Source organism: Prionailurus viverrinus, chromosome B4 (assembly GCF_022837055.1).
Source record: "Prionailurus viverrinus isolate Anna chromosome B4, UM_Priviv_1.0, whole genome shotgun sequence".
Lineage (NCBI taxonomy): Eukaryota > Metazoa > Chordata > Mammalia > Carnivora > Felidae > Prionailurus > Prionailurus viverrinus.
In genome coordinates, this window is record NC_062567.1 from 1,637,415 (window position 1) to 1,779,849 (window position 142,435).

Consider the following 142,435-nt stretch of genomic DNA (forward strand, 5'->3'; position numbering starts at 1 on the left):
TACAAATACCTGGCAAATCTAATATCACGTATGGCATATGGAGGCATGTGGCATCACAAGTGAATCAAATCTTAGACTCACAAAATCTTGGGACTGGCAAGGACCTTGAGAAGTAACTGTATTCAAGGCGGGGATTTTAAGATGTGGGGAGGTATACATTTCAAAATCACATAGTTGTAACAATGCCACGACTTACGCTGTACCATTTGGTGATAAACTTTATTAAAAAAAAACAAAACAGTCTAGAGACTAGTATTTGCATTTTGATGACTACGTCTTAGGAGACCTAATCCTAAAACTCACCGGTATGTGGACTATCCATTATATTTAGGTCATCAAATATCTTTATTTACTACTTAATAAGTGAGCATATTGGACACATAGGTTGGTTGAAAAATGGAGCCCCGTAAATTTGGATATTGGCAGAGGGATCCTTCAAGTATTGAAGGCTTTCTTTCACCCTTAAATACAGAGCCACACAACCCACTGTTGGTCTATGTTGGATTTAGTGAAAGTGACCACAGAGCGCACCGAATCACTCCTTTCTTTGTAGAAAAAAGTTTTCTTTTTTCTTTTTTACTTTCCTCCAAATATTTGATCACAGCAAGTCAGAGATATAGGAATGAGAATCGTATTCCTTTCCCTGTTACTATGCTGAAGTCTTGGCACATCATAGGATTAACAGGCCTCGGGGTCCAAAGGGAACTCTGGTACGAAGTCGTTTTAGTATCAGTGGAGACTCAGCCCTTGGCAGGGGGCCTCGGAAGTAGAGTCCGAAGCGGATCCAGCCAAATGCTCAGAGACTTGAGGACTGGAGCAAAAACTCACCGATGGCTGGGCTGGGGAAAACCGTATCTTGACAGACAGGCATGTCTTAAGGTGTGGAGACATCGTTTCCACCAAACTGTGCTCGCTGGCCTCCGTGGTGGCAACGTGTGAGCGGAAAGCAGGCAAAACGGTCCATCGTGCGAATGGAGCTCTTGAAGGCCACATCCCAGGGCGGTGAGGTCAGTACCTAAAAGCATCTACCAGGAAACCAGTAAAGGTGGAGGGGCCATTCTGGGTCTTGGCATAGGCAAGGAGATGGTAATGCAGCAGTTTGGCAAACCTCTCAATAGGACACTCGGCTTTACGCCTTCAGCCAAGGCTTTGGCATCTATTACCCTCAGAGTATCTGCCCGAACCAAAAGCCCTGAGCACGCTGAGGCCAAGAGAGGACACAGGAAGACCAGGGCTGTAAGGTAAACACCACAGCTGATGGAGGCACCTGGAAACTATCATCAGCTCAAGAGCAAGACTTTGCAGTATCTAGTTCACCTTCCAACAATTAGGCAGACTAAATATCGTGAATTATAAAAAAAAAAAAAAGTGGCTGATGGTTTTACTGCATTTATAGCTATTTTTTCCATTTTGAGTTATAGCTGGTTTGAAAGTGGGATAATTTAGTACCAAAAATGAATTCCATTACGTGTTTGTTTTTTTTTTTTAACTTCAAACTCTTGGGTCATCATGCCCTCTTCAGTCCCCAGGGCTTCTCATCCAGCAAGTCCACAGCGAAGCTCAAGATTATGCAATTTTTCCCCCAAACCTCTCAACTGGGTCTGATGCAGAGCTCTGTTGGCCACATTTCAAGAACATCTCTTCAAGGATGGGGAGCCAAGGGAGCTCACTTTCACCTTCTGACCCACAGGATCACAGATGCAAATGTTTCAAAGACCCGGGGCGCCTGGGTGGCTCAGTGGGTTAAGCCTTTGACTTCGGCTCGGGTCATGATCTCGTGGTTTACGGGTTCAAGCCCTGTGTCAGGCTCTGTGCTGACAGCTCAGACCTGGAGGCTGCTTTGGATTCTGTGTCTCCCCCCTCTCTCTGCCCCTCCCTCCTCACGCTCTGTCTCTCTCCTTCAAAAATAAATCAACGTTAAAAAAAAAATATTTCAAAGACCCAAGAATATTCTTGCTACTGGTTTGTTTGTATAAACAGCAAACTCAGACATTAAGGCCCACATTTGGAAGAAAGAAAAGAATGATACTGAAAATATTCATTATTTAATCAACGTACAAAATATAGGCACGGGGGAAATAACAGTAATAATTAATATGTGCTGTTTTACACCTCAGGAAAGGGAAAGCAAGAGCACTGACTTTAGGGGTTCATGGTCTTTTGTTGCAAAATGCAAGAATAGAGCTAGGCTTCCATTACGAGAAAAAAAAAAAAGAAGGAAAGAAACATAGAGGTGATCCAGTAGCTCGAAGGACCCCAAACCTGAAAGGTTCAAGAGCCGTGCTGAACTGCACTACAGACAAGGGAATCTGAGCTCATTGTTGGTACCGAGCCATCTCATCTAGTGTGGAACTCAGGGTCTTGCTTGATTCGGTTTCCAGTTTCTTCTAATGGGGACATCTACCCGCGAGGCGTAAATAGTGTCCTGAAAAGAAAGCACGGGCTTTGATGGAGTCTTCATCCTCACCGGCCACATTTGCCTCAGGGACTTTGCCCCACTTCTTCGTAATCCTTCTCCAGGGCTGCCAAGTCTTTCCTGGCCTCTAAGAACTCGCCTTCGTCCATGCCTTCTCCGACGTACCAGTGTAAAAACGCCCTCTTGGCGTACATGAGGTCGAACTTGTGGTCCAGGCGGGCCCAGGCCTCCACGACCGCTGTGGTGTTGCTCAACATGCACACAGCCCGCCGGGCCTTGGCCAGGTCCCCTCCTGGCGTCACCGTGGGTGGCTGGCTGTTGATGCCCACCTTGAAACCGGTTGGACACCAGTCTACGAACTGCACAGAGTTCCTCAGCTTCGTGGCTGCAATGGCTGCATTCACATCTTTAGGGACCACGTCCCCTCTGTAGAGGAGGCAGCAGGCCATGTACTTCCCCAGCCGAGGGTCGCACTTGATCAGCTGATTGGAGAAGTCAAAGCAAGCAGCGGTGATGTCGGACACGGAGAGCTCCTCGTGGTAGGCGCTGTCGGCAGAGACGATGGGGGCAAAGGCTGTCACGGGGAAATGTATTCTCGGATACGGTACGAGGTTGGTCTGGAATTCAGTCAGGTCCACATTCAAGGGCCCTTCAAACCGGAGGGAAGCAGTAATGGAAGAGACCGCCTGACCTATCAGCCTATTAATGTTGGCATAAGAGGGGCGTTCGGCACCGAGTTTGTGGTGGCAGATGTCATAGACAGCCTCGTTGTCCACCATGAAGGTGCAGTCCAAGTGCTCCAGGGTGGAGTGGGTGGTGAGGATGCAGTTGTAAGGTTCTACGACAGCAGTGGAGATCCTGGGGGCCGGATAGACCGAGAACTCCAGCTTTGTCTTCCTGCTATATTCTGCCGCGAGCCTCTCCATTAAGAGAGATGTAAATCCCGATCCAGTCCCTCCTCCAAAGCTCCGGAAAATCAAAAATCCCTGAAGCCCACTGCAGTGCTCCGCCTGGGGAAGTAAAGGAGACGTGAGAATGGGCCCAACGAAGCCAGAAGCAGTGAGAGGGGACACTACAAGCTCCCCCGAACAAACAAAACCTTCACAAAGGACTGGTCAACCGTGACCAGCGCCACGGTAACACATGAGAGCGTGTGGGGTAGGGGAGGCGCTTTAGAATTTTACTGTAGGCAAAACCTGAACATCCACCTGTTGTTAGCTGCCCTCCACGGGTTTATCTGCATGCGATCTAAAGCAAGGTCTCTATCAGTAACAAAGACAAGAAAATGACTGGCAAAATAATGAAGCAACAGATCCCTCCCCCTCCGCCAGTAGATGAAGTACTTATCACCTCTATACCCAGTCCACTCTGTGGGTGTAAAAGGCATCGCATTACTTAAGGATTATGTCGAACACCAAAACAGGTCCTAGACAAAGGATTCTCCAGATCCCCGAAGAAGAACTGACTGTTCGTAAGTAGGGTAACTCATCTCCAGGTAGGATATGCCTCTTGTTAACTTCACAAATAGTGGGATGCTACTGGAAAAGGACGAGTGTCCAGATGCTTTGGAAGTCTGTGATAACAAGATAAGCCACGAGTTGGGCAGAAGCAAGAGTGGAAGGGGGCTAATCCTTAAAAAGAAGGACCTCCTGCCATTTGTACAGCATGGATGGACGTTAAGGGCATTACGCTAAGTGAGGGAAGTCAGACATAGAAAGCCAGATACTGTATCACCCCATTTGTATGCATGGATCAAACTCATAAAAAGGGAAAGTAGAAGAGTGTCTGCCAGGGGCTGTGGGTGGGGGCAACCCAGAGTCAACGGTTGCAGGGCAGAAACTTTCAGTTAGAAAGTGAATGAGTTCTGGGGATCTAGCGGGCAGCATGGTGACTCTAGTCCACAATACTGTATTGTATGCTTGAAAGCTGCTAAGAAATGGGGCGCCTGGGTGGCTCAGTCAGTTGAGCGACCGACTTCAGCTCAGGTCATGATCTCCCGCGGTCACGGGTTCAAGCCCCACGTTGGGCTCTGGAGCCTGCTTCAGATTCTGTGTCTCCCTCTCTCTCTGCCCCTCCCTCCCTCGCACTCTCTGTCTCTCAAAAATAAAGAAGCATTAAAAAAACTAAAATAAAAAAAGGAAGTTGCTAAGAGAGATCTTAAACGCTCTTACCACACGCACACACGTTAACCATATTCCCGCAATCGCTGTACAGGACAGGTGTATAAAATCATCACACGTATACCTTGAATTTACACAATGTTGTGTGTCAGTTAGACCTCAATAAAGCAGTGGGGGAAAAATAAAACATTTCCCCATAAATCTAGAAAAAAAAAAAAAAAAACCAAAATAGAGCAGATGGGGCTATATATAACAAGGGTAAAGGTCTCTTCGGCCCTTCCTACGGAACAAAGCGTAATCAGAGCCAACATACGGTGGCTTCTCGACTTTGCGCATCCGCAAGAGGCTCCAAGGGGAGAGGCTGGATGCCGTGATGCCTGTGCTAGAAAATGCCGGTCCCTTGGGAGGTGGGGCCCAGGCACCGGGGCACCTGTCTAGGGAGAGGGGAGCCACTTGCCAGCTTTCGGATCCTCTCCAGCACGAGGTCGATGATGCCCATGCCGACAGAGTAGCGGCCTCGGGCGTAGTTGTTTGCCGCGTCTTCCTTGCCGCTGACGAGCTGCTCCGGGGGGAAGAGCGAGCGCTGCCGGCCGGCTCGGATCCCATCTGCAGGGGGAGACGAGGTCAGTGCGCTCCCATCTGCAGGGGGAGAGGCGCTCAGCGCGCTCCCATCTGCAGGAGGAGACGAGGTGGGCACGCTCCCATCTGCAGGGGGACATGAGGTCAGCGTGCTCCCATGGTCAGGGGGAGACGAGGTCAGCACGCCCTGCTCCGAATTCTTGCACGGCCCAGGACCCCAATTGCTCCGTCCTCCCGTGTGGTGGACAAATGGCTTGAAACCACGGAATCACCCTTCCTTAGTCTAGGGACAGGTATCATTATTCCCAGATAAGCAGAAAGTATGTTTCCCTATCACACACCCTTCATCAGTTCCTTAGCTTGCCGTGGCTTCGGACAAGAGAAATCTGTTCTCTCACAGCTCAGGAAGTCGCACATCAGGGTGTTAGCAGTGCTGGTCCCTTCCGGAGGTGACAGGGAGAGGCTGTTCCATGCCACTCTCCTGGCTTCTGGTGACCTCTGCCAGTTTGGGGAGTTTCTCTGAGTGTACCTGCATGACCCCAGTGCCTGCCTCTGTCACACGTGCCATTCCCCCTGCCGTGTCCCCTCTTCTTCCCATAAGGACACAGACCGTGGGCTGTAGGGCCGACCCCCATCCAGTGTGACCCCATCTTAACTCAGTACAGGTGCAAAGACCTTATTTCCAAATGAAGTCACATTCTGAGGTTCTAGGTGGACACAGATATTTAAGAGACACTATTCACACCCATCACACACCCTGGGATCACACTGGCATTTCAAGGCCAGGTACCTCTATCCACAAATGGCCAACTGTGTGCCAGCAAAGCAAGGAAAAGCGTACCAATCTAAATCATTAGTAGGATGCAAGGAAAGAGGCTTTAACAAGGAAGGTGTGGCCAACTCAAACACTCACACAACTCAAATGCAGTTAACATAAATGCCTAAAACAGGGAAACGGGTTATGATACTGGCAATCTTCAGTACAACCAAGCGCAACTCCTGCCTACTTTTGTTGCCTTTTAGAAACCTGGGCAGCATGAGGAAAAACCAAGACACATGTGTCCCAGGTCCATGTCCTGCTCCCCAAATTCAGAACCATCCACATAGCGCACTTCCTGAAGAATTATGTTGGAGGGCTAAGCAGGCTCTGGGGACGCTGCCCTGGTTACGGCGGGACACTGCACGGCAGCAAGGGCGTGTGTCCAAGAATCCGGTTCCTGCATTCAGGTTCTCCTTCCCCATTCAGCTACGGGGCAGTCACTTACCATCCCTAAGCCTCCATTGTCGCATCTCACAAACATGGATAATAACAAGACCTGCCCCATTGAACTGTTACAAGGATTAAATGAGATCACAGGGCACAACACACAACCCACAGGAAACCATTACAAATAATAATGATACAGGGGCGCCTGGGCTCAGTCAGTTGAGCTTCCGACCTCAGCTCAGGTCATGATCTCGCGGTTGACGAGTTCGAGCCCGGCATCGGGCTCTGCGCTGACAGCTCGAAGCCTGGAGCCTGCTTCCGATTCTGTGTCTCCCTCTCTCTCTGCCCCTGCCCCGCTCGTGCTCTGTCTTCTCACTCTCTCTCAAAAATAAAAACATTAAAAAAAATTTTTTTTAATGATGATACAATTAGCTCAGGACATGTATTTATGCAAATTCCACACTGGTCCCGTCACCAGATACCTATAGTTCATTTCAGAAGATCACTGCCTAAGAGGAAATGAGCCAATGTCCAAGAACAAGATGGCTCTCTCAACTCACCTTGCTCCCCTGCACATCACCATGAATTTCTAAACCACAATTTTGTACACCCCCAAATACTTAAATTTACCAAAATTTATTTAAATGAGTTTTAACATACGCACACCAAAAAAAATAAACAAACAAAAAACCCAAAGTTAAGGTTTTTGAAAGATACACTTATAAACAAGATAGAAGTGGGCATATAATTCTGGGTGGACTCTGCTTTCCACCTAAAAGTCTAAGGCTGAATTCAGCCTAAGAAGGGAATTTATAGCATTCTGGAAGCCCGGTTCTTCATGATAATGTCCAGTTGAGATTCTGAAGGTAGTTCCATAAATTCTTTCAGTAAAATCGACTTTTCCAGAGATCAGTGATTATAGCACTGCCATTCGTGAGCACACCCAAACTGTCCGCTCCCTTCCTGGCACCTTTTCCACTTTGCTCAGAGACACGAGTGATCTGGCCCAGAGTCTTTACCTAACCAGCACCCTCAGGAAGTGAAGTGGTTTTTAAAAAGGATGATTTGACAATCCTTGCTTCCTTACTTCCAAAGCTGTTCGGCCCCACTCCACCTGAAATCCTTACAACTGTCTCCCCCAAAATCTTAAAGTTGCCAAAGCCTTTCTCCAACCACACCTCCTAGCCCACGACCCAGCCCGGTGGTCTTTCTGTACCATTGCCCCCCCACTCGGCCCCAAGTTCCTGCCACACCACACGGAACTCCTGTGACACGTGCAGGTTCCTCCAGGCCTCTGTGAATCTGTCAGTGCTGCTCCCTCGGGAGAAGACGTTGGATGGCTCTCTAGTTACTCGTCCCTTCCTTGGGGACACCTCTGCACCTCGCAGACATTTCTGTTGTTACTAGGTGGCATCGTACAACACTGACATTTTTTAGATAAAAAATAATCAACCGCTGGCAACTTTATATGGTTCGGCTTAACACAGCTGTTCGTGTTGCTACCACCATTTACATTGTCTTCTCCACTAGCTTATGCTGTTTCGTTGTTGTTGTTGTTAAAAGAGAATGGCTCTTCAAAGCATAAGAGACTCTTAAAAACTGAGAACAAACTGAGGGTTGATGGGGGGTGGGAGGGAGGGGAGGGTGGGTGATGGGCATTGAGGAGGGCACCTGCTGGGATGAGCACTGGGTGTTGTATGGAAACCAATGTGACAATAAACTTCATATATTGAAAAAAATAAAAATTAAAAAAATTTAAAAAAATTAAAAAAAAAAAAGAGAATGGCTCTTATTAGTATGCAAATCTGGGGCCAAACCCAGTTCTACCCTCAAAAGTTCAACGATCTAAGGCAAGTTCCAGAACCTGCCCAAGACTGGGCGGCTTCATCTGTCAACTGAGGATAGCAAGGTTTCCTGACAGAATACTAAAGGGATTATAGGAAAATATCCGTGCAGTTCCTCACTGATACATGGTACTGCTATGGACTGAATGTTCGTGTCTCCCCAAGATCTGTCTTGAATAGGTGTTGAAGCCCTCACCCCCGGCGTGATGGTGTGGGGAGGTCACCGGGCCATGGGGGTGGGGCCCTCGTGAATGGGGTTAGTGCCCTTGTCAGAGGACAGAGAGCGGACCTCTCTCTCTGCTATGTGAGGACATGGCAAGAAGGTGGCCATCTGCAAAGCCAGAAGACAGCGCTCATCAGAGACCGACCACGCTGCCACCCTGGTCTTGAACTTCCAGCCTCCACAACAGCGAGAAATAAATTCCACCGTTTAACCCCTAGTCTACGATATTTTGTCACAACAGCCTGAACTCACTAGGACGGCAGCAGGGAAGGGATCAATATTCATTCATCTGTCTACTCCCATTACCTAGATGGATGAATGTTCATTGAATTTTGCTAAATTCCTTCTCACCACGACCTTGTGCTCCCGGCAGTTTCTTTTCCCACTCCTCCTCCCTTCGTGTTACTTTCACGGGTCTGCTCACACAGCCTGGCCCTGCGACGGGTGATCAGAGCCGGAGGCTTGCCGCCCGCCCCAAATCCCTCCTCGCCTGGTCCCCACCTCACGGGTACCATCCACCCCAGCTTTGCTCTCGGCCCCTTCAGACTCACACTTGGCACACTCCTCACACGTCACTTGACCCTCTGTCCTCCTCTCCAAACATGTCTTAAATCTCTACTCCTATCTCCAAGGTCTCACACACCATCACCCCATTATTCCAATCAGAACTCCTCAATGAGCACCTTCCTCCCCGCCACCAAATCCTTGGTCACTACCCCAGAGAAGAGAGGGAAGGAGGAGAAGAACGATGCACCCTCAGTCATGGGGCCCCACAGCCACTCTGAACCGTCCCTCCCTCCCCTCTCTCCCTTGTTCTGCCTAGGAATATCTTTAGTAGAATTCTACTCCACAAACACAACCTAAACTTACCTTCCCTTTACTCAAAACCACTCAGGCTGGCTTTGGAGAACATCAGCCACTTTCACAGCTTTTTAGTACTAACTCTATCGGGTAACTTTTCACTGAACACCTCTGGTTTCCCATCTTCTAAGGGGAAGGGACCAACCTGCAGACCCTTCAAATTCCTCATGCCCAAAACTAGGTCCCCTTCTGGAATTCCTACCTCATTTCTCAACCCCATTATTGAAACAGCGAAATCTGGGAGACACCCCCGAATTCTCTCAAGAACATCCATTGGCAAATGTTCCATTCCTGTTTCTTTTTATTTTTTTTAAAGTTTACTTACTTATTTTGAGAGAGAGAGAGAGAGAGCGCGCGCACAAGCAGGGGAGAGGCAGAAAGAAAGAATCCCAAGAAGGCTCTGTGCTGTCAGCACAGAGTCCGACACGGGGCTTGAACCCACGAACCATGAGATCATGACCTGAGCTGAAATTGAGAGAGTGAGATGCTTAACTGATTGAGCCACCAGGCGCCTCAATCCTCTACTGTTTAGACCCTTCTCAAATTGGTATTCTCCATTCCAGTCCAACCAACACAAAAATCTTGTAACTTAATCTACTCTCTTTCTAGATCAGTACTTGGCACAGAGCAGGTGCTAAAGAAATATTGAATACAGGAATGAATACATCTCTGTGATTAATATTACTGAAGTATAGTTCTAAATCTGCCATTCCCTTGCTCTAAGTCTTTTGATTTCCCATCAGATTCATACCACACATATTATTCAAGGAAATTCCATAGTCTGCCTCCATGCCAGTTTAAGTCTTCTGTGACTCCACTGTATCAACATCCTCTCCATTTTCAAGCAGAAACAATATTCACAGGTATCTGAGTGTGTCTTTGCTCGTGTTTTCCATTCTCTTTCATCTGTGAACTGTTAAAAGTCCTCTTACCCCGTCTTCAAGATTCAGCTGGACTATCACTTTGTCCATCAAGTCTTTTCTGATCTCTTCCAGAGAGGTAAGGCTCTCGCCCTCTCTTCCTTCAGCTCGCCCTCTCTTCAAGGCCTTCCTTGACATTCTTTTAGAAAAAGCACCTCCCACCACTTGGACAACATTCCCTACCCCTACGGCTCTGCCTTATTTTTCCCCATCCACCGATCACCATCAGGCACGCTATTTGGTTTTTATAGAACTGCCCGCCACTAGAATATGGGCTCCATGAAGAGTACGACTACATACACCTCCAATGTCAAGGACAGTGCCTCACACGTATGAGGCTCTCTTAGTTGCTGAAGAGAACAAGGAAAATCAGCACCTTCTCCTCCAAGCTGGAGCATACGCCTCTTTGGTTGGGCCAGCTCTGGACCCTCTCTTTATGCTGTATTCCAGAGGACTGGGGAATTTCTTCTGGTTTCTTCCTGCCTCCTAGCTCTTCCCTGACTTGCTCAGCTCCTGATCCCAGGTCTTAAACCTCCAACTGGCCCAGCGTCTTCGGATTGGCACAAGTTAAAATACCTGCTACAATATTCATAATTCTGAGATGTGGCCTCTCGCGTTGCTTCTTTAGTTACATTTACCGCAGTCCTCTGGGGACATATTCCACTCCGTCCGGGTTTCGGGGATATCAGACTGCAACTGAAGCTCACGGCTGCAAAGTCCCACTTGTCAGAAACAAAAATTCAGATATTCTCTTCGGGCACTGATAACTCAGAGTCCAAATACAACGTAACTGCCTCTCTTAGCCTCAGACTAGCTTCGCCTGTTCTTGAAGCCACTGCTATTTCCTTATTTTTAATTCTTTCACGTCTAGCAAATACTGAATCTGTCTGCAGGCATCCGGGCTTCAGCGTTTCTCATGTTTCCCTCATAATAACCCTTTCCAGCTTCTGCTTCCCACGGGCACCAATCAACCTTCAGTGTGATACCTGATCTGACATTGTTCTGATCGGGAAATGAACTCTAATCCAGCACGTACAGACTGCATTTTCCAAGGATGGCCACCAGAGTATTTCTCATCTCATGTGTGCTTCTCAGACCTCGCTCTTGGTGCATCAAGAGGTGAGGTCTTATACTCCCTTCCTCGGTGAATCTCTGTTTGTAATGGCCTTGACCCAGCGAATAACAGCAGGTCAACACCCTTCCAAGCCTAGAGTATTAAAATGCCATGGACTTCAGCCTTGTGCTCCTGGGATGCTTGCTCTTGGAACCCCGCTGCCGTGCTGTGAGGAAGTCTCGGCAGCCCGCGGGGAGGCCCGTGGCCCCCACAGCCCTGACCCAGCTCTTAGCCAACAAGCCAGCACCAACTTGCCAGCCATGAGGGTGAAACACTTCCAAAGTGCATCCTCCAGGGGTGCCTGGGTGGCTCGGTCGGTTGAGCGTCCGACTTCAGCTCAGGTCATGATCTCACAGTTCGTGAGTTCAAGCCCTGCGTCGGGCTCTGTGCTGACAGCTCAGAGCCTGGAGCCTGCCTCGGATACTGTGTCTCCCTCTCTCTCTGACCCTCCCCCGCTCTCACTCTGTCTGTCTCTCTCTCTCTAAAATAAATAAACATTAAAAAAATAAATAAAAAAAGAATTCTTCAAAGTGGATCCTCCAGCTCCCACTTGAGCCTCCTTAGGACACCCTGTAGAGCAGAGAGGAGCACTGCCCTCTGAGCCCCGTCCAAACTGTAGAGTCATGGACAAAATAGTGATCATTATTGTTTCAAACCACTAATTTTGGAGGCAGTTTATTACACAGCAGTAAATAATTGGATGCATAATACCAAACCCAAATCCACCCTCCTCTCCAGCCTTTCCAAGTCAGTAAGACCCCTTCCTCCCCCCAGCATTTCTGTAGACCCATTTCAAGTGCTTACTCAAGTCTTCCATTAATAATCATAACGTTGTATTCACTTCCCCCACAATTAGAAGATTTATTTGGCTCCTTGCCTCTTTGGAATCATGTTCGGGTCATGCCAAATTTCAGATTCTTTGTCAGAAGCTTCTAGCAACCGGCTTTCCAATCCAGGAAAAGATCTAGTCTTCTGCTACAACAGACGTGTGTGGAGAAACTCACAAGGTTTGAATGCGTTTTATCACATAGGAAAAGAGAGCTAAGCTAGTATGCCCTCTGGGTACCTGACATGGTCATGAGTGACCTTCTAAATTTAAAAAGGGTCCCTGTGATCCTGTTGAGATAGATCCAGTGTAATCTGATGATCCCAGGCACTCGTACTGGGTTTGTGTGCTGTGGTTGTGGACCTGGTTAAGCACGCTAGAACGCCAGCCCCACATTACCTATAACAGTTGGCTCCAGGTCCGTGAAGAGGGCTCTGGGCACGTGCTTCCCGGCTCTGGTCTCACTGAAGAAGGTATTGCAAGACGCGCCCATATGCTCCATTTTAGCATTCTCCACCTGATCCTTTTTACTGTCGAGAACAGCGCCGTCTGGCTGGATTCCATGTTCCAGGCAGTAGAGTTCCCAGCAAGCATCCCCAATCTGGATGCCAGCTTGGCCAATGTGAATGGAAAGGCACTCCCTCTGAAATAAGCCATAGTAAGTTAGAACGAAGCAGGCCTTCTTAGGTAACACACGCTCTGTCCCTCAGTAATTCTGCTCACAATTGAGAGAAACCAACTAGCTGAAGCCAGCAACAGAAATGTATTATAAAGCTAATGAAAAGAGTCTCACGGAAAGCAAAAACCAGGCTGCAGGTAAGCTTTAGGAACAATTAAACCAAGGACTCCAATTTCACTAAAAGGTTTCTTTCAACAATGTAATTTAAGCGCCTATTGTGCAATGGGGCTAAGAATGAGGTAAGGCTATATACATGTTAAATACCATATATGTATACAATCAAGCTGCCTCACCCAGAAGAATAGCTGCTAGTTACTGGAAAGGAATAAACCCCGCCCCCTCAAAAATCAATTTATAACCTTGACACGTATTAAGACCCAGTGCACTTTAAAGTGCTACCTTTTCATATCTTGAGATTTTATATTTACTATTCAGATGTGCTCTGAATAAGGAAGGATGTTCTAAGCATAAAAGTAGTGGAAAATTTACCAAGGAAACTTACATGTAAGGGATTTAACAACCCAGAAATGTTTAGACTCAATACTGTAATAAACAAACAAAAATGTTGATGTATGTAAAAATTAACTTACATACAGTCCTTCACATTAAGGGCTATAGATAAGGCAATTTTATATATATTAATTAAAAAAAAAACACTTGTGGGGTGCCTGGCTGGCTCAGTCAGTAGAGCACGTGACTCTCAATCTTGGGGTTGTGAGTTTGAGCCTCACGTGGAGGGTAGAGGTTACTTTAAAGTAAAATCTCCTTTTTCCCTAGACTTCAATAGTTTTATTTTATTTTATTTTATTTTATTTTATTTTATTTTATTTTATTTTACTTTATTTTATTTTACATATATTTTACCACAACAAAATTTTAAAAAACACCTCAAAACCCTAGCATAAGGTATACTCCATAAAAGTACTTTTTTTGTTTATACTTCTGGAAATTTCCCACATATACACATACATACTTAAAAACACTCAGAAGTGTAACATACATGTTACTATACATCGGGTTTCTTTTTTACCTATTAATACATGTTGGAGAGCTAACCATTTGTTTGCATAAAATAGTTTATTTTTATTTGTATGTATTTAATTCTTTTTTTTTCTTTAATTTGAGAGAGAGTATGCATGCAAGTGGGGGAGAGGGTCAGAGGAGGAGAGAGAGAAAATCCCAAGCAGGCTCCACAACCAGCACACAGCCCAATGTAGGGCTCGATCTAATGACCCTGGAATCATGACCTGAGCCAAAATCACGAGTCAGATGCTCAACCAACTGAGCCACCCTGGTGCACCCATCCCCAAAATAAAATCTTAAAAAAAAAAAACCCACTTATGATACCTAGTAGGTAAATAGGCAAATGACATACATAGGTGGATTATTAAGAAAGGAGTCTCAAATACAAAGATTTAGACACACTGGCACTCACGGCATTATTTAGAAAGTGAAAATCAAGAACCAGTCTACATTCATGTATCGTTGGGCATTTTCAAAAGGGTTAAGTAACCCTTGAATATTTTTGACATGGGAAATGCTTATGATAAATTATCAAGTAAAAAAGTATGTAAGTTGTATAGTTGTATACAAAGTATGATATCAAATACATTAGAAAGTAAGCATAGAAAGATATTGTTTTAAGTTTTTAATTTATTTATTTTGAGAGACAGAGTGCAGGTGGGGGAGGGGCAGAGAGAGAGGAAGAATCCCAAGAAGGATCTGCACCGACAGCACACAGCCAGACACGGGGCTCGAACCCACAAACGGTGAGATCATGACCTAAGCCAAAATCAAGAGTCGAACGCTTTACCAACTGAGCCACCCAGATGCCCCAAAAAAGATCTTTAAAAATGCAAAAAAAAACATTAAATCTTAACAGCAGTTGTGTCTGGACAGTGATTATTTTTCTTGTGTAAAGTCTACTGTTTCCTACCACCCTCATTGGCCTCTACTCTCCCTCCTACTTTTAAATCACCATTCACATCTTGTTCTTAAAGGCCACCAACTAACTTTCTTGATAATTTACACAGACACGAATATTTGCTCCTCTGAGAGAAGGAAAGAAAAAGTTACATCCTGAAAACCTCAAGGACAGCAGTTGGGGATTTGCACGTTGTTGGGTTCGGTGGCTAGTGGGCATGGGACAGGTTGAGACTCAACGACAAAAAGACCACTCAGTCCAGGGAGGGAGGGAGGCAGCTCTGGCTGATCACAGCCCTGCAGTCAGACTTGGACTCTGTTCTTGTTCCTGCTGCATCAAGCCCGTGTACTTTGTCTCCTTGATTCACAAGGTCTGGCACAGCCCTCTCTGCTTTATGAGGGATTCAAGTTCACCGCTTGAATACCTCCTCCCCCTTGTTCCTTCTCTGTGTAGCTACGGGTCTCCTGTGACAAAGGCTGTGAGCTCAATTTAGAAAGCACCTCACTAGGGGTGCCTGGGTGGCTCAGTCAGTGAAGCGTCTGACTTCGGCTGAGGTCACAATCTCACAGTTCGTGAGTTTGAGCCCTGCGTCCGGCTCTGTGCTGACAGCTCAGAGCCTGGAGCCTGCTTCAGATTCTGTGTCTCCCTCTCTCTCCCTCTCTCTGTGTGTGTGTCTCTCTCTCTCTCTGTCTGTCTCAAAAATAAATAAACATTAAAAAAAATAAATAAAGCACCTGACTCAGTACCAACCAATATTCCCACCTCTGTATGGCATATAAAAATCAAACAACATGTTCCATCATAAACCAGCTTCTAAGACTCTTAAAGCACGGCCTCATCCCTCCCGTACCTGCTGGGCTTCCAACGATCTCTGCACATCAGCTACCGTAATCAGATCAAAGCTCCCTAAATTTAGGTAACAGTGTCTTCACAAGGTCTGTTACCCTATGATTCAGACATAGGCATGATAATGTCCTTTTAGGACTCGCCAGGAATACTTGGCCCAAGAAGGACCAATCAAGACATAACTGTGTCCCAAAGTACAGAAGGCTATCTATACTTTCTGCTTCTCTTAGCCTTTCCCTCCTTTCGGAGTATCTGCTAAATATTAGTCACACTATAAAATAAAACTGTAAACTGCCCACCAAATACCAATACTGGTAAGTCACCGCACATTCATAAATGCTGCTACCGTGGCTATTTGAATTACTAGGAAGGCACTATTTTCTAATTCACTTTTTATTTTGAGATAAAGACAAGATGGGGCGCCTGGGTGGCTCAGTCAGTTAAGCGGCCGACTTCAGCTCAGGTCATGATCTCACAGTCCGTGAGTTCAAGCCCCGCGTCGGGCTCTGGGCTGATGGCTCAGAGCCTGGAGCCTGCTTCAGATTCTGTGTCTTCCTCTCTCTGTCCCTTCCCCACTCATGCTCTGTCTCTCTCTGTCTCTCAAAAATGAATAAATGTTAAAAAAAAAAAATTAAAAAAAAAGACAAGTTGTAGATTCATACATGGTTGTAAGAAACCATAAAGATCTCGTGTACCCCTTACCCATTTCCCCCAGCAGAAATACCTTGCAAGACTACATATATCGTACAATATCACACCCAGAATATTGAAAGTGATTCAGTCGAGACACAGAACGTTTCTGGGACCACAGGGAGCCCCCACGTAGGAAGGCATCATTTCTAAGAACAAAACAACTTAAAACATCCTTAAAATGTTGAAGAGAGAGTCCAAGGGGCTAAGAACATCGAAGATGAATAAGCAGTATGAAAGGCTGCTTCCATTTAAGAATTCAAAATTCTAACATACTAAAAATTACTGAGACTGGCACATAAGATACTAAAAGGCCAGTGGATCTTAAAAGATGATCCCCAGGCAGGAATTATAAGTAACTATGTTCATTGTTGTCCCCCGAGAACTGAAATCAAGAGAGGACAAGGAGATAGATGTCCGTGTACTTTACCCGGCCACGCATTTATGAGCTTAGCAATGGTGACCTGGGTCTGAAGTCCCCAGAAACTCTACAAGCCTACCTAAAAGTGAAGCAATTTGATTTCTACAGAAAACCCAGCATGCCAGGTCTAAAACAAACATGGAACGAAAGGAAGGAGGGCTCCCTGCTTCAGCACTTCAATTAAGAGCAGTGAACAGGGGCACCTGGGTGGCTCAGTCCAACTTCAGCTCAGGTCATGATCTCACAGTTCATGGGTTCAAGCCCCATGTGAGGCTCTGTGCTGACAGCTCCAAGCCTGGAGCCTGCTTCAGATTCTGCCTCTCTCTCTCTCTCTTTCAAAATACAAATAAAATTTAAAAAAAAAAAATTAAGGAAAAAAGGAGTGAACAACTGCAAATCAACCAAGCTTCTCCTAAAAGCTGCAAAACTACAGATGCATGGGATGAGAGCTTATCCAAATCTGCCTCAAACACAGTTATTGAAAGAAACAAATGGCCTCCTTAAAAATCTCTTCCTTTGTATTAAGACTTTATTAAGGATGGTTTGGTAGTGAAGTGGGCCAAATATGATGGGTAAAATTTGCTACCACACCGAAGCAACAGTGATAACAAGGTAGGGGACCATAGCCACTTACCATGCTGCTCTGGAGGTGCCCCACTGGCCCACGGTAATGACAGAGGCGCACACCCAGGCGGACTTTATCACAAGGCAGGAAATGACTCCACCTGGGGGCTGAGACACCTGCTTCTCTTAAAGGAGTCCAGCCTCCCCTCAGTCTTTCCATTCTCTTTTCTCAAAGGGTCTGTGCGGGACCTGAACACCCTGGGAGAGTCTGTGCACAACTACAGATGACTTAATTGGAGCTTACCCAAATTTGCTTCCAACTCAAGCTTACTTTTGTTCAAAATAACAAATGTCTTCTTAAAAAGATCCTCCTCTCCTATTAAGAATGTATCAAGCATGGATGGGGAAAGATGATGAGTAAAATTTGCTTCAATAGCAATTAGTAAATAGCTAGAAAAATAGCTTTTTCTAGTATATAAGTACTATGTGAATGTCTTCTCCTTATATAAGATTCAAACAGGGGCATCTGGGTGGCTCTGTCGGTTAAGCGTCCAACTTCGGCTCAGGTCATGATCTTGCAGTTCATGGGCTCAAGATCCACATCAGGCTTTGCACTGACGGCATGGGTCCTGCTGGGGATTCTCTCTCTCCTCTCTCTCTGCACCTCCCCCACTTGCACTCTGTCTCAAAATAAATAAATAAACATTAAAAAAAAAAGATGTGTTAAATTTTTCCATTATGATTGTTGACTTGTCTGTTTTTCTTTTCTGACAATTTTTTGACAATTTTTGCTTTATATATTTTGAGGCTGTGTTATTGAGAGCATGTAAATTTTAAATTGTTATATTTTCTGTGGAATTGAAATGTTTTATCATTTTAAAATGACTATATCTACTAATGATTTTACCTTAAAGTCTTTATTATTGAATATTTTTTTAAAAAATTTTAATGCTTATTTTTGAGAGACAGTGAGTGAGAGAGCATGAGAGCATGAGAGCATGAGTGCGGGGTGGGCAGAGAGAGGGAGACACAGAATCCAAAGCAGGCTCCAGGCTCCGAGCTGTTAGCACAGAACCCGACACAGGGCTAGAACCCACGAGCCGTGAGATCATGACCTGAGCCAAAGTCAGATACTTAACTAACTGAGCCACCCAGATGCCCCTTTATTATTGAATGTTAACATTACTACTTGAAAATTTTTTTTTCAACGTTTATTTATTTTTGGGACAGAGAGAGACAGAGCATGAACGGGCGAGGGGCAGAGAGAGAGGGAGACACAGAATAGGAAACAGGCTCCAGGCTCTGAGCCATCAGCCCAGAGCCCGACACGGGGCTCGAACTCACGGACCGCGAGATCGTGACCTGGCTGATCGTGACCTGGCTGAAGTCGGACGCTTAACTGACTGCACCACCCAGGTGCCTCAATATTACTACTTTAATATAGATTTCTTGGTTAGTATCTGAATGATGTCTTTCCCATCTTTTTACATTCTTAAAAATGTAAAAATCTTTCAGTATTGTCATATTTTTATGTGTCTTTTGTAAGCATAATGTAACTGATTTTTTTCTATGTATCTTTATTTATTTTTTTAACGTTTATTTATTTTTGAGACAGAGAGAGACAGAGCATGAACGGGGGAGGGGCAGAGAGAGAGGGAGACACAGAATCTGAAGCAGGCTCCAGGCTCTGAGAAATCAGCACAGAGCCCGACGCAGGGCTCAAACTCACGGACCGCGAGATCGTGACCTGAGTTGAAGTCGGACGCTTAACCGACTGAGCCACCCAGGCGCCCCTGTATCTTTGTTTTTTTTTATTTTGAGAGAGAGAGAGAGAAAGAGAGAGAGTGAACAAGGGAGGAGCAGAGAGAGATGGAGAGAGAGAATCCTGATCAGGCTCCACACTGTCTGCACAGAGCCCGGCGTGGGGCTCAAACCCACAAACCATGAGCTCATGACCTGAGCAGAAATCAAGAATTGGATGCTTAACCCACTGAGCCACCCAGGCGTCCCTCTATGTATCTTTTAATCGAAGAATGTAGTGCACGACATTTAATGCAATAACTAACATAGCTGGGTTTAGAGATCTTATTTTGGGCCTTTATCTTGTTTATCCCCATTTTCTAGGTTGTCTTTTGTATCCTTCCTGATCTTCTTTTGAACCATCGAAACGTATTTAAGCATGCAGGGAACTATTGCTGTTGTTTTATAAAATCAACGTTTGCTTTAGACTTCCCCACATATTACCATTTTCTTTGCTTTTCATGCCTTCTCCCATTTCAGAACTTTTTTTTTTAAACTTCTTCTGCCTGAAGTAAGTCCTTTAGAATTTCCTTCAGTGAAGTCTTTTTCTTTTTCTTTTTTTTTTTTTTTTTTTTTTTTTTTGCTTTTGTCTGAAATACCTTTATTTCACCCACCTTCCTGAAAGGTATTTCACTGGGTACGGAATTCTATGTCGGTATCTCTCCCCGGATCCACTGGCTTGTGGCTTCTGGTACAGCCTATGAGAAGCTGTCCGTAAAAATGTTATTCCTTTGAAGGTCTCTCTGGCTGGGTTCGAGTTTTTAGCTCTGTCTTTGGTTGCTTTAGGTTTACCATCATGTGTCTTTATGTTTATTTCTTTATTTGTCCTACTTTTGATCTGTTGGGCTTAATCATCTGTCAATTCACGTCTTTCTTAAGTTTTAGAGAGTTCTCGTTATCTTTTTGAATATGGCTCTCTTTCCATTTTCTCCTTCCTCTTTTCATTACTTTTTTTTTTTTAATTTTTTTTAACGTTTATTTATTTTTGAGACAGAGAGAGACAGAGCATGAACAAGGGAAGGGCAGAGAGAGAGGGAGACACAGAATCGGAAGCAGGCTCCAGGCTCTGAGCGGTCAGCACAGAGCCTGACGCGGGGCTCAAACTCACGGACCGTGAGATCATCACCTGAGCCGAAGTTGGACGCTTAACCGACCGAGCCACCCAGGCGCCCCTCGTTAGACGTTTTTTACGTTGGCTTATACATCTCTTAATATCTCCTATTTTCAGTTACTTTGTATCTTTCTGCCACATCCTGCTTAATTTCTCCAGCTATCCTCCTGTTCATCCACTGTCTTTCTCTGGCTTTCCCTAATCTTTTTTTTAAGGCCACACACTGAGTTTTCAATTTTAATTATTGTTCTAGAATTTTTTTTTTCCAAATCTGCTGCATCCAGCTTTTTTTTTTTTTTTTGGTAATTGACTATTTTGTGATGATATTTTCCATCTTGTCTTCTATTTGTTTAGACACAGTCACTGTAGATGTTTCCTAATCTGCATGATTATTCGACAAAACAAACATCTTTGCAGGTCTCTTTCCTCTGTCAGTTATTCATTTATTTATTTTTAATGTTTATCTATTTCTGAGAGAGACAGAGCTCGAGAGGGGAAAGGCCAAAGAGAGAGGGAGACACAGAATCTGAAGCAGGCTCCAGGCTCCAAGCCATCAGCACAGAGCCCGATGCGGGGCTTGAACTCACACACCATGAGATCATGACCTGAGCCAAAGTCGGATGCTTAACCGACTGAGCCACCCAGGCGCCCATGTCAGTTATTTTTTCTGATTCTTACCACCAGTGACCTTTTTTCCTTGTGTGCTTGCTTTTGACTGTGAGCTTCTGGTTTTCTTTGAAAACTTATTTGAAGTCTTTGAGGTCTGGGATGGACACGTTTCTCCAGAGAGGATTTGCATTTCCTTCTTCAAGTCATGTAGGGGGTATCATCTGTTAAAATTGATTCACTCGAGTTTTAGTTTTCAGACTATCCAAGGGAAGCAACTTGGGGTTACTTTGTAATCTAAGGCCAGCTTGTGGCTATAAAATCCCTCCCAATACCCTGCTCTGCTCAACACCAGGGAAAATCACCTTGTCTCTCTTGGGTGTTGAGAAGCTGGGGTGCGTTTACCCTTATTCTAAACGTATTTGGGGAGTTGACCATTATGGAGAAGGGTCTCCTATGAAACGGTCTTGGATTGGGCCCTGGGCATTGGTCGCTGTCCCTCGTGTGCCCATCGAGTCCATGAAGAATGAAGTGTCCCCGTTTGGCAAACACCCGTAACACAAAGGGGATTTCTGGCTTCCACTCACCTCTCTCATTTCGTAAGAAATGGCCTACTAATTCTTTACTATCTCATTCATCGGTGCTTTCAGTATGTTCCTTTGTGCTTTATTTGGGCAAGTTTTCTTTTACTTAGTGGTCAAAGCGGTCACGATAACTTGTCACATCCTGTTACTGGAGCAGGAACTCCAATCGCTTCTTTTTAAACTTGCTGTGGATGCACCTCTTTTAAAAATGGTGAGTCTCTGTCGTGCGTTGGGAAAATGTAGCATATTCACATTTCTGTGATTACAATATGCATGGGTATACTCTTGTCTTACTTTATGTTTTCCACTATGTTTTTTATTACTTTCCTCCAATTTGAAAGACTGATTAAATTTTCTTTGTACCACAAATTTTTCGCTCATGGTTTGTAAGTTGTAACACATTTTCCAGTACTTCTATTACTTTAAAATTTAATATGCAAATTTAATTACATACATTAATGTATATACTTTATTTTAATCTTACATATTTTAGTCTTTTAGAAATAAATTGCCCCCAAAACATGCACACACACACACACACACACACTTTCAATCTTCCCCCTTTTATTTTTAATATTTTTTAATGTTTATTGAGAGAGAAAGGGAGAGAGAGACAGAGTGTGAACAGGGGAGGGGCAGAGAGAAAAGAGGGAGATACAGAATCCGAAGCAGGCTTCAGGCTCTGAGCTGTCAGCACAGAGCCCAATGTGGGGCTCGAACTCACAAACCGCAAGATCATGACCTAAGCTGAAGTCAGACGCTCAACCGACTGAGCCACCCAGGCACCCCAATCCTCCCTTTTTAATGCCCATCCTCACCCCCACAGTTTCCAAAATTGATAATATCTGGAATTTTAGTGTCATTAAAATAAATATTTTACATTAGCCATCAACAATTATTTAGGCATAAATAGAAATTGTACTGCCTTCTTAACACACTACTGCTTCCTATATCCCATTTATTCTTATTGGATTTGTTAGTCATGTTGCTGGATTATACATGCAAGTAATTCTTTCAATTTTGCAAGTGGTACATTTGATAGCTTCTTGCGTATCCAAAAATGTGTTCATTTTTCCCCACCCTTAAATAACAATTTGTTTGAACATGAGATTTTAGGCTCCAAATTTTATTTCCTCAAAACTCTGAGGATACTGACCATTATTGCTTCTTTCCAATGAAAAATATTGCACTGCTCTGAATCTTTGTTCCTTGGAGATAGCCTATTTTTCTCTGAGCGCTTTTATGATTTTTCTCTTTATTTCTTCTAACATGAACATTTCCATGATGTATCTATATGCAATCTTTAAATCACCTCATTCCATACCTGGAGGACTCTTCTAATCTTCAGGTCATATTCTTTCTTGGGTCTGAGCTTTTTATTTATTTATTTGTTTTCTCCTCTCCTTATTGCCTGTTCTCTCTCCTGGAACTGTTGTTGGATGTAAGTTGAAATTTTTAATTCTGCCCTTTTGACTTTTGACTTCTTTCATGCTTTCCTTTTCTTGGCTCTCTGCATTATATTCTTGGAAAATTCCTCAGCTACAACTTTTGGCCAGTTAATTTGCTTCTCATCTGTGTTAGTCCTGCTATTGATATGTCTTTTGGTTTACTTTATATTTTAAATGACCAGAATTTTAGTGTGTTTTTTTTTTCATGGAATTGGCATCTCACCTTTCCCTTTGAAGTCTTCTTCTGTTTGCTTTATTTACTCTCTTTCCTTGTGTCCTAATTCTTCCCCCTTTAGGATTTTGAGGTCTGTCTCATTGTGAAGGTTTTCCTTAAATCTTTTAGCAATCACTGTTTTGTCTTTTACCCAGTTTTGTCTTAGACTTCTGTTTTCCAGCCTGTGCTATTTTCTACAGCCTGCTTCTAGTTATAAAGGGGGAGGGTTGGAATGTACCGCCAGTCGGAGTGGCTTGTATCTCTCTTCTGGTTTAGTGTTCCCCATCCTCCCTGGAATATTCAGCTTCCTGAGGCACTACTCCGTATGTCCAGCTCCTGGATCCCCACTGCATTAGCCTGTGGGCAAGTGTACTCCACATGCAGAGGAGGGGGAAGAGGCCAACTGACACCCCTGCTCCAAATGTACCTCCCCATTTAATCACCCCAACAAATCACTCAAACTCCTTCCATATCTTGTATCTGTTGATTCTGCCTGGGGAGCTCCCTTAATCATGTGCTCTCCAGCAGTTTTCTCCTGAATTTATGAGGTCTACGTGTTACAGAATTTGATCTTCATGAAACCAATCCTGTCTGTCTCTACCTGCCAATAATCCCCCAAATTTTTAGGGTTCTGATCGTTCCATGTAATAAAGACAAAGAGTAAGTCTGTTCCATTTTATAAAATCAGAATCTTGTTTATTTTGTTGCTGTGTCAGATTTCTCCCCTTGGCCCCTGATATTTTTAGTTTGAGACAAGGTAAGGGAAAATCAGAAGATCTGAGTATCTCATTTCTGGCCATTGACACATTCGGTATGTTTAATTTTTTACTTTTTTTTTCATTTTTTTAACGTTTATTTATTTTGAGAGAGAAGGAGGGGGGCGGAGAGAGAGAGAGAGAGAGAGAGAGAGAGAGAGAGAGAATATGAATGAGTAGGGGAGGGGCAGAGAGAGGGAGACAGAATCCCAAGCAGGCTCCACACTGTCAGTGCAAAGCCCGATGCGGGGCTCGAACCCACAAACTGTGAGATCATAACCTGAACTGAAACCAGGAGTTGGACACCTAAATGACTGAGCCACTCAGGCACCCCTAATTTTTTGTTTTTAATACTCAACCTCACTTAGAGCTGTGATTAACTTAAGATTTGCAATTAGAACAAAATTAGAAAAATCTCGTTTGTAATGTAATTTAAGAAACATATCCTTTTTTTTCCTTTTATTTTAGTAATTCCTTTATTCCTTAGAAGACTAAATCTTAAAAGAATAAAGTTTCTTCAACTAATAATAATTGGAATTTCAAGTCTGGAGAAGTCTTCTGCTGTGATGGTTAGTTTCATGTGTCAACTTGGATAGCCCGTGGTGCTTATTCAATCAATCACCAATCCATGTATTGCTATGAAGTCATTTTGTAGATACCGCTAACACTGACAATCAGTTGACTTTATGTAAATATTACTCTTGATAATGTGGGTGGGTCTCACTTAATCAGTGGAAAGGCCTTAAAAGCAAAACAGCACTATCAGCTTCAGCTCCTACCCAAGAGTTGCCAGCCTGCCAGTCTGCCCCACTAACTTCAGATTTTATAGTGTCCACAATGACATAAACCATTCCATGAAATAATCTCCACAGATATATAACATGCAACTCCATTACCTCGTATACATGTAAACATATACTTTAACCTCTCTCTGTATAAATCTCCGTTTGTCTATAAATATAAACATATACATAAACGTTATTTATTACTAGCTCTGTTTCTCTGGTAGAACCCTCACTGACACAGGCGTGGCTGTCCTTAGGTCCTGAGAGAGAGTGAAAGAAAACTTGCAAGTATAAAAGTGTATGTTTATGGTTAGGATTTCCTTTCTTTACAAAGTTCCTCCCTTCAGTATTTTTTAATATAGGCCAGTCAATTTGCTGGCTAAGAAACTGAGAAGAAACCTTCTAAGTGAGAAATTCTTGTTAAACGAAAATTCTTCAGCTCTGAGAAATAATTCTCATTGATACACTGACCTTTCTGAAGTTATCTTTGCTAATTCTCCGTTGGCGGCCCTGGTGGCCACAGCAAAAGTCACTTTCCATTGTCATTCCCTCCCCCGTGGTACCCACATGCCTACCTTGTTCCCCCTCCATCCTCCTCTCCCATTGCTAACATGATTCAGTATTTTAAAACTTCAGTGGCATGTTCTTAAGATAGTCTAAGCATGAAAGAAATTAGCCCCAATCTACTTCTAATTAGTAATGCTTTTCCTGGTTACACATTTTTCCCTCCAAGTTTCATTCTTCTTTTTTTTTTTTTAAGTTTATTTATTCATTTAGAGAGAGTAAAAGAGAATGTGAGTAGGAGAGAGGCAGAGAGAGAGAGGAAGAGAGAGAATCCCAAGCAGGCTCCACGCTGTCAGCGCAGAACCCAACGTGGGGCTTGAGCCCACGAACTGTGAGATCATGACCTGACCTGAAATCGAGAGTCAGATGCCTAACTGACTGAGCCACTCAGGTGCCTCCCAAGTTTCATTCCTCTTAAACCCTCCAGCTAGCACTCCAGTTTCCAATTTTACAGTTTTTCTCATTGACATATCTAAAAGCAAACCAATATAGCAAATGATGATAGATAGATGCAAAAAATGAACAACTTTCACTTCACGTACACACAAACACACATGATAGATTTTAAGACACAACAAACCTGATTTCAAATAGTCTGCCCCGTTGTGCCAATAAACGCTCTTCTGCTGGTCCGGTAAGATTAGCGAAACTTTTCTTCATAAAGCAAGTTTACTGTAAAGTAACCTCCTCATTGGCAGTTTAAGAAAGCACAGCCTTAATAGCTTTAAGACACGAGTCTGAGGACTCGCTGGAAGAACAGAAGTAAATCCACGGCACAGAGTGGTCAGGCAGACTGTCAGAAGTGACAGGATGAATTCTCGGGATTCTTCCTCTACAACCCCCCTTATACACCAGCTAGTACACACTGTGTGACCCTGCTGGTTGCTGATACAAGCATGATATGTATCACTTGGTAAGCAGGTTTACAAAAAGAGAGTTTGATTTCTTTAGAGAATATAAGAGAATAGGTTTTAGAATTCTTGATTTGGGTCCTAATTTGTATTAGTATACTAGTCGTTGAAATGATCTGAGAACATCCCACAAGAGAGTGTTTGTAAATCGCTGTTTGGGTGGAAACCAGCTACTTCAGCGTGCCTGGATCGCTCAGTTGGAGGAATGAGGCTCTTGATCTCAGGGTCGTGAGTTCGAGCCCATTGTTAAGCCCCGCTTAAATAAATAAGCTTTAAAAAAACAAAGCTCTTTAGACAGCATTTCTGTACTGTTTTACTCTAACTGCTGCAAAGCAATATTTTCTTTTTTAATTTTGGGTAGGGTAGGATAAAGTAAAATATCACAACATGATTCTTATAACACAAGAATTTTTCCTTGTGGTATAAACGTAATTCAAGTTCAGCATCTCGTGATTTAAAAAATTATAAAACACAAGAAAGTAAAAATAATAATAACTTAATACTCATACTCTGACTACCTAGAGATATCTTAATACATTGATTTTTATCTTCCTCCTCCGTTAAATCTCTTATAATTCATGACTCAGGATGTACTGATTATACCTCTATAGTCCATGTTTTTATTTAAAAATTACGGTATACTTATCCTATTATACACTTCATAGTTCATTTTTGTTGACTGAAAATATTTTTTCCACGGGGCAACTGGGTGGCTCAGTCAGTTGAGTGTCTGACTAGCTCAGGTCATGATCTCACAGTTCGTGGGATCAAGCCCACATTGGGCTCTGTGTTGACAGCAGGGAGCTTGCTTGGGATTCTCTCTCTCCTTCTCTCTCTGCCCCTCCCCTGCTCGCTCTCTCTCTCTCCAAATGAATGAGTAAACATTAAAAAAAAAAACCAAAATATTCTTTCCAGTGGGTCAACGATAATTAACCATTTCCCCATCATTATTTATTTAGACTACCTTTACTTTTTCTGATATTATAAACATCAATGCCATTAATATCTTCACATTGCAGGGAAAACAAAATTTCAATTCTACCCTCTCAGTGTGTCGGGCTGGGCATGAGAGTTAAAATGACAGAACACAGATTAACAGGGGAAAAGCAAATAAATTTTCACATGTACATGGGAGCTCCCCAACCCCAACAGGAAAAAGACGATCCAACGAAATGGCAAAACCTTAGTGCTCATATAGTAGGTCAGATGAAGAGAGGCAATCGTGCAAAAGTAGCTAAAATACATGAGGAGACCAAGGGAAGATAAGAGTTATTCTGATAAGTGCTGTTTGTACAGAATTCTCTGTACACCTGTCCTCCCAATCTCTGATGACAAGAAGATTCCTTTCTTCCTGGCACAGGGACAGCAGCTGCTCACATGGAAGTTTTATCTCCAGTTTTTAGGAAGAAAAGTGGAGATCAGAATGTCCTTCTTGTATCTGTTGTTCTTCAAGTGCCCACAGCTCAAAATAATCCTAATGTCATATTCCCAGCTGGCATATTCTACCCTTTCATGTATGTATAATTTTATTCCTTAGGACAGATTCCCAGAAATGGAATCATAGTATCAAAGGAGAAGTTATTTTTAATGTTTATTTATTTTTGAGAGAGAGAGACAGAGACAGAGCACGAGCAGGAGAGGGGCAGAGAGAGTGGGAGACACAGAATCCGAAGCAGGCTACAGGCTCCCAGCTGTCAGCACAGAGCCCCAAGGCGGGGCTTGAACTCACTAACCCTGAGATCATGACCTGAGCCGAAGTCCAACGTTTAATGGACTAATCTATAATAACCCGGAAGAAGTTATTTTTAAAGACTTTGAGACATAAAAAGCAATATTTAAAATCAAAGAATGTGCTATTTAACAACCGTCTTTTTTATTTAAGGAGGCCCTTTATTGGATGCTGAGCTTTTTGCCGCCTTCATACACTTAGAGGATGAAGGCACCTTCACTCTCTTTCGCTAAAGAGAAAATGTCTCTCCCTTTTGGGAGACAGGACGGCTCATAATTCGTTCTTAGTGGTTTCCTAGAGACAGCCCTGAGAACACATTTCCACCACCTTTGGTAACTGGGGATTTATCTCACATGAATAATTGAGCGCGTATGCGGCCAATAACGCAACATCAGTTTGGGTCCTTACTCTCGATCCCTCTTCTCCCCCGATACTAAGAAAGATCTAAAGTGCTTCCAATCTGCCGTGGCCTGTGGCTTAAGTCCTAATGAACACTGAAATAGGTAACGGGCCTTGGGGATTTAGAATTTGGGTCTGAACTAAATCCAAGGCCATCCAGGAATCTGCAGGACTGACCCCTTCACCATCCTGCCTGGCCCCGTTCCATTTAAGCGCCGAAAGGGCGGGACTTCACGTTTCCTAGCAACCGCCCGCTGCCCCCCGATTGGCTGGGCGCCGCACGGCCGCCATTTTCAAACCCCGGAAGATGGCGGCGGCGGTGGCGGCGCACTCCTGACAGGAACTGCTCTCCGGGCAGCAGTGGTCGGGCGCGGTGCCCGACCCAGCGGGTCCCCCGGGCACCCGGCCACCGCCCCACCCCCCTCCGCGCCATGGAGCCCGAGCAGGCTGCCCAGAAGCAGCCCCGGCCGCGGAGGCGAAGCCGCCGGGCCTCCGGGCTCAACGCGGACGGCGCCGCGGGACCTTCGGCCGACACCCCCAGGCCGGGGCCCGACGGCCGGTAAGCGCTGGGGGCCGCAGCAACCGGGGACCCGGGCGTCCGGTCCGAGCGCGGGGCGGGGGGCGGGGGGCGGGGAGGGACGCGGAGAGGGGCAGCTGCTCACCCCCCTCCTCCCCCTCCGCGTCCTCCTGGTCCTCAGGCGGGGCGCGCGCTGCTGACCCTCCTCCTCCTCCCCCTGGCGGGGGCGCGGGCTCTTTACTCACCTCCTCTTCCTCCTCCTGGTCCTCAGGCGGGGCGCGGGCTGCAGTCCTCCTCCTGTTGTTGCTGCTCCTCCCCCTCCCCCATCACCCCCCTCCTGCTCCCTCCTCCTCCCTCCTGCCCTTCCTCTGGCCCGGCGCGCGCTGCCCACTTCCCCCTGCCCCGCCCCTCCCTCCGGGGCGGGGGCGGGGGCGGGGGCGGGGGCGGCGCGGGCCGGCGGAGGAGGTGGGCTCTCCGCGGGCCGGCCGGGGGCTGCAGCGGGGGCGGGTGCTCAACGCAAACCCGGAGACCGACCGCCCGGGAGCCTGCGGGCCTCGGGAAGGGGGAGGGGTCGTCACCGGAGCCGCGCGACCTGGAACGGGCGCGAAACTTGGGCTGAAAGCGAGCGTTCGAGTGAGACGCCTTGCGGACGCCTGTCCGTGAACCGGGCACAGCCCGCGGCGGCTCCAGCCTCCCGGCGGAACAGGTCCCCGCGGATGGTCGCTGGCTTTGTCTGTCGTCACACGCTCCCCGTTCTGTGTCGTGTGTCTGGAAAGGGTGGCGTCTGGGCGAGGGGCGGCGTACTGGAGTACTGAAAACCTTGCCCTCCCGCCACGCTGCTGGAGGTGGCAGGTGCCGGTTTCTGGCTGTTGGACCTTTCGTCTCTAGGCCCACGTCCTCAGCTGTGAAATGGGGATTCAGCTGGGACCCACTTCCCAGAAGTTGTAAAATGTAGCGAGAATGCGCCTCGACACCGAGCGCTCTGGATCCGTGTTTACTGCTTGCTGGGTTTTAAAGTAACAATTCCACCTCTGCGCGTCGTTTCAAAAGGCCCTGTGGTCCGTCTCACATTTTGCTTGGGACAGACCACAGTCCCTTGCGTAATTTACGTTCTACTTACGCCTGAAGGTGCTGCTCCCCGTTTGAGAGGTAGGACACCTTTCATCGACAAGGCATTTATAAACCCATTGGGATGTTTTGTTTTGTTTTTAATTTTTTTTTTGACATTTCCTTAATTTTGAGAGACAGGGTGCGCGGGATAGGGCCAGGAAGGAGGAGACAGAGGACCTCGAGCAGGCTCTGACACAGTGATTGCAGAGCCCAGCGCGGGGCTCATACCCACAAACCACAAGATCATGACCCGAGCCGAAACCAGCGAGGCTCCTCCAACTGAGCCACCCAGACGCCCCTATAAGCCCATCGCTAAGTTACTCTGCAGAGAGACCTAGGGGTTTTCTCACTAGAAACATTTTTATTGTTTTGTGGTTTAGAGTACTTGTGGTCTCACACCTTCGTGAAATCTCGGTAGTGATTACAGCCTCTATTTAAGGAGCGTTGGAAGAGCAAGAGAAGTCATGTCAGCCTGAGAGATGGAAAGACTAGTTAAGGAACATAGAATTTCGGAAATATCCAACAGAGGCAGTGTTAGATTCATTCTGCATTCATTCATTTGTACTGTTGGGCACGTCCAGGTGTTGTAGATACTGGGAATTCTGGCGAATAAAATAGATGAAGGGTCTCCTCTCATGAAGCTTAAATTGGGTGAGAAAGACTATCATCAAATATATACAGTATCAGGTGGTCATACGGTGAAGAGAATTAAGGCATGGTAAAGGGGATAGAGATCAGGAGAGGGTAGTGTTGCTTTTGTTGTTGTTGTTGATTTATTTTTGAGAGAGAGAGTGAGTGGGCAGGGGAGGGGCAGAGAGAGGGAGAGAGATTCCCAAGCAGGCTCCGTGCTGTCAGCACAGAGCCTGATGGGGTCTTGAACTCACGAATCCTGAGGTCACGACCTGAGCTGAAATCAAGAGCCACACCCTTAACTGACTGCACCACCCAGGCGCCCCAGTGTTGCTCTTTTTAAAAGAGCAAAAGGAAAAGCTCCCATGATGATGACATTTGAGATCTGAAGACCTTAAGGAATAAGGCATGTGAGTATTTGGAGGGAGAGACAGCAAGTGCAAAGGCCTTGCGCTAGAATCCCATTTGGTGTGTTTGAGGATCTGCAGAGAAGCCAAGACCCAGTGGAGGAAACAAGGGGAAGAAGCGCAGAGGACGAGGTCAGAGACGTGGCTGGAGCCAGATCGTGCAGCACCTGGGATACCTACCATTGAAGGGACCTCAAATTTGAATTAGTGAGTTGGGAAGCAGGAACAGATGATGTGATCTATATTTTAAAAGGACCACTCTGACTTAGGTGGCGAGAGAAGCCGGGACCTAGAAGCAGAGGGTATTGTAGTTGAGACATCGTATCAAAGTGGGAGACATGTAAAATACTCATATTTGGGATGTGTTTGAAAACAGAGCTGACGGGGGCGCCTGGGTGGCTCAGTCAGTTGAGCATCTGACTTTGGCTCAGGTCATGATCTCACGGTTTGTGAGTTCGAGCCCCGCATCGGGCTCTGTGCTGACAGCTCGGAGCCGAGAGCCTGTTTCAGATTCTGTGTCTCCCTCTCTCTCTCCATCCCTCCCCTGTTCATGCTCTGTCTCTCCCTGTCTCAAAAATAAATAAATGTTGTGCTCGCTTCGGCAGCACATATACTAAAAATAAATAAATGTTAAAAAAAATTTAGAGGGGCGCCTGGGTGGCGCAGTCGGTTAAGCGTCCAACTTCAACCAGGTCACGATCTCGCGGTCCGTGAGTTTGAGCCCCACGTCGGGCTCTGGGCTGATGGCTCGGAGCCTGGAGCCTGTTTCCGATTCTGTGTCTCCCTCTCTCTCTGCCCCTCCCCCGTTCATGCTCTGTCTCTCTCTGTCCCAAAAATAAATAAACGTTGAAAAAAAATATTAAAAAAAAATTTAGAAAATAGAGCTGACAGGATTTGCAGATGGATTAACTGTGGCGTTGACAGGAGAAGGCAAGAGTTCATCACAATTTTTTTTTCTCTTTCTTAAATTGAAGTATGATTAACGTACAGTGTTATATTTGTTTCAGGTATACAACACAGTGATTTGATATTCTACTCATTGCTCTCTTTTTTGCTTTTTCTTAACCTTTTATTGAACTATAACTCTTGAATGTTAAGCATTTAGCTCAGTGACATTTCATAAAGCAAACCCACCTATGGAACCAGATATAAATTTGAGAGTTGTCAACAAATAGACCTGAAATCATGGAACTGGGAAGTCATCTAGATTGTGAATATAAATACATAATTTCAAGACTAACTCTTGAGGGCCTCCCAACATTTAAAGGTCAGGGTAAAGAGGATACTGGGGGCAGCCGGTGAAGCAAGAAAAGAACCAAGAACAGTCCCTCAGAGGCCCAGTGAAGAAAGGATTTCAAGGAGGAGGACATGGGATACTATGTCACATATTAGTGATAAGGAAGGATTGGAAAGTTTAAGTTAGATAAGGAACAAAAAGACCATTAAATCTGGTAATGAGAAGAGCATATTATCTTAGATCATTTCCATAGACTAGTTAAAATATTGACTTTACAATGTTTGCAATGGGTTGAGAAGAGAATGAGGTGTGATTTTTCAAGAAACATGTGAATGCCAGACACTAGAAATATGGGTATGGAAAATACTATGCTTACTCAAAAGTTTATAATTTTATAGAAAATAAAGATAAATTAATAATTGTGATAAAAGTCACTGTAGAGGTCTAGCCGGATGCCACAGATGCAGATAAAAGGAACACTTATGAAAAGAACAAGAAATGATTTCCTGTTGAAATCCCTGAGTCTTGAAGGACCAGGTTAGAGAGGTGTAAATGGGTGATTTCATGTAGAGGAGAAGCATGCTGAAAGGTCCTGAGGCAAATGAACAGGAGTTCTAGATATCACGCCTAGCTGGCTCTGACTAGGTGCTAATTGTGTAACCACCGGGAGGATTTAGGGATAGTGATGAGAGATTATCCTAAAGAACCACATGATGAAGGAGCCTTGTATGCATGAGAGTTTGGGTTTTATCCAAGGTGATGGGGAAATACTGAAAGAGAAGCCAAGGACGTGATACTTGCATTTTAAAATGTCATTGCATCTTCATTGAGAAAAATAAGTAGCATTTGGGAGTCATAACACTCTTTTAAGTCTTATAAAAACTATTTCTGAAAAGTGCTGATACACATAAAATTTCAAATTTGTGGTCCCTTTCACCACAACTGTGGATACCAAATTAAAAATCTCAGGTACAGATGGTGACTGGTGGGAAGTCAGTCTGCAGTAGCCTAAATGAAAGGTGAGGGGTGTTTGAATCTGATAGCTGGCAATGAGTTTGGAAAACAAGAAATCCTGAGTGTGGATTACACTTTGAAGAAATAGGGAGGCAACAGTTTGTGCAGGAGACTCTTAAGGGATAAACTGGTTATCCTTGGGCAGTAGGTAGAGGGAGAAGTGGAAGAGACAGGAGAAAAGAGATGATTAGCCAACGAGGCAGAAGAGGATGGAACTCAAATTAAGGGTAAAGAATTTAGCCTGGCTAAAAGCTACGGGTGGTATACTTTTAGGTAAGTTTGGGGAATGGGGTAGGTTGTGAGCAGGAATTTGAGATCCTTCCCAGCAGGCTTCCATTTTTCCGTGTGAGGGTGGAAATGAGGTCTGAGTAAAGGATGATGGCACAGGCAGCATGAGGATAGGAATGAAGTTAGAAGAGCCTTGGAGAAAAGCTAGGGAGTGAAGTAACTAATCCAAATTCCATTTTCCAGAAAGGGTGTAAGACATTTCCAAGAATACGTAAAATATGCCAGGGTAATGTCCGTTAATAGTGGAGCAAGAAACAACTTATTTAAGCTGACATCAGATCCAGAAATCGTAAGGAAGAAGACTGATGTATAAGCCTACGTAAATATAAAACTTTCTGTAGGTAAGGTCGCTCTACAGTAATTTGAAAAACAACATACAAGAAAAGTGAAAGTATTACTGGGTTTTTTAAAACCAGTGTTCACATACCATACAATTTTACCCATTTAAAGTGTACAGTGTTTTTCTATGTATTCAGATATGTGTAACCATCACCATAGTCCATTTTAGAACATTTTATTTTAATATCGAAAAGAAACCCCATCTCCTTCCGTTATTATTCCCCTCCCCCAAACTCCTCCCCACTCTTTATCCCAAGCTCTGATCTACTTTCTGTCTGTATTGCCCTGTTTTGGACATTTCATATGAACAGAATCATGTGGCCATTTTTGGTGGCCCATCCTTTGCCCATTTTTTAGTTGGGTTATTTGTCCTTTTTTTCATTATTGAGTTTTAAGAGTTCTTTACTCTAGGCTCAAGTCCTTTATCAGATATATGACTTGTACATATTTTCTCTTATTCTGGGGGTTGTCTGTTCAGTTTCCTGATGTCCTTTGAAGAACGAAAGTTTTTAATTTTGATCAAGTCCAATTTATGTATATTTGTCGCTTTTTCTTTTGGCATCACATCTAAGATTCCTTTGCTGCATTTGAGGTTGTGAAGGCTTACCCCTATGTTTTCTAGTTTAAGCTCTGATACTTAGGTCTTTGATCTTGAGAGTTAATTTTTATATATGGTGTAACGTAGGGTACTATTTCTTTTTCCTGTGGCTGTCTGGTTGTCCCAGCCTCATTTGTTGAAAACACTGTTCTTTCTCCACCAGATGGGCTTGGCACCTTATGAAAAACCAGTTGACCGTAGGTGTCTTCGTTTATTTTTCGACTCTCAATTTTATTCCCTTGACGTGTGTGTATATCCTTCTGCCAGCACCACAGCTTATTGATTATCATTCCTTGATGGTGAGTTTTGAAATCAAGACATACGAGTCCTACTTTGTTCTTCCTTTTTCATGATTGTTTCAGCTATTCTGGGTCTCTGGTAACTCCATATGAATTTTAGGACAAGCTTGTCAATTTTTGCAAAGAAGTCAGCTGAGATTCTGATAGGGATTACATTGAATCTGTAGATCCGTTTTGGGGGGCATTGCCATTTTAGCAATGTTCAGTGTTCCAGTCTATGAACAAGGAATGTTTTCCCAACTATTTAGATCTTTAATTTCTTTCTGGAGTGTTTTATAATTTTCAGAGTATAACTTTTGTACTACTTGCTTAATTTATTTGTAAATATATTTTCTTTTGGATGCTATTGTAAATGGAATTTGTTTCTTCATTTCAAGTGTATAAAAGTACACTTGATTTTTGTAAGTAGATTTTGTGTCCTGCACTGTTCCTGAACACATTCTAAAAGTTTCTTGGTGAATTCTTTAGGATTTTCTACATACAAGGTTATGTCATCAGCGAATATAAATAGTTATATTTCCTTTTTTCCAACCTGGATACCTTAATTCTTTCTCTTTCCTAATGGCTCTCACTGTAACTCCAGTACACTGTTGAGCAGAATCACTGAGACTGGAAAAATCCTTATCTCGTTGCTGATCTCAGGGGCAAAGCATGCAGTCTTTCACCTTTAACTACAATGTTAGCTGTGGGGTTTTGTAGATGCCCTTTATCAGACTGAGGAAGTTCCCTTCTACTCCTAGTTTTTTAAGTGATTTCATCTTGAAAGGGTTTTAGATCTTTGTCAAATGTTGTCTCTCTCTCCCCAACCCCCACTTTGGTCTATTTTTTAATGTATTGATGTGATGTGTTACATTAACTTTTAGGTGTTAAAACAACTTTGCCTTCCTGGTATAAATCCTATTTGGTCATGGTGTATAATTTTATACTGTTGAATTCAGTACTGTTTTATTAGTTTGCTAATATTTTATTGAGGATTTTTACGTCTATATTCACAAGAGATATTGGTCTGTAGTTTTCTTCTGGTGTCTTTGTCTGGTTTTGGTGTCAGGTAATACTGGTCTCATGAGTTGGATGGTGTTCCCTGCTCCTTTTGGAAAAAAACCCTGCAGTTTTTTGGAAAAGTTAGTGAAAAATTGGTATTAATTCTTTAAACGTTTGGTAGGATCCAGGGATAAAGCCATCCGGACCTGGACTTTTCTTTGCGGATTTTTTTTTTTTTTTTAATTGCTAATTCAGTCTCTTCCCTTGTTCTAGATGTACTTCTTAAGTCACTTCCAGTAATTTGTCTTTTAAGAATTTTCTCATTTCATTTACACTATTTAATTTGTTGGCATACAGTTATTCATGATATTCTCTTATAGTCCTTTTTATTTTTGTAAGATAAGTGGTAATGCCTCCTCTTTTATTTCCATTTCTAGTAATTTGAGTCTTCTTATTGTCTTGGTCTGTCGACCTAGAGATTTGTCCATTTTGTTGATCTTTCCAAAGGACCAGCTTTTGGCTTCATTGATTTTTTTTCTACTGTTTTTCTCTTCTCTGTGTCATTAATTTCTACTTTAACCTTTATTATTTCTGTCCCTTTGTTTGCTTTAGGTTTATTCTGCCCCTCTTTATCCAGTGTCTTAAGATGGAAAATTATTTATTTGACACTTTTTTCTTAATATAGCTATTTATAACTATAAATTCCCCCCTAAGCACTACTTTAATTGGATCCTATAAGTTTTGATATTTTGTGTCTGCATTATTATTAATATGGAATTATTTTGTGATTTCCCATTGCTTTCTTCTTTGACCCATTGATTATTTATGAGTGCATTGTTTAATTTCCACATATTTGTTAGTTTCCCAATTTTTTTCCTGCTGTTGATTGCCAATTTTGTGGTTGAGGACATATTTTTATTATTTATGTCCTTTTAAATATATTTTTATTTTATGCCCTAGAATATAGTCTCTCAAGGAGAATGCTTTTCATGTGGATTTGAAAATGTATATTCTTTTGGCTGTAGTGTCTAGAGATGGCAGTTAGATCTAGTTGGTTTATAGAGTTGTTCAAGTTTTAGATTTCCTTGTTGATCTTCTAGTTATTCTGCCATTATTGAAGATGAGGTATTGAAGCTGCTATTGTTGAATTGTCTGTTTTTCCCTTCTTTTCGGTCAGTTTTTGCTATCTGTATTTTATTTTGTTATTAGGTGCATATATATTTGTAATGTTATACTTCCCTGATGGATTGATCCTTTTATCATTATAAAATGGCTCCCTTAACTTTGGTAACTGTTTTTTTGTTTTGTTTTAGATTCTATTTTGTCTTATATTAATATAACCAGCCTAGCTTGTGGTTTGCTGTTCGCATAGTTTCTTTTTACTTTCAAGCTATTTGTATCTTTAAAGCTAAAGTATGTCTGCTGTGGATGGTACAGTTGATCCTTGAACAATGTGGTTTTGAGCTGCATGGGTCCCATTATAAGTGGATTTTTTACAGTATTGTAAATCTGTTTTCTTTTCCTTATGATTTTCTTAATATTTTCTTTTCCCAAGCTTATTTTATAGTAAGAATACAGTATATACTCCATATAACATACAAAATATGTGCTGACCTACTATTTATGTTATACTTAAGGCTTCTGGTCAACAAAACGCTATTAGTGAAGTTTTGCAGGAGTCAAAAGTTATACATGGATTTTTGACCACGTTGGGGGGTGGTTCATGATGTGCTCCTAACCCCCACATTGTTCAAGAGTCAATGGTATATAGTTGGATTATATTTATTTCTTTTAAATACAGGCTAACAATCTCTGTCTTACTATTGGGAGATTTACTCCACTCACATTTAATGTTCTCTATTAATATAGTTTGATTTATGCCTGCTATTTTGCATTTTGTTTTATGTCTGACCTTGGTTTCTCTATTTGGCCTTTATTGCTTTCTTTTGCATTAAGTGAATGTTTTCTAATTAATGGCATTTTAATTTATTTACTGATTTTTTTTTTTTTTCATTTAGACTGATTTTATTTGTGCTCTTTGTCTTTTTGGGTAGATTCAAATGACCATCTAGACTCACTTGCTTTTATTTTATTATATTTTTAATTTTTTTTTTCAACGTTTATTTATTTTGGGGACAGAGAGAGACAGAGCATGAACGGGGGAGGGGCAGAGAGAGAGGGAGACACAGAATCGGAAACAGGCTCCAGGCTCCGAGCCATCAGCCCAGAGCCTGACGCGGGGCTCGAACTCAAGGACCACGAGATCGTGACCTGGCTGAAGTCGGACGCTTAACCGACTGCGCCACCCAGGCGCCCCATAGACTCACTTGCTTTTAGCCTGAATACTTCCTTTTAATATGTAAGACAGGTCTACAGACAACAAATTTTCTCAGTTTTTGTTTATCTAGATAATGTCTTAATTTCACCTTCGTATTTGAAAGCTAGTTTTGATGGAATTGGGATTCTTTGTTGATAGTCTTTCTCCTTGAGCACTTTGAATATGACGTCTCACTGCTTTCTGGTTTCTATGGTTTCTGCTGATAGGTCAGCCATTAATCTTGCTGGGATTCCCTTGTAAGTAGCAAGTCATTTTTCTCTTGCTCCTTTCAAGATTTTCTCCTATGTTTGACCATTTTTATTGTGATTTTATCTGTGGGCCTCTTTGAATGTATCTTCCTTGGAGTTCACTGCGTTTTCTGGATGTGTAGGTTATTGTTTTTCAGTAAATTTGAGAAGTTTTCAGTCATTTCTTCAAATATTTTTTCTGCTCCTTTCTCCTCCTGGTACTCCCATTACATGTATGTTGGACAAGAAATTTAGCAGATACAACAAAACTTTAATAGTGCATATATTTAAACCGAGAATTATACATACAGGAATTTATCTTAAAGTTATTGTACCGTATATGTGGGTGTATGTGTAAAAAAGTACGTCACAACACATCTTTATGGTAAAAAATTGAGAAAAAACAGTGATAGGAAATTAAATACGTTATGATACTTTTACACAATGAAATATCATTAACTATAATCGTTTTAAGTCTCTTTCCATAATTCAGACAGAGTTTTATGTGTTATCTCATATAAGATACATGTTTCTTTTTCGGGTATGCATTTCCTTTCCGTACCTGTGCAGGTTTTTTCTAGGGCAGCCATTCTCATTCTTGTGGCATTAGGACTTCTGTACTTTCTTTTAAATTATTGATACCAGAGAGCTTTTGTTGATGTGGATTATATTTATTAAAAATTATTACTTTGTTAAATGTTTTAAAACAAACCCATTATGTTTGCATAAACAACATATTTTTTAAAGAGTTTCAAAAACAATATTAGTGAGAAGTGTCGAGTTTTTTTAAAAGTTTCATAAATTTCTAGTATCAAGCTTAACAGAAGAGCAGGATTCTTATATCTGCTGCTTGCAATATATAAAGATGAAGTATATAGAGAATGAAGTATATGAGTATATAAAGAAAATCTGCCCTGACACAGGTTTTTAGTTCAAAAATGCACAAATCCTTTAATAGCCTTTTCAGACAGTTATGGGTATTCTTCTTTGATAATACACCAAAACTTGACAAGTGGCAGTGTCTTAATGTTTGGCTGCAGTTTGAATCTGAAATTGTATGAATGAACTTTTCATTCTCTTATATTAAAATCCACTGTCTTTAGATCTGTTTACTCAGCCGTGATTTTGAGACATTCTGTGTTTGTCGTTTGGAAAATACTGGTGTACTGAGTTAAGCGGATCTTCCAAAGGTTGATACATACTGACATATTGTCACATGCTATCAAAAAGTCATAGTCATTTATATAATCACTGGTCTCACCTGAAAAGCTTTTAAGGGTTGAGATGTCATGTTCACAACGATGGATACAGTTTTCAAAAATTCTAATTTTCATTTGAAAGCACAACTTTTTATCATTGGCAGCAATACTTCATTGTAGAGTTAATGCCTGCAAAATACCCAAGTCCAAATGATGGTAGTTTATCTGTTAGTGGGTTCCTCAAGTAAATATATTGCTTTCTGAAAATGAATAGCTAATTCAATTCACAAATCCATTAATTACACTACTGCTTTTCCTCAAGACAACATCATTGCACTGCCTATGTTCTCTTATTCAGAAAGGATCTTCCTCTGGCAATTTTTATCTTCAGATTGTTACATTGTACCTATTTACATTTCATAATTAATTGTTGTTTTTTTGAAATGGATGTGTTTTGTCTCTGGGCTGCTTTTCAGAGTAGAGAAGAGCAGATATAACCCAGTGTATAAATGGAGGGTTTGGAATTAGTTAATACAGCTTATACATTGTAACAAAGGAGAAGGAAAAGTTTACGGTATGTTGGTAAATTGGACAGTGTAAGTGTGCAGGATATAATATTATACGATGCAGAGTCAGAGTCGTAAGCTGAAAGTGAGATGGGGGTGAGGAGGGAGTATTGGAAGAGTGAAGAGGGAAAGGTTTGAAGTAGCTCTTTCCAAGAGTAGGAGAGGAAGTGACAAGGGAAATGTAATTGCTGGGCAGAGTAAAGACCTACATGAAATGTGCGGTCAGGAATTTAAAGTGAAACTCGTCACCACAGTTGGGGGTGGGGGTGAGTGTTGCGTGTGCGTGTGTTGGCACACATGTACACATGGGTGAACACTGCTGTTGACGGGACCCACCTTTAATCAGCCCACAGGCCTGGAGCTCATTTCCAGCCATACCTATTGCTAATTATTAATGGTAGCCCACCAACCAAGAAACAGGTAGGTTAGAGGATGCCCTGGGCGATAGAAATGGCTAGGATGCACAGAACCTAGGAGAAATGGACGGCTGCTGGTTTTAAGTCTGTGCCGCGTTAAATAAAGGATCATGAAGATGATTTGCCCTGCTAAATATTACTTCTGGGGGAACATATCATATGTGTGATGACTGCTATAGGCCATGGCAGGGGAGAGATGATTAGGAGGAAGAAAGAGTAGAAACAGCTGCAATCCAGTAGGGTGTAAGCTTCTGTGCAGGTTTTTCAGCGGGCCTCTCAAATCCTTCCTCCCCTTACATCCTCTCTTTGCTCTGGGTAGTAGGAAAGGGGTCTTGTGCACGGACAGCCCTGGGCCCTCCCATAGGATTCAGAGCTTGGAAGATGGCCTGCTTTCTTGATCTAGTTTCCCTGACGCCGAGTCTGTTCTGGCTTCACCTTTGATTCAATTCAGCGTTTCCTCTGGGAATGTACATTCTTTTAGACTGAGGCCCACAACCAAATAAAATTTTAGTTTTTAAAGAGTTGAGGCTTTATAGTAAGGCTTTTTCCTGGGTTCAGACTCCGGCTCTTGAGAACTTAATCTCTTTAAATCTTACTTCATAGTATCTGTCTCGTAAGGTTGTGAAAATCCTATGACATAATTCATGTCAAGCATTAGAACGTACCTAGACCTAGCAAGTATTCCAAGAATATTAGGTATCATTATTTGTATTTTTTGCAGGAAACACCAGAACTATCACTTATTTACTGTGTATCAAAGAGTATTTAGCAGTTAGCTCTGTTGTCAGCTCTTGTAGGGGCGGTGTAGTATGGTTTTTCACGGCGTGGTAGAGCTGGACTAACTGGAGGTAAATCCTGGTTCTGCCGCTGACCACTTGGAGGCCTTGGCCCGTTTCATCGATACATGCCATCGGCCTCTTCATCTGTAAAGTGGAAGTAGAAATAGGACCTGCCTTATAGAGTTGCTCTAAGGATTGAGTCCATGCACAGAACTCATATAAACGTCTATGTTTATATGTACATAATAAGCATTCAGTAAATTTCTTGCTGCTGTTATCAAAACAAACAAGCAAGCAAGCAAGCAAACAAACAAAACTGACTCCCATTTTAGTACTGAAAGAGAGAGCCTTAGCATTTAGCACAACTTCTTTTATACATGAGACGTGTGAAGCTCTGTGAAATTTCACAGCTAGATACTGGAAAAAGTTTGTCCTGTATTTGCTAACTCCTAATTTAATGTTGTTTCTCACGCTTCCTCCACAGAATATCTCTAAAGAGACGTATTAGTAACATCAACCAACAAAATAATTACTATCACTCATGTAACCACGTTTAAGGAGCTCTTCTTTGCAAATACTACAATTATTGGATATAAATAACATTTAAATAATTCTATTGCTGCTCTTTGGGGCCTTGGGAGAATCTACTGAACACTGTACATCACTTGTATGGCAGGAATGTAAATCCATATGATCCTTTTAAGGATTTTATAACATTTTCCTTTTAACAGATGTGAAGTCATGCTCTCCATTGGTAGAAAGATAATACCATGCCTATGATCTACCAGTAGTGATGGGACTGACTCTTTAAATTGTGTTTGTTCAGTAAAATTGATGAATTTGTAGAATGATATCCAGGGCTAAAGGTACACTCTTAAGCCAGGCCAGCCATTGTACAAACTCAGATCTAAGGATTCCTGCTCCCTTTAAGGAGATTTAACTCTTTGGATAGACTGTTTTTCCAAACATGTTTTAAACTAAATTAGGACATATAAACAAGTAGTTGGGCCAGTTCTTTATAATCTAGGATTGTCATTATTACTGTTTATGTAGTTGCTAAAAATAAAAGGATACCCACAATAGTTCCTAAGGCTATTTGCTCCCACATCAAATGACCACTTTATTTCTTAAAAAATGTTTTACGTTTATTTTTAAGAGGCAGAGAGAGACAGAGTGTGAGCAGGGGAGGGGCAGAAAGAGAGGGAGACACAGAATCTGAAGCAGGCTCCAGGCTCCGCGCTGTCAGCACAGAGCCTGACGTGGGGCTGGAACCCACGAACTGTGAGATCATGACCTGAGCTGAAGTTGGACGCTGAACTGACTGAGCCACCCAAGTGCCCCTGTGTTTAACTTTTTAAGAAATTGCCAAACTGTTTTCCAAAGTCCTAGATTTCTAAATATGTATGCTTTTAGAGATTGTTCTCTTCCCTCACCGTTACTTGCCGCTGTTATCCCCTGTGCCCTCTCCCCTGAATTCCCTGCTATGGGGCAAGGCAACCTGATAAGGATATTGGAATTGAATCTTTTAAAGACACTATGTGATAGTTTGAGTATTGGGGTAGGACATTTTGATACCTGGAATGTGTGTGTGCTGGCTTCTAGATGCTCAGTGTTGTTCTAGACTAGAGAGGATCCAAGGTGTATCTATTATTTGGGGCTCAACAGGTAACAAAGTTGAGAAAACCCCAGTAGGGTAAGGGATATAGTCTGCTTAAGTTTCAGCTCCTGCAGCACCTTTATGAAGCGAAAGAGATCATTTCCTAATAGCGAAGATGCGAAGCAGTCCAAACAGTCCAGTACATCAGATCATTGACCCAAATAAATGAATTGTTTTAATAATATCTGTCATTATGTCTTGCCTAATTTGCCAAGAAATTGAGAACCTGAGTAGTTCAGCATCCCAAACATCAACAAATGTTAACTACAGAGAATAGTTTTCATCATTCTTTCTACATCCATGGTACCCTTGGCATTCATTAATAGATTCAAATTTTAAATTTCAGGAGTTTGTAAGTAGTCTGTAACTAGGCTGAGTCATTTACTGACGTTGCACTGCTGTGTGTGGGACCAATGTCCTTCAGAACTGCTGCATTCTTTTCTTGTTTTACCTACCACATGGGGGCTAATTTTCCGTAGCAGCTTCGGGGGCATCACAAACAGTTTTCAGTTACACGTTTTCATATTTTAGGTGCCCCAGGCCTCAAGTCTTATTGCTAATGTCAGTGACCTAGTCGGCTATATTCCTATCTTGAGTCCTTCTATTTTGCTAGCTTTTTAAAAACACTACTTTGCTAACTCATTTTGGTTGTTTTTCATTGTAAACCCCTAAATATCTACTTTATTATAAATAAACCAGTATCTTTACATTTTTGTGGTTTTCCCCTTTAATTGGAAGAATTATCTCACTTATGTTGTCCGGTACATTTTATGAAAATGTTCATTGAGCTACCTTTCCACTCCTTATAATTCAACTTAGCTCTTAATTACGTGCCATGATAGAGGAGGGGAATGACACAAATCATAATCTTTGAAAACATAATTTGGTTTAAGAGTGAATTAATGAACTTTTTCTCTTTTTGAACATCAGCTTTATAATTGTAGTTATGTTTTGTTTAGACCAAAACTAGTTCAGTGTAAAAATAATTTACATTGTTCACAACCACACCAAAAGGTAGGAAAGGAAGTACGGATGTTAGAGGCCAAGGAATAATCCCAATGGGATTAATAGAAAACATGGTTTAATACACCAAGCTTGTTCCTTCGTGTTTATTTTATGTTTTAAGCATTGTAATGGTTTGGATGTGTAGAAAAGGCATCGGACACAAATTACTAAGAAGATGGAGTTCTCATTTCAGCTGTTGGTACCTTTTCAAATGGACTGTACTTAGTATTTTCTGAAAAGGCCACTTATAACCTTTTTGTTTCATGAAATCAAACATTTTTTCCCACAAGGATCTAAAATAGCTATTACATTTGGAGTCTGACCCCTGTGAAAGATGACTGCATGTCTTTCCAAGATTTTTAAAAGTTGGCACTGGCTTACATGATTTCTGGGCACAATTTGTTTATTGGGTTCTTTTTTTCCATGAGTATTCAAAACAAATAGGTGCTTGTTATTGACTTGGGAAAAAATAGCATTACTGTAAAACTGATTACAGCCTGTACTGGAAAGAATCTTGCCATATGATTGGAAGAAGTATTTTTCCAGTTGACCTATTTAAAATTCCTAAGAGCTATTTTTCTTCCCAGCTTTCAAACATCAAATTCATTCTGGGGTCAGTTTGGTTGATTCTAGAGAAATGAGTAACTTTGGTTTTGTGCTCTCCTCAACACTTGTCTTAAGGAAGTACTTACTGAATATTTTAAGTGCCACCGTGATTACTACTTTGTAATGAATATTTGCATTCGATTAAAAATAATCTTCTGAGAAATCCTAATTGCTGCTTCTCAGCACAGTTCCCCACTGATGATCTTACAAACCACGTAGTATCTGACAGAACTGAGAGCAGTGTTTTTAGAAAGTGTGATCAATGGATCCTTATGGTATGAAGGTCCCGTTTTTCCCTATGAAACCTTATAAAACCTTATAAACCTGTACGACTTGTTTAGTTGTATGGATTATAATTATTTCAGATGTCAGTTGGTTTAACCTAAATACGGTACCTCTTCTAGTGGTTTATCAAGAATCATACCATTGTCTTCATTGTTACTTTTTCTGCAGTGACAAGGAAAACTAGTTCTTAAGTTATCTAGCTCCTCTAAAGAGGCTGTCAGAAAAAAAAAAAAAACCAACAGCTTTAAGAGTAATAACAGGCTTACTGTGTTTTAATCTTTCACAAACAATTTTTAGGAAATATTTGCTTTAAATGCCTTAAGATCTTTCAGCATCTATTTCTAATTATTATTAGTGGAATTGTATTTTCCCAATGTCAGCAACCTTGGTAGACACTGAACTGAACCGGCATAGGGAGGAAGAGGAACAGTCTACCGGTTTCGTCATTGAACCCTCTTTGTAATCTGCTTCTAACTTCGCTGCTATTGCGTTAGCCCCTTACCATCTATTGGAAGCAGTAGTGGAGGTTCCTCCTAACTGGTCTTTCTGACCAGTCTTGCCTTCTTCCAGTTCATCCTTCTTGTTACTTAGAATTCCATAGCTGACAGCTGCCACCTTACGTATTCAAGATCAAGTCCATTCTCTTTAAGGGTTGTTCCGGAAGGCCCTTCCTTATTTCTTTTGATACGCAAACATAAGGAACTATTGTACCTACAGTTTCTCCAATATAATTCGTTTCACTCCCCCTTAACGTGTGCTGTTCCCTTTGCCCAAAAAGCCCCAAAAAGCTCTTGTATGCTTTGCTAATTGCTGTTTCTCAGATTCAGCTTTAGTATTACTCAAGTGTCGATTCTTCTGTGAAGCCTTTTTGATATCCTCTTTCTCCCTGTAGCCATTTTCCCTTGTGTTCCTTGTCAAAATACAAACTTCTGCTTTATATTTAGCTTAGAAAACTACCAAAGCCCTCGTATTTGATTTAAGCTTGCAAATTCTTGTGGGTGTAGTAGCCATCTGTGGTATTTCTGTAACTTATAGTGAACAAAGACCGTGAGGATCAAGGGTGAGAAGTGGAATGAATATACAAATGGAGAATGGCCTTAGAATCCAGAAAGCTGAGCAATAACTTTGTAACAGTCAACCCACAGTGGCCAGGCTTCATCAGTAACTGTCAGATTCCCTAATTTTTCTCCTTCCAATTTTGAACCAATCAGAACAAGTCCAATGTGCATTCCCAGACAATCGCAGAGGAAGCGCACTCACCTCAGCTTCCGGGCCCATAGCGTCCCATCTGGGCACACCTGAAGCCTTCCCTTTTCTCCACCGTGAAGACTTCCCTTTGGGTCTGCCTTTTGGTCAGTGATGGTGGGGGACTCCCTCGCCTCTAGCAAGCTCTAAATAAAGACCCTTTGCTTTTCTCCTTTAATTTTCATTTATTTCGGTATGAGGGAAAACCTATTTTATATATATTTACATCTGAAGTGGTTAATGGTAAGTATAGTTTATAAGCTGTATTTCCTGTGCGAGGTATGTTTTGTGATTTTCTACACGTTTCACAAACATAGAGGTTTATATTTTATAATGGTGAAGACAGCTTTTGTTATAAGGATTTTCTTACTTAATTCCTTACATTGAATGGAAAAATAACACAGAAGAAAAATCTGTCACTTAATAGTAACAGACAAAATCCTAGTCAAATTTTAATCTTGCTTGAGATCTTTGTCTTGGATGTAGTTATTCAGAGTTCCTTTTTTCCCCCCCTTTGGTTAATTAAACCATAATTTTTCAAAAAAATCAGTACATGGAAGAGATGTAAACAAATGCAAATTAATTGCATTTGGGTTTTATTTATTATGTTGAGCATCCTTTTATTCTTGTTCTTAAGATATTAGGTGTGCATGTTGAATTTTATTAGACAATTTTTGCATCATTTATTGCTTCTCATTTATCCTATTAGTTTAATATGCTGTATAAGTAGATTACTTACTACTGAATCATGTATATGTTTCTAAAATAACCCTGCTTGGTTTGGTGAATTATTTTTAATTTGTCTATTAATTTTACCAAGGCCCTTTCACTTTTATAAAGATTCTAAAAGTGACCAGAACTTACACCCCAATTTTTTTTTTGCATTCCCTCATTTTTATTTTTACAATTGACTGATTAATAAAGCTGCTTTAAACAATTTTGAGCCTATGAAAAAGGTAGGTTTTTATGTGTCTACTGCCTTATGTTACTGAAGTTACTCTCAATTTATTTATTGCTTGAATTTCCTTTTTACAGACATTCCCTTCGGAGAGGTAGCTCCTTCACATTTTTAACACCTGGCCCCCATTGGGACTTCACTTTGGTGAGTAGCAAACTAGGTTTTTTTATTTTAAGACACTGATAGGATTAATTCTTAGGTTGTCTTTCAGTCTGGTGTACCAGTTCACTTGTCTGTACTTATCTGAGTATCTTGAGGTCTAGAGTTACTGTTACATCTTTGTTACATCTTTGTATGTAAATGTATGTGAATGTAACTGTTACAAAGTTACATCTTTGGTGGCCTGATGTAATTCTTTTCTGCTAACAAGGTAAAAATTTATTTCAATTAAATACAAAATATATCTTGAAAAGTACCAGATCTATTTATTTTTAGCCTTATGCAGTCCTTCCTCTTAGTCCTACCAGTGTGAAAATTAAGAGAATATATGATGAGACATGAAGTTGTTTTTATGTACATAGTCTTACAGCTTTTTTTCTTGGTTGAAAAGTATAAAAATGATTGCAGATAGTATATAGGATGAATGAATTTTTTTCTGTTATTAATCATCCTCGTATAGAGGGACTGTTTCATTATTTTCAGAATGAGATTTACAGAGGCATCTAACTGTGCAAACTCACACCAGAAAATTGATTTTTTATAATTAAAAATTCATTACCTTATAATTCTATAAATCACATGTACAAATAGAGCATGATTTTTACGTTTCCTTATTTGGGGGAAATAGCAAAAATCATTCTGTTTCTAGTTTGCAAAGCTTTACTTGATCGTGTGCTGTTGGGTTCGGCAATACACATTCATTTGTATTCTGTTCTTTTGTATTTAATTTATATTTCTGTTGGGGACTTCTTTTAAGATTTCTGTACTCTTCTACAAATTACGTGTATTGTTGGTCAGTAAAGCATTCATAGCAAGAGTTTCCTGACTTTAATACAATTCTATATCGTCCCTGAAACTTTTTTCATCTTGGTTTCTTTCCCTTACGAGATGACAAGTCTAAACTCAAACAGAAAAACTTTAGTAGAGAAATATCTCCAAACTTGATTTTGCAAAAATGACAGTAAGACAGGAGAACAAGTGCTGTTCACATTAGAAAGGAGGAGACACAAGGATGTCATTACTTAGGGACAAGATGACTGTTTACATAGAATATCCAAGAGAGACAGTAGGATGTCTTTACTTAGGGACACTATGACCGTCTACACAGAATATCCAAGAGAATATTAATAGCAGCTGTTAGAACTAGTAAGAGTTCAAGCAAGATTACTGGCTATACAATTTATAAAAAGAATTCAACAGAAGGTATATACACTTGCAATATTCAATTAAATGTAATTTATAAAGATGCTCCTATTGAGACAAAAGCAGTTTTTAAAATTGAATAAATCTATGAAAAGATCTGTGAGATTTTTATGGGAAAAATTGGAAAGCATTAATAAAGAACATAGACACCAAATTAAATGGAGAGATAGTCAAGCAAGGAGAGACTCAATAAGATTAGAATGTCAGGACACCTCATATTTACAAATTCAGTGCAGTTCTGGTAGAAAACCCACTCGAGTGTTAGAGCTCTCGCTCTATACAATTCAGGAAGAAAAGTCGAAGGCCCAGAACAGCATGTGAAAGTCGGGGAATGTCTTCCTTCGTGTGGGCTGTTAAGACTTCCTCCACAGGTACGGTAACTACGGGCACGTGACGTGGGTGCGGGTGTAGTGGGTAGACCTGCGGTGAGAAAGAGAGCCCGGGACGTGGCGTGCAGGTGAGAGCTGACCGAGGAGCCGTGCTTACGGCACGCGGTAGTGGGGGAGAGGCAGCTAGCTGTGCCACTTCATACCGGGTACCCACAAATTCCAGGTGGATGGAATACATCCATGTGAAAAGTTCAACTTGAGAATATTTGAAAGAAAACACAGTAGAATGTTTTAAAATCTGTTAAATTTCTTTATACATATGCTAACACATGTATGTGGCTCTATATAAATGCATAAGTACAGTCGTGTATGAGAGTTTTCCCTCAGTACACTTCTTTTTGCCTGGCAGTTTCCTGCTCCTGTCCTTCCTCTCCCTCAGTCCTTCCACCCCAGCCCCTCCACTCTAAGCCGAGTCAGCGATACCTTATCAGTCCCTTTGTGTTGCTGGTACGATTATTTTTGTTTTAAAGTTTACTTATTTATTTTGAGAGATAGAGGGAGGGGCAGAGAGAGAGAAAGAATTTCAAGCAGGCTCCACACTGTCAGCATAGAACCCGATGTGGGGCTCGAACCCACCAACTGTGAGATCATGACCTGAGCCGAAATCGAGAGTTGGACGTCCAAGCAGCTGAGCCACCCAGGAGCCCCCTTTTTTAAAATTTTTTTTTTTGCTCATACAATTATTTACAAACACACACAGCCTCACATATAAGATACACACATGCAGGATTTTTGCTTAGTTTGCTTTTCAAAATTAGGATCATATTCACAGTTTTTCCAGATCTTCTAGATATGACCTTAGGATCAATTAAGATTTCTTGTCCCTTCATTTTTTTTAGTGTTTCCCAATCCTGATTTATATATATTGTTCTCTCATGTCTTCTTCCATTTTCTTAATGTCTTTTAGCTAAATTTGGAATAGTATGTCATAGTTTTGCTCTGCTTTTTTGAGCACTTCCTTCTGAGGTGTTTTCATTCCCTGTAGGGATGTTATTCTTGCCCTTTTCTCTTTTTTCCTGGAGTTACTTTGTGTAGGATTTGACTCAGAATTTTCTGTTCATTTTAATGTGGGTTTAGTTTTTCTGAAAACTTTACAAAGAGGCTTGGTTCAGATAACTTTTCTGACTTCACAGAGCTCCCTTTCTTCTTGTTTTTGTGGTGGCTTCTGAGATTTCCAGGCTCCATCAATTTTCCCCACCTCCATCTGGACTTTATCTTTCCTTTGTCCTGTTGTCGCTATCCTGCTCGATTTTGATTCCGTTCCCCCCAGTTTCTCCTTGGGGTGGAGTCAGGTCCTGGAAGGGAGCCCTCGCCGGTCAGTTTTGAGAATTCCAAGAGCTAGGCTGTGTCACTGGTGATCTGAAAAGTTATTTTGAGGTGTGGGTGGGTGATGTGTTACTGAGGCATTGTTCAATAGTGAGAGAAGACAGAAATTAAAGATTGTGCACAGTTTTGCCGCTACAGGCACCAGCAGGCCGAGTGAGGACAACGACTAATAACTAGGAGCGTGTTGGTCTTAGCTTATAAATCCTGCTTCAGGCAACAAGTCCTCATTACTTTGGGCCATGGGAAAAGGGTATTTTTTTTCCTAGTGAAGACCCTCCTCCCTCTATAGGATAAATAATATGTGTTCCTTTTTTTAAAAAAATTGGTGCCTTTGTGTTTAAAACATATTTTACTTTTTCTCTAACAAGTACAGACAGCCCTCGACTTACATAAGAGTTCTGTTCTGAAAAAACTTTACCTAAGGGTTTTTAATGGAATGGAAATTCGCAGCATGAGATGATTCAGTCAAGGGGGCTATTTAAACAGTATATATGCTCGAAGTGATTTGGGATCCCTCATAGAAATAATTTCCTTATGAGTACAGCTTCACTTTTTTAACGTGATTTTTCCGGTTTTATGGAGTCTGTTTAATGAAGTAACATGCATTCCTTCTGTATAAGAATGAAATATTTTTTTCATACAGAAAAGAAAGCGGAGAGAGAAAGATGATGATGTCATAAGCCTTAACAGCCTTGATCTGAAGGTAAGCCTTACTGCCCTGAAAGAATTTAAAAATTTAAAAACACTTTAAAAAAATTATAAAGTATTTAAAAATATGCAGATAGTGTTTCTTCTTGTGCTGTAAGAATAACAAATGCTAAGGTTTTAAAAATTTTTAAGTGCAAAAAAAAAAGTGCAAAACCGAATAATACTGGCTTTTACAGATACTGTCTTTTTTGTGTCCACTTCTTTGTTAAAAATGAGGTGAAAGCTTCCCTCAGAACATTGTGGGGCTTCAGCCAGTGATCTCCCACTCACCTGCGTAAAGGGGCCCGGCCCTACCTACCCTTCAGGGAAGGTAGGGACTGTGGTGAAAAAGAGGAGTGTGCCCTTCTGGAAGCACCACCTGCTCCTGCGCTCTCTCCCGGTGCTGCTTGTAGGACGGTCGAATCCGGATTGCTACGTGAAATCTCCGGGTCTTTAGGTGTTAGACTGTGCAAGCCCAACAGCTCGTCTGCAGGTCAGACGTGGCTGCGCATTTCCAATGTGTGACCTATCACAAACTAACCTCCACGGCACACTTGAAAATAATTGTGTATCCCTTTATGTAAAACTGTAGTTAAGTCCCCAAACCTGGTATCCCCGGAATTACTTAGTCCATTTTTGTCGGTTGCCAAATTTTACAGAATCATCTCAGTTTTAAAAACCTTTTTTAAAGATTGTTATGTAAAGGTTATACATTTTTTAAGTGAGATTTTTTAAATGTTTGGCATCATGTTTAATGATGGCAGCTGCTACTTGTTTTTAAAGACAAGATGTTTTATAGGTCTGCCCATCAACATACCAGATCCAGCAAGGCCTGTGTGTGTGTGTGTGTGTGTGTGTGTGTGCGCGCGCGTGCACGCGCGCGCACACACACATAGGCGCGAACATACGTAATGTCTTTATGGAAGAATTGTGTGTTTTAAGTGTTAGACTTTTTGCAAAACAGTTTCAGTTACATTTAAAAATCTTGTATTCAAAGAGAAAAAAAAAGGATGAAATGGCAACCCTTTTTCGGTAGGCTTCAAATCAGACCACGTACAGAAATAGGACAGTATTTCATAGTTTGCCGCAGTAAAATCCATGGTCAAATCTACTTAAACATGATCCTCCTTTTGTTTACCCCAACTTCAGCAGTTACCATCATACGATCAAATGACAGTCATTTCTCTGTCTACTCGGCTACTCGCCCCTGGATTATTTTGAAGCAAATCCTTTAGGTTGTATCATTTTCTCTGTATCATCAGATTTGGTGCTCACACTGCCTTGATTTATCTGACACCTTTTTCTGTTTTGGATTTCATTTTGTCTGGAGTTGAAATTCATAATAAAGTCTATACGTTGTGATTATATGTCTCTTGGTAGGTTCTGTGGGTTTAATATGTAGGTTCTCTCTCTAGCTTTTTGCTTTCTTGCAGTTTTTTGTTGTCGAAAAGGAAATGATGTGTAGAGCTTTTCATAGCTCCATGGTATTTCTTTTGTCCCTCTCTTTCCTTTATTTCTGTTAAACGGATAGATCGAGATTGATTTGGGCTGCGTACTTCCCTCGAGAGGTATATAATAATCATTTTGTGCTATTATCAAAATGAGTTAATTATCATTGCCTAGATTTATTTATTCATTGAAGGTTGCTAAGTGGACATCATGCCTTGATCAGTCATCTTTATTAATGGGAACACTTCCATAAAAAGAAAGTTCCCCTCAGCAACCATTTGGTTACTGTGAGGTACTTACCTACACTAAAGGAGGGTAAGTGCTTGATTCCTTTACCAGTTTTCAAAAGAAATGAGTTTTATTCATTAAAATTCTCTAAACGTAATTAATGATTTTTTTTATGTGACTATGAACTTATGGATATTTGTACATTTGTTGTGCTTTGATCTATTTCAGTTACTACTCTTACAGTGCTTAAGTTATCCCATCTTTGGCCACTGGATGCTGCTTCAGGATGGCTTCTATGTCCCCTTTTCCCCCAGTTTTAAGATATAATTGACATACAGCATAATGTAAATTTAAGGAATGCAGTGTATGGATTTCCTGTATCCTTTTGACATTTGACCCTCACCTCATATCTAGACACTTAAGCCTAGCCTCCTTTTCTCCCAGGATGACAAGTTATTCCAGGCCCACTTGTACATTTTGCTGTTGTTGTTTCTTAATGTTTACTTATTTTTGAGAGAGAGAGAGAGAGACAGAGTGTGAGCAGGGGAGGGGCAGAGACAGAAGGAGACACAGAATCTGAAGCAGGCTCCAGGGTCCTAGCTGTCAGCACCAAGCCCCACGTGGGGCTGAACTCATAAACCATGAGATCATGACCAGAGCTGAAGTTGGATACTTGCTTAACCAACTGAGCCACCCAGGTGCCCCTTGTTGTTGTTGTCGTTGTTGTTGTTTCTGCTCCATACCCGGTGTCAGTGGTCATTTCTAAAAACCCTGGTTTCCTTAGGAAATGGTAGAGGCTTAAACCAGGGCATTCTGAACACTCCTTGCTGCTTTATTCATTCTTGTTTCTGTGCCTTTTTAATGCACGGAGATAGGAAACATAAGTCATTTTTTCAGATAAAGAAATAAATTATGAGTTTATACTGATATTTCAAATTCAAGGCTAAAGTATTTTTACTAATTTGCATCAATATTACTATCTAGAGCTCTCAGCCACACCAAAAATCTCAGTCTTAGGGACACTGACATTAATTACTCACTTGGTTTACTCACAGTTCAAAGTAGTCTACATTACTGCAAATCACTACTGCATTACATAAATGAGACAATTACTGAAAACATTTTATGTTTTATTTTTCAGATTTTTTGATTTTTACTTAAAAGGTATAGTAAGTATATACAAATTACTGTGTTTTTAAATTGTTGAACTGAGACTTTTCTATGTGTAATTATGCCAGAAACCTACTTGTTCCTTTTTATTTTCAATTTTTAAGAACTACTTCTTAAATTTAATTTTTCTTCGGGGTGCCTGGGTAGCTCAGTCAGTTGGGCATCCGACTTCGGCTCAGGTCATGATCTCGCAGTCCGTGAGTTCAAGCCCCACATCGGGCTCTGCGCTGACAGCTCGGAGCCCGGAGCCTACTTCAGATTCATATTTCTCTCTCTCTCTCTCTCTCTCTCTCTCTCTCTCTCTCTCTCTCTCTCTCTCTGCCCCTCCCCTGTTCGCACTCTGTCTCTCTGTCAAAAATAAAATAAAAACATAAAAAAATTTTTTTAGGGGCGCCTGGGTGGCGCAGTTGGTTGAGCGTCCGACTTCAGCTCAGGTCAGGATCTCGCGGTCCGTGAGTTCGAGCCCCGCGTCGGGCTCTGGGCTGATGGCTCAGAGCCTGGAGCCTGTTTCCGATTCTGTGTCTCCCTCTCTCTCTGCCCCTCCCCCGTTCATGCTCTGTCTCTCTCTGTCCCAAAAATAAATAAACATTGAAAAAAAAAATTAAAAAAAAAAAAGTTTTTCTAACTTAATTTTTCTTCTTAATCATGCAATAAAATTGTATGGAATTTCAAAGTCAGCTCCACAAGATTCTTGTTTCTATTCCTGGATCTTCTACCCTACATCTTTCTTTCATACAAAATCCTTTTTTTCTTTTTCAAATATTATGGTTTATTCTTTCACTTTTGAAAAATATAAGCAATTGCATATATGTTCTGTATATTTCACTTCTCTGGCTAAACAGCATGCTGTCTTTCATCATGTGTTCTTTTTTATTTCCTTGTTTGTTTTGCTTGTGTGTTTTTGCTGTGATATGTCTTTATATAGCAAGGTTCATGTTTTCGTTCTCTTGGTTATTTTTGCCTTCAGTTTCCCCTTTTTAGCTCTTGTAAATTGGTTTATTCCTATGAGCATATTTTAATCAACTAACACCTCTTCTCCCTCCTCTCCTCTCCTGTTAATAAAATTAAGTAATATCTCTTTATTCGACATTGGTACATTTAAAATATTGAGTGCTTATTTTACTTTCCAAGTACATTCACCATTCTCCATTTCTTAAAAATACTTTTACCGTATCTAGAAGAACAGAGCACGTAGGCATCACAAACTGTGCCGCGTACCCTGATAACCATTACTTCGACTTTAGCTCTGCAGTAAATCTGCACGAGTGCTCAGCACCTTGTGTCCGTGCCTTCCTAGGTTGTGGATTGTCTGAAGCTCGTTCCCTAGCAGAGGGGTCAGCAAACTCTGGTCCGCAAACTGTATCCGACCTGCTCAGTGATTCACGTACGTTGTTAATGGCTACTTTTTAAAACACTGCAGTGGCAGAGGTTGAGTGGCAGTGACAGAGACCATCTGACCTATCAAGACTGAAATATTTGCTCTTTGGCTTTCTACAGAGTTTGCTGACCCCTGCTCTAGAGGTGAGTAAATGCAGAGGGCTCGTTAATGGGAACAGGATTACATGAGTTACTGAATGTCCGTGTCGGTTTGTTTGCAGTCGTTGTACTTGAAGGCTAGTTCGGGTGGATTGAAACCCATGACTCACGTTTTCTTCCTTGGATAAGCAAATATTTCACTCCATTGTTTTCTGCATAAAGTGCCACTGTTGAGAAGTTTCACTAAATGTATACTTTTGAGTCCTCTTTTATGTTAGGAACATCTTTTCTTACCATTTTTGTCATTTTTTGTCTATTCCACTGTTTTGTCTTCCCTCCCTGCCCTTTATACTTAGCATGGATTTTAAAAATCTTTTATATTTACTACTTCGTCTCAAAATATTTATCTCTTTATATATCTTTTTTATTTTTAAACTTGTCTTCCTTTTTGTCTTTTTCTCTTAATGCAGTAGACTGATTTTTTTTGTTCTGAAATAATTTTTCTTTTTTTTTTCTTTTTTTTTTTTTAGTTCTCTCCCCCATTTCACATCTTCTGTTCTCTACCCACCTAATTTTTGAGTTTGATGTTCTTTCATAGCTTCTATAATCTCCTTTTTGATTTTATGTTATAGACAAATTATTCTACTTCACATTTTCTGCCTTCTTATAATAGCTTTAAAGGGGATTTATGATTTTCTGTTGCTCTTTTGTTAAGTACAGTCAGTTCTCCTGTGGTCAGGGGAGGAGGAGTGGGCCCTGGCAGCCCTTGTTCGGCTTCATCGCTCCAGAGCTCCCTCTTCTGGTGTCTTCAGGAGGTGGTTTTGGTTTGGGGGGTTTTTTTAGTTTATTTAAAAACAATTATTTTAAGGTTTATTTATTTTTGAGAGAGAGAGAGACAGTGCAAGGGAAGGGCAGAGAGAGAGGGAGACACAGAATCCGAAGGAGGCTTCAGGCTCTGAGCTGTCAGCACGGAGCCCAACGCGGGGCTCGAACCCACGAACCTTGAGATTGTGACCTGAGCCGAAGTCGGACGCTTAACCCCCTGAGCCACCCAAGCGCCCCTAAAGTTTATTTTTGAGAGAGAGCACGAACAAGGGAGGGGCAGAGAGACAGAATCCCAAGCAGGCCCCGTATTGCCAGTACAGAGCCCGATGGGGATGCGGAGCTCAAACTCCGGAACTGAGAGATCATGGCCTGAGCTGAAATACAAGACGCTTAACCGACTGAGCCACCCAGTGGTTTGTCACAGGAGAGCCTCATGTTTTCTGAGACCTTTCTTTTCTGCTCCCTCCTCTTTCTGTCTGAGCTTTTTCTGGTCTTTGCCTCTATTGCCCTATTCACTGCTTGGACCCTCCTCCTCGCAGTTCTCGGAGTGCTGTGAGTTCCAGAGTTTAAATGGCCCAGACTGCTAACCTTATTGCTTGGAAGGGTCCCTGCCCTCAGCCTGAGAGTTTGATCCCGGGACCCTTCTCAGGTTAGACTACTGGGTGCCAGAGAGTGGCTCCCCTGTTCTCAGGGCCGTCGGAGAAGCCCAGTCGCCTTCCCTCCGCTCCTTTGTGCACAGAGGCTGATACCGTGGGGGTCTCATAGCCGTCCGCTTCGTCACTTTCTGACAGACAAAAGGTTTGTGGGGAAACACTGCCTCTTCCTTTCACTGTAGTCTGTGTTTTCTGTTGGCTGTGCTAGGTGCTCCAGCTGCTTTTTTTCTTTTTTTTTTTTCTGTTTACTTTAAAGAGAGAAGACCGGTCAACGATTTAATTAACATATTAATGAACCAACAGAATGGTAAAGCCAATCAAAGGACTATAGGAAACACTGAAGTCTTCCAGTTACTGAAAGAAAGAATGGTGGAATGAGATTGCTAAATTAAATTAGATGCAGAACAGATTAATGTCCTCATCTCCGTCTCTACCTACAAAATGTATTTGCATTGCTGTCGGCATTCAGCTCACATCTACCCTGACAGAGTTGCAGGAAACCTAATCAGTAACAGATAGTAAATCAGACAAAAGGTACATGGCCCTAGAAAACGAGATAATCCATTGAAAGGACATTCAGGAATTCCTTTTGTCTGATTTCACGTTTTGGATATTTTCTTTTATTTTTAACTCTTTCCTCAATTTTGCCACCTTTCTAATTCTGAGGTCGGCTCTTTTATAGCTAATTTTGGAATATTAGAGTTTTTTGTGAGCATGTTTTTCTACCATGCTTTTATTTTTTGTAGGGGTATTATTTTTTTCCCTTACACTTTTTTTCTGACAAAAACTTCATATGGGATTTGACTGTTCCTTTTCTATTGGTCATTATTATGTGAAAATAGTTTTCGAAAGGAAGAATGAGTCCAGGGAGCTTTTCTAGCTTTCAGACTCTAAAGCTTCCTCTTCTCTTGTCTTTAAGAAATGATAAATACAGATACACTCTGAGTTCTTCAGGACCTGTTTTCCTCCTCAACTTTTATCTAAACTTGCTCTTTCCCGTATATCTGTCACCTCTGTTCCACTCTACTTGAAATCTCTTCCCAGAACTTGCACCATAGTGTAGGGTTTTGTCTTGGAAAGGAGCTTTGAGGGTTTCTAAGCTCACGTGTTCCAGCCAGAAACCCATTACTGCCACCCTTGAGTAGGTGAAACCCTTTCCAGTTTCAGTTACTGTGCTCAAAATGGGCTGCCTCGCTTTGCAGTGAGTAGCTATTGATAGTTTGGGGATTCTTCTGTACTCAAACATGACAGATGCTGTTTTTCTCTGCTGATACTATATAGGTTATCATACAGTTAGTTGTTACTAGTTTATCCACATTAACTTGTATGTTTGGATTCATGGGGGTGTGTACCTTATTACATGGTGCTGTACGTTTTGACTTTGGGGTTTGGTTTTGTTGTCCTTGTTCTGTATGTTTTTATGGAAGGATTTGGAAAAATTGTAAAACTATGTCACTAACACCACCTTAGTCACAGAGTTATGTCTCCCGATGTGGTGAAAGGCAAATTCGGCTTTCCTCTAAACCTAATACAATTTTAGCAGATTTTATTGACATTGAATTTACTGGAATTACTTGAATTGCTATAATTTTTAGGATATATCTTCTATTATGAACCGATACTAATACTCATCAACTAGCCAAAAGATAAGCTTTTATTGTCGTTCAAAATTTATCAAGTTTAGGACAATAGTTACACATTTGCATATACTACTGTTAACTTCTTCAGATTGAGGAATTATATTCAAGAAAGAAGTCCTTATAAAAGTTTGGTCACATTAACCAATCCCAACTGCATCCTATGCTTTGTAGTCTCTATTTGTTCCAAACCTAAGGAATCATGTATAACTGTGATAAGAAAAGAATGAATTTGAAATAATTTATTGAATAACAACCTCTTTGTATCCTCAAAACTTCACTAGGGTTTGGTCTAAATTCTTTCTTTTATTCTTTTTTTTTTTTTTTTTTAATTCCACAAACATTTATGGAGCGCCCACAATGTTCAGTTCCTATACTTAAACTTACAGATAAGACTACATACAGACGGGAAACAAGAGCCTCTGACAAAACCCTATCTGCATAGATTACAGAAGTATGATGGTGTTAGGAGGAGGAATGGGAGAGAGAAATAGAAGATTTGGGGAGGTTTTAATTTAGAGCTGGATTTTTATGAATGCCAACACGAACTGGGGAAAACCAACCACAGAGAGAGAAGAAGCGTCTATAAATGTCAAGAATTAAAATCAGTTATGTGTAAGGAATGATAAACAAATTATTTTGAAAGAGCCAAAGAAAAATATGAGGAATGGGGTGCCTTGGTGGCTCAGTCAGTTGAGTAGCCGACTTGGGCTCAGGTCATGACCTCAGGGTTAGTGAGTTCAAGCCCCCTGTGGGGCTCTGTGCTGACAGCTGGGAGCCTGGAGCCTGCTTGGGATTCTAGGTCTCCCCCTCTCTCTGCCCGTCCCCCACTTGTGCTCTGTCTCACTCTCTCGAAAAAGTAAACATGAAAGAAAATTTTAAGAAATATATGAGGAAGAACTAAGACATGAAGTAGTATAGAGGGTTCATTGGTCCCTTAATTTGAAGGCTTAAGATGATCGGCTGGAGTTCATTCATCTGAAAATCAACGGGGATGACATTGTGTAGTCTTGAACTGATCTTCCACAGCATGGTCCCTCCATCTGTGTAGAAAGTACCAGTCCATGAGGGCCTGGCACCGGGCATGGAGGCCTGGAGCAAGAGTGGGGCTGTGGAGATGAGAAGAGCAGACAGGTTCTGTCTTCATCGCTTGTCTCTTCTTACGTCTGATCTTTCTTTGGAGAGCTCACTCACTCGCCAGATTCACCGTGTGTAACGGATGACTCCCTGATCTGAATCTTTAAGCCAGAACACAGTCCTGTTTTTCGGATCCTTTTATCCAATTGCTTCCAAAATACAGCCTTCTAACTGGCCTCCCTGCCTGTAGCCTCTTTCTGATGCCTTATTGATCTTTCTTTGGTCTTTTCAGTACCTTGCTTAAATTCTTTCAGTAGCCACTCATTGCTTTAAAGACAGAACCCAAATGTCTTGTGTAACATGTAATCCCCACTATGATGGGCTCCGCTACTCTGTCTCTCCAAAATTTCTCTTATCATACTTCCTGTTTCCTTTCCCTTGTACGTCCTTATTCCTTTTCTTTGCCTGGAGAATGCCTGCCTATCCCCACGAGGTCATTATCTCCAGGAGCCCTTCCCAGAGTCTTACCCCTCTCCCTGTATCCCACCCCCACCAACCTGGGCTGGTTGAACCATGGACGCCCTAGGTAGGGAGAAATGAATAGAGAAGGAGTAAATGAGATTTCTTGAGAAGGAAAGAGGGTCAGCAATAAAGTTCTGATCATCACAGAAGCATTAAGCTGTATTTACACTTTGAAAATAACGACTCAGTTCTGGCTGCAGGCCAGAGTCACCTGGGGAGCTTTTGGAGGAGGAGGGGGCTGCCAAGCCCTGTCCCAGACACCCTGAGTGTGGGGGCAGGAGAGTAAGGATGGGTGACATTGGGACCTGAGAACATCTAGGTTTTGTGTTTGTTTTTGAAGATGTCTGGGTGATTCTGCAGTATGGCCACAGCTGAAAACTGAAAATGTGACTTTTTTTTAATGTTTATTTATTGAGAGAGAGAGAGAGAGAGAGAGAGAGAGAGACAGAGCGTAAGTGGTGGAGGGGCAGAGAGAGAGACACAGAATCAGAAGCAGTTCCAGGCTCTGAGTTGTCAGCACAGAGCTCGTCGCGGGCTTGAACCCAAGAACCGTGAGATCACGACCTGAGCCAAAGTTGGACCCTTAACTGACGGAGCCACCCACCCAGCCGCCCCTAGAATGTGACATTCTTAAAGTTGTCTCTCTCCCCAGAAACACACCATGAAACAAATACTCTGCCAGCTCCCCCAGCCCTGTTTTCTGCCTGGCCTTTCCTCTAAATACAGCAGTTTTATTATGTAATAAGCTAAATATATAATCAGTTTGTATAATCTTTTGATGCCTGTTGCTGGGAACCATTACTTTATTTACCTCTATACTCCAGTCACCTTAGCCGCATGGCCTGACACATAATAGATGCTTGGTAAATATTTAGTGAACGAACAGATAAAGTAGTATAGGTCAAATAAGTGAAATAAGACTTTGGACTTAGATAAGCATGTAGCATGAGCACCGTGTTATATTTTTTGATTTTGGATCTCTCACACTAACAATGTAATGCCGATGTTAACAAATTGTCATGTAGTAGACCATTGGCTGTTTGTTGAAATTGTGGTTGCTTACCAAATTTGTCTCTAAGTAAAATTTTAGAACTGTCTTTTATCAGTTTGCCTTACTACTATGTTATGTAGAATATTATTTTTAAAAAGGAACACAGTATTTGTTTTCCAAAGGTGTTTCTCAGCTGTTTGTTAGCAACCATAACCTTGCCCTTTTCTTTTGATAGGAAGAGTCCAAAGTGACTTTTTACTTTATTAATGTAAAGTAATACTGGGATGAGTAATACTGTGTCATATTTTATGACTAAAGTTCTTTAACTCTGATCGTCAGTGATCAAAAAACAAACCGGAATACTTCAAAAGAATGTTCTAAAATACATAAATGGTTTGTTCTTTTTCAGAATGGCCAGATTTAGGGATCTCATTTCTTATAAGTTAAATAGTATACCAAAGGGTTATACTTTGAGTATTGGTATACTCTGTAAATTTTACGTTAAACATAATAATGAGATATGTATATTATTCCTAATAAATTATTTTAAAAGCATTTGCATTTGTTTAGAATTATAATTGTCTTTTGTCAATTCCTGGTTTAATATAATCTTACTTTTGAGAAACCCACCTCTTAGAACCATGACTGGTAATTGGCAGTTATTCTGAGGCACAGATTTGAGTAGTTTGAGGCTAGCTGGCAGGCTAAAGCCTAGTGGCTTCATTTATGAATAGCTTACTGCCCTCCATCTTGCATTTTGATGTAACTTACGATCTCTACTGGCCGCCCTGTAAGATAACACAATAAAACATGATTTCTCTTTCGACAGAGGTCCAAAAAATAAAGCCAGCTGCTAGTATAGGTGATGAAAGTGAAGAGGAACAGAAGATAGATATAGGAAAATGGTTCTTAGCCAAAAACACAAAAGTAAAATGTAAAACAATTATTCCTGATAATGCTCTGAGAAGCCATAGAAGTATCCAGAGCTGTTTATCCTTAAGCTTAATTGTTCCTAGACCACTGTAAATCATTCCTGGACTGATACGTGCATTTAAATGCTTGTGTCCTTTTTTAATTACAAAAGTAATACAAGAATGCACTGTCCTTGTTCAAAATGTAAAAAAAAAAAATTTTTTTTTAAGTTTCCTTGTATCACCTTCATCCTCTGAAGTAACCAGTTACTATTTGATGTGTCCCGGGTTCTTTTCTGTTTATTTACGTACTTTCACACAATGTATATAATGGTGACCCATAGATTGTCATGTACATGTGCTACAGCTTGCTTTTTCTCTTTGTCTCTTGTCGTTACTATATAAGGCTGCCTTATTCTTTTTTGGTTGCCATATTGTATTCCATAGTCTAGAGTATGATAATCTACTTAACCAATCCTTTAGCAGTGGTACTTTAGTATGTTTTCTAGTTCTTCTATATTAAAAATAATGCTGCAGTGTATCTTCTCCTTGTGCACAAAGGAGGAACTGTTGCTATGTCTCTAATACAGATGTCAAGAAGTGGAAATGCTGGATTGCAAGTTTCAGTTTTGATAATACTGTTCACTTGCCTTCCAATAATTTGACAAATTTAAACTTCTCTATCAGTGTATGATAATAAACATATCTCTACACTCTTCTCAATCCTGGACTTTCTTAATCTTTTAAATTTTTGCCAATTGTGATAGACAACCAGACAGAAAATTAATAAGGAAGTACAGCACTTGAACATAAACCAGTTGGACCTAAAAGACATATACAGAAGAACTCTCTATCCATTAAGAGCAGAGGATACATTTTTCTCAAGTACCCACAGAACATTCTTTAGATAAACTGTATGTTAGGCCACAAAATAAGCCTTAATAAATTTGAAAAGACTGAAATTATACAAAATAATTTTGCAATTACAATGGAATGAAACTAGAAATAACAGAAGGTAAACTGGGAAATTCACAAGTATGTAGAAATTAAACAACACACTATTGAACAACCAATGGATCAAAGAAGAAATCACAAAGAAAATTAGAAAATACTTTGAGACAAATGAAAATGAAAACACAACATAACAAACTAGTGGGATACAGCAAAAGCAGTGCTAAGAGGGAAACGTATAGCTATAAACTCTTACATTAAAAAGGGAAAGATCTCAAATCGGCAATCTAGCTTCACACTTTAAGAAACTAGCAAAAGACGAACAAGCGAAGTTCAAAGCCAGAAGAAGCAAGGAAATAATAAAGATTAGAGGGGGCATTACATAAATTAGGGAATAGAACAATAGAGAAAAATCTATGAAATTAAAATATGGTTCTTTGAAAAGATCGACAAATTGACAAATCTTTAGGTGACTTAATAAAAGAGAGAAGACTCAGATACCTAAAATCAGAAATGAAAGTGGAGACATTACTACCAATTTACAGAAATAAAAAGGATTATAAGAGAGAACTGTGAACAATTTTACACTACCAGATTGCATAACCTAGGTGAAGAGGACAAATTCCTAGAAACACATAACCTACCAAGACTGAATCATAGAGATAATCTGAATAGATCTGTATATTAAAGAGCCTGAATAAGTAACCAAAATACCTCCCAACGAAGAAAAGCCATTGACCGGATGGATTCACTAGTGAATTCTACCAAACGTTTAAAGTAGAATTCACACCAATCCTTCTCAAATTCTTCCAAAATATTGAAGAGGAGGGAACAATTATTAACTCACTCTTTGAGGCCAGCAATACCTTGATACCAAAGCCAAAGATACTACAAGAAAAGAAAACTATAGACCAATATCCCTTATGAGTGTCGATGTGGAAATCTTCAAGAAAATACTAGCAAAGTGGACTCAGCATATTAATAGAATTAATACACTAAGACCAAGTGAGATTTATTCCTGCCACGCAAGGATGGTTCAACAAATGAAAACCAATCAATGTAATAATCCCACTGTAACAGAATTAAGGAGGAGAAAGCCTGGTGATCATTTCAATGGATGCAGAAAAAGCATTAGACAAAATCCAACACCCTTTCATGATTAAAAAAAAATAAAACACCCAACAAACTAGGAATAAAAAGAAATTTCCTATGGATAAATGAGATGTGGTATATACATACAGTGGAATATTGAGCTTTAAAGAGGAATTCTGATACATGCTATAATATGGATGGACCCTGAAAACATGCTAAACGAAATAAACCAGACACAAAAGGATGAATGTATGATATTGCTTATATGAAGTACCTAGAATAGTCAAATTCATAGAGGTAAAAAAATATAAGTTGTTACCTGGGGCTGGGGAAAGGGGAAATGGTAATTAAAGTTTAATGTATACAGTTTCCATTTGGGAAGTTGACAGAAGGAGATGATGGTGGTGATGGTTGCACAACAATGTGAATGTGCTTAATGCCTCTGAACTCTCCCTACTGTACTGTGCCCTTAAAAGTGGTTAAAGTGGTAAATTTTATGTACATTTCATCACGTTTTTGTTTTTTTTTTAATGTGAGAAAAAAGGGAAAAAAGTAATTTGAGTTCTTTGTGTCATATGGATATTTACCTCTGGTTTATTATGTATGTTGCAGTTTTGTTTTTTAGTCTCTTGTTTTTGTCTCTTGGTGGGATCATTTATTTAATATTTTTACAGTTTGAGAGTTTTAGTTAAATTTTATTTTCATCCTATTTGGCATTTTTCAGACCCTCTAATTGTAAAGAATTATATTTATTTCAGAAATGCCTTGTGAAATTTTCCTGTTTTTAGATTATTTTCATCCTCTCACTGTCTAGTCTTTGCTTCTAGAACTCAGGAAGATTTTAGAAAATCTGGAATTATGTTTATTAACTCTTTTTTTGTTGTTTCCATCTCTTTAATCTTGTGTGCTCTTCTCTGGGAGAATTCCTCAGCTTCATTTTCTAGCTTGTTAATGCCTCACTAGTGTCTATTCTACTAGCTAGCCGAACTATTGACATTTCTATTTTGGCAATAGATAAAATTTTGACAATTTTTAAAAATATTTCCAAGATCTCTAATTTTTTTGTTTTGTTTTCCCATAGTAGTATTTATTTTCCTTGATGTATTGTCCTCTGTTACCTTTCTAGAGGTATTACTTATATTGCTTTTAACCTCTCCTTCTGTTTGCTCTGTTAACTAATATAAAATAAGCCATAAATCAAATGAAGTTATGCTAAGGCCAATAAAGATTGTTTAGAAGTTGCAAACTTGTGAACTTAACCAGTTGTTACTACTTATGTGATTTTGTGTAAATTATGTAACCATTCTTTTTTTAAAAAAAAATTTTTTTTTCAACGTTTATTTATTTTTGGGACAGAGAGAGACAGAGCATGAACGGGGGAGGGGCAGAGAGAGAGAGAGACACAGAATCGGAAACAGGCTCCAGGCTCTGAGCCATCAGCCCAGAGCCTGATGCGGGGCTCGAACTCACGGACCGCGAGATCGTGACCTGGCTGAAGTCGGACGCTTAACCGACTGCGCCACCCAGGCGCCCCAGTTATGTAACCATTCTAAACCTCTGTTTTCTGTATTTAACGATAAAACTTTAATCTCAAATTTGATTCATAGCTCTTCTCCACTCTTCAGCACATTTGGCTGGCCGGCCTGCCTCCCTCCCCTCCTCCTTTTCCCTCCCTTCCCCTCCCCTCCCCTCCCCTCCCACCCCTTTCCTTCCTTCCTTCCTTCCTTCCTTCCTTCCTTCCTTCCTTCCTTCCTTTATTATTGAGCTCCTACTAAGTGTTAGACACAGAGAACAAAACAAAGTCTTTGCCCTCATGAAGCTTACATTCCAGTGGAGGCATAGATTGTATCTGTCAGTGACCCTAGAAATGTGTAGAGGTGACAGAGAGACTGCTCATCGCATATGTCTCCACTTTTTTGAAACCCAGCCTCCTCCAAGATGTTAGGCAAGGAGAGGGGAGCAGAAATAAAGTCTCTTTGCCTTACTGGGTGAGATTACGTGAGCAATGGCTCCATCAAATGTTGATAACCGTTCCTGTGAACCCTCCCTAAATATTGATAGTCTCTTGCAAGAGTAGCCCCATCTTTTGGACAACCTCTAGCAAGTAGCATACCGTGCAGCCTTCCAGTACATGCTGGTTTTTGCCCACCCACATGCAGTCATCCCAGCAAGACCTTATCTTCAATCTCACCTCTGGGCTTTGTACTAGAGGAACCAGAAATTCATGTAGGGTGAGTGCCATCTTGGCCCACTCTCCTTCTGAGAGTTCCTAAGGGAAGGAAGGCTTGCAGAGTGGAAAGAGTAGTCTCGTTTCATAGAACGACAGGCCCCCAACACCAACAGCTTTATTTCTCAGTTCTTTTCTGATAAAGTGGGGGTGGCTGTAGGGGGTATGGATGGTGCATCCCCGATCGGCCTCTAATAAGTAAGTCCTGCAAGGAAGTCATGATGAAAACACGTTGTCTTACTCCTCCACTGCCCGTGATAGATTTCTCTCACCCTCAGCTGATGGCTGGTGCCGCTTGCTGATGCCTCCTCAGATTAAAAATATGGGGGTCTTAATCTTGGTTTCTCCCAGAAAGTAGAACCTGAGGCAAAGCTTGTATGCTGATATTTTGGGGGGAAATAAGGGACTGGGAAAAGGAGGAAATGCCAATACCAGAGTGAGTTGTTGACTTGGCACGTGGGTCCACGTTGCCCCATAGGGTATATAACCCTCGTATTTGCAGGTTGCACGTTCGTGATGCACTTGAGAAGCCCTAGAACGGAACACGCGATTGATACATATGCAACTGATTAAGGGGTAGGGTTAGGGGGTGTGAGGAGGAGGATACTGTACAGCTCCTTGTACTGTTCAGATGTGCTCACGCACCCCTTTAAGTCCAGTCTGTCACAGAGACTTCTGGGTTGTGACGTGCCACCATCTCTGCAGAAGTTTTTGTACACGGGAGCAAGTTACAGTCTCTGCTGCTGCATAAAGGCGTGATTCAGGAACACCTTACTCCCCTGCTGCCATAATAGGTCTCCCTCAGCCTTGGCCAGCACGTCGGTGGGTCCGAGTTGCTTGCCCCACTTCATCCTCGAGGGTCTGAGCCCCTCATTTGTTTATCTCTGTTGAGCCTTGGTGGCTCCAGAGCCAGGCTGTAACTGGGAAACACCACATCTGGGAGTGGTGGTGAGAGGGACCAATTCTGCTTCCACCCCCAGATTCCTAGGACCAAGTGTGACGGCTGTGGAGGACATAGCACCATATATAGGCCGTTTCACGTGTATCACACTCTGAAGGACAGTGCTCCAACACTGCAGAATTTTAACCCTGAGCTGCTAGAATAGCTAACGCTTTAATAGACAATTCCATCGTTCTGTTAAGCTGTCTGCTTCTGGACATCGGGGTATATGGAAGAACCGGTGGATCGGGTGATTGATTACCTTTCTGTTGTTGTAACTCCTTTGCTATGAAATGGGCCCGTAAGTCTGAGGTAGTAGTGTTGGGTAGGGTCTCGTGGAAGTAAAGCAGGCACTGTACAAGCCCTGAAAGGACGGTGCTGGCAGAGGTCCTGAGGATAGAGGAGGAAATCCAGCGTCCAGTGGAGATGTCAGTTCCAGCTGGGCCGAATCATGCCCACCGTAGTAGCAGGGTCCGACGTAGTCGACTAGCTGCCACGTCTGCTCGGGGAACGGTCCCGATTTCATCGTCCCTTCTCAACTGCTGACAGGGTGGACACTCAGCAGTGCCAGTGGTTCCCTCGCCTCGGTGAAAGGGAGTCCCTGCTGGTGGACCCGTACACATCCTTCAGACCCGCGCTGTCGCCCCTCTTTCCATGGGCCTCTTCCGGAAGCACCACGATGGCCCAGGAGAGACACTTGTTGGTATGCACAGGATAAATCATTGTGTTTATCTAGTGCCTCTGAGGCATTAACATAAGACAGAGATCCCCCCACATTGTGCACACTTCCTAGGCCCATTTATATGCCTCTTTTCCAAAATTTCTTCTCTCAGCATTTTTAATCTTGCCCTTCCGAGCCCCTAAGCAATTAGCCAGGCCATTCACTACTTCTCAGGAGCCTGTGTCTGTCTGTACTTCATGCCCTTTCTCCCTCTGTTTAAGTAGACGGCCAAGTAAACTGCCTACAGCTCTGCCTGCTGCAATTGTTTCCCTTTACTGCTCTGCCTCAGGATTGTCCTTAATCAAGCACCACCCTCAGCTACCCACCCTCCCCCCACCACCACCAAATGAGGAATTGAAGGGGTAATATTGGTGTGATGTACCAGGACCGTCAGGGACATCTATGTAATTTACCTACGCCCTTTGGTCTTGTTCAGGCCTGGTTCCAAACAGACCGTTCCATCACATAATAGGTTGCCACCGTACCTGCCCAACCTTGTGACTTGGTAGACTTGACCCTTTTCATTTTGGGCATGTCTGATTGCATCAGTCTCCTGATGTCCCGTGGGCAGGTCCTCCGTCTTTACTAGGGCTGCTAGCACACCAGGAGCACACGTGGTTCCTTGCCATGGAGGGCATAGCCTCGCTTCAGCGCCCTAGGGCTCTGTGTTGCAGTTCTTTCCCTGCCTTTGTCTCCCATGGAGACCCCCGGTTCCATCAGACGTGCTGGGTCACATAGCCTGTGCAATAGGGCAGCTCGCACCACAGCCTGGACCCTGCAACCGAGGCTTCTTTTGCCCTGGATTCCACTCAAAACTGAGCATTGAGATTATTCCATTAACAGGTCAGAGCAGAATTCCCAGATGCAGCAGGTGTTTCCTCCAACAGATAGAATCCTACCTGTTGCTTTGCCCCTTCTTAGTGCCAGGGAATGCAAGGTACAGCAACTTGTTCTTTACCGTAGAGGGGACATCCCAGAGAGCCTCAGGCCATCGGACCTATTATAACTTTTCGAATGTGGCTGACCCAGAATTTTCATGGCATACATTTGACTTCCCAGGGTGTCCAGAATACTTGCCATTTTCTGTTCACCAAATCTTATTTGTATGATGTCATCAGTTTACTACACTAACATGATGTTCTGTGGATAGCAAGTCCTTTTGGACTCTGGGACAGAACAGAAAAGTTAACAGCCTCGGGACATGAAATACAAGCTGCTGTCCTTCCCACCATAAAAGCCAGTTACGTTTTATCCTCCTTACTAATGGGAATTGAAAAGAACACATTGCGGGGGAGGGGGGAGAGAAGAACCCTCAGACCAGATCAATACCCATATGCCAAATGGTAGAGGATGTGTTGATCTGTTCCAGTCAAGGACCTACATCTTGCACGACAGCTAAGATTAAAGCCACCACTCGAGTTAAGTTTACAGTAGTCCACTGTTGGCTGTCTCGATCCATCTCACTGAAGAAGGCCCATAGATTCGTTGAATGCAAATGTAGTGGAAACTATCCCTCCTGCCTGCTGTAATTTTGATGACTACCTCTGCATTTTCCCTTGGTGTGCAGCATTGTTTCTATTTATTATCTTGTCCCAGGGGTAGGGGATAGAATTGTCAGGGGCTCCCACTTGGCCCTTCCCACCATAATGGTTCTGAGAAGATTTTGGAGGTCACCAGCTGCTTTGTCAAAGCTCTGAAAGCAAGTAACGGAAGCCAGCAGACTCTACAATCTTTACCGTTGCCCCCGATGTAATAGTTCGTGTTCCACCACTGCCTCACCACCCCATCTCTACCAATCAAAGGCTGTAGTCCTTCTCGCCATTTTACTAATGAGGGACCCTGTTGCAGAATCTCATTCTGTGTGTCTAATCTCTAGGGCCAGTCTCAGTATTGTGTCCTAGCCAGGGTTACCTCCAGAAATCGGCCTGAGACGTGAGCTCATTGACCGTCTATTTTGAGGTGTGGTCCCAGGGAACAGAAGGAGGCAGTTAATGCCAAGTGTCTATAATTAAGCTGGTCACCACTGTGGGCAACTGAGGCTTGACTGTGCTAGAACCTTCTGAAGAGCCATGTACAATACACTGCAAAATTGTCTTGTCAAGGGACTGAAGGGGGAGCTTTTACTCACCAGCTCCTGTGCTCCATTAGTCACTGGATTAAGTGGGGTGTTAATTTCTCACACGTAAGTGCCACACACCCCAGCATCCAGGAAGCCCACAGTGGGAAGCAGGAGCTGCGTGGCGCAGCTGGTTGCTGTAATAACGAAGTAAAAGTGGGCCGAGGGGACAGGGGCCTGGGCACAGGACATGGTACCATTTGTCTTTAGGTTTTGGCTTTGCTGAGTTTCAGGGGGCAATGAGAAAAATCCCACTCAACATCCTGTTACACAAGCACAAGTGATCTTACATTATACTGGAAGTTGTTTGTTATCCTGTGTACTTGAGATCAAAAGTCACCAGTAACAGCACCAATACCTCATTTTATTTGCTGTTTGTATTGTTACTGCAAAAAAGAACCATGGTTTTGGTAATCGCAAACTCCTTAGCCTGAGATTCTGTTTATAGTCTTTCTAATAGGATAAAGAGCTGAATTGGTCTTTTTCTGAACCAAGTTCTTAGTAAAGCTTGGATACAGTTAAATTTTTAATCCAAATGATTTTTTAAAACTCAAATCTACATATAAATATATTGCTAATTTCTTTCATGCTCATCTAGTCCAAATGGAACTGCCTTTTTTTATATTTTTGTCTGGTTACTAAATATTTTGGAACTCTTGTTTTTTAGAAGTTCCATTTCATATTTGAATCAATGCTTCCTTTTTTAGTAAGATTTAAGGTTCTATTTTTAACTGAGCTATTTTTAGTGAGATACTAGTAAGTAGCTATTTGTAATGTTGAATTCTAGAGTTTTAGAGTGGAACATAGTTTTTTCTGTTTCATTTTTTTAATGTTTATTTTTGAGAGAAAGCGAGTGCGCGCATGAGTGAGCAGGAGTGGGGGAGGGGCAGAGAGCGAGGGAGACACAGAATCTGAAGCGGGCTCCAGGCTCTGAGCTGTCAGCACAGAGCCCGATGCAGGGCTCGAACCCACAGACCGCAAAATCAGTTCCTGAGCCAAAGTTGGATGCTTAACTGACTGAGCCACCAAGGTGCCCCTAAAGTGAAACATAGTTTTCTTATATTTAGAAAAAGCCCTTAAAATATTTCTTGTGAACTGGAAACTTTTCATCCACTTAAATGACTTTTAAACGGGTTTAATTTAGTAACATAAAACATGAGAGCTATGGGCTGAAGAAACAAATTGTACTGTTACCGTATTTATTTACAGATAAGATTGTTTATGTAGTCATCTATAGAAGGTGTTTACAAACATAATTAAAAAGCTGAAAAAAAAAGTGGGTTGGCAATTGCATTTCATGATATCCCATGCAGAGGGCAGCAGAGAGCTTAGCTATTGTTTTCTCTTTCCCATAATATGGCTTTCCTGGCCTAATTTCCAATTGCTGGTTATTCTTCCAGACAAAAGTAAGTGAAAACAAATAATATCTAGACCCAAAAAAAAGTAATGATTATTCTTCAGCTGTAATTAATCTAAATTCCGGAATTCTGATTTCACATGAAAAGGAGGAAAAAAGGTAAGTAGCCTTTTTCTATACAAGGGAAGGAATGTTATCTTTCTCTTTACCTTCTTCATATTTTAGGAAAGAAAGCATTGAAGGCTGCCTACAGGCAGGAGAACAGAGCTTATAATTATAACTGGTCTGTAGAAACCTGTATTCTCATTAAAAACTGATATCTGTTACAAAGCTGCATTATTATTTCTAGAAAACTCAGTTTTTAAGTTTATAAATTCCAGATTTTCCACACAAAGAAAAGACACTTAACCAATCTGTGCTTCAGTTATGTGATATGTAGTATTTATAAATCATACTTTGGGCGCCTGGGTGGCTCAGTCGGTTAAGCATCTGACTTCAGCTCAGGTCATGATCTCACAGTCCATGAGTTCGAGCCCCGCATCGGGCTCTGTGCTGAAAGCTCGGAGCCTGGAGCCTGCTTCAGATTCTGTGTCTCCCTTTCTCTGACCCTCCCCCATGCATGCTCTGTCTCTCTCTGTCTCAAAAATAAAGAAACATTTAAAAAAAAATTTTTTTTAAATCATACTTTAAATAAGATCCTAATAACATTATGAAACAGTTGAAATAGGATCTCTTCTAAAACTTAAGCAACTGGAACTATTTTGCTGTCTTTTTACTTGCCTGCCTTGTTATAAAAAGGCTCTAAGGCAAATAATGTCTCAATTGTTTTATGATTTCCTTCTCTGTAAAATGTTGACATTTATATCACAAACATTGCCTGGGACTAGTTGCCCAGCTCCCAGAGGACGACCAGTTCCGGCCTCACATGCAGTGTGTACCACACGTGTGCTCGTGGCAGGACATTTCCAGTCTCACCTGGAAAGTGGGTGACAGGAGCTGCGAGACCAGTTTCAAGCCTGTCCAGCCATTGATTAACTCTGCAACTTTGGGCAAGTTTCGAAACTGTCAGAGTCCCGGCTTCCTCCATCTGTAAAATGGTGCTCATAACACATACTTCATAAAGCTGGCGAGGTAAGATTGTGCAGGAAACTCCTGGCACGGAGTAAGGACACAAGTTTCCCTTCTCTTTTTTCACTGCCGTTCAGCAGTTTTCCTCCTAAGAAAACTGAGGAGGATGAGTCAATGATCTCAAAGGACCTTTTCAGCCCTCTGATTTCGGGGAGCATTGTTACAGTCCAGAGTCTCTCTGGCTCATCACTTGGCGCGTGTCGAACATCTCGTGTTCATTGTTGCTTTTTTAGATGCTATCTACAGTTGTCTAAGTTATATTTAGATCACAACCCTGAACATTCGAAATGAAACAAAGATTTTAGAGTTGGTGAGCTGGGATTTTTGTGCTGTGACTGTCACCGTTAACTCCCATTTGGCTCCTGAAGGCTTTCTATTTTTACATTTATGAGACTTCTCCCTTTGTATCTTGGGTCCTCAGCTGCAGGAGAGAAATGAGAGGAATCTCTTCTCGTTATCTTGGCCTTACCTCTGTCCGAACTAGACAGAAAAACAGTGGAGAAAGATGTCAGGGAAGAGACCATGAGATCACCCTCGCAGCTTCTTTCCTAACTGCCAGCTGTGTGCAAGCCCCATATCCCCTTATGAGGCTCAGTGACCACCAAGTTTTGGCCTCGCTTGCATCATTTTTGGGCCAACGTAGCCAACGAAACCAGACTGCTGGGTTCTAGCCTGGCCCCTCTCTAGCTCTGAGAGCTTGAGCAGGTGCGTGTTGCCCACGATCGCTCGGTGTTCCACTTTCATGCTGCACGGTGCTGTCTGCACAGCCGCTCCCGAGGCCAGCTACGTCACCCACACGCGTGATCAGGGGGTCAGGTGACGAAGGGTAGGCGGCGAAATATTCGCAGTCACCATTAGTTTTTTAAAAAGGCTCAGAGCCAAAAGATGAATTACCCTCATCTTGAACACAAATTACATTGGTGTTTGCAGAGAGAAAAGCAGCACCGAGGCCTCCTGCAGCCCTTCGTGGGTTGTTTTCTGCAGATTGTCATCATACGTGGTCTGTGCCCACTATTTCTTCTGCTCTCTTCACTCTTCAGCCTCTGTAATTGATCTCCTGTCCTCAGCCCACTGAACCAGCACACTCGAGGTCCTCATTAAACACGTCAGTACCAAATCCATGAGTCTTTTCTTAACCTTTTTGCTCAATGAACACCTTTTCGTCTGCTGGCATCTTGTTATGTTTCTTTTCTGCTGACTTTTCCTTTTGCAAAAGTCTTCTTCCCTTGGCATTTCTCCAAAGTTGGATCCTTGGGCCCTTGTTCTTTTTGTCCAGATTTTTTCTCCCAAGCATCTCATTCACCCATAGCTTCCACTCTGATCCCTGTGCATGTGACTCCCCAGGCTAAATCTGCCCTCTGGCCTCTTCCAAGTCCTTGTCCAGCAGTTCCAAGTCCTAGCTCAGTTTTTTCATTTCTTGCCCCACCTCAGACTCAGATCTAAAATGAAAGTCTGAATTCTCTTTCAGAGCTCATTCTTCCTCATTTCTTTATATGCATTAACTGTTACCCCTCCTAACTTTAAAATTGTAGGCACCTCGGACTTGTGCGACATACCCTTTTCCTTTCCCACTGTCCCTGCCTTAGTGCCAAGTTCTTGATACTGGATCGTGCTTTTTGCATTATGTGTCCAGTCACCTTTCAAAGCCTCTGAAACGCCAGCTTACAATTTAACTTTCGGTATCTGTCACCTACTCAGTAAAATCCTCTGCTCATCCCTGTTTACCCACAGCCCGTGACCACAGTCTGGGTGCTCACTCCTTCATGCTCTTTTGGGAAAGCCTTGCACTTTTCCCTCACCTGGACCTGGGAAGAACGTAACATGGCCTTCCAGGCACCACTCAAATAACACCTTACAGCCTCTCCCGTAGCATCTTTCCCAGCCCCCTCCCCCCCCCCGGAAAACTGCCAGAAGTGGTTCTCCTGAACTCCTGTGGCACCTACCGGCTAACTGTGCCACTTCGGAATTTTCGCAGGCTTTTGTTACTTATCTCTTTGTGTGGGCTAGCTTTACATAATGGTCTGCTAGTACTTCAGAGCAGATGTGAAACCTACTTTTTGTATCCCCCACATAGTCTAAAATAGTGCCTTCCACATAGATTTCTCAGACTTCTCTCGTCCTAATAAATCCTAAGAATAGAATTTTTTTTTTTTTTTTTTTTTGCAAATCACTGGCATCATCTTCATAGTAGCATCTAGTTAAGATAAAATCCTACCTTTCAAGATAGAATACAGTGCTTTCTGTTGAGGAAGAAAATCTTCTTAGCACACCTACCAAACCATCATAAGCAGTGCTTTTTCCCAGAGGAAAGGATTTCGACTACAAAGTTGGAGACTGTCACTGGCACGTGACTTAGGGCAAGTTAATTCACCTCTGCGAATCTCCTTGCTCTGTAAGGTGCAAGACATTTTAAGTAGCTCTCGTGAGTTTTTTAAATTTCCTTAAATGTTTATTTCTGAGAAAGAGAAAGACAGAGTGTGAGCAGGGGAGGGGCAGAGAGAGAGGGAGACACAGAATCTGAAGCAGGATCCAGGCTCTGAGGTGCCAGCACAGAGCCCGGTGTGGGGCTCGAACTCATGAACCAGGAGAACATGACCTGAGCCGAAGTCTGACGCTTAACCCCTGAGCCACCCAGGTTCCCCAGTCTTGTGATTCTTTTAGGACTATATCAAGATCAGTTAATTCAGAATAGAGAAGGACCCTGCTATTAGAACGAAATCACCTTTTTTTTTTGTATTTATGTTAGAAAACATGTTACACAGATACAAAGTTTTTAAAACATAACAGAAAAAAAATATCTGCCTCCAAGTCTGAGAAATGCTGAACTTTAACATCTTAGGTGGCCCAGTTCTTTTTACCCATCGCCCTGTGGAAGAGTTACGTTAGGAATGGAATGAACTGAAGTGTGCTCACTGCCAGTCTTAACAAAAAATGGTGGCAACTGGTGGAAAAGCTTCATCTCACAGTTTTGAATATGCCTGCACTAAAAGGACCCTGCATAGTCAGGCTTTTCTTTGGTATATGCACTTAACTCTGAATTACAGTTTTCTTACTTGAAGTCGTCAAGTTGTCCATACTGAATTCCTTTCTAGGAAATAGGGTTTACAGGAAAAGTATCCCTGTCTGTGGCTAAGTCCTAGAGTAGGTAACGTAGATCAGCAATTAGTTGCCCTTCCGGAATGCTTTTTAAATCAGGAAAAGCCTTCCATTAACCCAGTTTCCTTGAACCTTCCCGTCTTACTGGAGAAATTCCCAACCTCTTAGAAAGCTCTCTCCTGCGCAGAGAAAAGGGAGAAGCCTAGGTGCGCCCAGCAGTCAGTTAACTGGGGTCACGTGGCCGTAGGTGCCCGCCCACCGGAGCCGGTCCGCGGTGGGCCCCGCCCCCGGAGCCTGGAGGTCCGGGCGCCTGCTCGGTGCCGCTGGCAGAAGCAGTCGTCTCCACCGCCGGGACGGGCCTGGGCAGATGGCTGCCGGGGGGTGCCGAGCGCTCGGAGGACCAGCCTGTGTGCCGGAGTAGGGCTTTGCAGTAGGGCTCGCTCACATGTGGATTAACTCCAGAGGCTTTAGGGGATACTTGGGAAAGCATGGTGGCTCATGATGAGATTGGAGGTCTCCTGCCTATTAAAAGGACTATCCGAGTCCTGGATGTTAATAATCAGTCCTTCAGAGAACAAGAGGTAAGACCGAAAGAAAACTTAAGCCAGAGAAATGTTTTCTGATTCCACGGAACTTTTAAGATTTTTAACGATATGATTTTAAACTTAACTTTTAATCTGAGTGTTGAAATACGTGATTTTTATGCAAGTGGGAAATGCGTCTGGCTCTATGGCTTAAGTTTAGAAACTACCGTGCGGATAGGTTTAGATGCAGCACAGCTTGAGTGTGCACAAATTTCTACAGAAAGAAAAAGATTGTGAGTGTGCACGCTGCTAAATTTGGTTAAATTGGTCGCTTTTCTGATGCTTAACACATTGTTCTTTTTAACTTGCAGTTAGATTACCTAGTCTGAGGAACTGCTTTATAGGGTAAAAGGAAAATAAGAATCCCTTCCTTGCAAGTTCACACTCGTGAACAAATTGCAACCAAAATGCTATCAGACCTAGTGCTTATTTTTCTTTTTCTTTCCACATCTAATAAATTTGTTGTGTGCGGTTTTTTGTTTTGTTTTTTGGTTTTTTTTTTTAGAAAGAAAAATACGTTAGAACATTTAGACCATTGAATCATTACTTAGGTACTTCTCCCGTCTTAGCTTTAATCATCTAAAGTCACTGCGGTTTTTAAAAGTCTTTATGAACATTTATCAAAATAAATCATGATTTTCGTGCCATTTTATTTAATTTTGACAATTGATTTAATCTTATATGGATATTCTATTTATACTGGTTACTACAATATGTATACTGTATGGCATATATACTGTCTTCTCACTTACGTGATAGAAATAGTGTTCCTGGGGGCGCCTGGGTGGCTCAGTCGGTTGGCGGTCGTACTCTTGATCTCAGCTCAGGGCTTGCTCTCAGGGTGATGAGTTCAAGGCTAGCTTTGGACTCCACACTGGGTGTGGAGCCTACTTTAAAAAAAAAAAAGAAAGAAAGAAAGAAAGAAAGAAAAGAAATACTGTTCCTGTACTCAATTAACTATATACTACTTCTTTTTTTTTTTTTTTTTTTTTAATGAGCAGCAGGCAGAAGTTTATTCTAGCCTAAGATAAGATCACAAAGTAAGAATAGTATGAAAGCTCTCTTTACAGAGAGGGGGCATTCCAAAGCGATGCCCCAGTTGACTATATACTTCTTGTCTCAATTGTGGTGATAGTTTGTGGCTGTGTACTTCTATCAGAACTTACCAAATTATACATTTTAAATATGTGCAGTTTATTGTGTACCTCAGTAAAGCTGTGTCTCATGCATACACCTTGTGGTAGTTAAAATAGCTGCCCACTTCAGGAATTGTGCTTTTGTTTGGTGTACTTTCAGCTTTGGTGTTTGTTATGGTTTTGGTTTTCGCTTTTATGTTTCGGTTTTCTCAAAATGTGTAAGCATTTCCTTTGAGTAGAGCAAGTCCTACAGGGTCATTAGTGTAAATACTGAAACTGATGGTATTTCGGACCATCAAGAACTAGCCTTTTTTGTTGGTATCAGACACTGGCCATGTTACTGGCACACCTTTATTCCAAAGATGAAAAACAACAGGAGTGTTGTCAGGTTTTTAGTACTAGCAATAACAGCCTTAAATAAATGATTAAATTTGACTAAAAAAAATTTCTATTACTAAGTAGAAAGGGAAGAAATCCTATGTGATCATAACTCTTTTATCTTTTTATAAATAATTTTTTCTTTTCAGTTTTCTTATTTTAAAGCTCTTGCCAAATAGAGGAAAAGGTTATTCATCCAGTAAACCAAACAAATAAACCCAGATTTAATACTTTTTTTTTCTTTTTAACTATGGTTTTGTTTTTTTGTTTTTTTTAAGTAAGTGTGCCCAGTGTGGGGCTGGAACTCACAACCCCAAGATCAAGAGTCACACGCTCTACCGACTGAGCCAGCCAGGCGCCCCATACTGTGTTTTTTTTTAAGTGCCTTGATTTGGTTGACGGTGGAAGAGACCTTTCTATCCTATCCTCTTTTGTGACATCATTAGTAGAAAAAAACTTCCTCCAAAAAAAAAAAAAAAAAAGACTGAGTTCACAACAGAATTTTTCTATGTTTTTGCTTTTATATGCAAGATACATCTCAGTAAGAGACTTCAAATCCATCTTAACAATTTTCTGTTTACAACTGGGTTATTAAAATAAATTGATTAAAAACTCAGTGTAAGAGTAGATATCCTAAAATAAAAGAATGCATGCAATTGCCTGGCTAAACTAGATAGTCTGGTTAAAACCTAACCTAAATAAACAACATAAATTTATGTTTGAGGGATTGGGGTATTTTTCCATTTCAGTGAACTTTGGCCCTGGTGAGAGGTTGGCTCCAGTAGAAAGCTCTTGAGTGTATAAAACTTGTTGGTATTCCTTGTTTATTCGCGTAGATTTTCAGATTGTCTTTTGAGGAGGGTGCATAGTTTCCCCATCTGCACTCATTCTTTAAGCTTTTTGTATTCACTGTAACACTGTCAACAAACAGCACTCCAGAACAAAAATAACAGCAGTGACGAAACCATGATGTAAGCCTTATTTTGAGTGATGGTAAGAAAGGTAAGACCCTACCCTCTCTTCCTTCATCACCTCCGAACACTGGGCCTGCTTTCTGTGTGTGCAGAGTGGCGCACGTGGGTGTAATACCAGTTCTCGAAAAACTTGGTCTTTGAAATAGTTTTGTGACAGTGCACATGTTTAGGTTCTTAATAACCAAACCAAGATCATTAAAATGGTTCATCTGGACCTCTAAAGAAAAACTCCTTTTGGTTATAGCTTACATAGGCCAAATCCTATGTTTCTAAAAGGGAGGTTTTTGTCCAAGCCTTCAGGGTGACCCTATAACATAATAGAGGAAGGTCTAATCCATATCACTTTTCCACAAAAGTTTTCTGTATATTTTTCTCAAATACTGTATGTGTATCCTAGAACCAGAAGTGAGCCATATTCAGCGTTACGACTTTACGTTTCAGCTACACTTTATAAGTTACTAAAATTTTTCATACTCTTGAAATACGTATGTTAAAAGTTTGTGTTGTGTCTCCTAAATATTTATCATCTATGTCCTTTTAGTAAGGCAGTAAGGCCTTTACTTTTGGATCCCCAGAAACATGTGTGAAAAGTACAGAGGTGTCCTCCCCTCCCCGCCCCCCACACCCCAACCCATATTTCCTGATTTAGTGCTGTACTTACAGGGACGTTTGAAGAGTCTCCTACTTGAGTGACTGAGCTAGCCTGCACTCTTACCAAGACATTTTAGATGAGGTAAACTCAGGAGACTACCATATCCTCTGAAGATGTCACATCGATGGCCTTCTGAAGGGCTGCAGAACATACTTAACCAGCACATACTGCTTCTGCGCATTAATAACTTGCCACCCTAAATAGACCACGTAAAAAAAATCTATATCAATTTCAGAAAGATGCTTTAGATATATCTACATTTAATTATCTGAATCTAAATTCTGTAGTTTAAACCTTAAATACCACATAATTTTGAGTTCCTAGGAAATTAACAGTTGAACATAACTGATCCTATAAAGAAAAGGATTTTTTATCATTACCTTGATGTTGTGTAATAAAATAGACACCAAAAATCTTTTCCTCCCATCCGAACTAACTCTTCTTTCCAAATTCATTGGGAAGATCACCTTCCAAAGACGCTTTAAATTGAAATTAAATATTTTGTGACTTAGCAGAAAGTCAACTTTGTTCTGCTTTAAACGGGGAAGAGGAATTAACCTCTGTTTCCAAGAAGGAACAGAACTTTCTGACAGCTGCTTTGTTTCTAGTTACCATTGGCCTGTCTTACTTTGTGAGGAGGTAATTATATCTCTGTTCAAACAGAAGACTCTTTGTGCCGTCTTCACTAAATGGAAAGGAATGCCTCGTGCAGGACCTTCTGTCGTGCATGTGTCACTTGAGTCTTGCACAGATGTGCGTTGGAAAGGCGTTCGCACATGTCCTTGGCCTCACAGTGCGTCTGTCATTTTCCTACATATCTTGAAGGTTTCATTTTTAGTGCATTTAACATTTGCACGTGAGTGGTTTTGTATTCAAAGTTTTACTTTAGGATTAATCCTTTTGGTGGGGGAGGGTCGGTTTACAACACTACCTCTTACGTCCTTCAAAGACCTGCTCTGATTCTCTCCACAGCCTCCTCACTCCGTAAGTCACGCTCCCTTCTGGTACGTGTGTACCTGTGCGTGGGTAGCTGCGGGTGTATACCTGCGGGAGCTGGCTCAGGTCTCCTTGCCTCACTGAATATTCAAATCATTGAAGCTTCTTTCTGGAGGATTTTGACTCTTTCTGCCATTTTGTTCTTCATTTATACTAAGGGAATTATTTTTACTCCATTTTCTGACCCCTTACTTTAGTCATATCAAAGAATTTTTAGAAAGAATTTTCATCTGCCCTGTTTAAATGCTAATTTTTAAGTGTTGTCTTTATCTTTAATTTTAATTTTATTTTCAAGTGTGTATTTAATCGTATGTCCTTCTGAACTGTCAGCAGAGTTATTTTGTCAAGTGTGCCACAATTGTCAAAAGCACCAAATACCAACAAATAATTACACCCCTCAGACATGAAAAAGCTAGAGCTGTGGTATGATCTGATGTCCTTTATTTCAGTACCTGTATGAGTCACCTGATGGTATGCCTCCATTTTCCTAGAAGTAAAGTGAGAGTAATACAAGCTGTAAAAAGCCTTGAGATCCTTGAATATCAAGTGATGTTTGCTAACCTATTACAAACAATACATGTAGAACAATAAGTATTTCTTCTAAAATTGTATATATTTTTCCTTTAAGTGAATAAATTGTTTGAGAGAGAACCTAATTATTCCAAAATCCCAGTGTTTGTGTACTAAGTGGAAATATTTCTCAGAATGTTAGTAATAGCAGAAATTTCATGTGTTCCAGGCCCCGTTCAAGCCATTTAAACATATCTTACTTACTCTTCGTAACAACTCTGGGAGAGAAGGTCTAACATGAGCCCCATTTTACAGATAAGAGAACTGAGGCCCAGGATATTCCCTAGCAAGTGCCAGAGCAGGCTTTGGACCCAGTCCATCTGATTCCAGAGCCCGAGTGCCCTCCTAACCACTGTCCTGCCTCTGCTTGAATACAGGGACACTCTGCCTTCAGAATTGACCCTTTCCAGGGCAGAGATGTTTATTTAGAAGCTGATCCCTAACTGAAGTATTTAAGAATGAAATGATACAGTGTCTGGGATTTGCTTTAAAATAGGTGAAGCAAACTCTTACATCGAAAACTGTTGAAGCTGAGTGATAAGCACGTGGGACCGTTATGCTGCTTTTCAGTTTTGTGTATATTTGAAATTTTTCATAATAATCAGGCACTTTTTTTTTTCAACATTTTTATTTATTTTTTGGGACAGAGAGAGACAGAGCACGAATGGGGGAGGGGCAGAGAGAGAGGGAGACACAGAATCAGAAACAGGCTCCAGGCTCTGAGCCATCAGCCCAGAGCCTGACACGGGGCTGGAACTCACGGACCGCGAGATCGTGACCTGGCTGAAGTCGGACGCTTAACCGACTGCGCCACCCAGGCGCCCCTAGGCACTTTTTAAAAGTGACTAAATGAATTAAACTAAAAAGTTCTATGGGATTCTGGAATCTAATTCATTTTAGTTTTCTTTTGTTAATGATAATATTCTGTTCTCAAAGTGATACTCACCTGGCCTTTCTCATGCCCTTTATTTTTTTCATAATTTACTGTTACTCATTAGTGTTCTTAGCATTTTAACAATAGAGGACAACATTCAGGACACGCCTGGGTGGCTCAGCCAGTTGAGCGTCCAGCTCTTGATTTCGGCTCAGGTCATGATCCCAGAGTCATGGGATTGAGCCCCACGCAGACTCCATGCGGAGTATGGAGTCTGCTTGAGATTCTGTCTCCCTCTGCCCTTCTCTTATGCACACTCACACACACACATGCTCTCTCGCGCTCTCTAAAATAAAATAATAAACTTTAAAAAGACTACATTCATTTCCAGAGTTCCATATTGCTGCGTTTTATAATGTACAAATACTGGTTTTTTGAGAGTGTTCGACTTTGTCCAAACTTGTTGGAAACCATTATACCTGAACACACATTTAGCGTAACCTGTTTTTGTTTTTACAGGAGCCAAGCAATAAAAGAGTTCGACCTCTCGCCCGGGTCACATCCTTGGCAAACTTGATCTCTCCTGTAAGAAATGGAGCAGTCCGACGCTTTGGTCAAACAATTCAGGTAAGCAGGGGTGGGGCTAGGAGGTGAGTAACGTAGGAAGGGGGCTTTTCAGAGAAGCCTAAATTTGTGTTTTCCTTTGAGTTGTACAAACAGTTTTACACGATTATATTTAAACATACATTTTTTTAACATGCTGATAAGGAATATTTTTACCAGAACAGTATTTACATAACCTCATTATATTAAGTTACATCTCATATCACAGCAGAGTCTTAAATAGTTTTTATCCCCAAGAGGTAATTCTGACGGATAATATTTTAGAATGATAGATTGAAGCTTGGGCAGATAATTGTTTTATGCATTGAGAAATCTCAGAACTTTGTTTTTAATTTGTCTTTCCAATTTTTTTTTTTTTAAAAAGAAGAGAATAATTACTATCTCCTTTAAATCTTCTCTTTTGTTCACCTCTTTTTTTTTTTGTTTCTTTACTTTTAAGTCATTTACCCTTCGTGGTGACAGCAGATCCCCGGCTTCTGCCCAGAAGTCATCGAGCAGATCAACAGCCCCCACACCTTCCAAAAGGAGAAGCAGTGTGCTGTGGTCCGAGATGCTGGACGTCAGCATGAAGGAGTCTTTAACTACCAAAGAAATCAAACGTCAGGAGGTGAGCTAGCATTCAACTAAGAAATCCGTCTCATACTAAAAAATCGTCTTTTTTTTAAACGTAGGTTTTCAGAAGAATAGCAAACTAATGCCTAAGGCAAACTCAGCTTGCATTTTTATATTTGAGTGCTAATTCATAACACATGCTGAGCAGGAACACTGTAATGGGTGGTGGTCATCAAAGTTAACTCTGATGGGGTCAAGTTCTAAAGCGTGTGGCAACCACTTAATGGAGATTCCATTCTGAATTCTGGTTTTCAGATTGAGTCCCTTTAAAGAGCGCTATTCATAACATCAGTTAAATAATCCATGATAAGTATCAATTGTATATAATTTTCCTTTCTCGAAGGAATGACCTACAGTGTTTGCTGGATTTTTTTTTTTTTTTTTTTTTTTTTTTAGGCAATATATGAAATGTCCCGAGGTGAACAGGATTTAATTGAGGATCTCAAGCTTGCAAGAAAGGTCAGTAAATAACTTTTTATCATGTGCTCTAGTTTTAAAAAACTTTATTTAACAAATTATAAAGGATAAAACCTTCTTCTATAGTTTCACATCTCTTCAAATATGAATATCAGTAGAGCCTGTTTGAGTATTAACATATACTTTAGTTTCTTTGATGTGTAATAAATGAAATCCACGCTAGCTTTTATGTAGTCAGTCATGCTTGTGTTCAAGAAGGTCTCTCATCATGTTTTATTTGCTTGATCGCTTTGCATGACCCACTTTTCCCCCTCTGATAGGCCTACCATGACCCCATGTTAAAGCTGTCTATTATGTCAGAGGAGGAACTCACCCAGATATTTGGTGATTTGGACGCTTACATACCTCTCCATGAAGGTAAGATACGCCATTGAATTCTCATTGGTATCTGAACAGCATTAGCAGAAGTTGTTTCGAATCTGAACTTCTAACTTAGCGTGGAGTTATTTTTTTAAATGAGCGTATTATTGGTATCTCTGCCTTTTTCCACTTCAGATCTGTTGGCAAGAATAGCAGAAGCAACGAAACCTGGTGGAACAGTGGAGCAGATCGGTCACGTTCTTGTGAACTGGGTATGAAGTGAGCTGCTGACACCAGATAGTTTTTACATATATGCCATACTCCTCATCTGTGGCGAATACCAGGTCCATTGGGTCCACTGACTGAATTCAGAAGACAGATATACAAGGCATTAAAACTGAACAAAATTAGATAGCTGTAGGAAGTTAACAGTCTTGGCTTAAAAAGAGACTTCATGACTGATACGGGTTTGTTTGTTTTAAAAATATGATCCTCTTTGGGCACAGATCCCACATTACGTGTTTTACTGTTTCAGTTAGCGGTTGAGTGCCTGCCAGATGACAGGTGCTATTGTAGGAGGGACCATGGGGGGTTCCGTGAGGAGAGACATCTCTACACTTACACTCTAGTGAGAGGACAGTCGGGAGCACGAGCAGTCCCAAGGCTGGTGGTGACAGTGGTAGAGGGACCCGCGGTGCCCTGGGAAAATGGAAGACTAGCATCCAGCCGAGGCTGGGAGAAGGCAGAGATCGTCGGTCTCCAGTTGGATTTAGCCGAACTGTAGGGAAATTAGGAAAGGATACTCTGATGTTGGCCCGGGATCCCATCCCACCCCTGTTACATCTGCAGGGAGGGCCTCACCGCTTATTAAAACTTTCAAGAATTAGCTATAAGACTTGTGTTGTTTTCACAGGCTTACTGATGGCCTAAATCACAACAGGAACTTACCGTACTGTGTTTTCGCTTCCTCTCCTTCAGTTGCCGGGCCTGAATGCCTACAAAGGCTACTGTAGTAACCAGTTGGCGGCCAAAGTTCTTCTTGATCAGAAGAAACAGGACCCGAGAGTCCAAGACTTCCTCCAGCGGTGTCTTGAGTCTCCCTTCAGTCGAAAACTAGATCTTTGGAGCTTCCTAGATATTCCTCGAAGCCGCCTGGTCAAATACCCTTTGCTATTAAAAGAAATTCTTAGACACACTCCAAAAGACCACCCTGATGTTCAGCTTCTGGAGGAAGCTGTAAGTCCAGTAGAAGATTCTTAACACTTTTCAAGTTTATACGTTAACTTGCCTTGGAAAGGTATATACAGTGGTGCTGTCAGACGTCACGCGTATTGCCACATGGTGAAACGTTCTAGTCTTCTGGGCACCCAGGACGTTAGTACGCTAAGCAATAGAGAGATGTGTAATGCATTTTATAGTTATGTTTCAGGTAAAAGACTGGATTCTAATATCTGAGCCCTCCCACTAGCTAGCTGTGTGACTTTGGGCGGGTCACGCAGTTTGGCTGAGGCTGTTTCATCTGTAAAATGCAGGGACTAACTGAATGATCGGATTTCTAGAGGCCATTCAAGCTTTATCCTGTCGTTTTAATATGTTTTAGGCCTGTAAGGAAACAGTTAAGTTAATGTGCTGAAAATGCTTCCTTGATTTCTTGATAATTTTTAGATACTGATAATACAAGGAGTTCTCTCTGATATCAACTTGAAGAAAGGCGAATCGGAATGCCAGTATTACATTGACAAACTGGAGTATCTGGACGAAAAGCAGAAGGACCCTAGAATTGAAGCAAGCAAAGTGCTGCTGTGCCACGGGGAACTGAAGAATAAAAGTGGACATGTGAGTGTGTTTGCACACTAACACGAAGTGAGCGATTACCTTTATCTTCCTGCCGTATTTCATTTCTTCTGTGTAAATTATGAAGCAGGTTTGTAAAATTCATCACACAACGAAAGGTTACTGGTGTTTATTTTACGTTAACAGCTGTGGTAAAGCAGACTTTGGTTTCTGTTGTGACAGACTGACTTCAAATAAATGCCTTGGTGGAGAATGCTTAATAGTTGATTCTTTAGTTCTGAAGCATAAATCAACTTGTTTGCCTAGGGGTTCCTTTGGGAATGATTACCAGTTTCCTAATAAAAGCGCATGCCCTTCAGAAAAATTTTTGAAGACTTCACAATGATGGAAGGAGCTGTTAGCACTACTGAACAACTTTCTACGGCAGAGGGAATGAAAGCAAACTTATTTTTTATTTTTTATTTTTATTTTTATTTATTATATATTTTTTTTAATTTTTTTTTCAACGTTTATTTATTTTTGGGACAGAGAGAGACAGAGCATGAACGGGGGAGGGTCAGAGAGAGAGGGAGACACAGAATCGGAAACAGGCTCCAGGCTCTGAGCCATCAGCCCAGAGCCTGACGCGGGGCTCGAACTCACGGACCGCGAGATCGTGACCTGGCTGAAGTCGGACGCTTAACCGACTGCGCCACCCAGGCGCCCCTCAAACTTATTTTTTAAATATTGATTATAAAAGCGCCTGCTAGAACCAAGGATAAGCCTGGTGTGGTGTTTTTGTTCCGTCACGTGCTTTTCGGAAAGAAGCCCTTTTTTTTTCAGTTTATATTCTGATTCCAGGTAGTCAGCCCGCGGTGTATATCGGCTTCAGGTGCACAGTGCAGTGATTCCACAACTTCCTGCATCACCCGGGGCTCATCACGGGTGCCTTCCTGAATTCCCATCCACCCCACCCCAGGAAGCCCAGTTCATGAGCTGAGGTTCTTTTCAGAAAAAGTCGAAGCCCGACCTGTCTGATTTCTGTCGTGACGCCTGACTGTTCTATAAAGGCTTACGGTTGTGCGGGACGAGGTAGAACCACTGGCACTTTCACCGCTTGCATTTTCCATCCTCACTTTGTTAGGAAACCGTGGTGCGCGGTACTGGTGTCTCCAGTCACGTTCCTGCCGGTGGGTCTCCGCAGTGCGTGGCGTTTACTCAGCTGCGGCCTAATCTGATGTTACCCGCTGATAAAGATGGGTTCATACCGCGTGAGGTTCGAGCAGCTCTCCGCGTAGGACGTGCAGAGCCTAGCAGGCGCTGCGTTAGGAGGTCGTTGGTAGGGCGATGGTAGTCCGTGAATTTGATGAAATTAGTAATGTCGAAGCAAGACATTTCCATGGTGGGTTTCAGGCACTTCAGATCACCGAGTTCCACGCTGAGGAAGTATTCGTTTCTTGTTTCTCCAGAAACTGCACATATTCCTGTTTCAAGACATCTTGGTTTTGACGCGGCCTGTTACACGAAATGAGCGTCACTCTTACCAGGTTTATCGGCAGCCGATCCCCGTCCAAGAGCTGGTCTTGGAAGACCTGCAGGATGGAGACGTGCGAATGGGAGGGTCCTTTCGAGGGGCTTTCGGCAACTCAGACAAAGGTACAGATGCAGAGTCTCAAGCCGTGTAAATACACGTAAGCTCAGAGCCTACGTGAATTGAGTTGTGGTCTCTAAGAATTCTGTCCCTGCACGAAACGTCTGAAATGAGGCGGATTCCCTTTTCCTGTGCCTGGTCCCAGCGCCGAGCGGGGCACCGTGCTGCTCCCGCGCCAGCCAGCACGTCTGAGAAGTCGTGTGTGGGCCTCTCGTGAAGTGTCCGCCTGACACACATGCACGTGACGGAGCCGCTAGCACCCGTGTGAAAACGTATGATTTTGTTCCCAGTCAACTTCTTAAAAGGCTTATTTACGTTTCTTATTCTTCCAGCTAAAAATATCTTTCGAGTTCGCTTCCAAGACCCGTGTCCGGGCCAGTCCCACACCCTGCAGGCCAACGACGTGTTCCACAAGCAGCAGTGGTTCAACTGCATCCGCACCGCCATCGCGCCCTTCCAGCCGGCCGCCGGCGCACCCCAGCCGCCCGCAGAGGGTGAGGAGAACACCCCCGCCGCCGCCGGGACCGCCGCGCTCCAGAGAAGGGCGTCCGTGGCCTCCGGTGTGACTCAGGTGGAAGTCGGCGGAGACGCTCCAGAGTGTGGCTCCCCGGGGCGCGCGCCAGATGACACGAAGGGTGCGAGAGCTCAGCAGACACGGTCCGGCTTCCGGAAGGCGAGGGACACAGCCCCATTCGGTGGCAAACGGAAAGAGACTTTGGTATAAAGGAAGTTCTGTGTATTCACTGGTGGAGAGACTGTTTATTTATAAATGTGTACAGTTTTTTTTCGTGTAATGTGAGCGTGGGAGCGTCGCAGGGCTACAACTTACGACCGGTCCTAGCATTTTCTGTGTTTTTGGTTGGTTTTGGTTGTTGTTCCTTTTTTTTTTTTTTTTTTTAATGGCAGCTAAAGATATACGCAGATTACTGTTAAACTGTAGCCCCCCCCCCTTTTTTTTAAAGATGTTTTCCTCAGATTATTTAGAACATGCAAGCCTGGTATTTTTAATCAAATGAAATATTTATGAAATGGATTTTCTCTTTATTCTGCATTCATCGTGACTTTCTAATACCAACCAATTGTGATATTTACAATATTTGCTAAAACCTAAAGTTTTGCAAATATGGGATTTTACCAGTGTTTCTTTGATAAACTTTACATGCAACTAAAATCTATGTGGAAAATGTTTGTAATATTTCAGAACTTAACACTGAAACATAAATTCCTTGGAAAACAAACCATAAGACTTAATTAAGTTTTCCATTGTATCAACTGGAATGCTTTATATTTGTTTTTCACTGCACATTCCTCATTTTTCATCCATTTAAACTGCCAAATACTTAATTTTTTTTAATTTGTAAAGTAGTTTTTAGTATTTGCTTTGATTTTTTTTTTTTTTTACTTCAATGCTTTTGCCTTTTCAATTGGCATGTCTTTAAAGTATTCTTCCTCTTTGATTAAAAATGTGTGTGTATGTGTGTGTGTGTGTGTGTATATATATATATACATATATATATCTTTTTTTTAAATCAGTGACTTTACCAAGTGAAACCAAGCCATACTGTTTTTGAGCCAATTAAGAAAATTGCAGTTTTTTAAAGTGTAGCATTCAGAGTGGAGACCACACATGAAATGACTCCGTATATACTGAAAGAAAACTGCCATAAGGATTTTGTTAAAAGTTTTAGTGTTGTCTGAAAAGCAAGAGGGAAGGCAACTGACCGGTAATAAGTTTAAAAAAAAAAAAAAGGGTCTAAGAGAGTAGTTTTGTCTTAAAGTAAAAATGTCTGGTTGTTCCAGAACATGAAAGGAGATAGTAAAAGCTAAACTCGAGGGTGTGTAGTAAGTTGTAGAAGGCTTGGGGGAAGTGAATTTAATTTGCCTTGGTTTACGGGTTTGAGAAGAAGCAATGAAATGTGTGAACATTTGACCATATCAGATCAGTTCTGGTGGATTTATTCATAAGAGGGAAAACGACTGATGGATCTTTTACTGTAAAATGTTTCTTGTTCAGATGAGGCCATAGTCTTTAAGCCCTGTGTCATGGCAGATTTCTAATGGTGATCAGTTCCAGTAAATGTTGACTATTATGTGAACTATATCTGGCCAGTGGAAATGAAAATTGAAAAAGACTGTAAATAGATAATCCAAATGATGTCTCTGTATAAATGAATTATACAATTAAAAACAAAAAGCACACACACAATCACCTTCAGAGGTTTCTTGGCTGGTGGATGTTGGGGGATATTTGCCAGGAAATGCTGGTACAGCAAAGAGATAATGGCAAGCCTCACAAAAGTTTCCAAAAATCGTATATAACCAAACCTTTGCAATGCACTGGGGAGTAAGGGAAAAATTGAATTATAAGGTCAAATTTTGTGCATCTTCTTAAACCATTTAGAATGCAGTGTAATCAGAAATAGCTGTTGGATTGAAGATAGGTGGACATCTGGCCACTTTCTGGATATAATAGTAAAGCTAATAGCAAAGCATCCTGATGCATTTCAGATTTTGTCTTTTTTAAAGAATTTTTTTTTAATGTTTATTTTTGACAGAGATGGTGTGAGCAGGTGAGGGGCAGCGAGGGAGACACAGCTGATTCAGATTTTAATTTAAGCATCTCAGGTTTCTAACTCTGGAAATGCAAAGTCAAAAATATAGGTTACACCAACAGTCATGATCTAAAAAGTCAGAAAGCAAGATTTCGGATCATTTCTAGAGATGTTCTATAGAATATCATTCCTTCCAGAATCACCTTGATCAGCTTCTGAAGTTATAGAGACAAGTTCAAATGCTGTTAATGGAACGATTTTTTATCAAAAACTGTTATCTCCCTTTGGTTCACTCAAGGGAGAAAATAAGACTCAGCAGCTGTAATGAACACTTCAGAAATTACATCTGTATTTGAGACCATTTGATGATCTAGCCCAGTAGTTCTAAAACCAGTTTGGGCATCAGAATCACCCAGGAGTGGTTTTAAAAAATATAAAGGTACGTGGACCTATCCCCTAACTCCTCCCTGTACAAATACCCATTTCGCTGACTCAATATCTTGGGGGGGGGGGGGAAGGGTGGTAAGAGTGAGGGCTGATGACTTATATTTGTAAACACTCCCTCCTAGTAATTCTGATACAGAGAATGCCTTGGGTCAGCACTTAGTAATCACTGACCTAGCCAAAAGATGTTATGTAAATGATATGTAATCAGTATTGGCATATATCAAACTTTTGGTTTGCCTTAAAATATTCAGGGTCTGTTAAGTAAGTGATATTTCTTTTCTTTCCTAATTTTCTTCAGTTAGTGTGTTTCTATACTTTGAGCAAAGTTAGTCTCTGCCTGGGAAAGTCTTTTTAAACTCGGTGCTCAGTCTCAGGATGTATGCACACAAGGTGGTAAGGGAAACTAAGGCCCCTGAATTGACTCTAGCAGTGCGTGGGAAGCCAGCATCATTAAATCACCCTTGAGTCTGTAAGACTGACGTTTCCTCAACTGAGTCAGGTGGCGGGTTACTTTCGTGCCAGCGAGATTTCTGCTCAGTGCTTTTCTCTGTGTGCAGATCCAGCACAGTACTTGGTTATTAAATATATAGAGAACCCTCATATTACTCAATTAATTTTACAAACATCAGCAAATGCCTAATTAAGGGTTCCATCTGTCAATCTCGGTAACTGAGATGCAGGAAGACAGAGTAGGCGCGTCTTAAGTTTGTCTTCATCATACTCATCAGTTTAAATTCCCACCTGTCCCTAGAGATGAAACTGGTCTTCGTTGTGTTTCTAAGACCAGGGGGTTCAAAGTAAATGATACCTCAACCTACTTGGGCTTTTCTTAACCAACATTCATGAACACCTACGAAAGAATACTATCCCTTTGTCCACTGAACCTAGTTCCCATGAGACGAGTATCCTATCAAAGAAAGTCTCCCTCAATCCAGAGGACTCTAGAACCTTCTAGATCCAAAGGAGTTTTGATTTTTGCCTGCATATTTGAACAACCCCAGAACCAACCACAAGTCTAAGGATGTCTCAGATACAAGTGATTCCTTGGGTCCAGTGGCACGTGATCTTAGTCAGGAGTACTTTGAGACTCTAACAGAAGCCATGGGCCCTCTCCCACCAAGAAAACATGTACATGTGTATACACACCCACACCAATTAGGGGGGGTTTGGGGATATTCTCGAACCCATCTATTGGCCCCAACTTAAGATTTGCTCAAGTCTGTCCTGACCAGGACCTCTTTAGGGAAACATGCGATGGAGTCTCAATTTAGAAAATATATAAAAGGAAATAAAATATAAAGGAAAATATTAAAAAAAAATTGCCTCAAGAGAATGAGAAGACTCCACAGATTGGGAGAAAATAGCAGACACATCTGATAAAAGACTATTAACCTGGGGGCGCCTGGGTGGCGCAGTCGGTTAAGCGTCCGACTTCAGCCAGGTCGCGATCTCGCGGTCCGTGAGTTCGAGCCCCGCGTCGGGGGGCTCTGGGCTGATGGCTCAGAGCCTGGAGCCTGTTTCCGATTCTGTGTCTCCCTCTCTCTCTGCCCCTCCCCCGTTCATGCTCTGTCTCTCTCTGTCCCAAAAATAAACGTTGAAAAAAAAAATTAAAAAAAAAAAGACTATTAACCAAAATTTACCAAAAAGCAAAAAACCTTAAAATTTTACAGTAAGAAAATGAACAAACTAGTTAAGAAATGGACAAAAGACCTAAACAGACACCTTACTGAAGAAGATACACAGATGCCAAGCACAGGCAAAGACAGCCAACATCGTATGTCACTAGGGAAGTGTGTGTTCCAACAAGAATCCACCACAACCCGTCAGAGCAGTGAGATCCGGGCCATTCAACACGCTGGCCATGACATGGAACAGCAGGGACTCCACTCCTCGCTGGTGGGAGCACAGAATGGCGCGGCCACTTTGGAAGACAGTTTGGCGGTCTCTTACCAAACTACACGCTGCAAAACCCGCCATGTGGTCTGGCAATCATGCTCTTTGGTATTTACCCAAAGGGGTTGAAAATTGATGTCCACACACAAAAACTTATACATGGATGCTTACAGCAGCTTTATTCACAATTGCCAAAACTTAGAAACAACCAAGACGCTCTTGGTGATAAACCAATCATGAATGGTGGTGTGTTTAGACAATAAGGTCTTCAGCACTAAAAAGAAATGAGCTCTCAAGCCCTGAAAAGACACAGAGGAATCTTAAATGTGTATGACTTAAGTGAAAGAAGCCAATCTGAAAAGGCTCCATACTGTGTGATTCCAACTTTATGACATTCTGGAAAGGGCAGAGCTAAGGAGACGGTAGAGCTCAGGGGTTGCCGGGGGTCGGCGTGGGAGACGGGACGAACAGGTGAAGCCCAGGGTTTGCAGGGTTATAGTGTGTGTGATACTATAACAGTGGATACGTGTCACTGTACGTTTGTCCAAACCCACGGGATGGACATCACCAAGAGTGACCTCTAATGTAAGCTATGGACTTGAGGTGACGGTTCACAGACCATCGTCCCGCTTTGGTGGGAGATGTCGATGGTAGGGGAGGCTGAGGGGGAACGGGAGCAGAGGCTGGTGGGAAATCTACACTTTCCACCTGCTTTGTGCACCTAAAGCTGCACTGAAGAAAGTCTATTCTTGGAAAGAGAAAAGCCATTACCCAGACCCAGGAAAACATGTGCAGTTAGGAAGACACATCTTTTAAGTCCTATCTACAGAGACCAAAATTGGAGTGCCACTAGGGGTATCAGACACGGGATGGAAATGCTCAGCCAAGTGAGAAAAGTGACCCGCGTGGATGCGTCTGCGCCACAAGCCGCGCTCTCGAACCATGGCTGCTTAGGGAAACTGTCCCGAGGCCAGGGTCTCCACCTCTGACACCGGCCCCGGCCACTCGGAGCAGCCAGGGCCTAGGGTGTGAGGGTGAGCGAGGCTGGGCCCCCTCCGCTCGTAGGGGGCAGAGGAGGAAGGTAGCAGAGTCAGCAGCCACGCCCCAGCTGGCTGGGGAGGGGACCTCCGAACCTCGTCTGTCCTCCCCAAGGCGAGCCTGGGATGGGAGCTGGCCTCCTTAGCTGGGGTCCACCAACGCGGGGTAGAGGCTCACCGCCTTGGCACCTCTCTTCCCTCCTCCGCCTCTTGCCGGGCAAGGGACGCAGGGCCTGGGTTCCATCTGCACAACCCCACCCAGGGCTGGGCGCTCACCCCAGTAGAGTCGAGGATGAGATCATGGGGAGCCAGGCTGCACTGGGTGATGGGTCCAGGCCCCGCTTCCAGCAGTTCAAGCTCCTGCTGTCAGTTGGACGTGACCTGAGAGGCTGGCGTCAGGCCCCCTCCACGCCTGGAAACTGCTCCAGGGCTGGAAAGGAGTGTAGTCTGACATCACCACCCTCTGCCAACCCTCAAGCGTAGACCTCGTGTGTCTCCTCCCCGGCCCCCAGCACACCCTGCCCGCGCCTGCCTGCCTGCCTGCCTGTGTTCTCTTCTTCTTGGGTGCTTTCCAGGTGTGAGCTCAGCCCTCCACTCCCCACCCAACCGTCGGAGGAATGTGGATCCTGTGATCACAGGGCAGGGGGGGAGGGGAGCGCTCCCTGAGGGCCTGTGGAGAGGGAGGAGGGGGAAGATCTGGGGGAGCAAAACTCAGCGTGGAACTGGAACCCCTGTTTCCTATCCCATCTCCGATGCTTCTGCACAGACCCTCTCTAGGGACAGGACAGGTGGGAGGGGCTGAGCACAAAGTCTGTGCCCCAAAGGAACCGGTGACCTGAGACGTGGGGCAAACCTCACAAGCCACACGTATAAAATAGCCAGCGTAGCACCCTTCCATTCCATCCAAGGTGTAGTGCACCTTACGGGGTGGCAGATGTAGCTGGAAACTCTGCAGACACAGCCTTTAGACTCTGGGGGTCTGGGCACACCTGTGGTCATGAGTGCTCGTCCCCACGGGTAATGCGCTTTTCCCAAAGGAAATGGCGCACGGGGCGTGCAGGTACACACCCCTGCACACCCTATCTGCGAGCAACCACGAAACCACGTTTGCCTACAGGGAAGGCGCATGGAACAATCTTTTCCAGCCATGGAAACTATTTCTGTCTTTCCCTGCTGTTGTAACTCACAGCCAGGTCCTCCAGGCTTGATCTGCCAGAACTTTCCAATGAGCTTCTTTGTTGCGGTAACAGACAAGCACAGCCTTAGCGTCTGTCCGCCCAACAGCCCACGTTCAAAGGATGTGAAGCTTTCCGTTGCTTCTGAGAGGTTCTGAAATCCGAGCACGTGTGAGAAGTGGCACCCTCACCGGGCAGCGTCCAGCATCCCGCGTACCCCCCTCCACCCCAGGCCGCTCAGGTCTGCACGTCTCACACGGCTTCGCCACCTGGAACACTGTTCCTCTGCCCTCTCTCCCTCCCTCCCTCTGCCTGGCAACCTCCTACTCATCCTGCAAGACCTAGTCGGGCCTTACCGCTGCTAGACAGCCTGCTCTGCCCCCCCACCCCCCCCCCGACAGGCCCGCACCCGCCCGCTCAGGGATCTGTGGCTGCTGCGACACAACGCTTTCCACTTTGAGTATCACCTGAGCTACCAATCTCTGAGCTACCAAACACAGAGAATGTGTTTACTGAATGAACCACAGAGGCCAAATTATTTCAGCTCCGTGTTAGCCAGAATCCAGGCACAGGGAGTTAGCTGGTCGGGGTGCACAGGCTCCCAGACCTGGGCGGGCCTTCCAGATGGCCTCTGGTGAGTCCTGCCTCCTGGACGCACACCTTCTCAGGTCCCTTCCCACAATGCTTCATGGCTGCTCCGCGTGGCACAGACGGAGATGGACAAGGCGCCGTGTGACTTCCCAGCCACTTCTGCTTGGAGGTCTCTGGTCACTCACTCTGGAGGAAGCCAGACACATGCCGTCAGGACACCCAAACAGGCTTGCGGAGAGGCCCCAGGAGGCAGAGCCAAGCCTCCTGCCCATGGCCCACAACAGGTTCCCCAGCTTTTGGGGGTCACTTGGGGGCAGAGCCCCCCAACTCGGAATCAGGCCTCACCCACTGCAACCTCATGAAAGGTGCTGAGCCAGAACCCCCAGCTAAGTTGCTCCCAGAAAAACTGAGATAATTCGTGTTTATTACAGTTTTAAGCCACGAGGTTTTCGTATCATTTGTTACGCAGCGATAGATAGCTCATACAAGCCCTAAAAGCTCAGCTGGGTTGTTGCTAATGCGGGGAGAATCATGGAGGAGTCCGGCCTGCAGGAACGCATCGGTGCCCTGGGATTTGGACCCAGCCAGAGGGAACAAATAAGAAGTAAATATCAGGACGAGAAACCAAGGCTTGTCTCCCGGGGCCCAGAACAGAGGCATAGGTCACACAAACACTGAGCAGACATGACTGTGGTCTGAGCCCTGGGGCCGGCTGCCCTCTCTCCCTGAATCCTGCGTCCCAGCGGACAGAGCAGATGAACTGACCTTAACTGCCCTGGTCTTTCACAATCATACTTGGTTTCACAGCCGGGCACTGACTTGTCGATGCTGTACAGCCGGATCGCAGCCGCAGCACCGAGGGCTGGGCCCCGCTCTCCGGCTCGGGCTTGGTCCGCTTCTGGCGGCATGGCCCTCGCGGATGGAGAAGCGGGTTCTCTCTCATCTTCTCCTCTCCTCCCTCTCTTCCTCCCTCCCCCACTTCTCTCTCCCACATGGATAACATTGCTAGATGCAAAACAACACCACCAGATTTGTCGCTTGTCAGACCCCTAAACATCGCAGTCCAATAACGGGACCACTGAGAATGACCATTTCTTGGGCACCCGCCATGCGTTTATAGCCAGGCCCACCACTCCTGCCGGCCTCCAGCCTGCAGTCTGTCCCCTGTTCTTCCTGCCCAGCTCTGTCCTGCCCAGAGAGGGGCCTCACATGTGCTCAACCCACACATCCAAGTTGTGTCCACACCCACACCCTCTCTCCCCGCTCCTTGGGCCAAGGTGTGCAAATGGCAGTGATCCAGTCCCCGGGTCAGAAGCAAACAGGCCCTGTAAGTGGGTGCAGGGTCACTTGGGAGGGGACTCCACATTTTCCTGCACCAGGAACGTGATCCAGAAGTGGGGCGGGGCTCTGGCTGGCATGACCCCTTGGCCCAGAAGAGTCCTGACCTTCTGGGCTTGGCGAGGTGGGGAGACGCCCTAGTGGCCTCCAAAGTGAGGAGCCCAGAGCAGCGGCCCTGATTTCCCAGGCCTGTTGGCAGTGCCTTCCCAGACACTTGAAGCATGACTTCTTGTATTTGCTCCTCATGACGGACAGCGTCTGAAGGTTTGCCCGACGGCAGAGCTGAGGCTCACATGTGGCTCAGTCTGATCGCACAGGAAGCCCCAGGGCCACCTGCTCAGAGACCTGACTCTGAGCTTTCTGGGAGCTGTGTGGTCGAGGCCTGGTCAGCAAACCCGGGTGACAGGTGGAGAGGCCCAGTGACCGACAGGGAGTCGCTGGTGCACCGAGCCCAAGGCCAGAATCCCAGAGGATGTCAGGCAGGGGAGCCCAGGGGGGATAGGACAGGGCACAGCCCAGCAACCACACCCAGCCTGGCCACACATCCTGTAGATTCCTGCTCAGGGCGCGGAGAGCAGCCGCACCGGGTCTGAGGCCTTCCTCAGGCTCCCTCTGCAGCCCCAGATCACCAGTCTCCCCACAGGCCTGGAGTCACAGGGGAGCTCCCCGAAAGCGTAGAAGATCATCACCCGGGGCCGTCCTGAGTCCTGCCTGCTGCTGGCCTGGGCTCGGGAGGCCCAGACACAATCACCGCGGGCAGTCGCCAAGCTGGGGAGACCGAGGCACACGACCAGAGCCTTCGATTGTGCAGGGGGCCCCGAATGGCAGCCTCCACCAGCCAGGACACCCTCCTCTTCACGCGCCACGGGACGCGGAGCCGGATCACCGTGGTGCAGCGGCTGTGAAGCGGGCGCCTTGAGGCCCATGCTCTGGAAGACCCGCAGATGTTTGGTCCCCATGTCAGGGACGTGATGGTGGCTCCCAGGAGCCCACGGCTGTTGCACTGGTGCCAGTTTGTATCCTGCATGCGCCCCAAATGCCCCAATGCCGTCGCGCCTGCTTCTGCTTCTCAACCTTATTTTCTTAATGGACTCAAGCTCCTGTCCGCTGCTACATCCCAAGGAAATGGCCAGAGAGGTATTTCCACGGACTGACGGGGTTGGCATTGGCGTGGCCTGATCTAACCCCATGGGCTCCATGTTCTTTTTCTTTTTCTTTTTCCTTTTTTTTTTTTTCACATTTTAAGCAAGTTCTTTTATTTTATTTTTTCAATTCTATTGTTCTTTTTTTTAAATTGTATTTAACTCCAAGTTAGTTAACATATAGAATAATAATCGTTTCAGGAATAGAGCCTAGTGATTCATCACTTACATACGACCCCCAGTGCTCATCCCAGCCAGCGCCCTCCTGAATGCCCATCCCCCATTTAGCCCCTCCCCCCACCCACCTCCCCTCCAGCAGCCCTCAGTTTGTTCTCTGGATTTAAGAGTCTCTTACGGTTTGTCACCCTCTCTGTTTTTATCTGATTTTTCCTCCCCTTCCCCTGTGAGGGAAATCATATGATATTTTTCTTTGACTTATTTCACTCAACATAATACCCTGTAGCTCCATGTACGTTGTTGCAAATGGCAAGATTTCATTCTTTTTGATCGCAGAGTAGTATTCCACTATATACACTATAAGCCCCGTCTTCTTATCCATTCATCAGTCGATGGACATTTGGGCTCTTTTCCGTAATTCGACTATTGTCAACAGCGCTGCTATAAACATTGGGATGCACGTGCCCCTTTGAATCAGCATTTTTGTATCCTTTGGATAAATACCTAGTAGTGCAATTGCTGGGTCGTAGGGTAGTTGTATTTTTAATTGTTTTGAGGAGCCTCCATACTTTTTTCCAGAGCAGCTGCACCAGTTTGCATTCCCACCAATCGTGCAAGAGGGTTCCCGTTTCTCCGCGTCCTCGCCAGCATCTGTTGTTGCCCGAGTTGTTCATTTTTTGGGCCCAGTGTTCTTGAAATTCACTGTAGGGAGCATGGCAGCTGCACAGCAGACACTCAAAGAGACTGACAGCGACCCTCGGCAGCTGAGCACCCCCCAAGGGACTGTAATGGGGACACACGTGCTGTACTCGTCAAGATGCCACGGACGGAGATAACAAATGGGGACATCAAATATCAGCTGCCAATCGGAGTCACGCTCTGGGACAAGCTCAGAGTGGCAGGCGCGGCTCGTTAGTGGAGCCCGTTGGCCGTGGGCAGGACTTCCACAGAGATGACGTTGGAAGATTATCCAGGAAAATGCCAGGTGGCCATTCCTCCGCAGCTTGGCTTATGAATCTGAACCCAAGAAACAATTGTGGACTGATTGATACAGGCCTTGCTCTGCCGACCTCTGCCCAGGAGCTTATCCCTGAACTGCTTCACCGCTGGAGTGTTTGAGGGCCACGGAGCCCACGTGAGCTGGGAGGCCCGGCAGGAGGACGAGATGCAGACAGGACCACCCTGGAGGGTAATCCTGGGCGGAGCATGCCCCCTCGGCACCTGTCTGCACTTCTGTGTACATCAGAAGCTTCCAGAAGGGGTTGGCCCGAGACCCTGGCTTCAGAGCCCATGCATGCATGCCACAGGCCGGTCTGCCGTCACCTGTCCACAAGGGAACACTTCCTGACGTCATCGAAGTGCACCTTCTTTCTCCAACATTCCTGGACCTGACGGTCAGTAGTGTCCTCCTGTTTCTGAACTTCGGGCCCATCGTGCCAACCCCGCTAATGGTCCCCGCTGCTCTGCCTGACTGTGGGCTGGGAAGACGAAAGCTACAGGTCACAGAAAAAAAGTGGCCCCACTGTTTTTCTTGATGAGCAAAAACAAAAGTTTTGAGGCCTCACGGAATTTTCCCAAGCCTTTGATGAAATGAATCAGAAGAGCTGGAAGCCGTGACTTTAAAAGGTCTTTAAAAGGTCCCCTCTGTGGTTGCAGCCAGATTGTGGCCTCCAGCTTGAGTCCTGAGACCCTGCTTCTCCCTGGGAGTCTCTGTAGGTGACATTCTCTCCCTGTGTCCCTTGCTGTCTCTCCTCTGTGTCCCCCATTCTCCAGCCTGCCCACACCCAGGCCCATCACGCTGGTGTCCTCAGGGACTCTTGTCAGGCCCATCCCTCTGTGGCCTGGGTCCCTTCCTCCATGTAGGGGACATCTGGTTACCCCTGTGTTTCCAGAAGGTCACTCATCTGAGAGTCACTATCTCTATTTTGCCTTTTTTCTTTTGCCCTATTCTCTACTGAATATGTTGTTGTCTACATGTTCTGTATTTCTTTTAAATGACCACCTTATGTCATGATTATTAAGTAGAAAACCAGCTTCCCTTGCTGCAAATAGGAGGAAACAGTAACAATCAGTGTTCTGAAAACAAAATTATGTTAGCAAGTCCTGCCTCAATTCTAAAGGGAGGGCCGCCCTCTCCTTTGTCACTTCCGCCATTTTATGTCCTAAAGTCAACCCAGGTACCGTCAGTGGTCAGGTCCCAAAGGTTGGCCACCAGTGAATTCAAAGATCTTTGGGGTCCCTTTTCTCTGTCTCTCCCCCTCCCTACCCCCTGCCCCTCATTCCTTCCCAGCGGTTTTTTGTAACCCCCTGTGATAATCACATGCACGTAACACAATCCTCTGGTCTAAAAGTACATGCCTGAAAAGACTTTTTTTTTTCTTTTTTTTTTTTTTGCCAGCCCGCAGAACAAGGGACCAGCATTGTTTTGAGAGAGATAACGGGCTCTGTTTCCACCATTTCTCCCCGCCGGCCCTGAGAGATACCACGGTGGTTCCTGACAGGAAATCCCCTTGTGCCTCATGGAAAACCCAGAGAAGGAAGTGGAGCAGCCCCCTGTGGATGGCTGAGGCTCCTCCCAAAACTGTACAAGCAAAGAAAAGTCCACCACGGCAGGTCTGGGGCCCACGGCCCACAGGCCCTGACCAGCCCCGGCAGGGACACGGAAGCGTGAGGGAAGGCACGTGCACACCACGGCTCACACCGTGTGTGAGCGGCTCCAACGTGGCCTCGACTCTAACAACTTGATAAAATCTGCAGAGAAAGAGGCATCACTACGCCCTCGTTTGCAAACAGAAAAACCAGGGCCAAGAGACTGCCCAAGATCTAACTCACGGTCAGCACCAAGGTCGGCCTACTCCCTTCCCCGCCACTGCCACCCCACACACCGTCGGCACGAAGGCTCCCCACATGTATTGCCTGTTCCTTCTAGAACTCAGAAACTGAGCCCTCCGAGGCCACTCGTGACGTCGGCCTGAGTAGCTGGAGTGGGGAAAAGGAGGGAAAACACGAAGGTGCCAGAGTCCGGTCTGTTAAAGGCAGGTCTCCTCTGCCTGGAGGCTCCCAGTCCCTCCCGGGCCTCCTGTCCTGGCCACCAGTGGCACACGCCGACCTGCGAGGAGCACGCAGCCCCACAGTGCAGCCGAGTCCCGGTTCCGGAGCTGGGCGCTCGCGGCCGGCACCACCACCCGGCCCGTCCCAGCCCACCCCTGCCCGGGGAAGGCAAGGACCCGAGGACGCTGATTGCGGCGCCAGCACTTTCTTCGGGAAGTACAGGAAGCCCCACCCCTCGCCCCGCCCCGTCTCGCGGGAAACTGGCAGGTGGAGCTGGGCTCCAGACCCCGCCTGGCCCTGCGGTGGGTCCGCATCCCCGCCCTCCGCCCAGGGCCTCCCTTCTCCCAGAGCCACCTCACAGCTCCGGGGCTTTTAAGAGCCTCCAGCCGAAGCCCTTTTTACCAAGGACCCTTGCTTCCCAAAGCGTGTTTTTACCAACCAAACTGAAATTGCTGAGCCGCGGTTCTTTCCTTTTCCGGGTGGATGTGGGGCGCCCCTCGGAACGCGCATGACTGAGCTGCACTGAAGATCCCGTGGGAGCCCGTGCGCCCCTCTCTCTACTCCTCCGTGAGTAGCTGACAGTTTCCCCACCCCCACTCCTGCTGTGACCGGTCAGCCCAAACATGGTGGCCTGAGGGCCGGGAGCTCACTCCGGCCTCTGCGCCACTTCACATGCTCCCCGCCCCCGCCCCCACCATTACAAGGTGTCCTTCCGGAGGAGGCTACAGAGGTTGTTAGAGTTCTGGGTAGGGGGGAGGGCACGCTCATTATTTCCAGTGAGACAAGGATCTTCAGACCCCGCGATGGAAACCAGAGAACCGTTCGTTGAACGTCAGAAATCTGACGGCATCATCAGTGTCCATCCAGCAAGCCCCGCAGGATGGACGAGGCCCTCCCGAATGTCTTCCCAGCCTCAGAACCTGCACCAGCACCTTGAGCAAGTGCGGAGCCCGCGTGGCCCTACTCGAGGAGCCCTGTCCTGAGGAGCCTCCGCTCTGGGCCCCGAATTGTAGCCCTGAGGCCCCACGGAGCAGGTCTGAGTCTGAGGATGTCCCTCAGGTACTCAGCGAGCTCGGTTCAGGCCTCCCCTGCTCTAGCAAGGGACACCCCCCTGCAGCCCGCCGGGGCAAACACCGCGGGGTCTTCTGGATCCTTCTTCTCTGATCTGGTCCCAGCTTATCTCGACCCGTCGTTGAGAAGGGAGGTGCCCGGAACTGAAAAGGATGGCCGTCCGCATGCTCATCGGTCCTACAGAATGGAACCCAAATGCCAGGCTGACGACAAGGAGCAAGACAGACCCCGGCCATCATGAAGCTCCCGTCCTGGTAGAGGGGCGGGGGATGTGGGGTAACGGACGAGGACAACATCAGACAGTGACGCTCCGCAGAGCGGAAGCAGGTCCAACGAGGCATGACCAGAGGTCAGGTGGCCTCCGTGAGGGGCTGACATTCGTGCTGAGATCTGAGTGACGAGAACAGCTGAAGCGAAGTCCCCAGTGCAGCAGCAGACCCCCTTCTCTGCCGCCTTTCGGTAAGCCTCCCCTTGCCCCGCGTCTCTGCCCTCCTGCACCACCCTGGCTCCTTGCTGGGGCAGCTCAGCAGCGTGGGGCCCACCCGCCATGGTGGCACTGGGAAGGAGGTCCATTCTCAAAGAGAAAACTTCCAGAATTTCAATGACCTTCAGCAAAGTGAATGGCGTGGCAGTTCGGGGAGCCCATCCCCCTCCCCGCAGGGAAGCATTCTGGGTGGTGGAGGGCCCTTCTCCAGGGCCTGGGTCTGCTTCCAAGAAGAAAGAGCCGGGATCCAAGAGACAGGCGGAGAAGGGGCCTGGAAGGGGGTGCTGTGCAGTGAACCCAGAGCTCTCCCCTGAGCCCACAGTGCCCGCTGCCCAGTGGTCGGCAAGGCCAGCCAGGTGCTGTGTGGCCCTGCTGAGATGGCCCGTGTTCCCATGGCAGGATCAGTCCCAAGGCCAATGTGGTGACAGCGCCCCCAGTGTCCCTGATGGGCAGTGCTGTGGGGTGGGCACTTACTTGACCACCAACACTGGTGCCTGGAATAATCCTGCTCTGCATGTGTTTGTTGACAGAAGAGGGAGAGGCGGAGGAGGAAGGACTCAGCGAGCCTCTTCCACACCCGTCCCCACAAGAGCGGGCCCCTTGAATGCTCTCTCCCTCCTCGTGTCCTAGGGCAGGTGGCTGAAATAGCCCGGAAGTCCCCTTCCCCACACCTGAGCAGCTGGAATGGAGGTAAGACCCTCTGGCGGGGGGGGGGGGGGGGGGATTGCACAGGAAGCTACCTCTTGGGCCCCACAGTCCTGGCCGGAGGGCGTTTGGAGCTCTCCCTCCATTTCTGGACCAGGCCATCGGGCACCGGGCAGCTCCCGGGAGCCTTATGAGCCGCACACTCTGCCCTGTTGCCCTTGGAGGCTGAGGCTCTCCAGCTCCCTGCGGTTCTGAGAACTGAACGTGTTTTCCCCATCTGATGTGGCAAGAGGCCACTCGTGTCCAGCGGTAGCCGGCCCTCCGACCGCAACAAGAACAGGGGTAACCCCCTGGGTGGAGTAGACCGGGTGGGGACCCCCCTGAGAGCCAATGACTTCTCCCTCCTGACCCACCCCCCCCCCCCCAATCAACTTGGCTCAGCTCATCAAAGCGGCCTCCTCCTCCAGGCCCCTGGCTCCCTGCTCTGCTTCCTCCAGCATCTCAAAAGAACCTTCCCAGAGCACAGATGGGACCGTGCACCTCCCCTGATTTAAAACCTCCCTTTGATCTTCTGGGGAAAAAACGGTGCACTCAGAACACACAGATGATACTCCTTATCGAAAACAAGCTGTTCCGGGCACCACTGCCTTAGCAGAGAGCGTAACCGACTTGTCCAAGGTCACAGGGCTAGTGACTGCCTCCACTGGGATTCGAAAAGAATTCCAAACTCATGACAGTCGAGGCCAGCTGTCACGGGGCCCCTCCAGCATCTCCCCTGCCTCCCAGGGAGTGGGGATGCCCCAAAAGGCAGGGCGCGTCCCGCCATCATGCTTTTAGCCTCTGCCAAGAACGCTTTCTCACCTGTTGGAGCTTTCCCCACCTCCAGTACCCAGCACGAAGCCACCCCTCAGCGTCTCATGACCCTGGAATCCATCGACGACACACCTGCCTCCCACTGTCTTTGCATATGGTTGTTTCTGCCCACCTCTCGTCCCCCTCAGAGGGCAGAGGCTGGTGCGACATTTCCCTCCGTGTCCTCACAGACCCGCGTTAAGGTGGTGGCTCCAGGATGGGTGTCCCCACCACCACCTCCGTCTCCACCGTGCTGTCACGACCACGAGGCTCTGGACGCGGGAGAGCACGGCTCCCCCCAGAGCACGGACAGCCCCCTCCCCAACATTTGACTTCCCTCTGGGTCAGAGGTCAAGTAGGCAGAAAGGCAGCAGAAAGGCGAGTTGGGGAAGTGCCTGGCACCAGAGTCTCCGGGTGGCAGAGTGGGTCCTGGAGCTGGCAGGTCACCAAGCAGAGCACCATTTGTTCCCAAACAGAGTGACTCAGACCTGATTCGTGCCCCAGCACCTCCCACCGCGGGGACCCGTGACGACCGGTGCCTGCTTCCTGGGATTCCTGTGCACAGGCTGTGCCCGTCTGCCCCGTGGAGCAAAGGAGGGGTTGGGGGTGTGGGCACCTGGAGAATCATCGTTTCCAGGGACGCCCTGGGGCAGTGCTCCTTACCCTTGGCTTCTCATTCTTGGCCACACGAGCACCTGGGAGCGCAAAACAGGTGGTCAAGCCTGGGCCCCCGGACCGAGTTGGGGGTCAGAACATCAGGGGACCCACGTATGGCCTTTCTCAGCAGCTCTCTGGTGCTTCAGTCGTGTGGCTGAGACAGGAATCACTGGGCTCTGGGGGTGCCTGGATGGCACATCGTGGAGCCTGCTTGGGATCCTCTCTCTCTCTGCCTCTCCCCCATCCCTCTCTCTTGCTGTCCCTCTCTCTGTCTCTCAAACAAATACATTTAAAAAATGAAATAAAATAAAAGGGATCACTGGGTCCCAGCAAAGGGCAGGCGCAGGCTGGAACGGTAGAGGTGAGATAGAAATCGGGTGCCAGTGCCCTGGGCGTGAGGACGGTCTGCAGCGGGGAAGAGGCGAGGGTGCCCCGAGGTGGTAAACAACCGCAGATGGGCAAGAAGGAGCTTGCAGAATGGGGCACCTGGGCCCTTGCCCAGATACGGTAAAGCCAGAGAGAAGGGCGGGAGGAGCAGGGGAGCTGGCGTGCGGGCTGGGCGGTGGCTGGGAGGCAGGGGCAGGCCTGACTCCGGGGTGCGAGGCTGGGAGAGGCCGGCTCCCCTCCGGCTTAGAGGGTCACCGAGCAGTCCCAGTGAGTGAGGGGTATGGCAGCCATATTGTGGACCCTCAAACTCAAAATCGGGACTGGTTTACGGAGGAAATGGGACACGATGTCTTATCTAGATTTTTCCTGAGAATCTGGCCCACAGAGGCCCTGTGCCGGGGTGGCGGAGGGGATGTGCCCTGTGAAGAGCACTGATCTGAAACCCTATAAACTGGTACAATGGCATCGATGTCCCCGTCTGTCCTGTGACTCACAGGCCCTGGAAACTCCCCATTTCTACACCGAGAGCAGGCGAACTTGCGGCCGTTAGGTTTTAGCGTCCACCCGGCTGGACCGAGGGACACCCAGATAGCTGATGAAACATTCTTTCTGGGTGTGTGTGAGCGGGGTTGATGGGGGGGACTGAGTCCAGCAGGTGGCTCTCCCCAGTGGGGGTGGGGGCACCACCCAGTCCATCTAGGACCCAGATGGAACAAAAAGCCAGAGGAAAAGCGAATTCGATCTCTGTTCTTGAGCTGGGACACACCTCTTCTCCCCACCTGGGGACATGGGCGTTTCTCGTTCTCGCTTTCAGACTCAGAATTTATACCCAAGCCCCTCGATCCTCAGACCCTAAGACTCAGGCTGAACGACACGGCAGATGGCGGGACTTCCGGGCCGGTTCCTATAATAAATGTCCTCTTACGTATCTCTATGCGTCCCATCGGTTCTGTTCATCTGGGGCAGCCTAATACAGGATCATTGGAGTTTTAAATCTACGCGCACTGTTCTTGTGTTTCGCGGGGGACAGGGCATGAGTGAGGTGTCCTCTCTCTCAGTCACATCTCCAGTCTTGTTGAGTAGACATTGCAGAGATCCCCTGTACTCCTGCGGGCATCTCTCAGGGGTAGAGGTGATGCCTCGTGGGGGAAGGAGCCCACTCGGTCACCCAGCATCTAGTGCGGATGGGGGGAGGGTTTACGCTAGATCAGCCAGAGCCCTGGAGTCCTGCGCTCAAGGAGTTGACAATCTGGTGTGAATGTTGATGAGTCATATTATTATTTGGGGTTCTGAGGAAGGAGACCAGGCCTCGTTCACAAGGCCTCGTAATACAAGATGCACCTTGATGGGAATGGTATAAAGAGGGAGAGATTCATTCACTCCAAGGTGTGTATCTGCCTATCTGGAAAGCTTCCTGGAGGAGGAGCCATTTGATAGGGACCTTAAAAGAAAGGCCTGTCCGGAATAGATATAAACTAGGATTTTCAAAAATCCAGGGGCAATTCAGTGAAAAAAAAAATGTATTATTTAGTATATGGAAATTAAAATATGTTTTGACCAGAAGTTGAATAATTTGTCTGCAATCAATGTACTGATTAGTAAGATCTTGAAGGATTTGAGGGAAACTTTGCTTTAGTTCAGATTAGTTTTGTTTTCACCAAAGCTGTCTCTCCCCAGCTGGTTCCAGTAGATTTATTAGCTCAGTTCTGCTCGGCTAAATGTCAGTTTTGTGGATGAATCATGCTTCAGACACCGAGAGCCTGTACCAAATACTGCCTGAAACACACACAAAATATCCTCTTGACGGAGACAGTTAATACATCCGTGAATTAAAAGAAGTACTAAAGCAACAGCCTATATTGAAATTCTATTAGAAGAGACTTAATTTAATCTATAATCCACAAGATCCTTGACATTGGAGACACGTACAGCTACTTAGCCTCGAAATGGCTCAGTTCTCCTTCCCCCACATGACAGGCCCGATGTACCTGAAGAAAAAGAGGGGGTGGGGAGGGCACCTGGATGGCTCAGTCGGTCGAGTGTCCGACTTCAGCTCAGGTCATGATCTCATGGTTCACGAGTTTGAGCCCCACATCCGTCCAGCTCTGTGCTGACAGCTGGGAGCCTGGAGCCTGCTCAGATTCTGGTCTCCCTCTCTGCCCCTCCCCTGCTCACACTCTGTCTCTCTCTCTCTCTCTCTCTCTCAAAAATAAACGTCAAAAAATTTTTATTAAAAAAATTCACATATATAAAAAAAACAAGAATAAAAAACAGAGAACGTTCATCTTTATCAGATTGTGGTGTGGGGTTCAGGTGAACTGATAAATAATTTCCCGAGCCAGAACACCGAACAAAGCTAAGACTTTAAACTGGATGAGAGAAACTCCAGAGAGATATTCAAAAAGTCGTCAGTCATCTCAGCCCATATGAATCTCTGCCATCCCCACAGAGTGTTTTTACCAATAATTTTTTTTTTTTTTTTTTTTTTAGTAAATTGGGAAATACCGGCAAGTTGGCCATTTGTGGAACCAGTCTTGGCAAACGGATTTTCACAGAAGTGGCTTTCAGAGAACTGAGTTTCCTGAAGTCACTGAGAACCCTGTGGGCTCTCGGGACGCTTCTTGCCTGCTTCCAGGTCCCCCTGGAGTTCTAGGCTGGGGCGGGGCTGCTGCCTGAACCCCGGGGGTGTAACCGGACCCCACCCTCAAAGATCTTCCGGGAGATCGGCAGTCCACGCTCAAGTTGGTTCTGTGTCAGGTGCAGCCGGGAAGTCCCTAAAACCCAGAGTGCCGGCTTCCAGAAGATGCTCCCCCACCCCGTGGGTCCTGGCTGACCCTCTCCGCCAGCCCTCCAGCCCCCAGGGGTCAGTCCTCCTCGGGGCCGCCTGGGTCTCTTCTCCGGTGGAAGAAGTTCTGGGTGGGGGAGGTAGATGAGACACTGCTGGAGGGGCGGCCTCCGGGGCCCTTGAGGTGGGGGCCGCGGTCTGTCCCTCACCGGAGACCCGAAGAGTCCCTTCCTTTCCCAGACCCTCAGACTCCACGCTTGCTCTCCTGGGGCAACACATAAAGAGGGGTGCCCGCTGCTTTGTTCCTGCCTCGTGGTCCCATCGAGCCCTTTCCAGGAGCACCTAGCCCACCAGGGAGCAGCCCCCTCTCCTAGCTCCCGGGGCTGCCCCTCTAGGAGCTCCGGTCTTTCGAGGGCCGTGTGCTCTGTGTTCAGTACCGTGCACCGTAGATGTGCAGAGATCTGGGGAGGGGAAGAGCCAGCGTCCCTGGAGCCACAGCCAGCGTGAGAAACACGACAGCACGGGCGCCTGGGGGGCCCCGGCCGTTAAACGTCCGACTCTCGATTTCGGCTCAGGTCGTGATCTCACAGTTCGTGGGTTCAAGCCCCGCGTCGGGCTCTGTGCTGACAGCTTGGAGCCTGGAGCCCTCTTCGGATTCTGTATCTCCTTCTCTCTTTGCCCCTTTCCCGCTCACGCTCTGTCTCTCTCTGTCTCTCAAAAATGAATAAATGTTAAAAAAAAAAGAAAAGAAAAGAGATTTTACACTCCACCCGCACCAGCAGTGGGCTCTCAGACATTTGGGGCCATGGGACAGTGAAATAGCAAAATTAATTTGGGGCACTGATAGGACTTTTCATTTGTCAGCGGAAGAACATGAAAAAAACATCCCACAAAACTATCATCTGCCATCACAGTGGCTTTGTGGGAGAAAGGACATTTAACACCGAAAATACAGAAAGAGCATATTCTCAGAATGTTAAAAACTGAATACACTTAAGCTGGTCAAAAAAGGTCTTCATTTCTCTTGTTTCCATACAGAGCCTGGAAACCTTCATCTCGGACCAGCTTGGTATTTAGGAGTCACTAATTTAGAAACTCAGATTTCTGTGACCTATGTGTCTAAGGGGACGGGGACTTTCTGGAAGGAAGCACACCCAGCCTGACCTCGGGGAGAACCTCTGGCTCCCCACCCCTGACCACACCAGGTCTGGCAGCTGTCTTGGCCCCACCTCCTTATCTCCACATCTTTACCTCCAGGAGATCCCAGCTTCCATCATCTTGTTCCCCCCCTCCCCACCCGCCCCTCCCCTGCCTGCCTCAGAACCTGGTGTGGGGGGGACCTGAAACTCTTTCCCTGTCTCAGAGCCCCCAGCCCATCGGCCAATTCCCAGCCCCCACCCAGGACCTCCCCTGCTGTGTCTGACACCTGCTGTGTTTGGGGGGGGGGGTCTGGGCCATACCTGGGGACTTGTTCTGCACACAGGACTGAGAAGAAGGAGGCAGCAGCGTGTGAGAGTCACAGGAGACGGGAGTGATCCACTGAAGGTGTCAAATGGGGGGAAAAAACAAAGAAAAGCATCATCTGTGTACCAGCCCCTCCCATCTGGTGACCTGGCCCTGCCCCTCCCGCGGGGGGACAAGCTGGACAGGCTCTGTCACTCACCCACCACCCACCACCCATGCTGGAGCGAGGGGCAGGCGGTAAGGGCAGGCGCCTGTATGTTGCAATAACCCCCCAGGTAAGCCGGTTCTGACTGCCCCCCCGCCCCCGCCCCCGCCTGAGCCAGAGCCACGGACCTGCTGCAGCTGAGAGAAAATAAAGTCAGTCATCACCAAAAACCAAAGAAAACCTCGTTTCACAGAGGAGAAAGGAGAAGCCCGCCGTTGAATGACGCCCAGAACAGCGCGGCTGTGTGCAGACAGTGCTGGAAAACATCGTGTGCTTCCCGAATCCTGAGTCCCCATGATCCTGACACCCCTGCTGCCCAGCCCCCCGACTTCATTCTTTTTTATTTTATTTTATTTTTTAAGTTTATTTATTTTGAGACAGAGAGAGCACAAGTAGGGTAGGGGCAGAGAGAGAGGGGGAGAGAGAATTCCAAGCAGGATCCGGGCTGTCAGCACAGAGCCCGATGTGAGGCTCGAACTCATGAACCGTGAGATCGTGACCTGAGCCGAGATCAAGAGTTGGATGCTTATCCGACTGAGCCACCCAGGCGCCCCACCCAGATTTCATTCTGAGGCCACCCTGGTCCTGTTTCCTCGCGTGCAGGGTGCCCTTGAATGAGCCATCTCTGAGGACCAGGACGAGGGAGCCGTGGGAACTCCAAGCTGAGGCGGGCAGCCTCCAGCAGGTCCAGGTGTGGGGACCACACGGCAAGGCCACGAAGCCCCGTTCGAACGGGGTTGGGGGACGGCAGAGGACAGCGGCTTCTCATGGGAGAGCGAGATGCCGTCAGCCAGGAAACGCCTTCCGCCCTGAGCCGGGCGCCCCAGGACGCGGCCGGACCCTGGCCCCACCCCAGGTGCTGCCCCCGACACACAGTGTCCAGCTGGAGCCTCTGGTCCTGCCCCGTGAGGCCCCTCGAGTGAGGTGGGTCTGATCCCCTGGTGTCCCCACCTTTGTTTTTTTCACCTGTAAGACCCTTCCTGCATCTCACGTGTAGGACACACACACACACACACACACACACACATACACACACACTTCTTTTTTTTTTTTTTTTTTTTTTTTATTTGAGCCTACAGAACAGTTGGCTAAATGCAAGGAGTGATGACTTTATGGTTTGTGGTGTAGACAGTGTTTCCGTCCCAGGCTCCGGGCTCCAGCCTCTGGCCTCCGGTCCTGACCCAGAAGCTCAGGCAGACCCTTGAAGCAAAGAAATGTGCCTCTTCTGTCCCCTCCCAGCCCTACACGGCCGCCCGCACCTGATGTCCTCCTGGGGCATGCGGGGGAGGCCAAGGCAGACCATCTGGCCCACCCAGGTCTGCTCCCCCACTAGGCCCGAGCACAGGGCGTAGAGGCGCAGAAGAACCCCAGATGCCACCGCTCGGGGCCTTTGATTTTCCAGTTTCCAACCAGACTTGCAAGCACCGCTCTCGGAGTCCAATTGCTTTTATGTCAGCCATCACATTGCTCTGGGGTCCCTCACCGCAGCCCAGTGAGGCAGGGGCCTCCCCGTTTCTCTACAGGAGCTGCTCCGAGGTCTCACCGGGCAGACAGGGCGGAACCCAGGCCCTCCCTCCAGTAGGTAATTTCCCACCCCCCACCCAGACTTCCCCTTTACATCTGTGCCACGGAAGCAGGGGCCCCGAGAAGGCACGAGGACCAGAATCAGGCAGGAGATGGGCCCCGGGCCGGGCCTCACTTCTGAGAGAGGATGCGCACGAACTCCTCGTAGTTCACCTGCCCGTCCTGGTCCACATCGGCGCCCTGGATCATGGCGTCCAGCTCCTCCTGGGAAAGATTCTCGCCCAGCTTGGCCATGGCCTGCTTGAGCTCGTTGACGCTGATGTGGCCGTCGCCGTCCAGGTCGAAGGCACGGAAGACTTCCCGCATCTCCGCCTTGCTGCCCGAGGACTTCATGATCTCGGCCATCTCTGCCAGGAACTCGTCGAAGCTGATATGGCCGTCGCCATCGGTGTCCACCCGGGCGATGAGCTGCTTCAGCTCGGCTTCCGACAGGTTCTCACCCAGGGCCTGCATCACGGCACCCAGCTCCTGGACGTCGATCTTTCCATCCCCGTCCTTGTCAAAACTGGTGAAGGCCTCCTTGAACTCGGCCACCTGTTCTTTAGACAGCTGCTCCGCCATGTCACGTACACCTGTCACAGAGCTTCCGAGCCGGCTGCCACTTGGCTCAAAGGGCTCACGTCGGAGACGGGGACCGGCGGCTGGGACGGGAGGCTGTGTCTGTGTGAGGGCAGAGCTCCCGTGGCAGTCTTGCCAAGGGATGGAACCCCCCTCCTTTTCTGCATTCGGAGCAAAGGGAGGAGGAAGGCTCTCCGCCCTCCCCATGTCCTTGGGCGAAATCCTCCTCCCAGGGAGGGACGCACCAGCTGCAAACCAGAAAGGCCGGAATTTGGAGCGCAGGGCCCGCCCAGGAAAGCCTGGAGGGAACCAGCATGGGGGCCGTGGGAGGCCAGCCAGCCTCTGCTAGCCCCGATGGCAGACCTGCCACTCTAGAAGCTTCTCACCCGGCTGATTCTCACAGAGACCATGGCTGGGGAGGGAAGGGGAGCCTCCCTCGGTGGACACAGCAGGTCCCGGAGGAGTGGGGGACTGTCTGGCATTTCTATTCTCTTCTTGGAACTGTTGTCAGCTCTGGCCTAACAGGACGCCCTGGTGGAGGCAGATGGGTGGCAGAAGCGAGTGGAATTCTACCAGGGCGGAACCCTGGGCATCATGAAGTTCCCAGGCCACGGAAGATGCCCCTAGGTGCCCGCAGCTTCAAGACAGCAAGAGGCCCGTGTGCGTGCAGAGCGTGATGCACACATGCCAACTGTCTATCACGTGGTCGTCCCAAGTGTGATTTCGGGGGTGAGGAAAGGTCTTCCTGTTCCCCCCGGAATACCTCTCCTCCGGCCCCGTGATTCCTCTGATCCCATTCCACTGTTAGGTTCAAGCTTCTCTATGAGGGCACGGGGGAGGAATGGGGGGTCTGCTCCGTTCACGGGTGTCCCTCCAGAGAGCCTGGGGGGCACCATGCATGCAGCACAGGATCCAGAGCGGGCCAGCCCCTGCAGACGCTAGGGACAGAGGGGTGTGGAAAGGGGTGGCCAAGACTGTGAACGTGGCCTAGCTCGAGGGTTTACTAAGGGTCAGCCCTAAGCACAAAACCCAGTCTGGAAACTCCCCCAGTCCGGTCTCCTCTGTCTTCTGGAAGGATGTCATCTCTGCCCACTGCTCTGAGTAGCAGATTTTAGACCAAGAGCTCAGCCCTTGGGGACTCTCCCCGGGTCCCTAGCAAGTGACACCCAAGGCCCTCAATTGGACATTTGCACCAGAGTCTCCACGGTGTCTTTCTCAAGCAAATGTCCTCTTGGTCCCTACAGACTCCCAGATCCTCCACCTGCCTGTGCCTTTGTGTGTGACGCACCAACTCCTTCCCTCTCCTGAGAAACTGTATACACCCCAGCCGTCTCCGTTTGAGCCCATCAGACAGACTACGGCGTCTCTCCTCCCTAGAGGGCAGCCAGGCAGACGTGTCTCTGGGCACGGCACAGCGCACCCCGAGCCAGGGACCCAGATGTGGAGAGACACATAAAGGGAAGGTTCCAGTTGTCCAACTTCTTTCATAAAGACGTCTTGAGGGGGGCGCCTGGGCAGCTCCGTCGGTTGAGCGTCCGGCTTCAGCTCAGGTCACGATCTCACGGTTTGTGGGTTCGAACCCTGCGTCGGGTTCTGGGCTGACAGTTCGGAGCCTGGAACTTGCTTTGGATTCTGCGTCTCCCCCTCTCTCTGCCCCTCCCCCGCTCATGCTCTGTCTCTCTCTCTCAAAAATAAATAAACATTATAAAGACGTCTTGAGGAAGAATTGCTGTTTCATCTTCGTGCTGGAATAGTACAGAGACCTCAATAAATATTGAGCAATCAGTTTCTCAGTGAAACCCACAACCAGTATTGGGTGGAGAATGTGGTCCCCCTGGGGCACTGGCACAGGAAGCTACCACATGGTCAGAAGTGACAAGGGATGGGCGGGGCTCCTGACAACAAGGATATCCTTTTAAGAATATTTGAAGATATAAATCTATAGTTTACATTTTATTTTCTTCTTACTTGATTAGCAGGGCTTGTGATTAAAAATCCAAGATGGTTAACATTTTCTTATTTCCTCCTTGGTATTAAATGATGCGTCGTAACGAGGGAGGAGCTTTTCAGACGCTATCAGGAGATGAAGCTCTTGGTTCTGGCTCCCTTGCTGGTTTGGGAACTTAACTTGGGTCTCGGTATCTACATCTACAAAATAGGATAATATGTCCACCGTCTATGATCGGGGCGCTTAAGATCAAAGATCAAAGTATCTTTGATCATCAGGAAGTGTAATTATTCTATGACGAACCTCATCTTCGGTAGCAAGCTGGTTTGTGTTTGATGTGAACCGACACGCAAGAAACCTCTCTCTCAATTTTGTCGTTACACCCTTCTGATGGCACTGATAAACTCGTCTGCCGGGAGGGTAGAGTCACGTCACACAGTCCCAGATTCTGACATTAGTCAGCTTTTGGACATCAGCCTTCACCGCACAGCTCTACACAGTGCAGACAGACGCTTGTATTTAGAAAGACCATCTAGTGAGTGACCTCATGGGACCGGAAGGTGATAATTATTCGTTGTCGCTCACTGCGCCCATGCACAGATGGAGTCTCAGGTGATAGAGTCCAATGCCCAAGGCCACCCAGAAATTGAGGAGAGAGCCACCCTTCTGGTAAGTCCCTCCCCACCCTTGGCCTGCCATTTTGGACCCTGCTTCCTCTCTAACACGGTGTCTTCTCTTCTTGAGAAGGAATCCGTATGGAAGTCACTCCTTTACCCCTTCCCCTTGGCCTCCTGCCTAAGCAGGTGAGCGGTCAGTCAGCCTCATGGGACCGGCATCAGGGATCGCTGCTCCCCAGTGACCAACTCCACAGACTGTCTGACAGCTGAGCTCAGTGCTGGGAAAAGCGGGGGAACATGGCACGTGTCGCCAAAGCCTCGTCCAGCTTGGTCCAGCCCCTTTCTCCCTCCAGATCCCGGCCCAGCTCTTTGGAAGGAGCAAGAAGGAACTAGAGATGCCTCACATCCACGGGTGTCTCCTTACGGGGCTGCACCTCTTGCCGGGTTCCCAGTGTGATGGGACGAGGGCGTCCATCTGGGAATGAGCCTGAGGCTGGGAGACTGGCACCTGCTGGACGCCCCACCGCGGAGCCCTGGGGCACATAAGAAGTGTGCACAGGAAGACAAGTGAGAAGACCTCCACGTTAGCCCGTGTGGCGTCCCATTCCCCGCCGCCCCCACCCCCACTGGGTGTCAGGGAGACAAGAGAGGCTGCCTGCCTGAGTGGAGGACCTACGTCTGCTGAGAAGGAGCCCCTGGGACCAAGCGCAACAGAGAGGCGGAGAGGATGTGGTCCGTCAGCACAGAGACCCAGGGGTTCCCGGACAAAACCTCGGGCCCGTGGCCGTCGCCGGTTGGAGGTCAGCTCTCCCACCCAGACTCATTCCCTCTCCTGCCCCTCTCAGTTTACCTCCTGGCCCTGCTGCCGGGGATGTTGGGACTTCTCCCAGTGACGGTTCTGGAGTCCCCAAGGGCGTCCCTATGGGCAACAGGCCCCCCACGGCCCAGGGGAGGGGTGTCCCCCTCTGGGGGGACACCCCTCTGTGAGTGTGTGTGTGTTTGTGAGTGTGGGTGTTGGGCACAGGGGTGTGGGCTGGCTGTCCTCCTTCCAGGCCTTCAGACCGATGGCTGCAGCCAGCCTGGGTACCCCAGGGACAGACACACTCTGTGGGCTCTGTGGGCCGGGTCTGGTGACAAACGAGTAAGACCGGTTTAGGACCTGGCTCCTCTGACTTGCCGGAACCCACGTGTCCCTCCCCCGCTTAGCACCCCCACACCCTGCCTGCAACTCCTGCGTGGGGATCACCCTGTGCCCACGTGAGCACATCTGCACATGTTGCTGCCGGAGCCCGCCCTCCATCGGGCCACTGTGAGCCACGTGCTGCCTTCACCGAATGGCCCCCCCCCCCCCCCCCCCCGCTGAGTCCCTGCTGTGTCCCCAACCCTAAACACAAGTCACATTCCCCCACGGAGCAGCGCAGCGGGTGGTTCCATCCCTGGCCTTGGAACCAGGAAGCTGTGGGGTGTGTCCAGTCACAGGTGGTGCAGCCTGGGGCAGGTGACTTCACCGCAGAGGAGATAACACACACCTGCCTTATCAGGGCTGAGAGTGCGGGCCATTGCTGTCACCCCCTCCCCCATGGGCCCAGAGCCAGCCCTCCGCCTGGGGCAGCTTCGGGCTCGTTTCCCTCCAGGCACCTTCTCGCAGGTCCAAGGACAAACGTCCCTGAAGCGGAGCGGGTGGCTATTCTAAGTTCTCAGAAGGTCTCGGGCCGAGTTAAACACCTGACCCCACTGATGCTGGGGGCCGCGTCTCCTCTTGCTCCCTGCTTCCGCTCCTAGCGCCGCAGAGCAGGTGCTCCGGGCGTCGAGTGAACTTCCATTGGACAGGAAAATGGTCACATGTTGAAGGCGCAGAAGTTGGAGATCATCTTTGCGGTTTAGATCCTTGTCCGAGCAAAGCTGTGATTCTTGGGCCACCAACGTGTCACGTGGAAAAGGGCAGAGGCCCTGCTGTCATGGGATTGTGTTAAAAAAGCAGGGTCTGGGGCGCCTGGGTGGCTCAGTCGGTTGAGCATCTGGCTTCAACGTAGGTCATGGTCTCGCAGTTCGTGGGTTCGAGCCCCGCGTCGGGCTCTGTGCTGATGGCTCAGAGCCTGGAGCCCGCTTTGGATTCTGGGTCTTCCTCTCTCTGCCCGTCCCCTGCTCACACTCTGTCTCTCTCTCTCAAAAATAAATAAACATAAAAAAAAAAAAAAAGAGCAGGGTCTGTGTCTGCCCTGCGTTCAACACAGCGACCTGGCAGGGGCTGTGGGTAGTCGGTGCCCACAGTTTGCCTAGACTTGCCGGGCACCTGGCAAGGGCCGTCCTTCCCACTCTTCTTGGTCAACGACACACCCGGGAGCTTGGCAGGACGCACATCTCTCTGCATGCGCCGTCCGCACACGTATGCAGCCCCAGTGACAATGGCACTCTAGCTACCCGGCACTTTCTGCAAGAAGGGCTTTGAGTACGGTATGTTTCTGGAGTCCTGAAATGGAGGCCTTCAAACACCGAGCGTTTTAACTGTGGTGGGAACCTTTCCAAGGCGAGTCACATGTTGTATTTCCCATCGCTCGGAACAAGGGAGGAGGACCCTGCTTCCCATAGTTAGAGATGGTCTTGTCATCGTGTGCCGCTGCCCACAGGGACGTGAGCAGGTGCGTGGGCCAGGCGCTAGTTTGTCTGGACTTGCTGTAATTCCTCTGGCTGGCCAGTCCCACCTCCTGTCTGTAGTCAACTGTTATATTTCCGTGGGTCCCAGGCTTCGTTTCACAGCGATTACTGACATAACTTAAGGCAGAGCCAAAGTTTGCCAGGGGGAAAAAAAAACTTAACCAAACTTGTAAAGCAGCAACTTTAATTTATTAATTAATTAATTTTTAATTTTTTTTTAGTTTATTTATTCACTCATTCATGTAGAGACACAAAGAACAGGGGAGGGGGGAGAGAGGGAGAGAGAGAGAGAGGGAGAACCCCAAGCAGGTTTTATGCTGTCAGCGCACAGCCCCACGCAGGGCTCCAACTCGCCCACTATGAGATCATGGCCTGAGCCGAAGTCGGACACTCAGCCGACTGAGCCATCCAGACGCCCCTAGCAACTTTAATTTAAAACCAGTAATAAATCAATTGCTCTGAGGGGGCACCCGGTGCTTCTACTGTATCTCTGACCTCAGGGCGATATCCTAACGCGTCAGGACCGCCGTTGCCTGAACAGCAGCTCAGAGCAGGTGCTCGTTTCCACGTGGGCACAGCTGCCTCACCCCCTCCTCTCTGACCTCTGCTCGGGGCACTGCTGTTCTCCCCATCTGGCAAGAAGTCGGGGAGGGAGCAGACCAGAGGAGTGACTGGGGCACACCCACGCGTCCCGATGCGCTGCTCAGAAAGGGTGAGTTAGGTCACAGTGCTCCCAAAGCAGTGGCCACGGGATCCCGTCCCTACCGGCAAGACTGAGGCCTGTGGCCTGCAGCCCCCAGCGCCCCTGCCACCAGGGAAGAAGGACCTTTTCTGTTTGCGACAGTTGGATGGCTCCGGCCGCCACGGGAGAGAGAAAGGAGCTGGGCCGGGAGGTCGGGCACTAGGTCCCGGGAAAGATGGCTGCAAGGCCTCACGTGACGTGTCTCGGTGGCCCTGTGGCCGGCCCGCCGGGCCCGAGAAGCAGCTGCCACTGTCTGAGCTTCAGGGTTGTCTGCTGTGAGAGGAGTGAATGAGGCCTGACTCTCAGGCCTCGCAGGCCGGTCCACGGGGCTGCTGGGCACAACAGTGCACACAGATGAGCGGTCAGCCCCTCTACCCTGCCCTTCCTCCCCAGGAGCTGACAGGCCCAGGCCAGCCGACCACCCGCAGGTGAATCACGCGGAGGTCTTTGTGTTTGCGACCTCCCGATCCGGGGCCTGACCCAGGAGGCTGTTTTTGACACAGAAGGTGTGTGGAAGAGGCCAGTGATTCTTGGATGTGACCGGGGACCAGGGACGAGAGAAACCTCTGTGGTCGCAGCGGACAGGACCCAGGGCACTGTCAGTGGCTGCAGGACCGTGGTCCTAAGGAAACTGAGGATGGGGACTCCGTCTCCTCTGTGCCTGTCCTGGGAGCACTGACATGGCAGAGACAGAGGGTGGTGGCTTATACCGGGTCAGAGCGGGGTGATGTGGCCTTCTGCGTGCCCAGCGCCGCACTAAGGGCTGCGACGGGTGACCTCATCCTGGTCACCGGTCACCGGACCTCGTCCGTTGATCCATCCATCCATCCATCCATCCATCCATCCAACTGTCCATCTGTCCATCCATCTGTCCTCCTGTCCTCACTCAACAGTGTATTCCCATCTTACAGATGCAGCAACGGAGGCTTAGAGAAGGCGCGGAACTCGTTCGCGGAGGAGCTACTGGGCTCCCAGTGTCTGCGGACTTCAGCTGTCCTTCCCACGCCACCGAGGACCGCCGCACGCAGCTCAGGCAAGTCGCGGAGCCGGGGACAGCTGGCCGCCCCCTGGGGGGAGAAGGGCAGGAAGGCAGGTGAGGCCACGGAATGCTCCAGAAGGAGGTGGCGCTTTGGCGGGTGCCCCGCCCCTCAGCACGGCCTGGCTTCACAGCACATGGACCTGAGTGGGGTCAGTTTCGCCTTTTAAATTGGATAAGTTGGCAAATGTGCTTGGGGCGAAGACAGTCCTCGTGCGCTTCCATGAAATCCTTGGAAACGGTTTCTCGAGGAGCCATCATTCGCGGTAAGCCCACGGCATCACCTCCGCTAGCCTGTATTTACCCAGGTCCGCCATTATCCTCCTATCCTCTGGAACATTCTGGGACAAGCTGCCCTGTTTCTCACTCGACTTTCTCTCTCCCTCGGTAACCTCATCTCCGGCTACACCCATCCCTTCGCTGGGGCTTTAACTCCCCTACTTTTAGTCCAGTCTTCATCTGTGGTTCTTTTCTTTTCTTTCTTTTCTTTTCTTTTCTTTTTTGAGAAAGAGAACAAGTGGGGGAGGGGCAGAGGGACAGAGAGACGGGGAGGGAGAGAATCCCAAGTAGGCTCCACACTCACTTGGGGATTGAACTCATGAACCTCAAGATCATGACCTGAGCCGAAATCAAGAGCCAGACGCTCACCTGACTGAGCCACCCAGGCGCCCCCTCGTCTGTGGTTTTTAATGTCCCTGCTCCTCATTAAACTTGGGGAAACAATGATTTGTTTTTTAAAGATCTCTAGACTTTAACTCCTTCCCTAAGATCTTTCTTCACATTTTTAAAAGCATATCTGACTTGGGTGGCTCAGTCAGTTGGGCGTCCCACTTTGGCTCAGGTCATGATCTCACGGTTCGTGGGTTCGAGCCCCGCGTCGGGCTCTGTGCTGACAGCTCAGAGCCTGGAACCTGCTTTGGATTCTGTGTCTGCCTCTCTCTCTCTGCCCCTCCCATGCTCACGCTCTGTCTCTCTCTCTCTCTCTCAGAAATAAACATTAATAATTAAAAAAAAACAAAGCATATCTGACTAGTTTCTAGCATCTTGAAAAGAGGGCACAGCTTTCTCTCCACCCCTGCTCACCCCTCTTACTAAGGTGTTAGTAACTTTCTGTTTTCTCACTAGAGCCCTCCTCATGCTCCCCCTGCCCCTCCCAGCACATGAGCTGCATTCTTCAGCCTGACTAGTCCCGTGCGCCATCAGAGAGCGCAGAGGTTTTGCTTCTACACGTTACTCTCTTTGTTCTGGCGCATAAATGCTGCCATTTATACTGGCTCATTTCCCTTCCTCGCATGTGTTCCAGGCTGTTGTTTCCAGTGAAATAAGCTCCTTGTGCAATTGAGGTGTTCTCAACCAGTTCTAAATATTTGGGTTCGTGGTCATTTTTGTGTGTTTGTTTCCTCAAGCTACACAGCATTTTCCCGATGATGCATTTGAAATTTCTTCCTCCAGTTATGATAGATAGATGGATAGACAAATAGATAATAGATGATGGGTAGATGATAGATAGATAGATAGATAGATAGATAGATGCCATAATTTTTCACTTCCCATCCCACCTTGGAAAAGTGTTGCGGTGGGCGGGGCTCAGCACGCAGAGCCCCGCCCAGCCCTGCAGGTCTTGAATGTTCCATCTCCCTTCCTGTATGGAAGCGGCACCCGCCCAGCGCCCCCCTCGCGGGCCCTCCACCCTGTCAAGTCTGGGGGTCGGATGCTGCTCACACCCTGACTCTGCAGGGAGTCCAAAGCTGCCGTTCCAGGCTCCGGGAGGCAGAGGAGGACCGGCTTCCTGGTGCCACCTGGTCTCACAGAGACGGTGTAAATGCTGATCTCCGCCCGTGTCTTCGCAAACATAGCCATTCCCCTTTCCCCTCATCTGCCGAGACCTCAGAGCGGGCACGAAGCCGAAGGAAGTGTAGGGCTCGGGGGAGGTGGGGGGTGGGAGGTCGGGCCCATGGGGCAGACCTGATGCTGGGCTCACGCCCCACCCCTGTGTCGGGCCTCTCGTGCCGCCTCCTTTTCCTTTATCCATTGAGTTCCACTCCAGCTGAGCCACCCACGGAGGAAAATCTCCCAACTGAGCTCCCCTAATCCTTCCTTCCCCCGCTGACTGCAGGGGACTTCGCCCTGGGGCTTCCCACTGAGGTCCCTTGGGTCACACCATATCCGCACCCTCCACCCCTTCCTCCTCCTTTCCTCAGTCGCCCCTTCTCCGAGTCCCCAAATCTGGCCTCTTCCAGGAAGGCAACGCTTGGTCCTGGGTGAGGTTTTTTTTGGTCACCTCTGTATTCCTTTAAAGACGAGGTCAGGAGCGGTCTCTTCTCTTCCTCCGACAGACAGAATCGCCACCGGGGTCGACATCAGTGGCGCTGAGTCAGGACTGGACCTCGAGGCTCTTGGGTTCGCTCTGAGACACTTGACCCCCGTGGTCGGTGACGCCAGCGTTGCGAGCCCCCCTGCCCTGTCCTCCCTGCCCACGGGACCAGGCCTTCCCGGGAAACCTGTGCTCTGGTCAAAGCCGCCTTGGTCAAAGCCTTCCTCGTCCATTCAGAAGTTTCTCCAGTGCCCGTTCTGTGCTGGGGCTGCACTGGAATCCCAGAGTCTCCAGTGAACAAAACGCTCTCTCTGCCTTCGAGGCACTTGAGGCTGACCAGAGAGTCCCTTAGTAACTGGCAGTGCCCCTCGGGCCCCGGTCCTCGAAGCATGAAGAGCCAGGAGACCACCCCCCACGCCCCCACCCCCACCGAGGCCCACATCTTGTGGTTCACTAAGTAGTTAACCAGATCCTTCAGTCTGATGGGTTATAACGTCCTTGTCCGGAAACGAAGGGGTTTAGACGGGGGGGGGGGGGGGGGGGGGGGGGGGGGGGTGTAACTTTCACAATCTCATTAGCAGGGGAAGCCCCTTTTCACATGAAATCTTACTTGGATGGTGAATAACAGTTAACCTTTATTAAGCTCTTACTGTCCCAGCCACCCTTCGGAACCCCCTCATGTAGGAATCTGTAGTGCCCTGTGCTATGGCTGTGCTTCAACGAGCAAGTTTAAAACCATTGGGTTGGGGCGCCTGGGTGGCTCAGTCGGTTAAGCGGCCAACTTCGGCTCAGGTCATGATCTCACGGTCCGTGACTTCGAGCCCCGCGTCGGGCTCTGTGCTGACAGCTCAGAGCCTGGAGCCTGTTTCAGATTCTGTGTCCCCCTCTCTATGACCCTCCCCTGTTCATGCTCTGTCTCTCCCTGTCTCAAAAATAAATAAAAAATTAAAAAAATAAGAAAATTAAAAAAAAAAACCATTGGGTGACGGGACACCTGGGCCGCTCAGTCAGTGAAGCATCTGACTCGGTCACGATCTCACGGTCTGTGGGTTCGAGCCCCACGCTGGGCTCTGTGCTGACAGCTCTGAGCCTGGAGCCTGCTTCGGATTCTGTGTCTCCCTCTCTCTCTGCCCCTCCCCTGCTCTCTCGCTCTCTCTCTCTCAAAAATAAATAAACAAAAAAAAAAAAGCAACAACACTGGGGGAATGACTTCCAAAGGGAGTTGTGCACTTTGCTAAAGCACTTTGCCTCCTTCGAATCACCTCCCTGGGTACAGAGCCCATGCCCCAAACACTCCTGCTTCCTCCACTCGTCACGTGCTCCCCGGCAGGCACACATGTGCTCACGTGGACACTTGAGCCCCACGCACACACAAGCGCGCACACACGCTTTCTGGACTGAATGAAAGGTTTTCATCACAATCGTAAACTTCAAAGGCTTGGAACTTGGAAGAAACACTCTTCCTGCCTCTTAGTGAGTTCCAGACCCCTCGGGGAAGTGCGTGGTTCTCTTGAAGGTAATTACCACACCCTTGTGCTTGCGGGGGGGGGGGGGGGGGGGGGGGGGGGCTTAAACCCGCTTAGCCAATTATCAAACGTAGCCGGGTATCAGAAGATTTGTTGAATGTAGTTCTAGCCCCTCAGCAACATTACCTCATTTAATGTTTACTGTTGGTCATTTTTTTTTCAAAACATCAAATATCAAAAAAGTAAAAACAACAATAACAAAAAGAAAAAACATCAAATATCAGATTTGAAAGGCTGGTGAGTCATACAAAGGAGCCCTTCCAGAACCAACACACTTTCCTCCCTGCTCTGCTCTCCTCTACCCTGCCTTCCCCAAGGCCAGTCCAGGACGCTTCAACCTGCCCCGAAGTTCGTGGTAGGAGCAACCAGTGAGCTTGGTGAGTTACCTGGAGAAAGTCACCGATCCTGGCAGGTGTTTTAAAAAAAAAATCATCCTTGGGGTGCCTGGGTGGCTTCGTTGGTTAAACATCTGACTTCGGCTCCGGTCATGACCTCACAGCTCGTGGGTTCGAGCCCCACGTCGGGCTCTGTGCTGACAGCTCGGAGCCTGGAGCCTGCTTTGGATTCTGTGTCTCCCTCTCTCTCTGCCCCTCCCCCGCTTGCATTCTGTCTCTCTCTCTCTCTCTCTGAAAAATAAACATTAAAAAAAATCATCCTTCTTGCAGGAAAACAGGAAGTTCGAGAAGACATCTTAACTTGCCTGGTTGCTTTTCTTGTGGGATTTAGGACTAATTTGCTTTCATTTGGGGTGATCATTTAATACTGATTTAATCAAAGTGGCTGTCAGTATACAGGGCACTTTGTGTCCGTCCTGCTGCCTCTTCGTAAATGCACCGAGTGAGAGGTGCTCAGCGACACCGGAGGCACGGGCCTCAGCAGGTGAGCTGCTAAGGAGCTCGACGGTACCTAAGCAGGTGGCCTTGGTGCAGGGTGGGGCACCCGTGGAGGCTGACCTCAGGCGGGCTGCCTGGTCAAAGCAGTGGGAGTGGACATGAAGACCCGTTGACCCAAGGGGATCCAGGAAACTCTCAAAACAGTCTGATTGTTTGTTTCCTCTGCAGTGGACTTCATTCTGCAGGTGAGGCCTCAACTCATAAAAGTGAGCACTCCTGCACTTTATGACCCGGCGGAAGGCCATGCATGGTGTCTCATGAGCTCTGGGAAATGCGTTCTCACATCGCGCACAAGCCTCCTAAACATGATGTCACCGGTTACTTATCAGATTTCTCAATTAAACAACTCACGCTCTGATCCAGAACCGCCTTCTCCTCCCTGAACTCAAACTCCAGCCCAGCCTAGCCCAGGACAGCCCTGGTCATAAAGACTGACCAAAAGTCACTCCAAGAGTGACTTCAGGTTCATGCCCTGAATCTGGAAGCCATCCAGTTCGTCGTATTTTGTTATAGCGACCCAAACACATTACGACAACGTGTTTATATTCATACTGGAGGGCCGGAGGTAGATGAGCAAGGGTTAGGGCTGTTAATCGAGAGAGAGAGAGAGAGAGAGAGAGAGAGAGAACTCTCATGGCCACACTCAGCCTCACCCATTCTCGAAGGGCACAGAGGTATGAGTGGTTAACGAGACTGGGGAATCCTAATCTATATCTTCATAGCACTCAGCAAGAGAGGCATATCCACGAGGGTGCTGCGTGAATTCTTTTTAACAAAAACTATTATAGTGCCAATCCAGAGAGAAGAGAAATACCTTGGGTTATCTACTCTTCAGAGGAAGTTGTTGCAGCAGGCAGTCCCTTGGATGTGTGTCTAGTGAGGTCATCATTAACACCATATTTTGTAGGGTCCACACTGTCCCTGCCAAGATTCCAGCGTCCTCAGTACCTCTTACCTCCAGCCCAGGGAGTCCTACACTCAGTTCAGACATGGTTCTCAACACTCCACCGTCGTGGCCCTCCAAGTGTGTTCCAAGGATCCGTGGGAGGGGAGGGTGTCCCCAGTACCCTTTCTGAGGGTCTGGGAGGCCAAACTATTCTCCTAATAATACCAAGACATTATCTGCTGTGTTCGTTGTGTTGACGTCTGGCACTGGGGCCAGAGCAGTGGAGGGCAAAATCCCTAGCCCTTTAGCATGAATCAAGGCTCCTGTATTAGCAATCATCATACACTTCACTGAACTGAAAAAAACAAAAAGCCAGTTTCACTTAAGAATGTTCTTGGAGAAGTAGTGACATTATTATTTTATTAAGTTTCAACCCTTGTAGGCACATCTTTAATATGCTGCTAAACACTGACATACAGCATTTGCCATAAGAAAGGTGCCCTTGTGAGCCCACGTGTAATGGGGAAGCTTTTGTCATGGACCGCCATCTTTATTGGAAAGAACAGCTGATATGACACCATATGGTTGCTCCAGACTTGGTATTTGGCAGACATTTTTTTTCAAAAATGGATGAAGTGAGCTTGTCACTTTAAGAAAAACAATCGATAGTCTTTGTGGTCAATGATAAAATTTGAGCTTTCAAATAAAAATTAGAATTTTGGAAATTCCATACCTGTCACTGTGAGCTTGAGACTTTCTGATACTTTCCTAATAGGATTGTTGGTGACATGAATGAATGTGATATTTTAAAAAATCTTTAATGTTTATTTATATTTGAGACAGAGAGAGAGAGAGAGAGAGACAGAGCATGAGTGGGGGAAGGGCAGAGAGAGAGGGAGACACAGAATAAGAAGCAGGCTCCAGGCTCTGAGCTGTCGACACAGAGCCCAATGCAGGGCTCAAACCTGCCAGCCGTGAGATCGTGACCTGAGCTGAAGTCGGACGCTCAACCGACTGAGCCACCCAGGTGCCCCATGAGATTTTTATAATTTTATCTGCAACGGGTCAACATTCAGAAGATCTACAGAACTCAGTGAACCAATATTGTCCAAAGGAACAAAGCAGAGCATGACACAATCACGAAGCCCAAGAGTGACCAATGGATTTTAATGTGACAGTTCGAGAAAGATCATTGATGTGGCTTCGGATCCCACACTGCAGCTAACCTTTGAGAAACCACCACTCGTCGAATGTTGATATAGTACCGAAGAAAAATACCCGCCAATACCTGAGTCATTTAGACGTTCTCCGTTTCCAGCTGCGTATCCGTGTGAAGCTGGGTTAGTCTGTACTTCATATCGAAACATCCTCCCACAGACCATTGCAGCAGAAACAGACATGCTTCTACAAAACCAGACACACAAAGCGATTTGTGAAGTTGTTTTTATTAGTTTTATTAATAATCAATTAATAAATAATAATTAAGAAATAATTTATTAGTTTTATTAATAATTAAAATTATTATTTTTTATTTTAGAAATAGATCTCTCATAAAACTACAGTATATCTGTTAACATGCAATGAGTTTTTTTACTCCTATTTTTTAAAGTTACAAATGAATGTAGAAAAATATAGGGGCGCCTGGGTGGCTCAGTCGGTTGAGCAGCTGACTTTGGCTCAGGTCACGATCTCACGGTCCGTGAGTTCGAGCCCCGTGTCGGGCTCTGTGCTGACGGCTCAGAGCCTGGAGCCTGTTTCTGATTCTGTGTCTCCCTCTCTCTCTGACCCTCCCCTGCTCATGCTCTGTCTCTCTCTGTCTCAAAAATAAATAAATGTAAAAAAAAAAAAAGAAAAAAGAAAAAAAAAGAAAAATATATCTAGATACTTGAATTTTTTTCCGGTTGTAATTTCAACTCCAGAACATACTGGTTGGTGTAGCCCACATACACAAAGGCCTTTTGGCGTTCTCGATAATTTTAAATGTTTAGATGGGTCCCAGGATCAAAAATGTATTCTCGGGGAAGGCTGCAGGGAGAGGATGGCAGAAAGCCATGAAATAAGAGCGAGGTTCCTAAGCAGTGAGGCCGCCACAGCTTAGCCCATCCCAGCACTGTCCTTTGTGAGTCATGAGTACCTTTGTTTAAAATCCTTACTGAGCTCTCTTTCAACGTGCCTTTTTGAAGAACTCGCTTAGGGCGAGGGCTGGATGTTGGAGCCACAGCACCAGGATCCAGAAACCTGCAGACACCCATCGGCCACTTACCCCCTTGCGGGTGAAGTAGGCAGGAAGCGAGAACGTATGCGTCCGTCACGGGGACTATCTCACAAGCTCTCCCACGATGCTAGCCCTTGGCTCTCCAGGACACCATGTCGCTTACACGCTTGTGCCCAGTGGTTTCTCGGCCTCCTGCTACTGCCCTCGTGTTATCTCATGACTACATCCCCCTGGGGGTGCGATTTCAGCTTATGAATTCTGGGAAGAAATACTCAGACCATAACATCCAGCTCATCAATTCTTCCATGGATCACGCCTTTGGCGTCCTATGTAAACCCAGCCCAGACCCAAACTGGATGAGCTGGGTGTCATTGCCAAGCCCAAGGTCACTCAGACTTTCTATGTCATCATCTGGGAGGTTTGTAGTTCTGCATTTCCCATGCGGGTCTGTGATCCATTTTGGGTTACTTTTTGGGAAGGGCGTAAGGTCTGTGTCCAGATTCACTTTTTTTTTTGCACATGGACGCCCAGCTGTTCCATCACCGCTTGTTGAAAAGACTACCTTGTATTTCCTTTGCTCCTTAGTCGCTTGTGTTCTGCGAGTCTATTTCTGGGCCCTCTGTCCTGTTCCATTAATCTATGTGTCCACTCTTTGGCAGTCCCACGCCATCTTGATTACTGTGGCTTTACAGGAAGTCTGGTGGTGTCGTCCTCCTTTGCTCGTCTCCCGCCGTATCATGGTGGTTCTCTGGGGGTCTCTCCCAGTTTGGGTTTCCGTGGATTCCCACAGACAGTGTGGCCTCTTGTCACTAGGTGGGTGGTCATTTCCCCAGGCTCCCTGGGGGCAGGAATGTGTGCTCGGTGAGCATCCCATTTCGCGTTCTTGAGACCATCTCCTCTTAAAAGTACCCCCTTTCTTCTGCTCTTCTCCCCCAAAACCCAGGTCCAGACTTTCAGACATGCCTTTGCCTGTCTTCCCATTCATCAGAGAATAGAACGTGACTCCCCCACCGCATCTGAGGAGGCCTCTGTGTGCCCTTCCTCATGTCCTTCTCTCCCCTCATCCATCAGGCTGCAGCCACACTGGCCACCTTTCTGTCCCTTGGCCATGCCACGCCCTCTCCCCACCCACCGCGTGGGCTTTGAGCCTGCTCAGCCTGCCTGCCGGGAAGGCACCTCCTTCCCTTCAGGTCCCCCTCCAGTGCCACCTGTGAGAGAAGCCTTCCCTGACCACCGCTGTGGAGGCGACCTGTCCGTGCTCTCCCCGCCAGCACCCCTGTGTCTTCCTTCATGGCACCTGTCACAATATCCACGAATCTCATCGTTTGGCTTACTCGCCAGCTAGCTGTCTCCGGGAGGGAATACAAGCTTCTGGAGGCCTGGGAGTTGCCTGTCTTGTCCCTGGCTCTATTCCCAGCTTCTAGAACAGTACTTGCACACAGTAGGCCCTCGATACATATCGAGGAGTGAACACGTTGGAGGAAAACCTTCTCCATTCATGTTTCTTCTGAAGGTGAGAAGACAGTCTGCTTCCACCTGAAGGAGAAAGCCTTTGTTCATTCTCTGAAAACCCTCTTGGGAAAGCGAGGGCTTTCAGGCTTTGGGAACCCGGACAAGGAAAGGAGTTCCCTTCAGGCCAAGGCAACCTCTGCCTTTCATCCTGCCCGAACTTTCCCAGAAGGGAAACTGCTTGTTTCACTGAGTGCAGGGTCTGGCGATGGGGCAGGAGGAGGGGACAGGGAGTCCCCGCGGGGGGTTCCCAACAGCTGCCAGTGGGGCGGGCGGGAGCAGCTCACACACACACACACACACACACACGCGCGTGCACGCACACGGGCGCTGGCCGCAGCCCAACCCTCCACCGGCCCGTTCCTGGTGCCGGACTCCTGTTCCAACAGCGCCCGGCCCCGGGCAACCGCGGGGCGGGGAGTCGGGGTGCCAGCGGAGCCCTGCTCCTTCTTAAGCGCCCGCCAGTCAAGCCCGGGCCAGACGGCCAGCCAGCCGGCGCCCCTGGTGCGGCCACCTGTCCCCCGGAGCCCGGCCACTGCCACCGCTCCCTCCATGGCCGACCAGCTGACAGAGGAACAGGTGGCCGAGTTCAGGGAGGCCTTCTGCCTGTTCGACAAGGACGGGGACGGCGCCATCACCACCCAGGAGCTGGGCACCGTCATGCGGTCCCTGGGCCAGAACCCCACAGAGGCCGAGCTCCGGGACATGGTGGGCGAGATCGACCGTGACGGCAACGGCTCCGTGGACTTCCCCGAGTTCCTGGGCATGATGGCCCGGCAGCTGAGGGGCAGGGACAGCGAGGAGCAGATCCGGGAGGCCTTCCGCGTGTTCGACAAGGACGGCAACGGCCTGGTGAGCGCGGCCGAGCTGCGGCACGTGATGACCAGGCTCGGGGAGAAGCTGAGCGACGACGAGGTGGACGAGATGATCCGGGCCGCCGATGTGGACGGGGACGGCCAGGTCAACTACGAGGAGTTCGTGCACATGCTGGTCTCCAAGTGAGGGGCCGCCCGGCTTGGCCGAGGGCTCTGCCTCCGGCTCGGGTGGGAACCTCGGCCTGGCATCGCTTCCTGCACCCCTCCCACCCGCCTGGGCTCTGCTTCTCCCCCGCCCGGGTGATTCCACCCCGCTTCCTGCACCTCACTCTGTCCCCTTCTCTCCTGCCGACCCTCCCCCAGCCTCTTCTCAGCCGGAATGACACGGGCCACCCTCGAGCCCAGCAAACGCCAGGTGCCTCTGAAACTCAGGAGTAGCAGTGACGTCACTGCCCTGATGGTGACCCGGGGAGGGCGCAGCGTGGCGTCACAGAGCCCTCTGGGCTGGGACCTGCGGGCCGCTTAGCACTGGGGCCAGGGCAGCGGGAACCCCAGCGCCCGGGGGGGTTTCAGAGCCTCTGGGGCCGGGAGGCTCCCTCTGCGGGCGGGAGGGGCCTGGCCCGGGGAGAGAGGCTGATGGAGACATTGACACTTGAGCTCCGGCTTCCTGGGAGACACCACCTCTTTCCACCGGGCGCATGCTTGTCTGCGATTCATCCTTTGAGGCCGGGAGTAAAGCTGGGCTCAGTTGAAACATGTTCCTGTTCAGCTTCACGGAGGGAAATGTGAGCGAGAGGGAGAGGGAACCACGGGGGATAATAAAACGCTTGCGTCCCCGTCGTGGCTCCTTCTGTTCTGGCTCCGCTGAAACGATCCTTGTTGCTAGTCCAGGGTTTAAATGAGGCGGGGTCTCCATTTTTGTGCGTTTTGGAGAGGCGATGAAACCTAGCAGTGGGGAGCGTAATGAAAAGAGAGAAGCCCAAGGAAGGCAAACCTTGAATGTTTATTTCAAGTAAAATGGAGAAGTCAGTAGCAAAGAGCAGTTAAGAGGCAGCACAGAGCCCTGGAGACCCGGGCGGGTTACAGGTGGGAAGGCAGCCTGACGGTGGGTTTCTGTCACCTGCGGTCTCCGGGATGCACCGTGCTCCGACGGTACAGGACTGGGGGGGGGGGGGGGGGATGCGAACCACCTGTCCAGCCCCTGAGATGGTTATTCCTGCATTTGGGGGCATCCCCCAGAGGCCACACCGGATCACCCCGGGGGTCAGAGGGACCTTGCCCAGGTTGAGGTGGTGTTTGGTACCGTGGATGCTGCCCTGAGGCTCTCATCAGCTCACGCAATGGCTGTCGGCCCTGGGAGGGTCACAAAGCCCCTGACCCATCTTGCCTTAAGTCCTTTCCCCCAACACCCCGTCCCCACCACGCGTGTTTCCTCGTGTGTACAACGAAGAACATGGGCACCGGGGCCGGACAGATCGGACTCTCCAGGCTTGTGCCTGCAGCTGGCTGCTGACGGCCCAGAGCGCTCTGCTTCTCCGTGAGGCTAGCAGGTGTTCCCGCAGCCCCTCCTGGGCGCTGGGCACCGTCGTGAGCACTCTGCGGGCACAGGAGCCCACCACCAGCCTGTGCACGAGCTGCGTCAGCAGCCTCCCCGTCTCGCAGACGAGGAAGCTGAGACATGAGGAGCTTGAGAAATCTGCCGGATGCCCCACAGCCGGGAGGTGACGGGGCCGGGATCGCACGCGGGGCTGTGCCCTCGGCCACACTGCGCGGCCTCTCCATTGCCCCTTCGCCTCCGCCGTGACTGAGGACTCTGATAGTGCCTCTCTCGAGCACCTGTGAGCATTAGAAATCATCTCCTTAACATGCCCGGCATGCAGTAGGCGCTTAATAAATGACAGCTGCTGTTGCCATCGCCTTTAGGAGACCCCTGCAGCTCTAACTCTCCGTGCGGCCTGGCGACTTGGCCTTGGCCTCCACCGAGGAACTTCCGCCCCTGAGTCCAAGGGAAAAGACGAGGTGGGAAGGGGCTGGGGCCGAGAGGACACTGAGGCAGGGTCTGGGGCAGGAATGCCCCAACGCAGTGCAGCTGGGAAGGCCCTCCCGGCGTGGAAGAGGAGGGCGGGCCTGATTGCAGGCCCTTTTGGCTGGGCCGAGGGCTGAGCCTGATGGAGCTGAGCCTCCCCGCAGCCCCCGACTGCCGGGATTGGCAGAACGCCTACAGGTCGTGCACTGGCAACACGTCCACGTGCCGGACGGAGCGTCCAGATGTCAGGGCCACCGCTCCCTCGGGGCGCCCAGCCAGCCGTCACCGCGGCGGTTCAGACGTGCATGATGGTCCCACCTGCCGGAGGGAACACTGACGTCACCCTCCAGGGACCAAAGGATTCCACCTCCTAAATGCTTCAGGAAGAGAAGGGGCAGGTGAGGGACCGGCTGGCTTCAGAGGTCGTCCTCCACCGCGCTCAGCGTCAACCAGGTCTTGCCGTGGCGCGTGGGCCCGGCTGGAGAGTGGGCATTTAACCCCTGCTTTCCCGCTGTCGGCCCAGCTCAGCCCTTGCGAGTGTGGGGGACCTGTGTGCCTGCTGACACACACCTAGAAGGGGACGAGGCGTCTCTGTGCGCCTTCCACCCAGCCTCCCGCTGATTCAGCCGAAGCAGGTCTTAGAATCACAGGCGTCTTGTGGGAACCGCCCTGAGGGCATTTTAACGGGCTTTGGGGGCTCCCGTGGGGAGTCCGTGGGCCAGCGCAGGAGCGAGCGGTTGTGCAAAGACCTCCTGACGAGCCCCTGACCCTCCTTCAGGTGTTCCCGGAGCCGGGCTGCGGGTGAGGGGCCAGGCAGGCTGGAAAGAAGGTGACAAGCTCCCCACCACCCCCAGAGACCCCCAGAGACCCCAGACCACCGCCTGCCGTTTCCATCACTTCCACCATGACGCCAAGCAGCAGGTAGGACACACACCCTCCAGGATCCCTCAGACGCAGGTCACTGATATCAATGGGGTTCTCTTCTGTTCATAGGTGGGAAACGGAGGTGGCAAGGTCAAGGTGGGCCAGAGCTGAGAACGTTCCCTCCTCTCCCCTCCCCTTGGTTTTACTCTCCTGAATACACTTTTTGAAACACGTTCACCATCGTCCCTTCTCATTCAAGCAAGGTCATCAGCCAGTTGGGCCACATGGCTCAGCCCCTCTCCCAGCCTGAGGGATTAGGGACAGGGACACCAGCCCGAGGGGACGCGGTTGGGCAGGGGCTCCCTGATTCTGTGGGGTCCCCTGCCTTGGCTGGTGGTCCAAAACCCACCGTGGGTGTGTGAGCCTCTGGCCGTGCCTGGAAGGCACACGGGGCCCTCCTGGCAGCCACTTCCATGCGAGACATGGCTCTGACTCAGTGCGTCCTGTGTCACTCCTCAGGCTCGGGCCCCTCAGTACACCTGTGTCTGTCTTCAGCCCCCTCCACACGTCCCCTCTGTCATCCTTCCTGTTTGTCCTTCCCACACGGCCAGGCCAGGACCTGTCTCGTGTCCCCTGACACCAAGGTGGATATCTGTAAACTGTGGTCCCCATAATATGTAGGTCCCCGGCCTTGCAGGAGGTCAGGCAGGGGGCAACCTGGGCTCTGGAGCACCAGAGAGGAGCCCCTGCAAGGTCCTTGACTAGAGAGAGTCCCGGAGGGTGTGAGGACCCTGTAGACCAGCTTCCTTTGCAGAGTCTCTTAGGAACAGCCATCCCTCCCCCACATTCCCTGTTTTTTTTCAATCACTGAAGAATTGGACCTAACCTCCCTTCATCCCCCCAAAAGGTGCTATCTGACCGCAGTTTCAGAAGAACATTCCATCCAGCCCTGGGGAAGGAATTTATAAATATTACCATAGGCTTCTCATACCAAGCCTCTCATAAATCAGCACTCGGGGCTCCTGGACCTCCCAGACTATATAAAACCACTCCTGTGTTTCCAATTTTAAGTCAAACACAGCCCAGCCCTGCTGGCCTCTGTTGATCCTCACGGATTCCTGGGGCTGATCAAAGGTTCCCCCAGCCAGCCAGCTAAAAAACGACTCTCTGGTGCCCGTTGGAGAATTTAAAATGAAAACGCATGTATGAGGTAGGGACTGCCCCGCGGTGAATGGAAGCAGTGGGGGAGACGGGGTGTGTTTCTCCCCCAAAAGGCAAAGCACAAACAAAGAGAAGATTTCTGAGGAAGATCTGGGCCCCGCCCACCTGCAGACCTCCCACCATCTGCTTTTCTGGTGGTTGTTTCCCTAACAGCCAGGAGCCTGGACCCACCCAGAGGGGGCAGGGAGTCGGACCCGGAACCGGAAAGGACCCTCCCTGGCCCTCCTGCCAAGTGCTTGGTGCCGGGAGGAAGGGACAGTCGGGGATGTGCCATGGGAGCCAGGCTCGGATAGACCTGGGGAGGGCAACACGGTGTCCACACCCCCAGGAGAAAGTACCTACGGGGACGGTCAGCAACGAGGTTCTTGCACAGTCCCCCAAACACCTTCTCTCGGGTCTTCCGTTGCTTTCTAGTGTGTTCCGAATTAGCAGGGAGGGGACAGGAGCCAGGCACTTGGCCCAGAAGCAGGGGAAACACCTGAGCTAAATGTGGGCGGGTGCAGGCTGGCCACCTCGTGCTGCCCTGAAGGGCTGGAGTAACCGAGCATCTGTGCCCCCCCCACCCCGGCCCAAAAAACAGCCCGTGCAAGCCTGCCAGCCACAGGCGGGGCTCGCCCCTCTCAGTCCCCGCTGAGCTGGTCTCGTCTACAGGTCACTACATGCCCCCCAGACTCCAGCTTGGACGGCTTCCCTGTGATAGAGGCACGGCTCGCTCTGAGGGAGATGCTTACCCCCCTCTCCCCACCCCGGGACCAGGACCCTGTGAAATGCTGCATGAGTGGCCCTGACTCATTTCCGCCTCAAAACGGGCGGTGTGGCAGCTACGCTTACGAGCCCATTTCAGAGAAGGGAAGACTGAGACCTCGAGCGTTCAAACAACATCCCCAAAGTCACACATCTAGTACGTTCGAGTTCGAAGCTGGGTCTGACTGGCTCCAAGCTCCCCCTTCAGCACTGCCACCAAGAAGCTTCTCTGAGCAAGCAGCCTGAGACCGGGGGTAAGCTGGTCTTACGGAAGCTATGGGAGCTGCGTGGAGCAGGAAAGGCCTCAGAGAGACCACCGCCACTGGGCAGCATTTGGGCAGCCAGCACCTGGAGGAGAGAAAGACCTGGAACAGCGCCGAGGAACCCAGGAGCCAGGAGCCACGAGAGCCGCTAGGTCACAGTTCAGGTGGCTTCAGAGGGGGTGCCATCAAAAGGTCCTGGGGGCGCCGGGATGGCTTCGTCGGTTGGGCGTCCGATTCCTGGCTTCCGCTCAGGTCACGATCTCACGGTTTCGCGAGTCTGAGCCCCGCAGTGGGCTCTGTGCTGACAGTGCGGAGCCTGCTTGTGATTCTCTCTCTCCCTCTCTCTCTTTCCAAGAAACGTTTAAGAAAAGAAAAGAAAAAAAGGCCCCACAACCCAGGGCACCTCTTCGCCCTCCCGCCCCGCTGCTGGCGGTGAACGTGGGCATGGGCGCTGCTCCTCCTGGGAAGCAGAGGCAGCCACGTCACCAGGACAGAATATGCTCCGGCCGCACCTTTGTGACAGGAGATGTGCATCAGTACAGAGCTCTGTGCGGGTGTCTCTCTGGCCACAGCTGGGCCCAGGCCTCTGTCATCGTACAGAACAGCTGGGCAACGTCTGGGCCCGGGGAGAGCCCTGCCTCCCACCCAAAGTCGCATCGCAGGGTCCAGGTGATGGGCAATCAGAAAAGACACATGTCCTCTATTACAGGTTGAATGATGTCCTCCCCCCCCGCCCCCCCCGCAAATTCAGACCTCAGAATGAGACCTTAGTTGGAGACAGGGTCTTTATGGAGACAATCGAGTTAAAACAAGGACATTAGGGTGGGTCCCCAATCCAATACTGTTGACGTCCTTACAAGAAGGGGACATCTGGAGACAGAGGGACGACCATGTGAGCACGCGGGGAGAAGACGGTGTCTGCGCGCCCGGGAGAGCAGCCTCAGGAAGAGCCAGGGCCGCCCACACCCGGATCTCAGGCTTGCGGCCTCCAGATGTGAGGTGTTTACGGCCCCCGGGGCCAAGGTGGCTTGTGACAGCAATGCCAGCAAATATGTCCCCAGAGGGAGGCTGGACGTATTCGCAGACCCTTTTCTTCCTCTGAGCCCCAGCACGGCTGCTGGGGGCCCGTGCGGAACTGACTTCCTCCTGGGCTCTGTGGGCAGCTCAGCCAGTCGGACGCCCCTGGCTCTGGAGAAGGTGCGGACAGGAAGGAGGGGGGGAGGAACATTCCACACGGTGCAGGGCAAGGCTTTCCATGCGTTCTGCCGCTGCGTCACAGACTCGGGAGTGGCTGTTGGTGTCGGAAGCCTGGCTCAGCACGTCGGGGGGTAGTCAGCGTGACGAGGCCCAAGGAGGCCCGGGGCGCAGCCTCTCCGTCCCTGTGCGCGGACACACACAGGCCCGAGGTGGGAATAGACACGTCCCCCTGTAGAGCCTTAGATCCGCTCATCGTCTCAGGTTATCCGGCCTAATCTCCCACCCGGGACCAAAGGCCTCAAAGGGACAGCATCCCGGAAAGGTGGCAACTTCGTACGTCCTCGGAATGCGTCCATCTAGGAGAGCTCGAGGCCAATTGTCCAGCGGTCGGGTAACTTCGATCCTTCGAAAGCGTTTCTTTGTGGGGTCTGAAATGTGCCTCCGTACAACTTCACTCACTGGCCCTTTCTTTCCTTCTGCCTTCGTTCTAGGCAGATTCCAGAGCAGGGGACAGTACGCGTTCCCACATCTCCAGGTGTCCATACTTCAGAGCGCTGCGGATACGATCGCGTCCCCGCCTGCAGCCTCCCCTCATCTCCAGGGTAAGCAGTACTAACTCCTTCAAGAGCTTCTTTGGATGACACGTGTTCAGACCCCCTCACCTCTTGACCCATGTCAGCTTGTCTCAAGCCCTTGTGGTGACGCATCGCCGGACCCCAGCGCCGTTTGACCGGCGCCCATGGCGATGGGGCCACACGTCCCCATCCTGAACACGGCACTTCTAAGAATAAAGCTCCGGGTCAAACCACACTCGTGTTCCAACGCTGTGTCACTCCTTCAACCGATGTCATCGAACGCGTGTGCGCGCGTGTGCTAGGCTTCAGGGGACACAGGTGCAGATCAGACAGCACACGATTGCACGAGGGACGGATAGAGAAGGGGTCTGAGAGCGTAGAGGAGAGGGGGCCTGTAGTGCTGGGCGCGGAGGGGCAGGGCCCTGCGGGGAAGAAGGAAGCCACCCAGCCCCGCCGCGGCCGGTCCTGAAGGCGGCCAGGCAGATGCGGTGGGTGGGGAGGAGGTGGGCAGGCCTGGGTTTGCTGTTCCCCGGCTGAAGGAACAGCGTGGGAGAAGGCACCACGTGCTTCTGCCTCCTCGCTGTGCAATGACCTTCTAGGCGTCCTCGCAAACTCGGCTCCGGTGTCTCATCCCCTGGGAAGGCTGACTTTCCCATCCCCCACCCTCCTGGTGAGATCAGCACCTTCCCTCTGTCGTCCAGAGCCCTCGCAGCAGATCTGTGGCCTCTGCGTGTATCTGATGACATCAGCCTGACCCGTTGGTCTCCCGTGTCCCCGCCGAGCGGCCACCCCTCCGGCTGAATGCCTGGCACAGAGGCCGGCCAGAGTCGGTGTCCACAGCGAGCGAGCCGTGTGGACGCGTGGTGGCCGAGTACAGCCCAGCGAGAGGCGTCAGCACCATCGTAGGAAGGTGGGCAGTGGAATGAGGTGATGAAAAGCTCCCTCTGTCGTTCCGGGGGGCGGGGGGTGTCTGGGCTGGATGCTGCTCGGGTCAGTGCTCTCCTGTCACTACCCCGAAATCCTGAGTGGCTTCTGAATTATTAAGAATGAGGGGCCCTGGGGCGCCTGGGTGGCGCAGTCGGTTAAGCGTCCGACTTCAGCCAGGTCACAATCTCGCGGTCCGTGGGTTCGAGCCCCGCGTCGGGCTCTGGGCTGATGGCTCAGAGCCTGGAGCCTGTTTCCGATTCTGTGACTCCCTCTCTCTCTGCCCCTCCCCCGTTCATGCTCTGTCTCTCTCTGTCCCAAAAATAAATAAAAACGTTGGAAAAAAAAAAAAAAAAAAAAAAAAAAAAAAAGAATGAGGGGCCCATGGGGCGCCTGGGTGGCTCAGTCGGTTGAGCGTCCGACTTCGGCTCGGGTCATGATCTCGCAGTTCGTGAGTTCGAACCCCGCATCGGGCTCTGTGCTGACAGCTCGGAGCTGGAGCCTACTTCTGAGTCTGTGTCTCCCTCTCTCTCTGCCCCTCCCCCACTCATGCTCTGTCTCTCTCCGTCTCTCAAAAATGAATAAATGATAAGAAAAAATTAAAAAAAAGAAAAGAATGAGGGGCCCACACTTTCCTTTTCGGCTGGACCCCATAAATCACGTAGCTGGTCCTGCGCATCGTGACATCCTTAGCTGGTGGTGCAGGGGCCTGCCACGTGGGGGACAGTTCAGCAGGTGCGTGGACTGTCAGGTGCCCACAGAGGGCACGGAAAAGTGGTCAGAGGGAAGAAGAGAACCAGGCCTTAGCGGTACGGAGGACTCAGGAGGGGAGGGCTTCGGAGAGAACCCTGTGTGCCCCGCGTTCTGTGGCCTAGGCCGTGGTGAGGGTGCCTGAGTGTTTGCCCCTGGGGCTCAGGGTCCCACCGGTTGAGGCCTAGATCCGCTGAAGGCCTGCTGTCCTCAGCCCATCTCTGTTGCCCCTCAGCCCCTTCTATTCTCTGACCCTGAAGAGCAAAGCGGGATGTCCACACAGAGGCTGGTGTTTGTTTCCACGCAGCCTGCTGGCACATTTGCCTTGTCCTTCCGGCAGCTTCTTTCTCCAGAAAGCACTGCTGGGATTGCCAGGTTAGCATCGGAATGGGGAGAGGGCCACTCCTACAATAGCAATCCCCTGTGGACGGAAGAGAGCCGGACATCAAACGATGCCTTACCTTCCAACCCCGAGGCACGCTCCGCCAGGCTAGCCGGCTCGGGCCCCTCCACAGCAGGCTTAGAGCTCTGGAACTTTCCCGGGGCCTTCTCAGCCAAGACAGCAGATCTCCTTGGGGAAGAGGTCCTAATAACTAAGAAAGTGTGATCGGCCTGGCCTGCGATGGTAAATTCTCCCCCACCGACCCCGTCTCTGATGGCCATCACCACCACCACCGATGGAGGAAGAGAAAATGCTCCACAGTGAGTGGGTTAAGGCCTTTCGGTTCAGACAGGGAGGTTAGGCAGAAGCCGGGAAAGTGTTGGTTCTCTTTTCTTGTTGAGAACTGAACCACAAGAAACAGTCTGAGACGGCCACCGGGAAGATTCTGATTAGTTGTGGCACAGGTTTCGAGATGTCTGCAGAGACGAAACTGGAGTGAATGCGGCCTGTGTGAGAGCACTGATCTTTGTGTATATGGTGGTGGGGGCGGGGGTCGTTGCATCCCCGAAGCCCCATCCAGTGCTGGGCCCCGGGGGTGTACGTAAGCAAGTGTCTGAGGTGACGCACGAAAGGTTCTTTAGAATATCCCAAGAGAGACGGGCCCCATTTCCAAGAACCAGGCTATCCAAATAAAAATCCCATCCAAAGTCCACTACCTCGTTTTAAAAGGAAGCCCTCAGTTCTTCAGTCCCGGGTCTTTGTGGCCTTACGTGAAGCCCAGACCCCGCACAGTCACAGCCTAAAAAATACAGCGGTATTTTTACAGGAGACGCTCCCAGAATGGGGCAAGACTCCACTTGTAACACAAAACCCGTGAGGAAACTTTACTTCTGTTGCCAAATAGAGGTTCTCACTCAAAGGGAACCAGAACAGCCAAAGAGGTTTTGCAAGAAGCAAGCCCTCTGTTGAAACCGCTGCGGGGACGTCAGGAAACTCCGAGGAATGGCTGAAAACAGATTTGTTCCACTGAGAACACAGGGACTTGAGCAAGGCGAGTGAGACCGGGTGTGGGAACCTGGGCTTGTCAACATTCTCATTTCTAGCCTTCGTCACCGTGCGGGGCAGGGGACGACAAGAGGACAGACCCCCCACGTGGGACTATGTCCTTGTGTGGTCTCCTTCCCTACCGTGAAGACAAAGCTATACGGATGGCATCTGGAGAATGAACAACCAGGTATTTATTTCAATGCAGCTTGTTCGTTCGTTCGTCCGTTCATTCGTTCATTTGTTCATTCATCCATTTGTTCATTCATTCGTTCATTCATTCATTCGTTCGTTTGTTCATTCGTTCGTTCGTTCATTTGTTCGTTCATTTATTCATTCATTCGTTTGTTCATTTGTTCATTCGTTCGTTCGTTCATTTGTTCGTTCATTTATTCATTCATTCGTTTGTTCATTTGTTCATTCATTCATTCGTTCGTTAATTTGTTCATTCATTCATTCATTCGTTCATTCACTCGTTCATTTGTTCGTTCACTGATTCATTCATTCACTCGTGTAAGAGTCTTACAATCAATTACGTGTTGAATGTCTGCCAGGAGCCAGGCGCGAAGCTGTTTGCTGGACACGGAGACGCTCCCGTCCTCAGGTAACTAATGCTGAGTGAACCACACACACACCGGGGAGCTGCAGACATCTGGGAACTCAGTGGCTCCAGCACTGAAGCGTCCCCAGGGGAATCGCAAGAGACGCGTGGTGTCCTCAGGACGGTACGGGCTGTGTGACTGCATATTCCCAGTAGGTGAGAGCCTCGGGTTTGATTAGACCTCGACAGAAAGTAAATCCTACACTTCCTATTTTACATCTGGTGATCGCAAGAATTTCCCCGGCCCAGCTTCTGGCTCTGTCAATCCCAAACCTCATTTCTCTTCTGCTTCAGAGGGCCCCCTTCTCTTCAGAGGGCCCCATCCCTCTGGGGCCCTGCATTCATGTTATAGTAGCATCATGGGCTGTGTACCTCCATGTGATCATGCCAGTGGTGGTGGGAGTACTCCCGAAAACTCCTGTCCTAGCAGGACATCTGTGTGCACAGTGGCTGGTCACACAGGGAAGGGACGGTGGACGTGGCCGCACTTAAATAGCTGGCCTTTGCAAATTGTACAACATATGACCCTGCGAACAACTGTAGGGCCCCTCTCAGGCTAGGAAGGGGTCCTGGGAGAGAGAACCCCTGAAGCAGAAGCTGGAGCTTGCTTTCATCAAGGTAGACACGTAGCCGGGTGAAGGACTGAGCCTTCAATATCCTTGACTCCTCTCGACTTATCCTGCCGAGTGCAAAGACAAGTCGTGATGATGGCCTGGAGGTTGCCTCAGGTCTGCGTCGAGAGGCACAGACACACATTTAAATCAGGCTCTTGACAAATGCCAATAAAAGGTGTTGTGACACTAGACCCTTGCTTCTTCTGTTAGGTCTGACCTCTTCTCTGCCTCTCCACGGTCCTCCCCCATTTTCCCGACGTGCGGACTTCTCTCTGCCAGACCACTCTTTTTTTTTTTTTTTTTTTAATTTTTTTTTTCAACGTTTTTTATTTATTTTTGGGACAGAGAGAGACAGAACATGAACGGGGGAGGGGCAGAGAGAGAGGGAGACACAGAATCGGAAACAGGCTCCAGGCTCTGAGCCATCAGCCCAGAGCCCGACGCGGGGCTCGAACTCACGGACCGCGAGATCGTGACCTGGCTGAAGTCGGCCGCTCAACCGACTGAGCCACCCAGGCGCCCCCAGACCACTCTTTCCAAGGCTTGCTGCCTTCAGTTCTCTTGGTAAATCTAATCCTGGCTTTCTTTCCATTCACAACATATGTTGACCTATATTGTTCTGTCTCCTCCCCTCTGCCCTCCTCCTCCCTTCCCCTCTGCCTTCCCCTCTCCCCCTTCCCATCCTCTTTTCTCCTCTCCCCCTGTCTCCTCCCCTCCCATCCTCTCCCCTCCCATGCCTCCCTTCCTCTCCAATCCCTCCTTCCCGCTCTACCCCCAGCCCCCTCCCCTTCTCATCCCCTTCCCTCCCCCACTTCTCTTCTCTCTTCCTCTCTCTCCTCTCTCTTGCTTTCTTGGTCATCTCTCTATTCCAAGATCTCTGCCCCGCTGTCTCTTTTCCCCTCCTGGCTTTTACTCTAACCTTTCTCTCCATTACTTCTGCCTCTGTGTGTTCAGATCTTTCGTCTTGGCTCTTTCCCCCAACTTTCCCTGCTGCCTGCCACTTCTTTCCAAATACAACCCAACCTCCACTCTGTCCTAAAATGTTTTTTTTTCCTATTTATTCACTACTTGTTTAAGAACTTGATCTGGAGACAGAGCCTTACTGCAGATTGGTTTTCCTTCCTGAGGCATGAGAGCCTTTGAGCAGCCCTTCCCTTCTGGCTACAGCACAGGGAGCAAGGCCAGAAACAGTCGGAGCTTGTCCAGGGCCCTTTGCTGTTGTTTTTTCAGGCATGCCATAGAGGGGAAGGTCTCTCGGTACATCCTGTATCTCAGACGCAGTGGGGAAGCCAAGAAGAGAAGCCCATGGCAGTTGTTTGGGAATCCTTCTCAGCACTTTCTTTTTATTCTGTTGTCTGACTTTCCACAGAAACCTACAGTTGTATGTGTATCACTCAGTCAAGTTCTGCTGGAATGCCTTCTGTGAGCTGTGAAGAGCAAAACCAGTCCTTGTCCTCAACAAGCTTATTCTTTAGTGTCTGTGGGCACAAACCTATTACCTGTAAACAGTCAGAGGACATGTAAGTAACAAAATGTATGCTGCTGACCATAAATGCACCAACTCAGAGAGAGAGAGAGAGAGAGCCTAGAATCAAAGAAGATTTTAGGAGGGGTGGGGCTGGTGTTGCCCCCACAGGGGGGGTGGGCTTGGAGTCTGCAGAGGGAGATGTCTGCAGAGGAGGATGTCTTATAGGAGGAACAACAGCACGAGCAAAGCCACACCTCGGGCACTAGCCAGCATCCAAGGAGAGCAGGAGACAGCCTGAAAGAACAGTGATGGTAGATGCAGGGGTGGGTAATGTGGGGCTTCCACAGGGTGGAGACAAGGCATTGGGGACTCCTAGTCTGCCTGAGTGGCTAGAACAAAATACCAAGACTATAGGACATAAGATCAACATATAAAAATCAACTTTATTTCTATGTATACTAGCAGCGACCACCTGGACACTGAAATTAAAAATAAAATACCATTTACAATTGCTAAGAAAAATAATAACAATACCTAGGTGTAAAACTAACAAAATACACGTAGGACTTTTATGATAAAAACTGCCGAAAAAAAATCAGAGAAGATCTAAACAAATGTAAGGACATACCATGTTCATGGATTGGAAGACTCAACATCTTAAAGATGTCAATTCTCCCCAAACTGACAGACAGGTCTAAAGCAGTTCCTATCAAAATCCCAGCAAGACTTCTGTAGATATGACAAGATTATTCCAAAATTGGTATCGAAAGGCAAAGAAACTACAAGAGCTAAACAATTTTGAACAAGAATCATACAGTGGAGAAACACAACAAACGAACAAACAAAAAAGAACCGAAAAAACTGACTCTTAACTATAGAGCACAAACTGATGGTTACCAGAGGGGAGGTGGGTAGGAGGATGGGTGAAATTAGTGAAGGGGATTAAGAGTACACTTATCATGATGATCACTGAGAAATGAATAGAATTGTTGAATCCCTATATTGTACACCTGAAGCTAATGTAACACTGTATGATTCCTATCCTGGAATTAAATTTTTTTAAATAAAAAATTAAGAATCATAAAGTGGAAGACAACAGTACACCCAATGTCAATACTTACTGTAGAGCTACAGGAATCAAGACAGCAGAGGATTATTGGCTGAGGGACAAACACATAGATCAATGGAACTGAATAGAGAACCCAGAAATGAACCCACATGAAGATACCTGAGTCATATTCCGATTCACTGGAAGGCAGAGAGCCTTTTTAAAGAAATGGTGCCGGTGCGATTGGGTCAGAAAAAAAATTACTTCAACCTAACCTAAGTCACACCTTATATAAAAATTAGCTCAAAATGGAGCACAGACGTAAAAAAAAAACAAAAAAACAAAAAAACAAAAAAACTTTGGGACCTAGGACTAGGCAAAGTGTTTCTGGATTTGATACCAAAAATATGATCAAAAAAAAGGAAAGAGTGATACACCAGACTTCATCAGAATTAAAACCTTATACTCCACAAAACATCCTGTTTAGAGAATGAAAGCACAACCTATAGACTAGGAGAAAATATTTGCAAACCACCTATTTGACAATGGACTACTCACTGTCTAGAATATATAAGGAATTCTCAAAATGCAACAGTAAAAATAAAAAAGAAGAAGAAGAAAGTTCCAATGAGAAAATGACAAGCCAAAGAACCTGAGACATTTCACTGAAGAAGATCTACAAACAGAAAA

General features: G+C 46.6%; 4 protein-coding genes and 1 long non-coding RNA gene across 7 annotated transcripts; 3 read left to right on the forward strand and 2 right to left on the reverse strand.

Annotated features, from left to right (window-relative positions):
* Positions 1-2,026: 2,026 nt before the first annotated feature.
* TUBAL3 (tubulin alpha like 3) lies at positions 2,027-28,970 on the reverse strand. Of its 2 annotated transcripts, XM_047864933.1 has the most exons (4): positions 28,903-28,958; positions 12,510-12,753; positions 4,994-5,142; positions 2,027-3,426 (listed from the first exon to the last, which is right to left on the reverse strand). In XM_047864933.1, the coding sequence occupies exons 2-4, from the start codon at positions 12,610-12,612 to the stop codon at positions 2,482-2,484; spliced, it is 1,197 nt and encodes a 398-aa protein (XP_047720889.1). In that variant the 5' UTR covers positions 12,613-12,753; positions 28,903-28,958; the 3' UTR covers positions 2,027-2,481. The 2 variants fall into 2 exon arrangements, with proteins under 2 accessions (XP_047720889.1, XP_047720888.1); XM_047864932.1 differs by lacking the exon at positions 12,510-12,753 and having other exon boundaries at positions 28,903-28,970.
* On the forward strand, positions 28,435-88,979 carry NET1 (neuroepithelial cell transforming 1). Of its 2 annotated transcripts, XM_047864929.1 has the most exons (12): positions 28,435-28,699; positions 46,919-46,985; positions 50,562-50,621; positions 81,856-81,963; positions 82,400-82,567; positions 82,969-83,031; positions 83,310-83,406; positions 83,545-83,621; positions 84,328-84,585; positions 85,015-85,185; positions 86,592-86,778; positions 87,106-88,979. In XM_047864929.1, the coding sequence occupies exons 1-12, from the start codon at positions 28,572-28,574 to the stop codon at positions 87,495-87,497; spliced, it is 1,776 nt and encodes a 591-aa protein (XP_047720885.1). In that variant the 5' UTR covers positions 28,435-28,571; the 3' UTR covers positions 87,498-88,979. The 2 variants fall into 2 exon arrangements, with proteins under 2 accessions (XP_047720885.1, XP_047720886.1); XM_047864930.1 differs by lacking the exons at positions 28,435-28,699; positions 46,919-46,985; positions 50,562-50,621 and adding an exon at positions 75,481-75,753.
* An 11,386-nt stretch (positions 88,980-100,365) lies between these two features.
* On the forward strand, positions 100,366-104,857 carry LOC125170452 (uncharacterized). The gene is made up of 3 exons (XR_007154033.1): positions 100,366-101,706; positions 102,262-102,421; positions 103,705-104,857. It is a non-coding gene; the product is annotated as an uncharacterized LOC125170452 (long non-coding RNA).
* Positions 104,858-110,350: 5,493 nt separating this feature from the next.
* Positions 110,351-111,013, reverse strand: LOC125170921 (calmodulin-like). The gene has a single exon (XM_047867864.1). It carries the CDS (start codon positions 110,869-110,871, stop codon positions 110,422-110,424), a length of 450 nt encoding a protein of 149 aa, XP_047723820.1. The 5' UTR covers positions 110,872-111,013; the 3' UTR covers positions 110,351-110,421.
* Positions 111,014-126,005: 14,992 nt separating this feature from the next.
* On the forward strand, positions 126,006-128,211 carry LOC125171182 (calmodulin-like protein 3). The gene is made up of 2 exons (XM_047868371.1): positions 126,006-126,045; positions 127,760-128,211. The coding sequence occupies exons 1-2, from the start codon at positions 126,006-126,008 to the stop codon at positions 128,209-128,211; spliced, it is 492 nt and encodes a 163-aa protein (XP_047724327.1).
* The last annotated feature ends 14,224 nt before the right edge of the window (positions 128,212-142,435 follow it).

Coding starts and splice junctions, on each gene's coding strand:
- TUBAL3 (XM_047864933.1), bottom strand. CDS start 12,612: ATGGAGCATATGGGCGCGTCTTGCAATACCTTCTTCAGTGAGACCAGA. Junction 5,143..12,509: donor CCTGGAGCCAACTGTTATAG/GTAATGTGGGGC, acceptor CTCCCCCTGCAG/ATGGGATCCGAGCCGGCCGG. Junction 3,427..4,993: donor TGGAGAGGATCCGAAAGCTG/GCAAGTGGCTCC, acceptor TTACTTCCCCAG/GCGGAGCACTGCAGTGGGCT.
- NET1 (XM_047864929.1), top strand. CDS start 28,572: ATGGAGCCCGAGCAGGCTGCCCAGAAGCAGCCCCGGCCGCGGAGGCGA. Junction 83,032..83,309: donor ATCTCAAGCTTGCAAGAAAG/GTCAGTAAATAA, acceptor CCCCTCTGATAG/GCCTACCATGACCCCATGTT. Junction 84,586..85,014: donor TTCAGCTTCTGGAGGAAGCT/GTAAGTCCAGTA, acceptor GATAATTTTTAG/ATACTGATAATACAAGGAGT.
- LOC125170921 (XM_047867864.1), bottom strand. CDS start 110,871: ATGGCGGAGCAGCTGTCTAAAGAACAGGTGGCCGAGTTCAAGGAGGCC.
- LOC125171182 (XM_047868371.1), top strand. CDS start 126,006: ATGGATCACGCCTTTGGCGTCCTATGTAAACCCAGCCCAG. Junction 126,046..127,759: donor CCTATGTAAACCCAGCCCAG/ACCCAAACTGGA, acceptor CCACCGCTCCCT/CCATGGCCGACCAGCTGACA.